The sequence below is a fragment of the Eschrichtius robustus genome, chromosome 12 (assembly GCF_028021215.1).
Source record: "Eschrichtius robustus isolate mEscRob2 chromosome 12, mEscRob2.pri, whole genome shotgun sequence".
Classification (NCBI taxonomy): Eukaryota; Metazoa; Chordata; class Mammalia; order Artiodactyla; family Eschrichtiidae; genus Eschrichtius; species Eschrichtius robustus.
Genome location: NC_090835.1, coordinates 87,072,179 through 87,214,572, shown reverse-complemented (window position 1 = coordinate 87,214,572; position 142,394 = coordinate 87,072,179). Strand labels below are relative to the sequence as shown.

At 41.8% G+C, this 142,394-nt stretch overlaps 7 protein-coding genes and 21 non-coding genes across 29 annotated transcripts in view; 13 read left to right on the top strand and 15 right to left on the bottom strand.

Annotated features, from left to right (window-relative positions):
* Positions 1-3,756: 3,756 nt before the first annotated feature.
* On the top strand, positions 3,757-3,829 carry TRNAK-UUU (transfer RNA lysine (anticodon UUU)). Its single transcript has one exon. It is a non-coding gene; the product is annotated as a tRNA-Lys (tRNA).
* A 4,959-nt stretch (positions 3,830-8,788) lies between these two features.
* Positions 8,789-11,881, bottom strand: LOC137774106 (protein bassoon-like). Its single transcript, XM_068559221.1, has 5 exons — positions 11,858-11,881; positions 11,707-11,797; positions 11,420-11,587; positions 11,111-11,231; positions 8,789-9,818 (listed from the first exon to the last, which is right to left on the bottom strand). Exons 1-4 carry the CDS (start codon positions 11,879-11,881, stop codon positions 11,152-11,154), a joined length of 363 nt encoding a protein of 120 aa, XP_068415322.1. The 3' UTR covers positions 8,789-9,818; positions 11,111-11,151.
* TRNAM-CAU (transfer RNA methionine (anticodon CAU)) lies at positions 9,936-10,007 on the top strand. Its single transcript has one exon. It is a non-coding gene; the product is annotated as a tRNA-Met (tRNA).
* Positions 11,880-14,929, top strand: LOC137773070 (POM121-like protein 2). The gene is given in 7 exon segments (XM_068557456.1): positions 11,880-12,702; positions 12,705-13,238; positions 13,241-13,528; positions 13,531-14,380; positions 14,382-14,667; positions 14,670-14,757; positions 14,760-14,929. Coding segments are annotated over 7 exon segments (3,039 nt in total).
* Positions 14,930-18,541: 3,612 nt separating this feature from the next.
* TRNAI-AAU (transfer RNA isoleucine (anticodon AAU)) lies at positions 18,542-18,615 on the top strand. Its single transcript has one exon. It is a non-coding gene; the product is annotated as a tRNA-Ile (tRNA).
* A 3,147-nt stretch (positions 18,616-21,762) lies between these two features.
* On the top strand, positions 21,763-21,836 carry TRNAT-AGU (transfer RNA threonine (anticodon AGU)). Its single transcript has one exon. It is a non-coding gene; the product is annotated as a tRNA-Thr (tRNA).
* A 2,274-nt stretch (positions 21,837-24,110) lies between these two features.
* TRNAV-UAC (transfer RNA valine (anticodon UAC)) lies at positions 24,111-24,183 on the top strand. The gene has a single exon. It is a non-coding gene; the product is annotated as a tRNA-Val (tRNA).
* A 3,191-nt stretch (positions 24,184-27,374) lies between these two features.
* On the top strand, positions 27,375-27,447 carry TRNAR-ACG (transfer RNA arginine (anticodon ACG)). Its single transcript has one exon. It is a non-coding gene; the product is annotated as a tRNA-Arg (tRNA).
* A 684-nt stretch (positions 27,448-28,131) lies between these two features.
* Positions 28,132-28,205, bottom strand: TRNAI-AAU (transfer RNA isoleucine (anticodon AAU)). The gene has a single exon. It is a non-coding gene; the product is annotated as a tRNA-Ile (tRNA).
* A 1,058-nt stretch (positions 28,206-29,263) lies between these two features.
* Positions 29,264-29,336, top strand: TRNAV-CAC (transfer RNA valine (anticodon CAC)). The gene has a single exon. It is a non-coding gene; the product is annotated as a tRNA-Val (tRNA).
* Positions 29,337-29,889: 553 nt separating this feature from the next.
* On the top strand, positions 29,890-29,963 carry TRNAI-AAU (transfer RNA isoleucine (anticodon AAU)). The gene has a single exon. It is a non-coding gene; the product is annotated as a tRNA-Ile (tRNA).
* A 2,469-nt stretch (positions 29,964-32,432) lies between these two features.
* TRNAM-CAU (transfer RNA methionine (anticodon CAU)) lies at positions 32,433-32,504 on the top strand. The gene has a single exon. It is a non-coding gene; the product is annotated as a tRNA-Met (tRNA).
* A 1,409-nt stretch (positions 32,505-33,913) lies between these two features.
* TRNAS-GCU (transfer RNA serine (anticodon GCU)) lies at positions 33,914-33,995 on the bottom strand. The gene has a single exon. It is a non-coding gene; the product is annotated as a tRNA-Ser (tRNA).
* A 3,284-nt stretch (positions 33,996-37,279) lies between these two features.
* TRNAM-CAU (transfer RNA methionine (anticodon CAU)) lies at positions 37,280-37,351 on the bottom strand. The gene has a single exon. It is a non-coding gene; the product is annotated as a tRNA-Met (tRNA).
* Positions 37,352-39,820: 2,469 nt separating this feature from the next.
* Positions 39,821-39,894, bottom strand: TRNAI-AAU (transfer RNA isoleucine (anticodon AAU)). Its single transcript has one exon. It is a non-coding gene; the product is annotated as a tRNA-Ile (tRNA).
* Positions 39,895-40,447: 553 nt separating this feature from the next.
* TRNAV-CAC (transfer RNA valine (anticodon CAC)) lies at positions 40,448-40,520 on the bottom strand. The gene has a single exon. It is a non-coding gene; the product is annotated as a tRNA-Val (tRNA).
* Positions 40,521-41,578: 1,058 nt separating this feature from the next.
* On the top strand, positions 41,579-41,652 carry TRNAI-AAU (transfer RNA isoleucine (anticodon AAU)). The gene has a single exon. It is a non-coding gene; the product is annotated as a tRNA-Ile (tRNA).
* Positions 41,653-42,336: 684 nt separating this feature from the next.
* On the bottom strand, positions 42,337-42,409 carry TRNAR-ACG (transfer RNA arginine (anticodon ACG)). Its single transcript has one exon. It is a non-coding gene; the product is annotated as a tRNA-Arg (tRNA).
* Positions 42,410-45,600: 3,191 nt separating this feature from the next.
* On the bottom strand, positions 45,601-45,673 carry TRNAV-UAC (transfer RNA valine (anticodon UAC)). The gene has a single exon. It is a non-coding gene; the product is annotated as a tRNA-Val (tRNA).
* A 2,274-nt stretch (positions 45,674-47,947) lies between these two features.
* TRNAT-AGU (transfer RNA threonine (anticodon AGU)) lies at positions 47,948-48,021 on the bottom strand. Its single transcript has one exon. It is a non-coding gene; the product is annotated as a tRNA-Thr (tRNA).
* A 3,147-nt stretch (positions 48,022-51,168) lies between these two features.
* TRNAI-AAU (transfer RNA isoleucine (anticodon AAU)) lies at positions 51,169-51,242 on the bottom strand. Its single transcript has one exon. It is a non-coding gene; the product is annotated as a tRNA-Ile (tRNA).
* A 3,612-nt stretch (positions 51,243-54,854) lies between these two features.
* LOC137774193 (POM121-like protein 2) lies at positions 54,855-57,904 on the bottom strand. Its single transcript, XM_068559344.1, is given in 7 exon segments — positions 54,855-55,024; positions 55,027-55,114; positions 55,117-55,402; positions 55,404-56,253; positions 56,256-56,543; positions 56,546-57,079; positions 57,082-57,904. Coding segments are annotated over 7 exon segments (3,039 nt in total).
* On the top strand, positions 57,903-60,997 carry LOC137774105 (protein bassoon-like). Its single transcript, XM_068559220.1, has 5 exons — positions 57,903-57,926; positions 57,987-58,077; positions 58,197-58,364; positions 58,553-58,673; positions 59,966-60,997. The coding sequence occupies exons 1-4, from the start codon at positions 57,903-57,905 to the stop codon at positions 58,630-58,632; spliced, it is 363 nt and encodes a 120-aa protein (XP_068415321.1). The 3' UTR covers positions 58,633-58,673; positions 59,966-60,997.
* Positions 59,777-59,848, bottom strand: TRNAM-CAU (transfer RNA methionine (anticodon CAU)). Its single transcript has one exon. It is a non-coding gene; the product is annotated as a tRNA-Met (tRNA).
* On the bottom strand, positions 59,892-110,017 carry LOC137774104 (zinc finger protein 841-like). Its single transcript, XM_068559219.1, is given in 10 exon segments — positions 59,892-60,262; positions 66,359-66,832; positions 75,094-75,732; positions 75,735-76,702; positions 91,638-92,127; positions 92,222-92,282; positions 95,257-95,329; positions 96,635-96,704; positions 105,778-105,938; positions 109,899-110,017. Coding segments are annotated over 10 exon segments (3,426 nt in total).
* TRNAK-UUU (transfer RNA lysine (anticodon UUU)) lies at positions 65,129-65,201 on the bottom strand. The gene has a single exon. It is a non-coding gene; the product is annotated as a tRNA-Lys (tRNA).
* A 7,187-nt stretch (positions 110,018-117,204) lies between the features above and the next one.
* ZNF391 (zinc finger protein 391) lies at positions 117,205-118,281 on the top strand. The gene has a single exon (XM_068557055.1). The coding sequence runs from the start codon at positions 117,205-117,207 to the stop codon at positions 118,279-118,281; it is 1,077 nt and encodes a 358-aa protein (XP_068413156.1).
* Positions 118,282-126,420: 8,139 nt separating this feature from the next.
* ZNF184 (zinc finger protein 184) overlaps positions 126,421-142,394 on the bottom strand; it is an 18,507-nt gene continuing 2,533 nt past the window's right edge. For both annotated transcript variants that reach the window (XM_068557023.1, XM_068557024.1), the window contains 4 exons: positions 136,913-136,980; positions 133,367-133,493; positions 132,912-133,007; positions 126,421-129,389 (listed from right to left, as the gene is read on the bottom strand). In XM_068557023.1, coding sequence (XP_068413124.1) covers positions 127,429-129,389; positions 132,912-133,007; positions 133,367-133,493; positions 136,913-136,980 — 2,252 coding nt within the window. In that variant the 3' untranslated portion in view covers positions 126,421-127,428. The remainder of the gene's footprint in view (positions 129,390-132,911; positions 133,008-133,366; positions 133,494-136,912; positions 136,981-142,394) is intronic.

Genomic DNA, 142,394 nt, shown 5'->3' with positions numbered 1-142,394 from the left:
ACAGGGAGCTATATAAATGGAATTCAGAACCTTTACCTATGAACAGACCATTCCTGTCCCCTTTCAAGGTTAAACTCTTGAAATTTGCTTGTATATCCACCTGTGGAAAAACTCATTTATTGTACCCTGGTAGACCATTCATTCAACATGTATTCAACAAATTGTTAATGAGTAGCTGCTATTTAACATGTACTCCTCGAGATACTGGGACTAAACATGCGAACAAAATGGGCAAAACTCTATCCTCATAGAGTTTGCATTGTAATGGGAAATGCAGACCAATGAATAAGTAAAATGTATAGTGCAGTAGATGGTGATAAGTATGAATTTAAAAATATAGCAAAAAGATAATAGGGATGGCTTTTTTTTTCTTTTTAATGTCTTGTAATTTTAAATATGTTGAACAGGTAAGCCTGCACTGAGAAAGTGATATCTGAGCAGACCTGAAGGATATGAGGAAATGAGTTAGGCACGTATTTGGGAAAGGGTGTTTCCAGGCAGAGGAAGCAGCCTGTGCAAAGGACTGAGGCAGGAGTATGTCTGACTTGTTGAGGAAGAGCAAGGAACTAGAGAGGAGGGTGGAGGGGAGAAGGGGAGGGCTCTTGCAGGCCACTAGAAACACTTCAGTTTCTTTACTGAACAGGAGGGAAACTCTTGGAGAGTTTCAAACCCTTGGGGAATTTTGCACTACTTCTGTGTGTAGAATAGACAGGAAAGGGGCAAGGTTTCTAGAAACCAGGGGACCAGTGACGGGTCTACTGCAAAAATTGAGGTGATGGACCCGAGAAACACCTGAGGATCTACATACTGGAAATGTTCCCAATGGCCAGCTATGGTCACAACCACTATTGGTCACAGGGCAGGCTAAGACTCTGTTCTTTCTTAAGTGAAATGAGGACCGTTTGGACTTCACCTCAAATTGTATCTTGTTGCCAGGTAGAACTGGCCTGGAGGAAAAGACAGAAGCAAAATTCCAGAATAAAGAACTCCCTCTTTATTCACGACAGGAGCAACTTCACATGAAACCTGAGGTGCTCAATCAGTAAAATGCCTTTAAAATGGTTTTGTAGAAAGGAAACAAAAATTAATGTAAAATTGTGTCAAAGGAAAGAAAAGGAGAGGGGAGGAGGTTGGGATTAACATATACACGCTACTATATATAAAATAAATATTCAACAAGGACCTACTGTATAGCACAGGGATCTCTACTCAATATGCTGTAATAACCTATGTGGGAAAATAATCTGAAAGAAGAATAGATATATGTATATGTATAACTGAACCACTTTGCTGTATACCTGAAACTAACACATTGTAAATCAACTATACTCTAATATAAAATAAAGATTTTTTTAAATTAGGCAACAGATTGATAGGCCTTCTTGTGTGATAGTAAAGGAAATAGTAAAAACTGGTTGAATTATGGATATATTTTGAAGGTGGAGCTGTTAGATGAGATGTAAGATCTGAGCAAAAGCAAAGATTCACAGATAACTGCACAGATGGAGTAGTTGTTTACTGAGATGGGGGAAGATTGGGGAGGAGAAAGTTTGGGGGGAAGATTAGTAATTCAGTCTTTGGCAATGTTAAGTATAAAATACTTGTCGAGAAGGCAGCTGCGTATGTGAATTTGGAGTTTGAAGGAGCAGTCCAAGATGGAAAGACATTTGCATATACGTGGTATTTAAGGACTGAGCCCTGAGCGTGCAAATGTAAGATTCATACAAGAGATAGTTATAATACAACATGTAAATAGGACTATTAATAAGATTGAAATAACTTCAGGAATCCTGGGTGTATTCTAGGAGTTTCTAAACCAGTCTTGAGGAGTCAGCAAAAGCTTCGGGGAAGAGGTAGTGGGTAATGTCTGAACTGAGATCCAAAGGACAAGTAGGAACTGGCAAATGGGAAAGGGAGAAGGAATTCCAGGGGAAATGCAACCTCGACGTCCACAAGCAAGAGAGGACACGAAACAGTCAGGAATTGCCCTGCCCCTTTCCACTCCAACTTCTCTGTCACATTCCCCCTCCTGCTGGAGGAAGGACTATAGACGTTTGGAGGGAAGTTAAATTACAGAGATTTAAGATTTGGATTTGGTGAGAAATATTTTAGTGGCTTCTAGTTACTTCTGTGTGGAGTGAAGTTCTTATTCGGCATCTAGCAGTGCAATTTCTGGAAGGTAGCACGCAGAGGCAGCCGCGAACAACAGGAGCCTTGGTGTGCAGAGACTTCCAAAAGCCCTATTCCGAGACCAACTCCGAAAACGAAAATCCTGTTTTCAGACACAGGAACTCCTGTCCTCTGTCAGAACGGATCCAAACGTTATCCAAGCGGAAATGGAATTCTGAAAATCTGGCTCCCTTGCAGGCAAAGAAAAACCTCTTGAGATTTTTGACAGGTTCTTCTCAAGCGAGGGTTTTCCTCAAGGCTTTGCCCCGCCGCCCCCTCCTCGGTTCCCCCTGCAGATCCTCCTGTGAGCCCAGACAAGCTTCTGAAGAAGCGGGTTCAGAGACTGACTATTTGGCGGATTGGAAACGAGCAGACCTGGGGGCGCTGCTGGAACCCTGTGGTTCTCAAGGGGACCGAAAAGAGGCCGAGTAAAGGGAGCAGTGAGCTGAGCTAGGGGGGAGGAAGAAAAAGACGGGGGAAAGAAGAAAAGAAAAGAAGCCATTCTTGTGTTTGAAAACCCAGTTGTGATAACGGAGTTGAATATCGACGAGGGAACATCCGTTTATAAGCAGAATGGACCAGCTGAAGCGTGTTGGACAGGAAACACAGAGATCGATGCATCGGAACCAACCTTGGCTGCAAGTTTTATAGCAACTCCATCGTTAAGCTGTATTCAAACAGTTGAACTAAATCTACTTCTAGATCTTACATATTTCACCTTTCCTAAGGTATTTACCTTTCAAAAGTCACCTCTCAGAGGATCAGCCTGCCATAGAAGTGTGGCACGTAAGTCCCACGTTCTCACCTTTCATGGAAAAATCTCGCCCTTCTGCTTGATAAATTAAGACATTTCTGATAAATTAAGACTCATTTGGCTGTGGCACAGTGCCCGGGGGTGTAAATATGCTCTCCTCTCGGATTCCCATCACGGGAACAATGGGAAGAACTGAATCCTTCAGTAGACGTAGTCTTGTACACGATTTCATGGAGGAGGGAGGAGGACAAATTCCACATTTATTTCCATTATGTCCTCCATTAAAGGGTCTTTAAATTATTATCTGTTTATTATGCTTTGATTAATTATGTGCAAGTAGATGCAGATATAGCACAATCCACAAGAAGTATTTTTAATACAGATTTGGGTTCAAAAGAAAAACATCAGACTTCAATGTTTATACCTGCATTTGGTACAGAGAAGCATGGTAGGAAAATCAAGAAGATACTAAATATATAAAGATGTTGTATTGGAATAAAATTTTATGAGAGACACGGGATGGCAATCACAAATTCAAGGAAATAAAAGATCAAAGGAAAATCTTTCACAGAAGTTTAACAAGGGCTTTCTCTTCTCTCTCTTTCTCAAGAGATGTTGGTAAGTATTAAATTACTATAGTTTTAAAATTCCTTTGATATAAGTTACTCTATCCTTCAGAAAAATTGAACCTTATGAAGAAAAATGTTATATGTCCACTGAAAAAAAAAATGTGAGGGGGAATATCGAATTTATCAAAATTCTGTTGGCGGTTAAGAATGCCCCCAAAGCAATTGAACTGTACAAAGGAGACCGAATAAAGAGGTCCTTCCAGAGCCTGGGTAGCTCAGTCGGTAGAGCATCAGACTTTTAATCTGAGGGTCCAGGGTTCAAGTCCCTGTCCAGGCGTTGTAGACTTGTGTTTCTATGGGCCAGTGGTACTTAAACTTTTCTCCCAAGAAAATTTGGGTTAAACTTTGATGACTTTTATCTACCTACAGTGAGCAAATGCCAAGAAGTCAGTTACCTTCAGCCTTAAGTAGTGGTTGAGATTTGATATTCTGTTCCAAACAAAAGATGATTTTAGCAGTTTTTAATAATAGAGACTTCCTGAGGAACACAGTACAAAACCCTTATAGCCCATGAAATATAAGAAAGCTATCCCTCTAGACTAGGGTGTTTTAGAAAAGGAACTGGAAACTACATTTGTTGGGTAAAGTATTCTCTGGGTCAGGACCTTTAGATTTTCAGTTATTCACTCTCACAACTGAGCTACTTGGCAGATGGGAAAGCCCTCCACTAAACCATGGAAATGTCACATTCTAATGATAAACCCAAATGGTAGGGAGTTATTTCACAAATACTGCAGTATGATCTTTAGGTGAAATGCTCACCCTACCCAGAAATATTGGCATACTTTACCATACGTTTCTGCAATTTTGTCCTGTTGTGTGTTGATGGTGCAATTTCTTGCTCAGTGGATTGTATTTCTCTTTAGAAATATACATTCCCCCCCTCCCTCTCTGTGGAAGGATTGTACTTCCCATGCCATTTGAAGATTATGTGATGGTCTACATAGAAAATCCTAAGTAACCTAAAAACAAACAAACAAAGAAAAATCCTCCTGGAACTAATAATTATGTTCAGCAAAGTCACAGAATAGGAGATCAAAATAGAAAAATCAATTGTATTTTTATATACTAACAATAAACATGTGGACCCCAGAATTAAAAGACAGTACTTTTTTTAAAAAAGGAAAGGAACACTTAGATGAAAATCTATCCAGACATGTGAACATGTACATGCTGGAAAGAACAAAACTATAAAATTCTGATGAAATAAATCAAAGACCTAAATAAGTGGAGAGAGATTCTGGGATTATAAAACTCAACATAGCTAAGATGTCAACTCTCCTGAAAATGATATAGAGGTTTAACATAATTTAACATAATTCCTATCAAGATCCAGGTAAGATTTTTTTGTAGCTATAGACATGACTATTCTAAAATTTATATAGGAAGACAAATGAGTTAGAATAACTAGAATGATTCTGAAAAAAAGGAATAAAGTGGAAGAAAACATTCTTATTATTTCAAGACTTATTATACAGCCACAGTAATAAAGAGTGTACATTTTTGGCAGAGGGATAGATATATGTCGATGAAAGAGTATAGAGAATCCAGAAAGCACCACATGCAAGTACATCTAAATTATTTTTTACAGAAGTGCAGAAGCAATTCAGTAGAGGAAGAAAAGTCTTTTCACAAGATTGGGGTGGAGCAATCCATAGGCAAAAGAAGCCAACTGCAGCCTAAACCTCACACTTTATTTAAAAAGTAACTGAAAATGGTTCATACATTTAAAATAAAATATAAAACTCTAAAACTTTTAGAAAAAATATGAGAAAATTTGGGGGACCTGGGGCTTGGTGGAGAGTTCCTAGACATAACACCAAATACACAATCCATAAAAGACAAATTTGACTAACTGGATTTCATCAAAATTAAAAACTTTTGCTCTGCAAAGGACTCTGTGAAGAAAATTAAAAAAGCAAGCTACAGACTGGGAGAAAATATTTGCAAATCACATATCTGGCTAAGATGTATCTAGAATATCCAAAGACCTCTCAAAACTCCACATTAAAACAACACTCAATCCAATTCGAAAATGGGCAAAAAACATGAAAAGACATTTCACCAAAGAGGATACACAAATGGGAAATAAGCACATGAAAAGATGCTCAATATCACTAGTCATTTAGGAAATATATATTAAGACCATGGTGAGATATCACAACACACCTATTGTAAGAGATAAAATAACAAATGGTAACAACTGCCAAAGGTTGGTAAGAATACAGAGAAACTGGATCTGTTATACATTGCTCATAGGAATGTAGAATGGTGTAGCCACTCTGAAAAGTAGTTTGTCAGTTTCTTAAAGAACTAAACACACACTTACCATACAACTCAGCAATTCCACTCCTAGGCATTTATCCCAGAACAAAGAAAACTTATATCCACACAAAACCCTGTGCATTATTATTTATAGGAGCTTTATTTGTAATAGTTCAAACCTGAAAACAACCAAAATGTTCCTTAATAGGTGAATAGGTTAAACAAGCTGTGGTCCATCTATACTATGGATTACTACTCAAAAGTAAAAAAAATGAACTATTGATACATGCCACCTTGATACATTATCTTTGCAACTTCATGTGAATTTATAACTATAAGTATAATTACTTCATGTGAATTTATAATTATTTATGATTATTTCATTGAAATAATATATTTATTATATAATATAAACACTTCCTCTTCCTCATGAACTTGGCCATGTGACTTGGTTTGACTAATGAAATGTCCGTGGAAATGTCCAGTCTGACATATCAGAGAAGTTAAGAACCATTATGTGGGGAATTAGGTAGAAGAGCCCTTGGTAATCAAATCACTTGGTTCATAGATAGGTGAGTTCTGTATGGTGCTGTGAGCTTTAAATGAACTGCTGTGACACAATCTCCCACTCAGAAGTAACCCTGCAAGATAGTGGTGAAAAGAAATCCTCCCAGTGGTTAGAGCTTTAGATGGTTCATTTGATGTTCCTCTTTACATGGAGAGAGAAGTGGCCTAAGATAAAGCTGTATATGGAATCCTAGGCAAAAGGGAATGGTTGGCTGGAAGATCAGGAATCTGAAAAGAGTAAGCTTTGAAGATTAGAGACCAGAGGTGTGGAGAAATGCATGTGGATTGACTTGTGGGAATTGTCACAATGTTGAGGATCTTTTATCATATATTAATACCTACCAGATAAAATCTACTTCAGAACAGCCACTGAACAATTAGCTGGACAGATCAACTCATCCAGTAGATGTCATCACCCTCAGACATCAATAACAGGAATTTCTTATTTTAAAATATTATTAAAAGATTGAAGGAAGGTTTTTTACCCTCTTTTTTTTTTTTTTTTTTCTTCTCGGTGTGGGGCTGAAGTGTGGTGAGTCATGTCTCCAAGTATCTCAAATGATCCAAATACTTTAAGGTTGAAATTTCCAGTATACAAACATCTAACTGATTGTAGAGAGCCATAAACCACAGCTAGGAAGAGTAAATGCTGAATGAATGGGGTAACACTGCAACCAGTGTACTGTGACAACACAGCAAAGGAAGGTGAGAATTATTCATCCTAGAAGAAATGTTAGGGGAACTTAATAGACAAATCGTTTGAAGTAGTCACAGAAAATGGAGGGCAGACTGCATTTGTCCAAAACCTTTGGATCCATTGATCCCAACATTTGAACAAAAGCTTGAAGGAGGCCAGGGAGTAAATCTTATATACATCTGAGGTAAGAATTCTCTACACAGAGGGAACAGCATCAGAACAATATGTTGGACATGGTAAAATAGAGGAATAAAAGCAAAATATTCTCTAAGAGGTGAGGGCAGATACCTACTTAGTCACCCAGGCAAGAATCCTTCAGCAGAAGAGGAGAAAAAGAATCCACATCACAACTGTGAAATAGAGGTGGAAAAAAAAAAAAAACAAAACCCCGAATCAGAGAGGACTGTTTAGAATAAGTGTGATTTCCCTTCACTAACTGCAGGAATAATCACAGATAGGGGCATGTGTAGTGTAGTCTCTGGGAGAGTTAACACTGTGTCCTGTTTGATACCAAAAAAATGCTGGTGGCATTAGAACCATTTCCTTAATTCTTTGACCACTGTGGAACGGTCAGTGTCTTTCACATCTTCCTTATCTGACTCTAAAAGGAAGAGACATTTCGAATACCATTATATAAGTGACAGTGTTTTTGAAATCACTCAGAAGTGAATGGGTAAAATCAATGTAAAAAAAGGTCATGAATGGTATTTTAATAAATGAAATAGAAGGTATAGGAATAGAAATAGGAAATATCAGAATAAACCCATGCAGTAAAATACTGTTTGGTAGAGTTTGGCCTCTCTGTCTCTCCAAATATCTATCATCTATCTATAGCTATATCGATATTGGTATAGATGATTAATAGACAGATAGATAGAGGTAGATTCAGATAGTTATCTTTCTCATTTATTAACCAAATATAAAAGGTGGGAGGATGGATAAATTAGGATTATGGGGCTAACATACATATACTAATGTATGTTAAATGTATATAAACATATAACATATAAACTATATGAATTATATAATCACCAATATATATATAAAATATATAATGACAAAACACCTACCAAATACCAAGGGAGGTCTATTCAACATTCTGTAATAACATACATGGTAACAGGATCCGAAGATAAACAGACATATGTATGAATCATTGAGCAGATTCTGCACAGCCAGACAATCACAACACTCTAATCAAATTTACTCCGATAAGAAATAGAAATTAAATTTAAAAAACAAACATAAGTAAGGAGACATAAACTTCTGGGGGCTTGTCCCAGCACACTGCACTCTAATTTACAACCTCGGAACACTACCGCCAGGAAGACTCTGTTGCCCTAGTAACAATAGTTGAGAACGTAATACTGCTGCCGTCTTGTGGCTGTTTCCCACAACAGCAGCTTTAAACTCAGTGCTAATGGTTGCTTAATAGTCACAAGGACTGCAGGGCTGTAAATGACACCTGCCCTCAAAAAATGCCCTGGGGTAGGGAATAGGCAAGAAAATTCAACACATGACAAATTTTTCAAGAAGACAATATGAAGAGGGAAGTTGTAGTCACAGTTTTACAAAAAAAAGGAAAAGAAAAAAAAGGACATATATATGTCCTATATATATATAAATCTCTCTCTCTCATATGTATAAATGTATATATATATATATATATATATATATATATACACATACATTTGTTTGCATATTATATTGAGTTGTGACTTAAAATGTATTTCGACACTGAGTTGCAGTCAGAAAAGTTTTGAAAAAAGACTTTCTTGAGAGGGTACAATTTGAAGATGGCAGCATCTCCCTGAGATGACAAAGATCTCGGGGTGGGGGGTCGGGGTAAGAGCCCCAAAGGAATAATGGAGTTTCGCTTTCCTTGGCTGGGGTAGCTGCATAGCTGGGCTCAGGTAGGGCAGTGCGCGTGGCTGCAGACCCGAGGAGGGTACTCTGCTGGTGCGAGCTGCTAAGCTCGCCACTCCACCATCGCTCCTTAAGTTTTATTGTGGACGGGGACATGGAGTACAAGGAGAAAAAACAAACAAACAAAAACACACTAGCATACAAGCCTCGGCCTAGCCATGTGACTGAAGGAACACTCTACGCTCACTCTCCAAAAGCTGCCAGTACTAAAGAGAAAAGATTTACAACCTTCCAGACCGGCCCCTTCTAGCGTCATCGCAGAGGCAGCTGCAAATGAGAGCTGTGTCCAGGAACTTCCCAAAGGCTCTGCTTTCTAATATAAGCCTCGAGAAAAGGAAGGTCCTATCTTTTAAAAAATTTGTTTAGTCCAAACGGCCCCAAACGAGATACAATCGAAATTGTGACCCCCGTGTAATAATTTGAGAAACAAATTGGGTTAACTCTATTACAGGCACACCGTCCTGAAAATCTTGCGCCCTTGCGAGCAAACAAAATGCCTCTCTTTTACTCAAAGTGTTGTCTAAGATTTTTCGACAGGTAACAGAGGAGATGGTTAACACGTTTCCTTTCCGGCGGCAGCAGAGTTGGCTCCACGACTTCCGCTCTTCTCCCCGAGAAGGGTCCACCCAGAGTTTTGCTCCGCGGGCTCTTCCTCTGCTCCGAGAGGCTAGCGGCTCCAGGGAGTTGGGAGGGGTGCTGGCGAGGGGGTTCAATGACGAGCTTGGGCACTCTTGGGCAGGTTGGAAAATTGCAGACCCGAAGGTGATGACCCGAGGTCATCTGGTTGCGGAAGAGCTGATCTCTTACGTGCCTCGAGAGAGAGGGGCGACGAAAACCATCAGAAAGAAAGGAAATCGAAAAAAATGTTCAGCGCAGAAACGGTGACATAATCATCGAAGGGAAGAACAGTGGTAGCTTTACAAGGTGAAGCAGAGTGGCGCAGCGGAAGCGTGCTGGGCCCATAACCCAGAGGTCGATGGATCGAAACCATCCTCTGCTACAGAGCTTTTCCGTCCCTTGCTCAACTTTACTCCAACTAGGCTACAAGCACGCACAAAAACCGAATCAATTTCTACCTCTTCCATGTTCAACCAGTTGACATCCACGAGTTTGAGAATCCGCTAGTTTGGCTTCTTGCTTCCCACCTTACTTTGAAATCCCACCATTCTCTCACTAGGCAGTTCCAAAACTCTTCTACCTGTCTGAAGGGACACACTGCCCCGAATTGTAAACTTCCTTCCATCCCTGGTGTCCAGTAGAGGAGCAATGGAAATATTCCTTCAGTGGAGGTGGTCTTATATCAATATACTGTATGCGACCTCTTGGAGAAAGAGGTGATACATTCCATATTTACCTCTGTTACAACTTCCAGTAAAGGGCCTTTCAAATTTATTATGTCCTTACGATGTTTTGATTGATTGCATTCTATTAGTAAATGCAAATATAAATGAAACCAAAATAATTAATTATAACAGATTTGTGGTTCCGTCACATATCAAAATTTCAGATTTCAGTGTCTGTACCTCTATTTGGTGCAGACTAGTATAGTAGGACGATCGAATAAAGACTTTAAGCGTAAACATACATTATATTGAGGAAAATTCTGTGCAAATACAAATTCAAGGAGAAAGAGATCGATGAAGTGGGATATGTCTGGACCCATTTTTGGACAGTGTGGGTTTTGAATGGAACTCGTTCTCCGAGTTCCTTAACTTAACAACCTTAAAATGACCTTTCTTGAAAGAATCGTATTCAATCCGTGCCATTTTTATCGTTATTGGAAGGAATGGTATTAGAAATCTTAAAACGTTATTCGTTTTTGAATTTCTCAGAATGTTAGTGCCCTAGTTCACTCTGGCTTGGCCTGAATATTCAGCCGCACATTAAATCTCCCACTTCTTTGCTCCCCTCCTGGAGCTCCGACCCCACTGGGCTAGGTGAGGATCGCGATTGGAGAGGGTGGCCGGGGCGGGGGGGCGGGGGGGTTGCTGAGCGAGGGACAAAGCCGGGTGCCTGCGGAGGCGCTCAGGTTCTCGGTCGGTAGACAAGAAATCCCTTTGGCCCCCTCCGGAGCCTCGAGACCCCGCCACGGTGCCATCGTACCTGCATACTCAAAGTGCGAACAATCGGAGGGCGACACACATTCAGCCTCGGGGAGGCGACCCTGGATGGTGGCTGCGTCCGGAGCTTGTCATCCCGGAGGCAAATGACTGACACCTACTGGCTGCAGAAAGGAAAGGGCAAAGGAAAGGAAGAAGGGCGGGAATCCCCAAGCAGCAAACCCGGCCTCCGTTATTCCCCGCTGCTGGCGCCACGAACGCCGTCTGGGCTGCCCAGGTCCACGCGCCCGGGTCTCCGGTCCCGCGCTCCCGCCAGCGCCCCGCCCCCCGCCCCCGATCTCCACCGACTCACGCTGAGGGGCTCGGACTGCCCTCCCTACTCCGACTCCGTGGGACGGACGGGCGGACGGATCGGTGCCGGGGCCGGGAGCCGGAGTCTGGAGACCCGGCGCCTGCTCGACTCTAGCTCTGGGACTCCGGCCGCGCGCTTCCTCTCCAATCCCTCTCCTCGTGCCGCGCGCTGCAACCCGGGGAGGAGAGAAAAGTGGCCAGAGCGGCCAGCTTAGGCCTCAAACTAGCAGAGCAGGCTACGGGGGCTGCCGAGGTCCCGCGTGTCCTCTGTTTCCACCGGCCGCTCACTTTCGGATGCAGGACCTGGAGGGCGAGGAGCGCCCCGAGACCCTTTCACTTTGCTCGCGCAGGGATCCCAACCGTCACCGGAACACTTCGACTGCGGCTGAGTCAGCAGGCGTCAGAAACCTCGGGAGCCCAAACCCGAAGTCAGAGTCACCGACTCCGCCTCACTGCTCCACATGGGCACTTACGTGGGCAAGCTGGGACTCTCGCCGTCATCCCCAGCAGAGGGGCGCACAGACTTGTCGGAGAGGCCCTTGAACGGCCGGCCAGCTCAGCCCCTTCATCAGGTCCCCCGGGTTCAGCACGTCCATCGTGCCCACCCTGCCCCTCGGCACAGACCTGCGAGGCGGCTGCCGAACGGGGATCCTACCAGTCCCAACGCGTGGGTGGTCAACGAGGCTTGGAGGCGCTTTCCCATGAACAGGTCCCGGAGCTCCATCATGGGGCCTCTTCCCTCAGACGGGTGGGAAAGTTACTTCAAGCGGAGTATCTGGTCTCTTCGGCACCCCAGGGCAATATGGAGCCCGGTGACCATCAAACTCGCTCCTCGTGAGCGGACAGCGCCCCCCTCCACTGCCCCAGCAGAGGAAACGAACTCTGCAGGGGTCTCACCTTCTGAGAAGCCCCCAGACCCATGTGCGAAGGAGACAGTGCTGAGGGCCCTCAGAGAGTGCAAGAAGGGGAAAGTGAGGTGGGAAGAACGACTGTTCCATGAGAGCTTGGACAGTAAGAGAAGGATTCCAGAGACCAGACCATCTGCGTTTAAGCCTCTGACGAAAAATGGAGTCCTCACTTCTTTCGTGCCCAGGCCTGGGCCTCTGCAGAGAAGCCTCGACTGCTGGGGCTCAGATCACAGCTTGAATAACAGGCCCAGCTGCTCCTCCATGGACTCCTTGGCCAGCACACACACAGGTGGCCCCCTTAGCTCCCAAAGAAATGCTATTACAAGCTCTTACAGCTCTTCTAGAGATATCTCTGAGCCTTGGAAGAGAAGTATTCCAGTACATCACTCCAGATACCAGAGTGGCCAATAACAAGGAAAGAACATGGTCATCCGTCTCACTCTCCAGTCCCACCGGTATCAGATGAGTCCCGAGAAACATCTGGCAGCTCTGGGCAGCAAAATCAGATTCCCCTGCTTCTATCAAGCCCTGGCAGCCTGCTGTCCCTGACTCCACCTCCTCAGCTTGGTTATGCAGTCCCTGAAGACCTGGCCTTAGGGAAGAAAGCTGGACTCCAACGGAGCAACAAAGCCAGAGAGGATACGACTGAGGTCACCACAGACTCTGTCCCTGACACTTGGTCTGCTCTTCAGCCTTCCCTGTCCCAGGGCACTGATCCTCCGCTGGAAAGCTTACATGAAATGCAGAAGTCTCCAAGTCCACTGGCCTTCCCACAACCTACCGGAGAGGCAATCAGTGTGGCCCACTCGCCTCTGAAGACAGCGAGCCTGCTGGCCCCACGTGGGTGCTCACAGTCAGAGCCCCTTTCAGGCACCTCTTCAGACTCAAAACCCACAACTACTTTCATCCTTCTGACCCTTGTTTTCCCACATCACCAGGCACTGACACCACGTGGCCACCTTCAACGTCTCAGGCTGCCATACCCTGAGATTCACCTGCCATTATCCCTGCAGCACCCACTATGCAAAGCACTTTGTTTGGATTGATGAGCAGCTCAGGTCCCCATCTTCCTGCATCTGCACCTCCTGTTGCAACTTCTGCTGAACGCTTGTCAAAACCCATTTTGGGGCTCCCAGCCAATAGTGAGATAGGAGGCTCCTCATATTCCAGAATTTCAAGCACAGCTGCAGCATCTTACAGCATCTTACACCTCCGGGTATCTCAACTCCCACCTTCAAGCCTATCTTTGGCAGCATAAGACCACTTAAAACTATGCCCGTGAGAGCTCCTTTCTCTTTCAAGCAGACCTCTCCTCCACCTACTCCTGCTTCTACCCGTCTCTTCCATGGCCTGGTCAAGGCTGCCTCTGTAGTCGTGTCCACCACCCCAGCCAGCACATCCAAGGGCTCTTTTAAGCCACCTTTGGATTTTGGTGTAGTGAATGTTACCAGTACCATGGGCAACACTTGCTCCATCCCTTCCACTTGTCCCCCTTTCCCTCTCGGGGCTGCCTGTGCCTTCAGGGCCAGCTTCTCCCCAGCTGCAGGCTTCACTTTCCCACTATGCCAGCGTCCTACTGTGCACACAGTCACCATCTTTAGCCAGGTTCTTCCCAGTGCTGTCCAGATATCCCCTACCAGGAGCACTGCCAATTGTAGCGCTGTGGGTAGCCCTCTGGCAACTTCAGCCCTAGTAACCACCAACCAGCCTGCATTGTCATCCAGGATCTCCAGTTCGACCGCAGCATTCACAATTCCCTTGGAGTCAAGCTCAAGGCCACCTTTCCCACTATCCCTGGGAGCCACTCCCCAACCTGCGTTTGGGGCTGCATATGTGCAGAAGCAAGAAGTCCCCCAACCAGCCCTTGGCCCAAGCTTCAGTAGCTCTTTCATTTTTGGAAACTCACCAGTGGCCTCCTCAATCCCAACACCGACTCCAGCCCAGCCATCCTTCAGCGGTACCACGCAGTCAGCCTTTGGGGGTTTGGCACCATCGGCCTCCACCTTTCACGTCCCCGCCAGCTTCCGGCCGGCCTTTGGCAGCACTCCAGTAGGTTCCCTTCGGTCAAGCTAATACGAACGGTTTGGGAGTTGTCACCCCAACCCACCGGAGTGGGGCTTGTGGCTCAGTGTTTGGCAGCACAGCCCCACGACCTTTTGACTTTGGGGGATTGGTGACCCCTATAGACTGTGAGGAGACTGGGATGGGCGTCACTGCCCCAGACATGAGCTCCAACCCTGGAGCATTCAGCACTGGAGCAGAGCCAAGTGGGACCACTAGCAGCATCACACCGTTGGGAAAAGGCTGCAGCCCAAACAACCAGAGCCGGACCAGCAAAAGGACACACATTTTGCCTTGGGGAAGGCCAGCATTTCTGCAAGAAAAACTATGTTTGGGGACCCCTCCATGGCCCTGTCTCAGAGCACCCCTGTCACTCAGGCAGCAGCCTTGGCTTTGGGATGCCCTCTTCACTGCCCCAGGGCTCTGTTGGGAGAAGATCTTTCAGATTGTCAGCCCCTTCATTTTCCATTGGCGCAAAATCAAAAACCCCAAAGAATAGGGAGCAAGGGCATTCCCGAAGGCCTCATGCCCACAAGAAATAACTTGTGTTCCTTGCCATTCGTACTCTGATTTGGACCTCAGCATAGTGAAGTGCCTCATTCACTTCTAATTCTCTACAGCAAAAACACCCCAGATCTAAGGTGAGAGCTTTATACATTCACCTTGTGGTCCTAACCTACATTCTAGAGGAAAATGAAGGACTAAAGTATCTAGTGGTGATAGCAGAATGAAACTGAGTGGACCCAAAGCTTTGGAATTGAACGGAGCCTTGCCTTCCCCTCCCTACCCACTCCTTTCTGTGTCAAGGGTGAGCTCAGTCAGGACACTGCCTCCTGCTTTTTTCTCTGGGAACAGACGTGCCAGGGAGGCAAAAAGTACAACCCATATTCTCTTGCCTCTTTGGGAGGAGGAATAGATTCTCTCTAAATCTTAGCCTGCTTTTATTTGGCTCAAAGAAGTGGTTCCTTTATCTGGTCCCCCCAGGGAGGCCGATTCCTCATTTCTTGCTATTTTGCTCCTCAGTTGGTTCTTGGGGCAGATTTTTTTTTAATTTAATTTATTTATTTTGGAGAAGCTTTTAATGCAGCTTGACCTTGAAGCCAACTTCTCCTTGAGGATCAGTGGTCTACCCATGAGAGCATCCGTGGGAGGGCCAGGGGAGGAAAAAAGAGAGTGGTGCAACCTTGCTTCTTTTCTTTACACCATAGGTCATAATTCCTCCATAATTACGAGTGAGAAATGCTCGATTAGGGAACCCAAGCTTCTGCTTTTCTTTTAATTTGTACCTTATAAAATCACCCTCTACCTCACATCTCTCCCAGATAGGGTGGGTAGGGCAGGAAAACTCTTGGGCCTGAGAACAAAGGGAGAAAGGGAGGAAGAGCAGATACCTAAGCTGACCTCTGTACTGTAACCAATGGGAGGTCTATGAGTAGCTACGACATATTCCTTAGCACGTATCATCCTGATGGAAAAAAAAGAAAAGGCAAGAATGACTCCCTGAATACATCTATCTCCTGTTTTATGGATACCTTGGAAGAGACCGAATGGGAAAAATAAGCAATCTTAAATTGGTTAATAAAATAAAAATAAATTGTTGAAATGAGTTTATGATACAGGAATTGCTATAAAACTCATATCTATTCAGAGGCAGAAAGATATTAAGAATCTTGCCCAAGCTCAACCAGTTAGTGAAGGTTAGATTTGGGATTTCAACCCTATTGGCTCCAAAGTCTGTGTTCACTTCTCCCTCACTACAGCAAATCACCAAAGTCAGAACTCTAACCCAGGTATATACGACTCTAAATATCCATGCTGTTTCTACTTTGAAAGGCATTCCACAACCCAAGATTGCCATCTTACAGAGGGGGGCAAGAGGAAAAGTATTAGACAATTTCTACAGCTCTTTACATGATAATTTAACATTTATACAGTGATGACTATATACCTTGTATTGTGCTTTGCACCAGATATTCAGAGGTGAAGGAAAACTTCTGCTTTGGAGATTACAGTTTAGTGGGGAGACTGGTAAGTAAGCCAGTGATTCCATAACAAGTGACAGGTACTAAGGGAATGGAAGCAGGGCAGAAGGTCATCTTATCTAAGTCTTGAAACTTGAATTCTGTTTTACGGTGTGTGTTCTCCAGTTCTAGCAACTGGAGAAGGGTATTTCAGGCCAAAGACAAAACACGTGCAAAGGAGGGTCTGGAAGACAGAACGCATCTATCTGGATAACTTTCAAGGAGTCAGACATGGTTTGGGAGAAGAAGGGGCAGATCATGGATATGCTTATAGACTATATCGTGCAGTGTGCACAGGGTTCCAAATACAATGGAGAGTCATGGAAAGATTTTAAGTAGGAAAGAGACAAGCTTGGGTTTAGATTGCTCTAGCTGTCATGTGAGGGAGGAGTCAAATGGGGACAGGCTGGAGGCTTGGAAATGTGTGGGAGACTGCGGAGACACCAACAAAGATGAAAGATACAATACATTCCAACTAGGTAATTAATTACCTGGTTAACAGGATTTGTTAACCAGGTAGTTAAGAGTGGGCGTGGGGAGGCAGTAGAGAGAGGAGGGATTAAGAAGCAGGACTTGGTGACAGATTGCACCGTGTGGGCAGAGGAGATGGGCAGAATAAGGGTAAGGGGGAGTTGGAGAAGACCGACCCTTAGCCATCTGACTTGGAGGATGGAAAATGTAATTTTGGCACAATACCTGGAATTTTGTATAGACTGAGTGTGAAATGACTATGGAATATGAAGGAAATATTTGTCATATTCAATCATTCATTCACTCAAAAAATACTGGGCATCTGATACTGGTTACTAGGCACTCTTCTAATATTTGGGATGTTCTCAGTGACAGATAAAATTCCTGTTCTTGTGGAGTTTATGTTCTAGTAGGGGGTGTGATTAAAAAATAAACAATAAACATAATAGGAAATAACTACCATGTGAAAGAGATTGTAACCGGCATGGCAAAAATATAGAGCAGGGTAGGTGGATTAAGATGGCGCTACAGTTTCATCTGAGCTCTAATGAGAGGTTGACATCTGAGCAAAGACTTGAATTCACTGACAGACTTAGCCATGCCAGAGTATGAGGGAAGAGGATTCCAGGCAAAGAGAAAACCTGGTGGAAGTCCCCAAGAGTGAGATGTGGATCAAGTAGAGGCTTTGGGACAAATAAATGACATGACTTGACTCACTTTTAGGATTGTTCTGGCTGCTGGCTGAGATGGGACGGTAGAGGAGTGAAAGCGGGGAGACTGGGAGGAGGGTTCTGCAGGAATCCAGGTGGGATACAATGGTGGCCCAGCCGAGGACGCTTACAATGCAAGTGGTGAGAAGTGGTCAGATTTATATATATATATTTAATCGATTTGCTCTTAAAGGGGTTGTGAGGTGTGAGATGAAGAGAGGAATCCGGGATAAAGCAAAGGTTTTTGGTTAGAGCAAATGAATGTATGGAGTGTCTGGTGAGGGCTAGGGAAAGATTGGAGCATTGTCAATGTATCTTAGAATATCGAAACCTTGGGAAAAGGTGAGATCCCTTACGGGGAGGGTATAGAATATGAAAAAGAGGGCTAAATTCGTCGTTTTAGAACGGCAGGAAGTTAATGAACTTTTCAAATGCAGTTGGTACAAGTAGCTAAACTCTTCAAAGAAAAGAAAATTGCTTCATCTCATACAATTAACAAAAATGAATTCCAGATGGATTAAGGACTCTGATAGTATGAAATAAAATTATTTTAAAAATAATTTATTTTTATAAATTATTTTAAATAGGTAGGAGGAAGGAAGCCTCACTCGGGGACTTTGAATCTGATCTTTAGGGGGGGCTCAGAGTCGTCAGTTGGAGAGAGGCCCCCAAGAAGCAGAGTTCAATCAGGCCAAATGTTTTTTTTCTCTTTTTCTTTTTCCTAACTCCGAGATGGGGGAGAGTGAAATAGGAAGAATGTGGAGATTTAAAAAATTAACGTTACTTTTCGGTTGTTTCGGTTCTTTGTGTTCCGTCTCCTACTCCTCCCTCCCCGCCTCCCCCCGCCCCACCCCTCCGGCCCCCCAGCCCCCCGGCCCCCCGAGAATTTGAAGAAACCATTTTGTTTCCTTTTCATTTAATTGCCTACAGAGGAACAAACTAGCCGTGCGCTGGCCGGTTAGCTCAGTTGGTTAGAGGGTGGTGCTAATAACGCCAAGGTCGTGGGTTCGATCCCCGTACATGCCAATTTGTGCCACAAGGCTTCCCTCTTAGATCTCAACACAGGTGAGAGTTCTTCCAGTCTCAGGTCCACTGGGATGTCACAAGTAATGTCAGGATGAGAGACAAACCTCGCGCGGAGAAGTTCAAAAAAGTCTAGACACACATCTTTGAGTTCCCTCAAGGTTGAAGTCCTGGTTTGAATCCCATCTACAGGGCGAAAGGATAGTACTGAGTGACCAGCAAGGGAAATAGAGCTGCTTGGGGCATATTATTTTTCCACTGGGTAACTGATTCTTGCAAAGAAACTGACCCTATTGGGTTATTTTCGTCCAAAAATAAACTGGGAAACCATCCACACTTTCTACACTTCCACACTTGGGTCTTAACTAGTTCAGCGAAAGATGAAACACGATTTTTTTTATATGACGTGTGAAAAAAAATGTATTAATATCAACACAGTAGGAAAGAAAGAGCTTTGCCAACTGTCTCTTTATAACAGGGAAAGCGCTCCCAATGACCAAAGCTGGAACAGTTTGAACAACAGATAGTGTGGTTTTGGATTATCATCCAAAGTATAAAATACATATTCACGAGTCCATACTGATATAAATCAATCAATGAATACAGGAGAAGGGAAACATTTTCCTTACAGAAGAATTCCAACTAATATAAGTAAATACTCCCCCCCCCCCCCACCCCAGGAGATGAAGCTTAATCCCCTCCCTTCCGGTATATGGGCCATACTTAGTGACTAACTTCTAAATAGTAGAGTAGGAAGTAGGAAAAAAAATAGGAACTTCACAAGGGAGAAAAATGGCAAACACTACCTTCAAAATGATCAGGGTTGGCATCACCAATGGTAAGCTATGCTCCTATCATGTAACATCTGCTATGGTGCGATGGGACCAGTACTTTATCTCTGTGGTCTCCCACAAAAACCTATAACCCCAAACCAATCATGTAAAAAATATCAGACAAACCCAGATTGGAAAACAGTCAAGTATACTACAGAAATACTTCATCAACACTGAGAAACTGTCACAGACTAGAGGAGGCTGAATACAATGTAGGATCCTGGAAACAAAAGGGACATCAGTGTGAAAACTGATGTGATATAGACAAAGTCAGGAGTTTAGTTATTAGTAAAGTACCCACGTTGGTTTCTTAGTTTTAACAAAGGTACCATGGTAATGGAAGGAGCTAATATTAAGGGAAACTAGGTAATGGGTATAAGGCAATTCTCTGTATTGTCTTTGCAACTTTTCTAAAATTATTCCAAAATAAAAATTTCATTTTAAAAATTACAATAAGGAACATATCTCTTTGCCACCACTGAAATCAGTGTTGAGGCAAATGCCTGGTTGACAGTAGGTCCATGATAAGTAGTTGTTCAAAACTGAAGGAATGTGATATTGTTGTCTTATTTTGGTGAGGGACATGGCAGAGATATTTATATGGTTATCTGTGCTAGATGATGTATACTTGTCCTGCCAAATACTCTCCTAGAGTCCCATTCGCACACTGAAATGCAAACCAGACCAACGAGATTTGTCTTTAGCCTGTAAAAGACATCTGAAATGGAGCCATCTGGTTTATGTTGAACTTGAAGTTTGGTGGGTTTCTCTCACAAAGTTTCAAATCACACCCAAAGTGTTTTCTTTCCTATCTTGGCCCTAAACTATTTTCATTTGGGCCAATAAACATCTGAACCACTTCTCTTTGTTACATCCTGCCCCACAAAACCGGGTTTATCTATCACACCATGGTCCCATTATAAAATCCAAGTTTTTCAGAAAGAACAGCGGCCAGTTCAATGTTCTTTGGTGGGTTCTTCACAGAGCTCAGACTTCTCCCAGGTAATATTCATCATGCCTTCTTTTTTGTTCTTAAAGACTTCATAGATTACTTTAATGCTGGGTGGATTTGTGTGTGAGTGTGTGTGTGTGTGTGTGTGTGTGTGTAAGTTTTAGGCATCTCTGATATGCGTAAATGCAGGTGGTTCCTAATTTAACTTAGTCTTCCCATTAATACACATAATACCTGACACTTAAAATACAATAGGAGAGGTGTATTGCATTGGGCAGAAAATTTTAAATCATACAGATTTGATTACAACAAAGGAGTTCTTCAAATAGAAATGAGTGGAAAATGTGACCTACCTTTACAGAAGGCAGCTATAGCTGTTGAAATAAACAACAAAAGGAAACAAATTGCCTGCTATTGCAAGAGATACAGGCAGTTTCCTTACACTATTCTCTATCAGCTCAGGAAGCAATGTTGTGTACCTGGCCTAGATATAACACGCTTGTAGAAGTCTTATAGATTGAGGCTAGTCATAACCTACACTATCTGCCAGCACTCCCCAAAGAATTTGAGTAAATGAAAACAAGAAATAGAGATTTTACATTATTTTCTCAAGGTCACAAATACAATGACAGGTTTGGAACAAAGAACCAATGGAGCCTGGCATCACAGTCTGTGCTCTCAAGCATCATTCCATACTGCCTCTCATTCTCAAAGGAGAGGACAACTCTCTGATATTTATGCATTGATTGTTTATTTCAGGAACCAGGACCAGTTAAGAACTTTATGACATTTTTAAGTAAGACATATCTACCTAAGTTTTATATTGTCTATATCTCTGTGTCAAACATCGTTCTTAACGTGTATACATTTGCTGAATTCTTACCTTCTTTTTTCCTTTTGCATGCCTTTACCTGCCACATAGCTCCGATATCAATATTGGAAAGCACAGATCTCTTTTGTAAGATATTGCTTTTTCACAGTAAGAGTAGCAAAAGGTGTGGTGAAGTCCTTCAAAGTGCTCCAGTTCATGTTATGTTTCAAGACCGATAAGCACCGTCATTTCCCAATTGCAGATTTGAAACTGAGAAGTATCTCCTATAACGAAGTTGAAGAAGCTCCTAGAAGTGAAGTGGTTTGGCTACCTATTTCAAGGGTCCAGAGGCTCAGAAAGTTTTTCGTGTCTTGGCACAGCATGTAAACTTCTGTGCATATTTCAGGCGAGAGAAAGTAAAAGAACTTGATAGAAATTCTGAGAAATAGTCCCGAGACTCTAGCATTAGTCAAAAATTCTTGAGAAATGCATTGGTGAAACAGGAAAGTGACATCTACTTCAAATACTATCAGAATCAGCACTGTGTCATAATTGGCTCTGTGGCTTAGGTGGTGAAAGCGCCTGTCTAGTAAACAGGAGATCCTGGGTTCGAATCCCAGCGGGGCCTTAGGAGGCAATGTTTTAAATATGACAAGTACAAATTGGAATTAACTGGAGTTGATATGCGTTGAAGTCCTAGGAGGAGAGAGGACAGCATTAGTCCCCTTGCTTACAAAATAAATATAATATCAACAACTCTCCCAAGAGCGTTGAAAGGTGCTAAAAACCCACAATACTTGCCCTGAAATCATGAGATGAAGATTAGAATTGCCTAGAGTGATTGCTTCTTGGTCTTTCCTTTACCTTTTAGATCAGGTGTCAGACATTGCCAGTTCGGTTTTGTGTGACCTCTTCAATTATTTTTGCCTCCTAGAACTTTTAACACAACGGAGACGTTCGTTTTTCTTGATTGATTCATTGAATGGTCAACCTCTCCCCTCAGATCCCCCCAGTTTTGCGCCCGATAACTTTTTGGCACATTGAATAGCGCCTTAGAGCCATGCTTCTCAAAATTTTGTGAGCACATGAATGACCTGGTATGGTCCATTACAGTGAGGATTTTAGATTACTACATCTGCAACAGGGCCTGAAAGTCACCATTTCTACAGTCTCCCAGATGAGTGACATCTACATTACTGTTACGTGGACCATACAGTGTGAGGCAAGGCTACTGAATTAGTGATCTAGTTTCAATGGGTGTGCTTTCAATTTCTGCACTTTCATATGTTTACAGCTATTTTCCACACCCATTACTTAATCTGGAGTTGTTTTCACTCATTTGCCTTTAGTCAAATCTAATCCAAAACAAATAAAAAACAAGAAAAAAATTCTAATATAAATTAGAGTAGTGTAAACCAAGTAGTGTTATAACCGTTTCCTCTTTTTTTGTTTTTAGTTTATTTTTACTGGAGTGTAGTTGCTTTACAATGTTGTGTCTGTTTCCGCTGTACAGCAAACTGAATCAGTTATACGTACACATATATCCCCTCTTTTTCAGATTTCCTTCCCACTTAGGTCACCACAAGCATTGAGTAGAGTTCCCTGTGCTATATGGTAGGTTCTCATTAGTTATCTCTTTTATACATAGTCGTGTATATATGTCAATCCCAATCTCCCAATTCATCTCACTCCCCCTTCCCACCTTGGTATCCATAACTTTGCTCCCTACATCTTTGTCTCTATTTCTGCCTTGCAAGTAAGTTCATCTGTACCGGAAAATGAACGACCATTTACCTCTGTGGTTTCATTTGGCAATTTTAAAAGTAATTAACTGATTTCATGCAAACTTATTATAATACTCAGTGCATGTGCCCTTTGCTACCTCAGGCTTGCATACTTTTTCAGGACATCTGGTAGGGTCAGGATTGGCCACGTTGGGGGCTACTCATTACTTGCTTAACAATAAACTTCTAATCAAATTATTGGAAAATAATAAATCATCATTTATGCTGCCAACTCGATATCAGGGGAAAAAAGGACTCCAATCTTGCTAGCTGGGAAATACTGTCTCTCTTCTCTGTTTCCTGCAGCCTTGTGACCAATCCAAGTGTGAGTTGCTGAGAGCAGGAGTTTTCAGCTTTGCTCTTTGTCAGACGTGCTGATGCAGAGCTGTCCTATCACGAATTTCTCACAGAGAATTCGAGGAAAGACCATGGTTTTGCTGCCGAGCACCTTCCTGATCCTTGAGGTAAAAGCTGGGAAGTGGACAAATACAGTGACGAAGGGCAGGTGAAGTGAGGAGAAAAATAAAGTATAGGCTAGTGCGTCAGCTGTTGCACAGATTGACATGGCTCGAAGCACAGGCGTTCCAGGGCAGTGTGAGTGACACTGGATAAGAAGTTGACTGACGACTCCCACCTCAACCTACTCGGCACAAAGTCCGGTCCCATGAATTCCCAAACACTACTCCTTTCGTCACTCCCTCCTGGGGCACAGCCCACCCCGCCCCGCTCAGCAGTCTCCTCCAGACAAGCATGCCCTCTCGGTAGTTTGGGGGTCTTCAGGGCTCTGTGTGTTATGTCCTGGGTCCTACGATGAGCAAGAGAGATGGAAATGAAAGTCACAGGGTACTATCGGGTAGTTCCTTGTAATCACATGCCCTAGGAGCCTGAGGTTACCCTGCCTGATGTTGGGGAAGGAATTTGGACTCTGCTTTTGAGTTACGTTTGGTTATGAGTCGTAGAGTTCCTATATTCTTGTTTTAGCACGTTTTTCAAAAGGAGGGAAAGCAAGGTGAGTGAGTGAAAATATACTAAAAGAGAAATACTCAAAATTATTAGACTTGGGGAGCACCAAAGAAATGCCGTTTTATTGGACTTGTAAAATGCGAAGTGCGTGCGACGTTTCCGTGGTGTAGTGGTCAGCACGTTCGCCTTACACGCGAAAGGTCCCCGGTTCGAAACCGGGCGGAAACAGCACTCTGCCTAGGCTTTTGACACTTTACCCACAAGTGCAACTACTTCCTTACTACCTTGCTGCCCTCTCTAAGGTGCCCGACCTCAAAACAAAGGGCTTCCAACCTATCCTCACGGCAGCAGTGCTCAGACCTACATCTTGTTAAAGTACTTAAACTGTATTTTCACGTATCTGTAGGTTCCTCAGACTCCAACACCTTTTACAATGTGTGAATTATGAGTATGTCCTTCCAGTCTGTGCCTAGTGTTTTTCTCTCCTAATGGACTTTTGAGGAAAAACGTGTTCAGTTTTGGGGGGGATACAGTGTAGCAATCTTTCTTGTATGCTTAGTCCTTATTATGTCCTGTCTAACATATAGTTGCTCATCTCAAAGGCGTGGAGTATTTTGCTAAATTTTCTTCAACAGACCTTACTGTTTTCACTTTCACTGTATAGGCAAATGATTTGAAATGCAAGCAAATGGCCACGAAGCAGCTGAGGTGTGCTTACCGCAATTAGAATTGAATAAGTGAATGAATGCCATCAGACAAACAAGGATGTAAAACAAACAAACGAAAAACAAAAGGTGATGCTTCCAGATGTCTTCCATCTCTGGCATTTTCTTTTTTCCTTGCCAGAAACATTTTCAGAAACCTTCAGTATAAAATTTGTGTGTGGAGAAGGTGGAAAGGAATGGAGGAGAGGGCGGAGGAAATGAATCAGAAACGTTTCCCGTCCCCAGAAACTACACGGGGATTTCGTGTCCGGCAGAGGCCGTTGCTTAACCTCACTGTCCTTTCCTTTTTCTCCTAGTTCCCGGGGTCCGCGTTCGTACCCCCGTCAATACCCTCAGGGACTCGGTCTGCAGCCCGCCTTGATCCGGGTCTCTCTGCTCAGGTGCTTCCACAACGCGGTCAAGGCCAAGCCGCCCCTTCTCCGGAAGCCCAGGCTGCGCGCCGGGATCCGTAGGCCGACTCGCCTGAGCCACCCAGGCTTGCCTGCGAGGGGTGGCCGCTCGCTGCCGCGAGTTGTCCTTTGGGCGCAGAGACCTGTCGCTTGCGTGGGTTCAAAAGGCAGTTGCCTTGTAGGCACAGAACAGTCCCGGCCGGGCTCGGAAAGGGGTGAGGGTGGGTTTACCGGCGTGTGTGTTTAGAGACAAGTCTGTGGGACAGACGTACGCGGAATGGGGCGCGGGGGCCCTCGCAGGCAGGGTACCGAGGCCGGCAGGGGCTCCTCTCGGACGCTTCAGGGGCTCGGCATCCCGCTCAACTCAAGGTGCGTGCCCGGCGGGCGGAGATGGCCCGCGTTGCCACCAGGAAGCCCGCCTCTTCCCGGAGTCAGGACCATGAACAGCGCACTCTGGATTTGCCGGGCTGTGTGAGGGATTTCTCAGAAGCGAGAAAGGACAGGGGGAAATGTCCTGATAGTATATTGAGCTGGTGGTGTGTGTGTTTTAGGCACCGATTTTCTTATTTACAAAAACACATGAAGTACCGCATACAGTATTTCTACTTGATGGTTATGGAAGAAATGTTCACATATTAAGATATGGGGAAGTCATTATGGCTTACATATGATTTAACTAAAACTTAACCCTGACTAGAACAGCCTGTTTTTCGACCTATTAAACATACCTTTTACATCTGCTTTAACCATTAAAAAAAACCCAAAAACCATACCATTACATCTGCTTTAACCATTTAACTTTTACCATTACCAGAAGTAAAAATGTCTGTTGTAAAGATGGAGATTAAACGCCTGCCTTCCTGGGACGCCAGTGCCAGTAGTACTTCCTCTCTACAGGGACCCTGGCTCTTGTCCCTCGTGGACTAAGGGGAGTCACATGATCTGAATGCCTGGGAGTTTTCTCAAATGTTTGGGGGGATTTTAGCTGGCTTTTGCTTAGATTAGGTCAGACTAGATCTCAGATTCTGTGAACTTTGAGAGGACAAAAGTATGACAGACAGAAAGCAGTGTTTCTAAAAGAGTTGCCTATGACCTAAACATCTGATGGCTATTTTATTATGTGGCCCTGAAGATTATGGCCTGAAATCCTCTCCATGGCCACTCCTATGTCTTCAGCTTCATTTCGTACCTCACTGCCCCCTCTCTCCCAACCACACTGTCCTACTTGCAAGCAGTTCCTCTTATTTCCCAGGGATGTGTGCACATATTATTCGTTCTACCTCAAATACTTCTCTATACCTAGTGAACATCTCCTCAACCTTGAAACTTGACCTCCACCATTACTCCTTCAGATAAAACTTTCTAAGTAAATCTTCACATTTCTGTTAGCACTGTACACCTCTCTTTCATGGCAAAAGCCAGTTTGGTGAAAGATGGCAAAGCTGGGATGAGAAAGCATTGCATTCTGGATTCCAAGTTTGTGCCGTCAAGAACATTACCATACCGTGTCTCTCTCTCAACATCCAAGATCCTTCTCTCGAGGCAGTTTTACATTTTGAGGCGTCTCTTTTGCCCAATTTGAAAACTAAAATAAACATACAACCAAATTGTCTAAAAAGAGCATGTCTGTCTGTTTGAAATGTATGTGGTATTAAATCAGTTCCTAACTTCCCACATTCTGTGTCAAATTTGATTTCTGGAATGTGTGTACCTTTACTGAATGACTGAATTCTTGCCTCTTTTTGCCTTTACCGTTGACTTTTGCATGCTTTTATCCGATGCATGGTTCATCACAGAATTTGCCCATGATTCTCCCTCTTAGTGAGGCTTACTCTTTTAACAGTAAGAGGAAAAGATGTGATTCTTACAGCCGAATGCATTTCCAAACCAAATAAATGTGCACTACTTTATAACACTTAATTAAAGAGAATACAGGGCAGTCATTAGTCATCCGCGCACACATCCTCAGGGTCCAATAGAAGTACATAAGAATATATGACGCGGGTGGAAGCATGGCAGATCAACAGATTGATTGCAAAAATTAGCAAAGAGCACTCGCAGGCGAAAACTTGCTTTCAGGGAATGACATGCTTGCTATCACGTATGGAATGTTCTAAGGGTTACAATTCTTATGATTTTAAATATAGAAATTGAAAACAACGTTGTATTCTGTACACTCACCGCAAATTACATGAATCTGTCGGAGTCAAAGGTTTTGCGGTTATTTCTACCCTCATTCCGGAACCAGCGACTTCGGAGGTCTCATTTAATTAAACAGGCATACTTAAGCGCTTGTTTCGCGGGGGGGCCAGTGGCGCAATGGATAACGCGTCTGACTACGGATCAGAAGAGTCTAGGTTCGACTCCTGGCTGGCTCGGAGCCCTTTTGACACCCAATCGCCTTGCAATCGACACGCCGACCAGTTCTTCAAACTTTCTCGGATCACAATGACGTGCTGGGAAAAGCTCCCTCACCTTGCTTCTTGTTGCCCCGCAGGGCAATCAATCCCGCCTCTTGCGCAACTCGGAAGGACCCTTCAAAGGCGATCACAGGAACGTTCACAATCTAACGTTTTCTGGTTTCAATCTCATACCGCAAATATGGAGAAAGGATCACACAGAGACACCTATACACAGATTCAAATCAAAGAGGTTTTAAGAAAACAGAAGAGGAGGAGGAAGAACAAGAAGAAAGCAAGAAACAATGTGGATCTACGAGCGTCTTCACCAATATTAGCCTCACTGGTTTACCCCTCAACCCCTTCCGAATAGAAAGACAAGAGGCTTTGACTGAGGCAATGGTAAATCCAGAAAGGCCGGGCTTGTGCGGACCGGATATCGGAGCTGGTCCTGACCACCACGCACTCAAGATTCCAGGCCGCAGCTTGCTTCCCAGCACCGCGATTTCCAGAAGAGCGCTGGTTCGACAGTTCCAAAACGAGGGGGTAAGGTGAGTGACGTGTTGAAATTTTTTCTTTTTCTTTTCTTTAAGTAACCTGAGCTTTCTACGTCTCAGCTAGAGACGGGTAACCACCTTGGGTGGTAAGGAGTAAAAGTGACCGTGGCCAGTACGGGGATCGAACCCGCGACCTTGGCGTTATTAGCACCACGCTCTAACCAACTGAGCTAACCGGCCGCGACACCACACAGCCTTTCGCTTAAAACTTTTAACCACCATTTCCCGCAGTACCTCTTCGGGCAAAGACAAACGTTTACTTTTCACGGTCCTCGGATACCTAGCTGCTCCATGTGTAACCCACCAAAGATCTGCTGTGCCCTCTACACAGAAAGCCAGACTCGGACAGCAGCCCTTTGTCCAAAAGGAAGCCTTGGGTTGCACGGCGCCAAGCAAGGGACTGCGAGACAAGTCTCACGTCCACTCCGCCTTCGTCTTTGAGATACGGGTGTTTTTAAAGGGGGGTGGGGGTGGGGAACAAAGAAGCTGGCATTGACCACCGACTTCTGACATTTCGGATTCATTGCTTCAGGAGTCAGGATGCTTCCGGTTTACCATTCTCTGGCCAGGTGGTCCACGGCTCGGGGATCTCTTAGCTCAACTTGCCCTGCAGAAACAAACTGACGTTGGACGTTAGTGATGATATCTATAACAGCAATTTTACTACATTAACGATGTTATCAACAACAGCAATTTTAGTCTGACTCTGGTTGATTAGTGCTCAATTGGCACAGAATTGAGGTCAGAGGGGACAAGAAAGGACGGCCTGGCAGACCAGTGGGCATTTCCCCCTCTCCGTCGTCCCTCGGTTTCTGTCGGTCAAACACTGCCCCGGCACAGAATGGGCAGCTGCCAGAGTTCAAGGGCACCGAATCCCGGTTACTTTTCTGCGATCATGTTCTGGCACCTAAGAGATGGTGATCACAGAACTTCCTAAGGTCACATAACCCACATAGGACAAAATCGAGCAATTTTCAGAAATCTACTGTACCCGGACGCTGCCTAAAATGTCTGTCCTGCCTTTGGAAAGGAATTCTTCGCTTAAGGGTAGTATTTGCCTGGTGTGACTCATTGACTTTAGTATTATTGGTTTTAATACAAAAGCGCAGTAACCCCGATCATTTCCTGGAAGAGAGAAGCAATTCAACGTGGCCGAACCTGGGCTAGCCAGAAAGTCTCTTCTCTCTTAGACACACCAGCGGGGGTGGGGGGAAATAAGCACAAGCAAAGGAAGCGCAGTTTCCGTAGTGTAGTGGTTATCACGTTCGCCTCACACGCGAAAGGTCCCCGGTTCGAAACCAGGCGGAAACATCTCACCTCTCCGGAGTTTGCTTTTTGAAGCATCCTCCTGAACCTCTCAGGAACCTTCCGAGAAACCAGGTAGGCGGCTGGTTACGAACGGCTCCCGAACGCCAACCAAGTCTCACCCGGAAACCTGGGGGACTCCGCGAGCATCGACAATCGGACCCGTCGGAATATCCTTCAGACACCATATTCCGTCTTGTATGACAGAGCCTGCACTCACTCCTAGTTCAGGGGCTGACTGCCAGCCATTTACACAACAGCACACACTTCCATGGATTCCCCCGGCCGTTGGCCGCAGCTTCCTCCAAAAACGTCGGCTTCCTCTTTCACGTCCAGGAATACGACTGAAAACCAGTGTGCCTTCTTTCCCTTTGGTTTTCTATCAAGAGAAAGCGTCTCATTCTGTTGATTAAGGGTGGAAAGCAACAACAATAACCAAATTCTCCTGAGAGAAGCTACACTTGGAACTTAACCTTTTAAAGGGGTTGGGGGTTGGGGGCGGGGAGGGAGAGAGGGCGCAAGAGGAACGAAAGAAGAGAAGAACGCCCGGGTCTTCGGTGGCCGGTTAGCTCAGTTGGTTAGAGCGTGGTGCTAATAACGCCGAGGTCGCGGGTTCGACCCCCGTACTGGCCACTTCTTTCGGTCACCGCTGCAGGGACTCTCACCTGCTAATTCTTCTCAGAGGAAACTTCTTGCTTCTTAACCTACACACGAATGCGAGGAGTGTAGAGTCCTCTCTATAATAACACGTTCCAAATCCACCTCCCCCGCATACCCTTTATCCACTCCTTAGCCAACTCGGCTCTCGTCCTACCACAACGTGAACATTCTTCCCGGCAGGCAGTGTTCTCTTTCCTCCGGGACCAGTGGCTGAGGACAGAGAGACGTGCAGGGCCAGAGGGCACAAGAGTGGCAGCTCGACCTAACACGAAAACTGGGCGGGAAAAGGTGGAAAAGATTACTCGCAACCTTTTGTTACAAGCTTATTCGCTTTTAAATTCTCTTTCCAAAGTAGTTGCGCAATCAACGTCCTGTCTCAAATCCTCAAGAGATACAAAGTAAAGAGGCGTTCTTCAAAGGTCGTTCTTTCCACGTCTCTGACGACTCGAGATTGCCCTGTGAGGAAGGACCTCGCCAGGTGGACTGGTTCAGGATACTTCCTGTTCCCTCCATGTCGGCAGCACTTTGAACATTTTGAGCGAGAAACACAAAACACAGACTTCTCTTTTCTTTTCTTTTCTTTTCTTTTAAGGACAGGAATCGAATCTGGATTCCTCAGACAGACGTGCATCTCATATCGTTGCTTCTGACTTGAAAGGACAGTTCAGTATCATGGTAACTTCTCTGATCTTTGTGGGAAGTCCTTCCCCAGACTTGTACAGTTTCCCTACCTGCGTGCGCTGACCAGTGCTAAGCTCCACGTGGAGTGCTTTCTGGAGGTTTCTCTTCTCACGGCTCTCTCCTTTCCGGTACTCTGTCCTGCCAGCTCTAGCTGCCTTGGTCTCCTGGACTATCCGCCCCGTCACTTCAACTCAGGGAATTCACCAGCCTCCGCCTGGGTTCCTGTTGCATGCGCTGGGGCCTGGAAACTCTCTCAAGGCAGTAAGGACTAGGGTGCCGTCCTAGATCTCACCTCATTCCCAGCAAAATCGCTCATTCCTTTTTTTCTGTCAGGGAGTACCATCCTTCTTTGCCTGATGTTTGGTGTCTTGAAAACTGTTTCGTCTCTTTTGTCAGGTTTTGCTTCTTTCAAGCAGGAGGGTGTATCTGATCCTTGAGATTTCGTCTTAGCTGGAAACAGGACTTTCTGCCCTTTGGAGGACGAAGGGGGAAAGCTGAGGCCTCTTCGGTGTGTGCTGCGGGTTGCAGGCTCCGGGGGAGCAGAGAGGGGCGGGCTGGTTAGTGCAGCGGCCTGTCTCAGGGCAGTTGGCATTGCCTTTCTGGGAAACGTGGGGCCTCATGTTGCGTGTGGCAAGCAGTGTGCACAGGTATTGCACTGGGCCTCCAGGCTCCAACTGGGCCAACCTGTCTGGAGGGCTCAGGCTACAAGGCCTCAGCGCCGGTCAGATGGTCTCCTCTGGTGTGTGAGTGTGATGTGTGTGTGTGTTGGGGGCCGGTGGCGGGGCGGGGGGGGGGTTTGGGTCAGGGCTGTTTGCGGGAGAGGAGGGCTCTTGTGTGAGAGCAGGGCTGAGTCCAGGAGTGCTGAGGGGCCGAGGCCGCCAAAACGGGCATTCGGATCTCTGTCCGGCTGGCGGGCTGAAGGTGGGAGTTTTCTGATGAGGGGGTGGGAGCCTTGGAGGGCGTGGGATCCGGGCGCTCTTTCCTTACCGCCGCCCCGCTGTCGCCCGCGGGGCATCGGAACACCTACGTGCTCCGTCAGCGCCTCCCCGTGGGTGAATTCCGGTCGTCCTCTCGGTGGCCTGGTGATGACTGCCACTTAGCACAGCCTCAGAGGCTGAGATTGGATGAATCAGTGGGACCCGCCCAGCACCTGAGTCCACCGGGATGACCCCGCTCCGTCCTTCCTTCCCTTGCTGCCTCTAGTCCCCTTTCTTTCTCTCTCTCTCCCCACACACACGCCCGTCTCTCCTTTCCATTAGGTTACTACTTCTCTGTGGTACCCTTTTCCCAATACTTTATTGAAGTATATTTTTAAATGAAAAGAGTTTATGTGTAGTTTGAGCTGATAAACTTTACCGATGTATCCTACTCCCATGTGACCACCACCCAGCTGGAGACTGAGAACATTCCCATTAGTCCAGAAAATCGCCTTATGCCCCCTTACCAGTCAACATTGCATCCTGCAAGCTAATCGCTGTCTGATTTCTAGCACCAGACAGTTTGCCTGCTCTTGAACTTCATAGAAGTGGAATCATACAGCATATCCTATTGTGAGGCATTTTGGGGGTCCAGCATGATATTTTTGAGAGTGATCTGAGTCCTTACACGTGCAATGTCACAGAACTTTGTTCCTCTTATTGCTGGGAAGTTTATTCTTTCGATTCTATAGACAAACCAAAATGTATCTGCATATACGCGGACACATGACACAGCTCATGATGTTCATAGTGGGAAAAAAGGAGCTCAGGGGGACGGCCTGTCAGCAGAGTGGCGCAGCGGGAGCGTGCTGGGCCCATAACCCAGAGGTCGATGGATCGAAACCATCCTCTGCTAAGCGTCCTTCTTCTAACGCCCGGTTCTTTTCTCCTGGATCGCAGGCACAACATAGCATGAAGAAATCTCGTCAACTTACAGATGCACCTTCTTCTTCGACCACCTCTAGAATCCATTGCCAGCCCCTACCTAATCGTTGTAAACCAGTTAGCGTTTTCCTTTCCCCTCCTTTTCCTTTCCTTTCCTTTTCTTTTCTTTTTTTCTTTTTTCTTTTGCCGGTTGGGAGGGGGGGACGGAGGTGGGGAACAATCCATCCTCCTCACTCATTTCAAAAGAGAGGCGAATCTCTAGCCCTTCTCACTCGAGAATAGTTAAAAAATTTACCGTTCGTTTCCAATGGATCAGTATTATTTCTTCCAGGAAATAAAATACACACTTCACTCCAGTTAGGGTTTTATATTTTCTTTACACTCGAAAGAAAAACATTTTTTCCTGATTTCTGCCCGATGACTATGTTGCATTTTTACTTGGGCGCGAGTCTCCTACCCTTTGTCGCCTCTTTTTTCGCTCCTATGCATGATTTATCAAATTTAGATCAAGTTAATGTGAATGTTTTGTGAATCCTTTTTGAAAGCAATACATGTTGCAATTACCATGAAGACACCATTCGCGTGCACTCTATGGGGAAAACAGAAGCAAAGGAGTTAAATGTGAAATGGCAGGAGAAAATGAAATGAATGTGTTAAAATAAAAAGATCTGTGCATCACTATCTAACTGTCAAGCTCAGGGGGGAAAAACACACACATGGACGTCTTAGGAAAAAATTTTTTTTCCGTTTTTTGAGGAAAACTTTTTAGTGAAAGTACTCTTTAATGAGTCCTTACATTATGACAAGGAAGTATAAATTCCTCCAAACAGGAAGCACCCTAAATAATGAGAATTTTAAAAAATCAAACGGAAAAATAGAAATAAGGTGAAGATGGGGGTAGAGGGACCTGTTCTCTTCCTTTACCTGTTGCTTTGAAGGTGTTCTTATTTGGGCGTCCACTAAACCAACACTCTTCAACTTATTTTGCCTGCTTACCCTCTAAATTGTTCAGAGGAGGGAATAGCCAGGTTCTGACCAAAACTCTGGGTCCTTTGGCTCTGCAACTTGTGCCACCATGTGATGGAAGGGAGGGTTTACGCCTTCAAGACACCTTTCCTATGGGTCCCCAAGAGGTCGAGGCCACATCACTTCCATGTGTGAGATGTGATGAGATAAGCAGTAAATCACGCTCTAAGAGTAGAGAGCAATTGCTCTCAGCCAGCCAAGCAAGAACACTCGAGTATCTGGGAAGGACATGAAATACCTGACCAAAGCGAGTGGGAGGTGGGAGGAAATGAAGCAGGAAACTTGTGCGATGCACAATTCTTTTGTCAAGATACATAAAGGAACACCTGTCACAATCTCCACCCATGGAAAGGTCGACGAGGGTGGGATTCGAACCCACGCGTGCAGAGCACAATGGATTAGCAGTCCATCGCCTTAACCACTCGGCCACCTCGTCCCACAGTCAAAAAATACTTTTGAATTCTTTTTTAAAGTCTTGCTTTTGGCAAAACCTTACATTTTAATCTTTCTGTACAGTATCATTCTTCAAAGTGCAGTCATTTTAAGAGAATTTTCACACAGAACCAGTTCTTTCCCCCTTCCTCCTGGGAGCCTTTCACACTTTGATAATCTTTTAACCTGCTCGTGTCTCCAGCCTTAATTGTCATCCTTCCTCAGTACTCGCATTGCCTTCCAGTCAAGGTAAACTTTTTTCTATTCTCCCCAAGCTCCATAATCTTCTTATTCTTCACCGGTGACACTCTAGTCCCCACCTCTGCCCTCACTTCACCTGTCTTCATTCTCTACACGTTCCTCAGATCTCAGTTTGGGCCTTACAGCTCTCCTCCCCGTCTCCCTCCTCTCCCCCTTCCCTTCCGCTTCCCCCCCTACCCTCATCCTCCGTCGAAAAGCCCTTCGTACTGAGGTTTTATAGTTGAAAAAATTTCGAGAATATGTTCTCTCTCACAAACATATTCTCATTCCATTTCTGCCACAGCATTTTATCCTAATACTATGTATTTCTATGCTCAATTACCCAATCATGTCACTATGCAATAGAAAGTATTTATTTACATTAACTGAAATCTAAATTTCAGTTATTTCCAGTGACTATAAATCTGTGTTTAAGTGGGTTTTTTTTTCTGACTTGAATTACCTTCACATTTAGTAAGAACATTCAGTAAAAGATACTAATAGCTAATTTTGACAAGGAAGTTGTTATATATGTAAAGTAGAACTGCATTGGTAAGACATCTTTTAGTGAAAAGGCAGGGAATATTTTCTCCCATCAGTTCATGCATTTGTGGATGAAAACTTCTTATGGCTGGAGTAAGAAGAATTCGGTGAAAATTAGCAAAAAGACCATTAGTTTTGAATACGTGTGTGGCTTACAAAAGGTGCTTTTATGATTATTTAAGGTGCATTATTCAAAGTAGAATCTTCAATACATTTCCACTGTTCATCTAAATTTAACAAAGGGTGGCAATAAGTAGGAGTGATAGTGAGCAGGGGTCTAGTAACTACATAAAAATTATTTTTCCAAAATATGGATTTCTATTTGAGAGAGTCAAGGGAATAATTTTTTTATGAGTCTGAATAAGTGTAAAAATATTAAAGCACTAACTTTCTGTGATATATATGTATGTTCCCTTTCGTTAAAACTGTAGTGTTCGTAGTTGGAAGTAGATGAAGAATTTGTCACTTTCTCCTCTGTGAAATTGTGTAAAATACACAAAGGAGACGCAGCCCTGTGTCTTGTTTACAGGTGAGACTTTGGAGACACCAATATTCCTATTTGTTTTTTCTTGTCAACAGGAAATATTTTTACCCCTGAAGTAACGTGCCACAGTAAAATGTTGTATAAAAAGTAATACAATGGCATGATTTGCAAGGGAATGTGAAAGTAGAATCCGTTCACATCCATCGAGAGCCAGCGCGCGATCAGGAAGGTACAGTTTATGAAAATGTTTCACTGTCTCCTACTGGATCTGGCTATCTCCAGAGTAGCAACGCTGTAGCTGAGTTGCTCTGGGGCACAGTGCTCTCGCTTTTTCCATCTTCCTTAAACACTAGAGCTGAGTTTTCCTGTTCACATTTCTTTTCTCCTCGCCTCTTCCATCCCGGGCTCTCTCCAAAACTAAACGACCCCAGCAATTCCTAGGACGACCACTTTTTCCGAATAGGCAGAAGAGGATCCGAGCTCTCGGCCAGACCAGGAACCGCAGAGAAAGCCGAGGAGCAGCGCGCCCAGCAAAGTCCTCAGGGAACCCTCGCTAGGAAATGTCGGGGTCCCGTGGAGTAAACTCCGCCGTCACCAGGGACGAAGTCTATAATTCAGTTCATTTGCCCGCTTTTCCAGAACAAGAAAATTTCCTGGTGCAAACGCCAAAAGCAGCGCGTGCAGCATTCCTGCTTCATTTCCTCCCACCTCCCACTCGCTTTGGTCAGGTATTTCATGTCCTTCCCAGATACTCGAGTGTTCTTGCTTGGCTGGCTGAGAGCAATTGCTCTCTACTCTTAGAGCGTGATTTACTGCTTATCTCATCACATCTCACACATGGAAGTGATGTGGCCTCGACCTCTTGGGGACCCATAGGAAAGGTGTCTTGAAGGCGTAAACCCTCCCTTCCATCACATGGTGGCACAAGTTGCAGAGCCAAAGGACCCAGAGTTTTGGTCAGAACCTGGCTATTCCCTCCTCTGAACAATTTAGAGGGTAAGCAGGCAAAATAAGTTGAAGAGTGTTGGTTTAGTGGACGCCCAAATAAGAACACCTTCAAAGCAACAGGTAAAGGAAGAGAACAGGTCCCTCTACCCCCATCTTCACCTTATTTCTATTTTTCCGTTTGATTTTTTAAAATTCTCATTATTTAGGGTGCTTCCTGTTTGGAGGAATTTATACTTCCTTGTCATAATGTAAGGACTCATTAAAGAGTACTTTCACTAAAAAGTTTTCCTCAAAAAACGGAAAAAAAATTTTTTCCTAAGACGTCCATGTGTGTGTTTTTCCCCCCTGAGCTTGACAGTTAGATAGTGATGCACAGATCTTTTTATTTTAACACATTCATTTCATTTTCTCCTGCCATTTCACATTTAACTCCTTTGCTTCTGTTTTCCCCATAGAGTGCACGCGAATGGTGTCTTCATGGTAATTGCAACATGTATTGCTTTCAAAAAGGATTCACAAAACATTCACATTAACTTGATCTAAATTTGATAAATCATGCATAGGAGCGAAAAAAGAGGCGACAAAGGGTAGGAGACTCGCGCCCAAGTAAAAATGCAACATAGTCATCGGGCAGAAATCAGGAAAAAATGTTTTTCTTTCGAGTGTAAAGAAAATATAAAACCCTAACTGGAGTGAAGTGTGTATTTTATTTCCTGGAAGAAATAATACTGATCCATTGGAAACGAACGGTAAATTTTTTAACTATTCTCGAGTGAGAAGGGCTAGAGATTCGCCTCTCTTTTGAAATGAGTGAGGAGGATGGATTGTTCCCCACCTCCGTCCCCCCCTCCCAACCGGCAAAAGAAAAAAGAAAAAAAGAAAAGAAAAGGAAAGGAAAGGAAAAGGAGGGGAAAGGAAAACGCTAACTGGTTTACAACGATTAGGTAGGGGCTGGCAATGGATTCTAGAGGTGGTCGAAGAAGAAGGTGCATCTGTAAGTTGACGAGATTTCTTCATGCTATGTTGTGCCTGCGATCCAGGAGAAAAGAACCGGGCGTTAGAAGAAGGACGCTTAGCAGAGGATGGTTTCGATCCATCGACCTCTGGGTTATGGGCCCAGCACGCTCCCGCTGCGCCACTCTGCTGACAGGCCGTCCCCCTGAGCTCCTTTTTTCCCACTATGAACATCATGAGCTGTGTCATGTGTCCGCGTATATGCAGATACATTTTGGTTTGTCTATAGAATCGAAAGAATAAACTTCCCAGCAATAAGAGGAACAAAGTTCTGTGACATTGCACGTGTAAGGACTCAGATCACTCTCAAAAATATCATGCTGGACCCCCAAAATGCCTCACAATAGGATATGCTGTATGATTCCACTTCTATGAAGTTCAAGAGCAGGCAAACTGTCTGGTGCTAGAAATCAGACAGCGATTAGCTTGCAGGATGCAATGTTGACTGGTAAGGGGGCATAAGGCGATTTTCTGGACTAATGGGAATGTTCTCAGTCTCCAGCTGGGTGGTGGTCACATGGGAGTAGGATACATCGGTAAAGTTTATCAGCTCAAACTACACATAAACTCTTTTCATTTAAAAATATACTTCAATAAAGTATTGGGAAAAGGGTACCACAGAGAAGTAGTAACCTAATGGAAAGGAGAGACGGGCGTGTGTGTGGGGAGAGAGAGAGAAAGAAAGGGGACTAGAGGCAGCAAGGGAAGGAAGGACGGAGCGGGGTCATCCCGGTGGACTCAGGTGCTGGGCGGGTCCCACTGATTCATCCAATCTCAGCCTCTGAGGCTGTGCTAAGTGGCAGTCATCACCAGGCCACCGAGAGGACGACCGGAATTCACCCACGGGGAGGCGCTGACGGAGCACGTAGGTGTTCCGATGCCCCGCGGGCGACAGCGGGGCGGCGGTAAGGAAAGAGCGCCCGGATCCCACGCCCTCCAAGGCTCCCACCCCCTCATCAGAAAACTCCCACCTTCAGCCCGCCAGCCGGACAGAGATCCGAATGCCCGTTTTGGCGGCCTCGGCCCCTCAGCACTCCTGGACTCAGCCCTGCTCTCACACAAGAGCCCTCCTCTCCCGCAAACAGCCCTGACCCAAACCCCCCCCCCGCCCCGCCACCGGCCCCCAACACACACACACATCACACTCACACACCAGAGGAGACCATCTGACCGGCGCTGAGGCCTTGTAGCCTGAGCCCTCCAGACAGGTTGGCCCAGTTGGAGCCTGGAGGCCCAGTGCAATACCTGTGCACACTGCTTGCCACACGCAACATGAGGCCCCACGTTTCCCAGAAAGGCAATGCCAACTGCCCTGAGACAGGCCGCTGCACTAACCAGCCCGCCCCTCTCTGCTCCCCCGGAGCCTGCAACCCGCAGCACACACCGAAGAGGCCTCAGCTTTCCCCCTTCGTCCTCCAAAGGGCAGAAAGTCCTGTTTCCAGCTAAGACGAAATCTCAAGGATCAGATACACCCTCCTGCTTGAAAGAAGCAAAACCTGACAAAAGAGACGAAACAGTTTTCAAGACACCAAACATCAGGCAAAGAAGGATGGTACTCCCTGACAGAAAAAAAGGAATGAGCGATTTTGCTGGGAATGAGGTGAGATCTAGGACGGCACCCTAGTCCTTACTGCCTTGAGAGAGTTTCCAGGCCCCAGCGCATGCAACAGGAACCCAGGCGGAGGCTGGTGAATTCCCTGAGTTGAAGTGACGGGGCGGATAGTCCAGGAGACCAAGGCAGCTAGAGCTGGCAGGACAGAGTACCGGAAAGGAGAGAGCCGTGAGAAGAGAAACCTCCAGAAAGCACTCCACGTGGAGCTTAGCACTGGTCAGCGCACGCAGGTAGGGAAACTGTACAAGTCTGGGGAAGGACTTCCCACAAAGATCAGAGAAGTTACCATGATACTGAACTGTCCTTTCAAGTCAGAAGCAACGATATGAGATGCACGTCTGTCTGAGGAATCCAGATTCGATTCCTGTCCTTAAAAGAAAAGAAAAGAAAAGAAAAGAGAAGTCTGTGTTTTGTGTTTCTCGCTCAAAATGTTCAAAGTGCTGCCGACATGGAGGGAACAGGAAGTATCCTGAACCAGTCCACCTGGCGAGGTCCTTCCTCACAGGGCAATCTCGAGTCGTCAGAGACGTGGAAAGAACGACCTTTGAAGAACGCCTCTTTACTTTGTATCTCTTGAGGATTTGAGACAGGACGTTGATTGCGCAACTACTTTGGAAAGAGAATTTAAAAGCGAATAAGCTTGTAACAAAAGGTTGCGAGTAATCTTTTCCACCTTTTCCCGCCCAGTTTTCGTGTTAGGTCGAGCTGCCACTCTTGTGCCCTCTGGCCCTGCACGTCTCTCTGTCCTCAGCCACTGGTCCCGGAGGAAAGAGAACACTGCCTGCCGGGAAGAATGTTCACGTTGTGGTAGGACGAGAGCCGAGTTGGCTAAGGAGTGGATAAAGGGTATGCGGGGGAGGTGGATTTGGAACGTGTTATTATAGAGAGGACTCTACACTCCTCGCATTCGTGTGTAGGTTAAGAAGCAAGAAGTTTCCTCTGAGAAGAATTAGCAGGTGAGAGTCCCTGCAGCGGTGACCGAAAGAAGTGGCCAGTACGGGGGTCGAACCCGCGACCTCGGCGTTATTAGCACCACGCTCTAACCAACTGAGCTAACCGGCCACCGAAGACCCGGGCGTTCTTCTCTTCTTTCGTTCCTCTTGCGCCCTCTCTCCCTCCCCGCCCCCAACCCCCAACCCCTTTAAAAGGTTAAGTTCCAAGTGTAGCTTCTCTCAGGAGAATTTGGTTATTGTTGTTGCTTTCCACCCTTAATCAACAGAATGAGACGCTTTCTCTTGATAGAAAACCAAAGGGAAAGAAGGCACACTGGTTTTCAGTCGTATTCCTGGACGTGAAAGAGGAAGCCGACGTTTTTGGAGGAAGCTGCGGCCAACGGCCGGGGGAATCCATGGAAGTGTGTGCTGTTGTGTAAATGGCTGGCAGTCAGCCCCTGAACTAGGAGTGAGTGCAGGCTCTGTCATACAAGACGGAATATGGTGTCTGAAGGATATTCCGACGGGTCCGATTGTCGATGCTCGCGGAGTCCCCCAGGTTTCCGGGTGAGACTTGGTTGGCGTTCGGGAGCCGTTCGTAACCAGCCGCCTACCTGGTTTCTCGGAAGGTTCCTGAGAGGTTCAGGAGGATGCTTCAAAAAGCAAACTCCGGAGAGGTGAGATGTTTCCGCCTGGTTTCGAACCGGGGACCTTTCGCGTGTGAGGCGAACGTGATAACCACTACACTACGGAAACTGCGCTTCCTTTGCTTGTGCTTATTTCCCCCCACCCCCGCTGGTGTGTCTAAGAGAGAAGAGACTTTCTGGCTAGCCCAGGTTCGGCCACGTTGAATTGCTTCTCTCTTCCAGGAAATGATCGGGGTTACTGCGCTTTTGTATTAAAACCAATAATACTAAAGTCAATGAGTCACACCAGGCAAATACTACCCTTAAGCGAAGAATTCCTTTCCAAAGGCAGGACAGACATTTTAGGCAGCGTCCGGGTACAGTAGATTTCTGAAAATTGCTCGATTTTGTCCTATGTGGGTTATGTGACCTTAGGAAGTTCTGTGATCACCATCTCTTAGGTGCCAGAACATGATCGCAGAAAAGTAACCGGGATTCGGTGCCCTTGAACTCTGGCAGCTGCCCATTCTGTGCCGGGGCAGTGTTTGACCGACAGAAACCGAGGGACGACGGAGAGGGGGAAATGCCCACTGGTCTGCCAGGCCGTCCTTTCTTGTCCCCTCTGACCTCAATTCTGTGCCAATTGAGCACTAATCAACCAGAGTCAGACTAAAATTGCTGTTGTTGATAACATCGTTAATGTAGTAAAATTGCTGTTATAGATATCATCACTAACGTCCAACGTCAGTTTGTTTCTGCAGGGCAAGTTGAGCTAAGAGATCCCCGAGCCGTGGACCACCTGGCCAGAGAATGGTAAACCGGAAGCATCCTGACTCCTGAAGCAATGAATCCGAAATGTCAGAAGTCGGTGGTCAATGCCAGCTTCTTTGTTCCCCACCCCCACCCCCCTTTAAAAACACCCGTATCTCAAAGACGAAGGCGGAGTGGACGTGAGACTTGTCTCGCAGTCCCTTGCTTGGCGCCGTGCAACCCAAGGCTTCCTTTTGGACAAAGGGCTGCTGTCCGAGTCTGGCTTTCTGTGTAGAGGGCACAGCAGATCTTTGGTGGGTTACACATGGAGCAGCTAGGTATCCGAGGACCGTGAAAAGTAAACGTTTGTCTTTGCCCGAAGAGGTACTGCGGGAAATGGTGGTTAAAAGTTTTAAGCGAAAGGCTGTGTGGTGTCGCGGCCGGTTAGCTCAGTTGGTTAGAGCGTGGTGCTAATAACGCCAAGGTCGCGGGTTCGATCCCCGTACTGGCCACGGTCACTTTTACTCCTTACCACCCAAGGTGGTTACCCGTCTCTAGCTGAGACGTAGAAAGCTCAGGTTACTTAAAGAAAAGAAAAAGAAAAAATTTCAACACGTCACTCACCTTACCCCCTCGTTTTGGAACTGTCGAACCAGCGCTCTTCTGGAAATCGCGGTGCTGGGAAGCAAGCTGCGGCCTGGAATCTTGAGTGCGTGGTGGTCAGGACCAGCTCCGATATCCGGTCCGCACAAGCCCGGCCTTTCTGGATTTACCATTGCCTCAGTCAAAGCCTCTTGTCTTTCTATTCGGAAGGGGTTGAGGGGTAAACCAGTGAGGCTAATATTGGTGAAGACGCTCGTAGATCCACATTGTTTCTTGCTTTCTTCTTGTTCTTCCTCCTCCTCTTCTGTTTTCTTAAAACCTCTTTGATTTGAATCTGTGTATAGGTGTCTCTGTGTGATCCTTTCTCCATATTTGCGGTATGAGATTGAAACCAGAAAACGTTAGATTGTGAACGTTCCTGTGATCGCCTTTGAAGGGTCCTTCCGAGTTGCGCAAGAGGCGGGATTGATTGCCCTGCGGGGCAACAAGAAGCAAGGTGAGGGAGCTTTTCCCAGCACGTCATTGTGATCCGAGAAAGTTTGAAGAACTGGTCGGCGTGTCGATTGCAAGGCGATTGGGTGTCAAAAGGGCTCCGAGCCAGCCAGGAGTCGAACCTAGACTCTTCTGATCCGTAGTCAGACGCGTTATCCATTGCGCCACTGGCCCCCCCGCGAAACAAGCGCTTAAGTATGCCTGTTTAATTAAATGAGACCTCCGAAGTCGCTGGTTCCGGAATGAGGGTAGAAATAACCGCAAAACCTTTGACTCCGACAGATTCATGTAATTTGCGGTGAGTGTACAGAATACAACGTTGTTTTCAATTTCTATATTTAAAATCATAAGAATTGTAACCCTTAGAACATTCCATACGTGATAGCAAGCATGTCATTCCCTGAAAGCAAGTTTTCGCCTGCGAGTGCTCTTTGCTAATTTTTGCAATCAATCTGTTGATCTGCCATGCTTCCACCCGCGTCATATATTCTTATGTACTTCTATTGGACCCTGAGGATGTGTGCGCGGATGACTAATGACTGCCCTGTATTCTCTTTAATTAAGTGTTATAAAGTAGTGCACATTTATTTGGTTTGGAAATGCATTCGGCTGTAAGAATCACATCTTTTCCTCTTACTGTTAAAAGAGTAAGCCTCACTAAGAGGGAGAATCATGGGCAAATTCTGTGATGAACCATGCATCGGATAAAAGCATGCAAAAGTCAACGGTAAAGGCAAAAAGAGGCAAGAATTCAGTCATTCAGTAAAGGTACACACATTCCAGAAATCAAATTTGACACAGAATGTGGGAAGTTAGGAACTGATTTAATACCACATACATTTCAAACAGACAGACATGCTCTTTTTAGACAATTTGGTTGTATGTTTATTTTAGTTTTCAAATTGGGCAAAAGAGACGCCTCAAAATGTAAAACTGCCTCGAGAGAAGGATCTTGGATGTTGAGAGAGAGACACGGTATGGTAATGTTCTTGACGGCACAAACTTGGAATCCAGAATGCAATGCTTTCTCATCCCAGCTTTGCCATCTTTCACCAAACTGGCTTTTGCCATGAAAGAGAGGTGTACAGTGCTAACAGAAATGTGAAGATTTACTTAGAAAGTTTTATCTGAAGGAGTAATGGTGGAGGTCAAGTTTCAAGGTTGAGGAGATGTTCACTAGGTATAGAGAAGTATTTGAGGTAGAACGAATAATATGTGCACACATCCCTGGGAAATAAGAGGAACTGCTTGCAAGTAGGACAGTGTGGTTGGGAGAGAGGGGGCAGTGAGGTACGAAATGAAGCTGAAGACATAGGAGTGGCCATGGAGAGGATTTCAGGCCATAATCTTCAGGGCCACATAATAAAATAGCCATCAGATGTTTAGGTCATAGGCAACTCTTTTAGAAACACTGCTTTCTGTCTGTCATACTTTTGTCCTCTCAAAGTTCACAGAATCTGAGATCTAGTCTGACCTAATCTAAGCAAAAGCCAGCTAAAATCCCCCCAAACATTTGAGAAAACTCCCAGGCATTCAGATCATGTGACTCCCCTTAGTCCACGAGGGACAAGAGCCAGGGTCCCTGTAGAGAGGAAGTACTACTGGCACTGGCGTCCCAGGAAGGCAGGCGTTTAATCTCCATCTTTACAACAGACATTTTTACTTCTGGTAATGGTAAAAGTTAAATGGTTAAAGCAGATGTAATGGTATGGTTTTTGGGTTTTTTTTAATGGTTAAAGCAGATGTAAAAGGTATGTTTAATAGGTCGAAAAACAGGCTGTTCTAGTCAGGGTTAAGTTTTAGTTAAATCATATGTAAGCCATAATGACTTCCCCATATCTTAATATGTGAACATTTCTTCCATAACCATCAAGTAGAAATACTGTATGCGGTACTTCATGTGTTTTTGTAAATAAGAAAATCGGTGCCTAAAACACACACACCACCAGCTCAATATACTATCAGGACATTTCCCCCTGTCCTTTCTCGCTTCTGAGAAATCCCTCACACAGCCCGGCAAATCCAGAGTGCGCTGTTCATGGTCCTGACTCCGGGAAGAGGCGGGCTTCCTGGTGGCAACGCGGGCCATCTCCGCCCGCCGGGCACGCACCTTGAGTTGAGCGGGATGCCGAGCCCCTGAAGCGTCCGAGAGGAGCCCCTGCCGGCCTCGGTACCCTGCCTGCGAGGGCCCCCGCGCCCCATTCCGCGTACGTCTGTCCCACAGACTTGTCTCTAAACACACACGCCGGTAAACCCACCCTCACCCCTTTCCGAGCCCGGCCGGGACTGTTCTGTGCCTACAAGGCAACTGCCTTTTGAACCCACGCAAGCGACAGGTCTCTGCGCCCAAAGGACAACTCGCGGCAGCGAGCGGCCACCCCTCGCAGGCAAGCCTGGGTGGCTCAGGCGAGTCGGCCTACGGATCCCGGCGCGCAGCCTGGGCTTCCGGAGAAGGGGCGGCTTGGCCTTGACCGCGTTGTGGAAGCACCTGAGCAGAGAGACCCGGATCAAGGCGGGCTGCAGACCGAGTCCCTGAGGGTATTGACGGGGGTACGAACGCGGACCCCGGGAACTAGGAGAAAAAGGAAAGGACAGTGAGGTTAAGCAACGGCCTCTGCCGGACACGAAATCCCCGTGTAGTTTCTGGGGACGGGAAACGTTTCTGATTCATTTCCTCCGCCCTCTCCTCCATTCCTTTCCACCTTCTCCACACACAAATTTTATACTGAAGGTTTCTGAAAATGTTTCTGGCAAGGAAAAAAGAAAATGCCAGAGATGGAAGACATCTGGAAGCATCACCTTTTGTTTTTCGTTTGTTTGTTTTACATCCTTGTTTGTCTGATGGCATTCATTCACTTATTCAATTCTAATTGCGGTAAGCACACCTCAGCTGCTTCGTGGCCATTTGCTTGCATTTCAAATCATTTGCCTATACAGTGAAAGTGAAAACAGTAAGGTCTGTTGAAGAAAATTTAGCAAAATACTCCACGCCTTTGAGATGAGCAACTATATGTTAGACAGGACATAATAAGGACTAAGCATACAAGAAAGATTGCTACACTGTATCCCCCCCAAAACTGAACACGTTTTTCCTCAAAAGTCCATTAGGAGAGAAAAACACTAGGCACAGACTGGAAGGACATACTCATAATTCACACATTGTAAAAGGTGTTGGAGTCTGAGGAACCTACAGATACGTGAAAATACAGTTTAAGTACTTTAACAAGATGTAGGTCTGAGCACTGCTGCCGTGAGGATAGGTTGGAAGCCCTTTGTTTTGAGGTCGGGCACCTTAGAGAGGGCAGCAAGGTAGTAAGGAAGTAGTTGCACTTGTGGGTAAAGTGTCAAAAGCCTAGGCAGAGTGCTGTTTCCGCCCGGTTTCGAACCGGGGACCTTTCGCGTGTAAGGCGAACGTGCTGACCACTACACCACGGAAACGTCGCACGCACTTCGCATTTTACAAGTCCAATAAAACGGCATTTCTTTGGTGCTCCCCAAGTCTAATAATTTTGAGTATTTCTCTTTTAGTATATTTTCACTCACTCACCTTGCTTTCCCTCCTTTTGAAAAACGTGCTAAAACAAGAATATAGGAACTCTACGACTCATAACCAAACGTAACTCAAAAGCAGAGTCCAAATTCCTTCCCCAACATCAGGCAGGGTAACCTCAGGCTCCTAGGGCATGTGATTACAAGGAACTACCCGATAGTACCCTGTGACTTTCATTTCCATCTCTCTTGCTCATCGTAGGACCCAGGACATAACACACAGAGCCCTGAAGACCCCCAAACTACCGAGAGGGCATGCTTGTCTGGAGGAGACTGCTGAGCGGGGCGGGGTGGGCTGTGCCCCAGGAGGGAGTGACGAAAGGAGTAGTGTTTGGGAATTCATGGGACCGGACTTTGTGCCGAGTAGGTTGAGGTGGGAGTCGTCAGTCAACTTCTTATCCAGTGTCACTCACACTGCCCTGGAACGCCTGTGCTTCGAGCCATGTCAATCTGTGCAACAGCTGACGCACTAGCCTATACTTTATTTTTCTCCTCACTTCACCTGCCCTTCGTCACTGTATTTGTCCACTTCCCAGCTTTTACCTCAAGGATCAGGAAGGTGCTCGGCAGCAAAACCATGGTCTTTCCTCGAATTCTCTGTGAGAAATTCGTGATAGGACAGCTCTGCATCAGCACGTCTGACAAAGAGCAAAGCTGAAAACTCCTGCTCTCAGCAACTCACACTTGGATTGGTCACAAGGCTGCAGGAAACAGAGAAGAGAGACAGTATTTCCCAGCTAGCAAGATTGGAGTCCTTTTTTCCCCTGATATCGAGTTGGCAGCATAAATGATGATTTATTATTTTCCAATAATTTGATTAGAAGTTTATTGTTAAGCAAGTAATGAGTAGCCCCCAACGTGGCCAATCCTGACCCTACCAGATGTCCTGAAAAAGTATGCAAGCCTGAGGTAGCAAAGGGCACATGCACTGAGTATTATAATAAGTTTGCATGAAATCAGTTAATTACTTTTAAAATTGCCAAATGAAACCACAGAGGTAAATGGTCGTTCATTTTCCGGTACAGATGAACTTACTTGCAAGGCAGAAATAGAGACAAAGATGTAGGGAGCAAAGTTATGGATACCAAGGTGGGAAGGGGGAGTGAGATGAATTGGGAGATTGGGATTGACATATATACACGACTATGTATAAAAGAGATAACTAATGAGAACCTACCATATAGCACAGGGAACTCTACTCAATGCTTGTGGTGACCTAAGTGGGAAGGAAATCTGAAAAAGAGGGGATATATGTGTACGTATAACTGATTCAGTTTGCTGTACAGCGGAAACAGACACAACATTGTAAAGCAACTACACTCCAGTAAAAATAAACTAAAAACAAAAAAAGAGGAAACGGTTATAACACTACTTGGTTTACACTACTCTAATTTATATTAGAATTTTTTTCTTGTTTTTTATTTGTTTTGGATTAGATTTGACTAAAGGCAAATGAGTGAAAACAACTCCAGATTAAGTAATGGGTGTGGAAAATAGCTGTAAACATATGAAAGTGCAGAAATTGAAAGCACACCCATTGAAACTAGATCACTAATTCAGTAGCCTTGCCTCACACTGTATGGTCCACGTAACAGTAATGTAGATGTCACTCATCTGGGAGACTGTAGAAATGGTGACTTTCAGGCCCTGTTGCAGATGTAGTAATCTAAAATCCTCACTGTAATGGACCATACCAGGTCATTCATGTGCTCACAAAATTTTGAGAAGCATGGCTCTAAGGCGCTATTCAATGTGCCAAAAAGTTATCGGGCGCAAAACTGGGGGGATCTGAGGGGAGAGGTTGACCATTCAATGAATCAATCAAGAAAAACGAACGTCTCCGTTGTGTTAAAAGTTCTAGGAGGCAAAAATAATTGAAGAGGTCACACAAAACCGAACTGGCAATGTCTGACACCTGATCTAAAAGGTAAAGGAAAGACCAAGAAGCAATCACTCTAGGCAATTCTAATCTTCATCTCATGATTTCAGGGCAAGTATTGTGGGTTTTTAGCACCTTTCAACGCTCTTGGGAGAGTTGTTGATATTATATTTATTTTGTAAGCAAGGGGACTAATGCTGTCCTCTCTCCTCCTAGGACTTCAACGCATATCAACTCCAGTTAATTCCAATTTGTACTTGTCATATTTAAAACATTGCCTCCTAAGGCCCCGCTGGGATTCGAACCCAGGATCTCCTGTTTACTAGACAGGCGCTTTCACCACCTAAGCCACAGAGCCAATTATGACACAGTGCTGATTCTGATAGTATTTGAAGTAGATGTCACTTTCCTGTTTCACCAATGCATTTCTCAAGAATTTTTGACTAATGCTAGAGTCTCGGGACTATTTCTCAGAATTTCTATCAAGTTCTTTTACTTTCTCTCGCCTGAAATATGCACAGAAGTTTACATGCTGTGCCAAGACACGAAAAACTTTCTGAGCCTCTGGACCCTTGAAATAGGTAGCCAAACCACTTCACTTCTAGGAGCTTCTTCAACTTCGTTATAGGAGATACTTCTCAGTTTCAAATCTGCAATTGGGAAATGACGGTGCTTATCGGTCTTGAAACATAACATGAACTGGAGCACTTTGAAGGACTTCACCACACCTTTTGCTACTCTTACTGTGAAAAAGCAATATCTTACAAAAGAGATCTGTGCTTTCCAATATTGATATCGGAGCTATGTGGCAGGTAAAGGCATGCAAAAGGAAAAAAGAAGGTAAGAATTCAGCAAATGTATACACGTTAAGAACGATGTTTGACACAGAGATATAGACAATATAAAACTTAGGTAGATATGTCTTACTTAAAAATGTCATAAAGTTCTTAACTGGTCCTGGTTCCTGAAATAAACAATCAATGCATAAATATCAGAGAGTTGTCCTCTCCTTTGAGAATGAGAGGCAGTATGGAATGATGCTTGAGAGCACAGACTGTGATGCCAGGCTCCATTGGTTCTTTGTTCCAAACCTGTCATTGTATTTGTGACCTTGAGAAAATAATGTAAAATCTCTATTTCTTGTTTTCATTTACTCAAATTCTTTGGGGAGTGCTGGCAGATAGTGTAGGTTATGACTAGCCTCAATCTATAAGACTTCTACAAGCGTGTTATATCTAGGCCAGGTACACAACATTGCTTCCTGAGCTGATAGAGAATAGTGTAAGGAAACTGCCTGTATCTCTTGCAATAGCAGGCAATTTGTTTCCTTTTGTTGTTTATTTCAACAGCTATAGCTGCCTTCTGTAAAGGTAGGTCACATTTTCCACTCATTTCTATTTGAAGAACTCCTTTGTTGTAATCAAATCTGTATGATTTAAAATTTTCTGCCCAATGCAATACACCTCTCCTATTGTATTTTAAGTGTCAGGTATTATGTGTATTAATGGGAAGACTAAGTTAAATTAGGAACCACCTGCATTTACGCATATCAGAGATGCCTAAAACTTACACACACACACACACACACACACACACTCACACACAAATCCACCCAGCATTAAAGTAATCTATGAAGTCTTTAAGAACAAAAAAGAAGGCATGATGAATATTACCTGGGAGAAGTCTGAGCTCTGTGAAGAACCCACCAAAGAACATTGAACTGGCCGCTGTTCTTTCTGAAAAACTTGGATTTTATAATGGGACCATGGTGTGATAGATAAACCCGGTTTTGTGGGGCAGGATGTAACAAAGAGAAGTGGTTCAGATGTTTATTGGCCCAAATGAAAATAGTTTAGGGCCAAGATAGGAAAGAAAACACTTTGGGTGTGATTTGAAACTTTGTGAGAGAAACCCACCAAACTTCAAGTTCAACATAAACCAGATGGCTCCATTTCAGATGTCTTTTACAGGCTAAAGACAAATCTCGTTGGTCTGGTTTGCATTTCAGTGTGCGAATGGGACTCTAGGAGAGTATTTGGCAGGACAAGTATACATCATCTAGCACAGATAACCATATAAATATCTCTGCCATGTCCCTCACCAAAATAAGACAACAATATCACATTCCTTCAGTTTTGAACAACTACTTATCATGGACCTACTGTCAACCAGGCATTTGCCTCAACACTGATTTCAGTGGTGGCAAAGAGATATGTTCCTTATTGTAATTTTTAAAATGAAATTTTTATTTTGGAATAATTTTAGAAAAGTTGCAAAGACAATACAGAGAATTGCCTTATACCCATTACCTAGTTTCCCTTAATATTAGCTCCTTCCATTACCATGGTACCTTTGTTAAAACTAAGAAACCAACGTGGGTACTTTACTAATAACTAAACTCCTGACTTTGTCTATATCACATCAGTTTTCACACTGATGTCCCTTTTGTTTCCAGGATCCTACATTGTATTCAGCCTCCTCTAGTCTGTGACAGTTTCTCAGTGTTGATGAAGTATTTCTGTAGTATACTTGACTGTTTTCCAATCTGGGTTTGTCTGATATTTTTTACATGATTGGTTTGGGGTTATAGGTTTTTGTGGGAGACCACAGAGATAAAGTACTGGTCCCATCGCACCATAGCAGATGTTACATGATAGGAGCATAGCTTACCATTGGTGATGCCAACCCTGATCATTTTGAAGGTAGTGTTTGCCATTTTTCTCCCTTGTGAAGTTCCTATTTTTTTTCCTACTTCCTACTCTACTATTTAGAAGTTAGTCACTAAGTATGGCCCATATACCGGAAGGGAGGGGATTAAGCTTCATCTCCTGGGGTGGGGGGGGGGGGGAGTATTTACTTATATTAGTTGGAATTCTTCTGTAAGGAAAATGTTTCCCTTCTCCTGTATTCATTGATTGATTTATATCAGTATGGACTCGTGAATATGTATTTTATACTTTGGATGATAATCCAAAACCACACTATCTGTTGTTCAAACTGTTCCAGCTTTGGTCATTGGGAGCGCTTTCCCTGTTATAAAGAGACAGTTGGCAAAGCTCTTTCTTTCCTACTGTGTTGATATTAATACATTTTTTTTCACACGTCATATAAAAAAAATCGTGTTTCATCTTTCGCTGAACTAGTTAAGACCCAAGTGTGGAAGTGTAGAAAGTGTGGATGGTTTCCCAGTTTATTTTTGGACGAAAATAACCCAATAGGGTCAGTTTCTTTGCAAGAATCAGTTACCCAGTGGAAAAATAATATGCCCCAAGCAGCTCTATTTCCCTTGCTGGTCACTCAGTACTATCCTTTCGCCCTGTAGATGGGATTCAAACCAGGACTTCAACCTTGAGGGAACTCAAAGATGTGTGTCTAGACTTTTTTGAACTTCTCCGCGCGAGGTTTGTCTCTCATCCTGACATTACTTGTGACATCCCAGTGGACCTGAGACTGGAAGAACTCTCACCTGTGTTGAGATCTAAGAGGGAAGCCTTGTGGCACAAATTGGCATGTACGGGGATCGAACCCACGACCTTGGCGTTATTAGCACCACCCTCTAACCAACTGAGCTAACCGGCCAGCGCACGGCTAGTTTGTTCCTCTGTAGGCAATTAAATGAAAAGGAAACAAAATGGTTTCTTCAAATTCTCGGGGGGCCGGGGGGCTGGGGGGCCGGAGGGGTGGGGCGGGGGGAGGCGGGGAGGGAGGAGTAGGAGACGGAACACAAAGAACCGAAACAACCGAAAAGTAACGTTAATTTTTTAAATCTCCACATTCTTCCTATTTCACTCTCCCCCATCTCGGAGTTAGGAAAAAGAAAAAGAGAAAAAAAACATTTGGCCTGATTGAACTCTGCTTCTTGGGGGCCTCTCTCCAACTGACGACTCTGAGCCCCCCCTAAAGATCAGATTCAAAGTCCCCGAGTGAGGCTTCCTTCCTCCTACCTATTTAAAATAATTTATAAAAATAAATTATTTTTAAAATAATTTTATTTCATACTATCAGAGTCCTTAATCCATCTGGAATTCATTTTTGTTAATTGTATGAGATGAAGCAATTTTCTTTTCTTTGAAGAGTTTAGCTACTTGTACCAACTGCATTTGAAAAGTTCATTAACTTCCTGCCGTTCTAAAACGACGAATTTAGCCCTCTTTTTCATATTCTATACCCTCCCCGTAAGGGATCTCACCTTTTCCCAAGGTTTCGATATTCTAAGATACATTGACAATGCTCCAATCTTTCCCTAGCCCTCACCAGACACTCCATACATTCATTTGCTCTAACCAAAAACCTTTGCTTTATCCCGGATTCCTCTCTTCATCTCACACCTCACAACCCCTTTAAGAGCAAATCGATTAAATATATATATATAAATCTGACCACTTCTCACCACTTGCATTGTAAGCGTCCTCGGCTGGGCCACCATTGTATCCCACCTGGATTCCTGCAGAACCCTCCTCCCAGTCTCCCCGCTTTCACTCCTCTACCGTCCCATCTCAGCCAGCAGCCAGAACAATCCTAAAAGTGAGTCAAGTCATGTCATTTATTTGTCCCAAAGCCTCTACTTGATCCACATCTCACTCTTGGGGACTTCCACCAGGTTTTCTCTTTGCCTGGAATCCTCTTCCCTCATACTCTGGCATGGCTAAGTCTGTCAGTGAATTCAAGTCTTTGCTCAGATGTCAACCTCTCATTAGAGCTCAGATGAAACTGTAGCGCCATCTTAATCCACCTACCCTGCTCTATATTTTTGCCATGCCGGTTACAATCTCTTTCACATGGTAGTTATTTCCTATTATGTTTATTGTTTATTTTTTAATCACACCCCCTACTAGAACATAAACTCCACAAGAACAGGAATTTTATCTGTCACTGAGAACATCCCAAATATTAGAAGAGTGCCTAGTAACCAGTATCAGATGCCCAGTATTTTTTGAGTGAATGAATGATTGAATATGACAAATATTTCCTTCATATTCCATAGTCATTTCACACTCAGTCTATACAAAATTCCAGGTATTGTGCCAAAATTACATTTTCCATCCTCCAAGTCAGATGGCTAAGGGTCGGTCTTCTCCAACTCCCCCTTACCCTTATTCTGCCCATCTCCTCTGCCCACACGGTGCAATCTGTCACCAAGTCCTGCTTCTTAATCCCTCCTCTCTCTACTGCCTCCCCACGCCCACTCTTAACTACCTGGTTAACAAATCCTGTTAACCAGGTAATTAATTACCTAGTTGGAATGTATTGTATCTTTCATCTTTGTTGGTGTCTCCGCAGTCTCCCACACATTTCCAAGCCTCCAGCCTGTCCCCATTTGACTCCTCCCTCACATGACAGCTAGAGCAATCTAAACCCAAGCTTGTCTCTTTCCTACTTAAAATCTTTCCATGACTCTCCATTGTATTTGGAACCCTGTGCACACTGCACGATATAGTCTATAAGCATATCCATGATCTGCCCCTTCTTCTCCCAAACCATGTCTGACTCCTTGAAAGTTATCCAGATAGATGCGTTCTGTCTTCCAGACCCTCCTTTGCACGTGTTTTGTCTTTGGCCTGAAATACCCTTCTCCAGTTGCTAGAACTGGAGAACACACACCGTAAAACAGAATTCAAGTTTCAAGACTTAGATAAGATGACCTTCTGCCCTGCTTCCATTCCCTTAGTACCTGTCACTTGTTATGGAATCACTGGCTTACTTACCAGTCTCCCCACTAAACTGTAATCTCCAAAGCAGAAGTTTTCCTTCACCTCTGAATATCTGGTGCAAAGCACAATACAAGGTATATAGTCATCACTGTATAAATGTTAAATTATCATGTAAAGAGCTGTAGAAATTGTCTAATACTTTTCCTCTTGCCCCCCTCTGTAAGATGGCAATCTTGGGTTGTGGAATGCCTTTCAAAGTAGAAACAGCATGGATATTTAGAGTCGTATATACCTGGGTTAGAGTTCTGACTTTGGTGATTTGCTGTAGTGAGGGAGAAGTGAACACAGACTTTGGAGCCAATAGGGTTGAAATCCCAAATCTAACCTTCACTAACTGGTTGAGCTTGGGCAAGATTCTTAATATCTTTCTGCCTCTGAATAGATATGAGTTTTATAGCAATTCCTGTATCATAAACTCATTTCAACAATTTATTTTTATTTTATTAACCAATTTAAGATTGCTTATTTTTCCCATTCGGTCTCTTCCAAGGTATCCATAAAACAGGAGATAGATGTATTCAGGGAGTCATTCTTGCCTTTTCTTTTTTTTCCATCAGGATGATACGTGCTAAGGAATATGTCGTAGCTACTCATAGACCTCCCATTGGTTACAGTACAGAGGTCAGCTTAGGTATCTGCTCTTCCTCCCTTTCTCCCTTTGTTCTCAGGCCCAAGAGTTTTCCTGCCCTACCCACCCTATCTGGGAGAGATGTGAGGTAGAGGGTGATTTTATAAGGTACAAATTAAAAGAAAAGCAGAAGCTTGGGTTCCCTAATCGAGCATTTCTCACTCGTAATTATGGAGGAATTATGACCTATGGTGTAAAGAAAAGAAGCAAGGTTGCACCACTCTCTTTTTTCCTCCCCTGGCCCTCCCACGGATGCTCTCATGGGTAGACCACTGATCCTCAAGGAGAAGTTGGCTTCAAGGTCAAGCTGCATTAAAAGCTTCTCCAAAATAAATAAATTAAATTAAAAAAAAATCTGCCCCAAGAACCAACTGAGGAGCAAAATAGCAAGAAATGAGGAATCGGCCTCCCTGGGGGGACCAGATAAAGGAACCACTTCTTTGAGCCAAATAAAAGCAGGCTAAGATTTAGAGAGAATCTATTCCTCCTCCCAAAGAGGCAAGAGAATATGGGTTGTACTTTTTGCCTCCCTGGCACGTCTGTTCCCAGAGAAAAAAGCAGGAGGCAGTGTCCTGACTGAGCTCACCCTTGACACAGAAAGGAGTGGGTAGGGAGGGGAAGGCAAGGCTCCGTTCAATTCCAAAGCTTTGGGTCCACTCAGTTTCATTCTGCTATCACCACTAGATACTTTAGTCCTTCATTTTCCTCTAGAATGTAGGTTAGGACCACAAGGTGAATGTATAAAGCTCTCACCTTAGATCTGGGGTGTTTTTGCTGTAGAGAATTAGAAGTGAATGAGGCACTTCACTATGCTGAGGTCCAAATCAGAGTACGAATGGCAAGGAACACAAGTTATTTCTTGTGGGCATGAGGCCTTCGGGAATGCCCTTGCTCCCTATTCTTTGGGGTTTTTGATTTTGCGCCAATGGAAAATGAAGGGGCTGACAATCTGAAAGATCTTCTCCCAACAGAGCCCTGGGGCAGTGAAGAGGGCATCCCAAAGCCAAGGCTGCTGCCTGAGTGACAGGGGTGCTCTGAGACAGGGCCATGGAGGGGTCCCCAAACATAGTTTTTCTTGCAGAAATGCTGGCCTTCCCCAAGGCAAAATGTGTGTCCTTTTGCTGGTCCGGCTCTGGTTGTTTGGGCTGCAGCCTTTTCCCAACGGTGTGATGCTGCTAGTGGTCCCACTTGGCTCTGCTCCAGTGCTGAATGCTCCAGGGTTGGAGCTCATGTCTGGGGCAGTGACGCCCATCCCAGTCTCCTCACAGTCTATAGGGGTCACCAATCCCCCAAAGTCAAAAGGTCGTGGGGCTGTGCTGCCAAACACTGAGCCACAAGCCCCACTCCGGTGGGTTGGGGTGACAACTCCCAAACCGTTCGTATTAGCTTGACCGAAGGGAACCTACTGGAGTGCTGCCAAAGGCCGGCCGGAAGCTGGCGGGGACGTGAAAGGTGGAGGCCGATGGTGCCAAACCCCCAAAGGCTGACTGCGTGGTACCGCTGAAGGATGGCTGGGCTGGAGTCGGTGTTGGGATTGAGGAGGCCACTGGTGAGTTTCCAAAAATGAAAGAGCTACTGAAGCTTGGGCCAAGGGCTGGTTGGGGGACTTCTTGCTTCTGCACATATGCAGCCCCAAACGCAGGTTGGGGAGTGGCTCCCAGGGATAGTGGGAAAGGTGGCCTTGAGCTTGACTCCAAGGGAATTGTGAATGCTGCGGTCGAACTGGAGATCCTGGATGACAATGCAGGCTGGTTGGTGGTTACTAGGGCTGAAGTTGCCAGAGGGCTACCCACAGCGCTACAATTGGCAGTGCTCCTGGTAGGGGATATCTGGACAGCACTGGGAAGAACCTGGCTAAAGATGGTGACTGTGTGCACAGTAGGACGCTGGCATAGTGGGAAAGTGAAGCCTGCAGCTGGGGAGAAGCTGGCCCTGAAGGCACAGGCAGCCCCGAGAGGGAAAGGGGGACAAGTGGAAGGGATGGAGCAAGTGTTGCCCATGGTACTGGTAACATTCACTACACCAAAATCCAAAGGTGGCTTAAAAGAGCCCTTGGATGTGCTGGCTGGGGTGGTGGACACGACTACAGAGGCAGCCTTGACCAGGCCATGGAAGAGACGGGTAGAAGCAGGAGTAGGTGGAGGAGAGGTCTGCTTGAAAGAGAAAGGAGCTCTCACGGGCATAGTTTTAAGTGGTCTTATGCTGCCAAAGATAGGCTTGAAGGTGGGAGTTGAGATACCCGGAGGTGTAAGATGCTGTAAGATGCTGCAGCTGTGCTTGAAATTCTGGAATATGAGGAGCCTCCTATCTCACTATTGGCTGGGAGCCCCAAAATGGGTTTTGACAAGCGTTCAGCAGAAGTTGCAACAGGAGGTGCAGATGCAGGAAGATGTGGACCTGAGCTGCTCATCAATCCAAACAAAGTGCTTTGCATAGTGGGTGCTGCAGGGATAATGGCAGGTGAATCTCAGGGTATGGCAGCCTGAGACGTTGAAGGTGGCCACGTGGTGTCAGTGCCTGGTGATGTGGGAAAACAAGGGTCAGAAGGATGAAAGTAGTTGTGGGTTTTGAGTCTGAAGAGGTGCCTGAAAGGGGCTCTGACTGTGAGCACCCACGTGGGGCCAGCAGGCTCGCTGTCTTCAGAGGCGAGTGGGCCACACTGATTGCCTCTCCGGTAGGTTGTGGGAAGGCCAGTGGACTTGGAGACTTCTGCATTTCATGTAAGCTTTCCAGCGGAGGATCAGTGCCCTGGGACAGGGAAGGCTGAAGAGCAGACCAAGTGTCAGGGACAGAGTCTGTGGTGACCTCAGTCGTATCCTCTCTGGCTTTGTTGCTCCGTTGGAGTCCAGCTTTCTTCCCTAAGGCCAGGTCTTCAGGGACTGCATAACCAAGCTGAGGAGGTGGAGTCAGGGACAGCAGGCTGCCAGGGCTTGATAGAAGCAGGGGAATCTGATTTTGCTGCCCAGAGCTGCCAGATGTTTCTCGGGACTCATCTGATACCGGTGGGACTGGAGAGTGAGACGGATGACCATGTTCTTTCCTTGTTATTGGCCACTCTGGTATCTGGAGTGATGTACTGGAATACTTCTCTTCCAAGGCTCAGAGATATCTCTAGAAGAGCTGTAAGAGCTTGTAATAGCATTTCTTTGGGAGCTAAGGGGGCCACCTGTGTGTGTGCTGGCCAAGGAGTCCATGGAGGAGCAGCTGGGCCTGTTATTCAAGCTGTGATCTGAGCCCCAGCAGTCGAGGCTTCTCTGCAGAGGCCCAGGCCTGGGCACGAAAGAAGTGAGGACTCCATTTTTCGTCAGAGGCTTAAACGCAGATGGTCTGGTCTCTGGAATCCTTCTCTTACTGTCCAAGCTCTCATGGAACAGTCGTTCTTCCCACCTCACTTTCCCCTTCTTGCACTCTCTGAGGGCCCTCAGCACTGTCTCCTTCGCACATGGGTCTGGGGGCTTCTCAGAAGGTGAGACCCCTGCAGAGTTCGTTTCCTCTGCTGGGGCAGTGGAGGGGGGCGCTGTCCGCTCACGAGGAGCGAGTTTGATGGTCACCGGGCTCCATATTGCCCTGGGGTGCCGAAGAGACCAGATACTCCGCTTGAAGTAACTTTCCCACCCGTCTGAGGGAAGAGGCCCCATGATGGAGCTCCGGGACCTGTTCATGGGAAAGCGCCTCCAAGCCTCGTTGACCACCCACGCGTTGGGACTGGTAGGATCCCCGTTCGGCAGCCGCCTCGCAGGTCTGTGCCGAGGGGCAGGGTGGGCACGATGGACGTGCTGAACCCGGGGGACCTGATGAAGGGGCTGAGCTGGCCGGCCGTTCAAGGGCCTCTCCGACAAGTCTGTGCGCCCCTCTGCTGGGGATGACGGCGAGAGTCCCAGCTTGCCCACGTAAGTGCCCATGTGGAGCAGTGAGGCGGAGTCGGTGACTCTGACTTCGGGTTTGGGCTCCCGAGGTTTCTGACGCCTGCTGACTCAGCCGCAGTCGAAGTGTTCCGGTGACGGTTGGGATCCCTGCGCGAGCAAAGTGAAAGGGTCTCGGGGCGCTCCTCGCCCTCCAGGTCCTGCATCCGAAAGTGAGCGGCCGGTGGAAACAGAGGACACGCGGGACCTCGGCAGCCCCCGTAGCCTGCTCTGCTAGTTTGAGGCCTAAGCTGGCCGCTCTGGCCACTTTTCTCTCCTCCCCGGGTTGCAGCGCGCGGCACGAGGAGAGGGATTGGAGAGGAAGCGCGCGGCCGGAGTCCCAGAGCTAGAGTCGAGCAGGCGCCGGGTCTCCAGACTCCGGCTCCCGGCCCCGGCACCGATCCGTCCGCCCGTCCGTCCCACGGAGTCGGAGTAGGGAGGGCAGTCCGAGCCCCTCAGCGTGAGTCGGTGGAGATCGGGGGCGGGGGGCGGGGCGCTGGCGGGAGCGCGGGACCGGAGACCCGGGCGCGTGGACCTGGGCAGCCCAGACGGCGTTCGTGGCGCCAGCAGCGGGGAATAACGGAGGCCGGGTTTGCTGCTTGGGGATTCCCGCCCTTCTTCCTTTCCTTTGCCCTTTCCTTTCTGCAGCCAGTAGGTGTCAGTCATTTGCCTCCGGGATGACAAGCTCCGGACGCAGCCACCATCCAGGGTCGCCTCCCCGAGGCTGAATGTGTGTCGCCCTCCGATTGTTCGCACTTTGAGTATGCAGGTACGATGGCACCGTGGCGGGGTCTCGAGGCTCCGGAGGGGGCCAAAGGGATTTCTTGTCTACCGACCGAGAACCTGAGCGCCTCCGCAGGCACCCGGCTTTGTCCCTCGCTCAGCAACCCCCCCGCCCCCCCGCCCCGGCCACCCTCTCCAATCGCGATCCTCACCTAGCCCAGTGGGGTCGGAGCTCCAGGAGGGGAGCAAAGAAGTGGGAGATTTAATGTGCGGCTGAATATTCAGGCCAAGCCAGAGTGAACTAGGGCACTAACATTCTGAGAAATTCAAAAACGAATAACGTTTTAAGATTTCTAATACCATTCCTTCCAATAACGATAAAAATGGCACGGATTGAATACGATTCTTTCAAGAAAGGTCATTTTAAGGTTGTTAAGTTAAGGAACTCGGAGAACGAGTTCCATTCAAAACCCACACTGTCCAAAAATGGGTCCAGACATATCCCACTTCATCGATCTCTTTCTCCTTGAATTTGTATTTGCACAGAATTTTCCTCAATATAATGTATGTTTACGCTTAAAGTCTTTATTCGATCGTCCTACTATACTAGTCTGCACCAAATAGAGGTACAGACACTGAAATCTGAAATTTTGATATGTGACGGAACCACAAATCTGTTATAATTAATTATTTTGGTTTCATTTATATTTGCATTTACTAATAGAATGCAATCAATCAAAACATCGTAAGGACATAATAAATTTGAAAGGCCCTTTACTGGAAGTTGTAACAGAGGTAAATATGGAATGTATCACCTCTTTCTCCAAGAGGTCGCATACAGTATATTGATATAAGACCACCTCCACTGAAGGAATATTTCCATTGCTCCTCTACTGGACACCAGGGATGGAAGGAAGTTTACAATTCGGGGCAGTGTGTCCCTTCAGACAGGTAGAAGAGTTTTGGAACTGCCTAGTGAGAGAATGGTGGGATTTCAAAGTAAGGTGGGAAGCAAGAAGCCAAACTAGCGGATTCTCAAACTCGTGGATGTCAACTGGTTGAACATGGAAGAGGTAGAAATTGATTCGGTTTTTGTGCGTGCTTGTAGCCTAGTTGGAGTAAAGTTGAGCAAGGGACGGAAAAGCTCTGTAGCAGAGGATGGTTTCGATCCATCGACCTCTGGGTTATGGGCCCAGCACGCTTCCGCTGCGCCACTCTGCTTCACCTTGTAAAGCTACCACTGTTCTTCCCTTCGATGATTATGTCACCGTTTCTGCGCTGAACATTTTTTTCGATTTCCTTTCTTTCTGATGGTTTTCGTCGCCCCTCTCTCTCGAGGCACGTAAGAGATCAGCTCTTCCGCAACCAGATGACCTCGGGTCATCACCTTCGGGTCTGCAATTTTCCAACCTGCCCAAGAGTGCCCAAGCTCGTCATTGAACCCCCTCGCCAGCACCCCTCCCAACTCCCTGGAGCCGCTAGCCTCTCGGAGCAGAGGAAGAGCCCGCGGAGCAAAACTCTGGGTGGACCCTTCTCGGGGAGAAGAGCGGAAGTCGTGGAGCCAACTCTGCTGCCGCCGGAAAGGAAACGTGTTAACCATCTCCTCTGTTACCTGTCGAAAAATCTTAGACAACACTTTGAGTAAAAGAGAGGCATTTTGTTTGCTCGCAAGGGCGCAAGATTTTCAGGACGGTGTGCCTGTAATAGAGTTAACCCAATTTGTTTCTCAAATTATTACACGGGGGTCACAATTTCGATTGTATCTCGTTTGGGGCCGTTTGGACTAAACAAATTTTTTAAAAGATAGGACCTTCCTTTTCTCGAGGCTTATATTAGAAAGCAGAGCCTTTGGGAAGTTCCTGGACACAGCTCTCATTTGCAGCTGCCTCTGCGATGACGCTAGAAGGGGCCGGTCTGGAAGGTTGTAAATCTTTTCTCTTTAGTACTGGCAGCTTTTGGAGAGTGAGCGTAGAGTGTTCCTTCAGTCACATGGCTAGGCCGAGGCTTGTATGCTAGTGTGTTTTTGTTTGTTTGTTTTTTCTCCTTGTACTCCATGTCCCCGTCCACAATAAAACTTAAGGAGCGATGGTGGAGTGGCGAGCTTAGCAGCTCGCACCAGCAGAGTACCCTCCTCGGGTCTGCAGCCACGCGCACTGCCCTACCTGAGCCCAGCTATGCAGCTACCCCAGCCAAGGAAAGCGAAACTCCATTATTCCTTTGGGGCTCTTACCCCGACCCCCCACCCCGAGATCTTTGTCATCTCAGGGAGATGCTGCCATCTTCAAATTGTACCCTCTCAAGAAAGTCTTTTTTCAAAACTTTTCTGACTGCAACTCAGTGTCGAAATACATTTTAAGTCACAACTCAATATAATATGCAAACAAATGTATGTGTATATATATATATATATATATATATATATACATTTATACATATGAGAGAGAGAGATTTATATATATATAGGACATATATATGTCCTTTTTTTTCTTTTCCTTTTTTTTGTAAAACTGTGACTACAACTTCCCTCTTCATATTGTCTTCTTGAAAAATTTGTCATGTGTTGAATTTTCTTGCCTATTCCCTACCCCAGGGCATTTTTTGAGGGCAGGTGTCATTTACAGCCCTGCAGTCCTTGTGACTATTAAGCAACCATTAGCACTGAGTTTAAAGCTGCTGTTGTGGGAAACAGCCACAAGACGGCAGCAGTATTACGTTCTCAACTATTGTTACTAGGGCAACAGAGTCTTCCTGGCGGTAGTGTTCCGAGGTTGTAAATTAGAGTGCAGTGTGCTGGGACAAGCCCCCAGAAGTTTATGTCTCCTTACTTATGTTTGTTTTTTAAATTTAATTTCTATTTCTTATCGGAGTAAATTTGATTAGAGTGTTGTGATTGTCTGGCTGTGCAGAATCTGCTCAATGATTCATACATATGTCTGTTTATCTTCGGATCCTGTTACCATGTATGTTATTACAGAATGTTGAATAGACCTCCCTTGGTATTTGGTAGGTGTTTTGTCATTATATATTTTATATATATATTGGTGATTATATAATTCATATAGTTTATATGTTATATGTTTATATACATTTAACATACATTAGTATATGTATGTTAGCCCCATAATCCTAATTTATCCATCCTCCCACCTTTTATATTTGGTTAATAAATGAGAAAGATAACTATCTGAATCTACCTCTATCTATCTGTCTATTAATCATCTATACCAATATCGATATAGCTATAGATAGATGATAGATATTTGGAGAGACAGAGAGGCCAAACTCTACCAAACAGTATTTTACTGCATGGGTTTATTCTGATATTTCCTATTTCTATTCCTATACCTTCTATTTCATTTATTAAAATACCATTCATGACCTTTTTTTACATTGATTTTACCCATTCACTTCTGAGTGATTTCAAAAACACTGTCACTTATATAATGGTATTCGAAATGTCTCTTCCTTTTAGAGTCAGATAAGGAAGATGTGAAAGACACTGACCGTTCCACAGTGGTCAAAGAATTAAGGAAATGGTTCTAATGCCACCAGCATTTTTTTGGTATCAAACAGGACACAGTGTTAACTCTCCCAGAGACTACACTACACATGCCCCTATCTGTGATTATTCCTGCAGTTAGTGAAGGGAAATCACACTTATTCTAAACAGTCCTCTCTGATTCGGGGTTTTGTTTTTTTTTTTTTCCACCTCTATTTCACAGTTGTGATGTGGATTCTTTTTCTCCTCTTCTGCTGAAGGATTCTTGCCTGGGTGACTAAGTAGGTATCTGCCCTCACCTCTTAGAGAATATTTTGCTTTTATTCCTCTATTTTACCATGTCCAACATATTGTTCTGATGCTGTTCCCTCTGTGTAGAGAATTCTTACCTCAGATGTATATAAGATTTACTCCCTGGCCTCCTTCAAGCTTTTGTTCAAATGTTGGGATCAATGGATCCAAAGGTTTTGGACAAATGCAGTCTGCCCTCCATTTTCTGTGACTACTTCAAACGATTTGTCTATTAAGTTCCCCTAACATTTCTTCTAGGATGAATAATTCTCACCTTCCTTTGCTGTGTTGTCACAGTACACTGGTTGCAGTGTTACCCCATTCATTCAGCATTTACTCTTCCTAGCTGTGGTTTATGGCTCTCTACAATCAGTTAGATGTTTGTATACTGGAAATTTCAACCTTAAAGTATTTGGATCATTTGAGATACTTGGAGACATGACTCACCACACTTCAGCCCCACACCGAGAAGAAAAAAAAAAAAAAAAAGAGGGTAAAAAACCTTCCTTCAATCTTTTAATAATATTTTAAAATAAGAAATTCCTGTTATTGATGTCTGAGGGTGATGACATCTACTGGATGAGTTGATCTGTCCAGCTAATTGTTCAGTGGCTGTTCTGAAGTAGATTTTATCTGGTAGGTATTAATATATGATAAAAGATCCTCAACATTGTGACAATTCCCACAAGTCAATCCACATGCATTTCTCCACACCTCTGGTCTCTAATCTTCAAAGCTTACTCTTTTCAGATTCCTGATCTTCCAGCCAACCATTCCCTTTTGCCTAGGATTCCATATACAGCTTTATCTTAGGCCACTTCTCTCTCCATGTAAAGAGGAACATCAAATGAACCATCTAAAGCTCTAACCACTGGGAGGATTTCTTTTCACCACTATCTTGCAGGGTTACTTCTGAGTGGGAGATTGTGTCACAGCAGTTCATTTAAAGCTCACAGCACCATACAGAACTCACCTATCTATGAACCAAGTGATTTGATTACCAAGGGCTCTTCTACCTAATTCCCCACATAATGGTTCTTAACTTCTCTGATATGTCAGACTGGACATTTCCACGGACATTTCATTAGTCAAACCAAGTCACATGGCCAAGTTCATGAGGAAGAGGAAGTGTTTATATTATATAATAAATATATTATTTCAATGAAATAATCATAAATAATTATAAATTCACATGAAGTAATTATACTTATAGTTATAAATTCACATGAAGTTGCAAAGATAATGTATCAAGGTGGCATGTATCAATAGTTCATTTTTTTTACTTTTGAGTAGTAATCCATAGTATAGATGGACCACAGCTTGTTTAACCTATTCACCTATTAAGGAACATTTTGGTTGTTTTCAGGTTTGAACTATTACAAATAAAGCTCCTATAAATAATAATGCACAGGGTTTTGTGTGGATATAAGTTTTCTTTGTTCTGGGATAAATGCCTAGGAGTGGAATTGCTGAGTTGTATGGTAAGTGTGTGTTTAGTTCTTTAAGAAACTGACAAACTACTTTTCAGAGTGGCTACACCATTCTACATTCCTATGAGCAATGTATAACAGATCCAGTTTCTCTGTATTCTTACCAACCTTTGGCAGTTGTTACCATTTGTTATTTTATCTCTTACAATAGGTGTGTTGTGATATCTCACCATGGTCTTAATATATATTTCCTAAATGACTAGTGATATTGAGCATCTTTTCATGTGCTTATTTCCCATTTGTGTATCCTCTTTGGTGAAATGTCTTTTCATGTTTTTTGCCCATTTTCGAATTGGATTGAGTGTTGTTTTAATGTGGAGTTTTGAGAGGTCTTTGGATATTCTAGATACATCTTAGCCAGATATGTGATTTGCAAATATTTTCTCCCAGTCTGTAGCTTGCTTTTTTAATTTTCTTCACAGAGTCCTTTGCAGAGCAAAAGTTTTTAATTTTGATGAAATCCAGTTAGTCAAATTTGTCTTTTATGGATTGTGTATTTGGTGTTATGTCTAGGAACTCTCCACCAAGCCCCAGGTCCCCCAAATTTTCTCATATTTTTTCTAAAAGTTTTAGAGTTTTATATTTTATTTTAAATCTATGAACCATTATCAGTTACTTTTTAAATAAAGTGTGAGGTTTAGGTTGAGGCTGGCTTTTTTTGCCTATGGATTGCTCCACCCCAATCTTGTGAAAAGACTTTTCTTCCTCTACTGAATTGCTTCTGCACTTCTGTAAAAAATAATTTAGATGTACTTGCATGTGGTGCTTTCTGGATTCTCTATACTCTTTCATCGACATATATCTATCCCTCTGCCAAAAATGTACACTCTTTATTACTGTGGCTGTATAATAAGTCTTGAAATAATAAGAATGTTTTCTTCCACTTTATTCCTTTTTTTCAGAATCATTCTAGTTATTCTAACTCATTTGTCTTCCTATATAAATAAAACACCCTAGTCTAGAGGGATAGCTTTCTTATATTTCATGGGCTGTAAGGGCTTTGTACTGTGTTCCTCAGGAAGTCTCTATTATTAAAAACTGCTAAAATAATCTTTTGTTTGGAACAGAATATCAAATCTCAACCACTAGCTAAGGCTGAAGGTAACTGACTTCTTGGCGTTTTCTCACTGTAGGTAGGTAAAAGTCATCAAAGTTTAACCCACATTTTTTTGGGAGAAAAAATCATAGGTACCATTGGCCCATGGAAACACAGGTCCATAGCGCCTGGACAGGGACTTGAACCCTGGACCCTCAGATTAAAAGTCTGATGCTCTACCGACTGAGCTACCCAGGCTCTGAATGCATGTGTTTATTCGGCCTCCTTTGTACAGTTCAATTGCTTTGGGGGCATTCTTAACCCCCAACAGAATTTTGATAAATTCGATATTCCCCCTCACATTTTTTTTCAGTGGACATGTAACATTTTTCTTCATAAGGTTCAATTTTTCTGAAGGATAGAGTAACTTATATCAAAGGAATCTTAAAACTATAGTAATTTAATACATACCAACATCTCTTGAGAAAGAGAGAGAAGAGAAAGCCCTTGTTAAACTTCTGTGAAAGATTTTCCTTTGATCTTTTATTTCCTTGAATTCGTTATTGCCATCCCGTGTCTCTCATAGAATTTTATTCCAATACAACATCTTTATATATTTAGTATCTTCTTGATTTTCCTACCATGCTTCTCTGTACCAAATACAGGTATAAACATTGAAGTCTGTTGTTTTTCTTTTGAACCCAAATCTGTATTAAAAATACTTCTTGTGGATTGTGCTATATCTGCATCTACTTGCACATAATTAATCAAAGCATAATAAACAGATAATAATTTAAAGACCCTTTAATGGAAGACATAATGGAAATAAATGTGGAATTTGTCCTCCTCCCTCCTCCATGAAATCGTGTACAAGACTATGTCTACTGAAGGATTCAGTTCTTCCCATTGTTCCCGTGATGGGAATCCGAGAGGAGAGCATATTTACACCCCGGGGCACTGTGCCACAGCCAAATGAGTCTCAATTTATCAGAAATGTCTTAATTTATCAAGCAGAAGAGCGAGATATTTCCATGAAAGGTGAGAACGTGGGACTTACGTGCCACACTTCTATGGCAGGCTGATCCTCTGAGAGGTGACTTTTGAAAGGTAAATACCCTAGGAAAGGTGAAATATGTAAGATCTAGAAGTAGATTTAGTTCAATTGTTTGAATACAGCTTAACGATGGAGTTGCTAAAAAACTTGCAGCCAAGGTTGGTTCCGATGCATCGATCTCTGTGTTTCCTGTCCAACACGCTTCAGCTGGTCCACTCTGCTTATAAACGGATGTTCCCTCGTCGATATTCAACTCCGTTATCACAACTGGGTTTTCAAACACAAGAATGGCTTCTTTTCTTTTCTTCTTTCCCCCGTCTTTTTCTTCCTCCCCCCTAACTCAGCTCACTGCTCCCTTTACTCGGCCTCTTTTCGGTCCCCTTGAGAACCACAGGGTTCCAGCAGCGCCCCCAGGCCTGCTCGTTTCCAATCCGCCAAATATTCAGTCTCTGAACCCACTTCTTCAGAAGCTTGTCTGGGCTCACCGGAGGAGCTGCAGGGGGAACCGAGGAGGGGGCGGCGGGGCAAAGCCTTGAGGAAACCCTCGCTTGAGAAGAACCTGTCAAAAATCTCAAGAGGTTTTTCTTTGCCTGCAAGGGAGCCAGATTTTCAGAATTCCATCTCCGATTGGATAACGTTTGGATCCATTTTGACAGGGGACAAGAGTTCCTGTGTCTGAAAACAGGATTTTTGTTTTCGGAGTTGGTCTCGGAATAGAGCTTTTGGAAGCCTCTGCACACCAAGGCTCCTGTTGTTCGCGGCTGCCTCTGAGTGCTACCTTCCAGAAATTGCACTGCTAGATGCCGAATAAGAACTTCACTCCACACAGAAGTAACTAGAAGCCACAAAAATATTGCTCACCAAATCCAAATGTTAAATCTCTCCAATTTAACTTCCCTCCAAACGTCTATAGTCCCTCCTCCGGCAGGAGGGTGAATGTGACAGAGAAGTTGGAGTGGAAAGGGGCAGGGGAATTCCCGACTGTTTCGTGTTCTCTCTTGCTTTTGGACGTCGAGGTTGCATTTCCCCTGGAATTCCTTCTCCTTTTCCCATTTGCCAGTTCCTACTTGTCCGTTGGATCTCAATTGAGACATTACCCACTACCTCTTCCCCGAAGCTTTTGCTGACTCCTCAAGACTGGTTTAGAAACTCCTAGAATACACCCAAGTTTCCTGAAGTTATTTCAATCTTATTAATAGTCCTATTTACATGTTATATTATAACTATCTCTTGTATGAATCTTACATTTGCACGCTCAGGGCTCAGTCCTTAAATACCACGTATATGCAAATGTCTTTCCATCTTGGACTGCTCCTTCAAACTCCAAATTCACATATGCAGCTGCCTTCTCGACAAGTATTTTATACTTAACATTGCCAAAGAGTGAATTACTAATCTTCCCCCCAAACTTTCTCCTCCCCAATCTTCCCCCATCTCAGTAAACAACTACTCCGTCTGTGCAGTTATCTGTGAGTCTTTGCTTTTGCTCAGATCTTACATCTCATCTATCAGCTCCACCTTCAAAATATATCCATAATTCAACCAGTTTTTACTATTTCCTTTGCTGTCATACTAGAAGGCCTTTCAATCTCTCACCTAATTTAAAAAATTTTTTATTTTATATTAGAGTATAGTTGATTTTTAATGTGTTAGTTTCAGGTATACAGCAAAGTGGTTCAGTTACACATATACATATATCTATTCTTCTTTCAGATTCTTTTCCCACATAGGTTATTACAGAGTATTGAGTAGAGATCCCTGTGCTATACAGCAGGTCCTTGTTGATTATTTATTTTATATATAGTAGCGTGTATATGTTAATCCCAACCTCCTCCCCTCTCCTTTTTTTTCCTTTGACACAATTCTACATTAATTTTTGTTTCCTTTCTACAAAACCATTTTAAAGGCATTTTACTGATTGAGCACCTCAGGTTTTATGTGAAGTTGCTCCTGTTGTAAATAAAGAGGGAGTTCGTTACTCTGGAAATTTGCTGCTGTCTTTTCCTCCAGGCCAGTTCTACCTGGCAACAAGATACAGTTTGAGGTGAAGTCCAAACATTCCTCATTTCACTTAAAAAAGAAAATAATCTTAGCCTGCCCTGTGGCCAGTAGTGGTTGTGACCACAGCTGGCCATTGAGAACATTTCCAGTATGTAGATCCTCAGGCGTTTCTCGGGTCCATCACCTCAACTTTTACAATAGGCCCGTCACTGGTCCCCCAGTTTCTAGTAACCTTGCCCCTTTCCCATCTATTCTAAACACAGAAGTAGTGCAAAATTCCCCAAGGGTTTGAAACTCTCCAAGAGTTTCCCTCCTGTTCAGTAAAGAAACCAAAGTGCTTCTAGTGGCCTGCAAGAGCCCTCCCCTTCTCCCCTCCACCCTCCTCTCTAGTTCCTTGCTCTTCCTCAGACAAGTCAGACATACTCCTGCCTCAATCCTTTGCACAGTCTGCTTCCTCTGCCTGGAAACACCCTTTCCCAAACACATGCCTACCTCATTTCCTCATATCCTTCAGGTCTGCTCAGATATCACTTTCTCAGTGCAGGCTTACCTGTTCAACATATTTAAAATAACAAGACAATAAAAAGAAAAAAGAAGCCATCCCTATTATCTTTTTGCTATATTTTTAAATTCATACTTATCACCATCTACTGCACTATACATTTTACTTATTCATTGGTCTGCATTTCCCATTACAATGCAAACTCCATGAGGATAGAGTTTTGCCCATTTTGTTCACAGATTTAGTCCCAGTATCTCGAGGAGTACATGTTAAATAGCAGCTACTCATTAACAATTTGTTGCATACATGTTGAATGAATGGTCTACCAGGGTACAATAAATGAGTTTTTCCACAGGTGGATGTACAAGCAAATTTCAAGTGTTTAACCCTGAAAGCGGACAGGAATGGTCTGTTCATAGATAAAGGTTCTGAATTCCATTTATATAGCTCCCTGTTGTGGGTGTGTGTATAAACCTGACTGAGTTGCTAACCGTGGGTCTTCTGTTTAATTATGTGACCCACCGTTGCTAGTCAGTGCTTGTGCAAGGACTTAAAGCTTGACCCTGCTGTTAGGACTAAGCACCTAAGACTTCTAATCCCATCTGGAGAGGTGCAGATGTTCATCTGTGTAATCACTAGTTGTTCCACTTTCCAGACCTTCAACTGTCCAGAAATAAACCCTGACTCCTGAGCTACTGGAGCTAAGGCTGGATGAAGATAATACATGAGGCTTCGAGGGAGTGGGAATCTGTTCTAAAGAGGACACATTTTCCTATAAGACTTCTGAATAGTGCTTTTAAGAAATTGTATTTATTTGGTTGTTTTGTATTTTGAAAAGGTAATATACTCATAGAGTTCAAAAATGTATAAATAGTTATACAGTTAAAAATTTCCTCCCCATCCCTGTTACTCACCTACCTGGTTCCTTCTCTTTTCTCCACCATCCACAGGTTTCTACTATTATTAATTTGTTACTTAACCTTCTGGAGTTTCTTTATGCACTTGCATGTAAATATATAGATTCATATGTTCTGGGTCTTGCTTTTGATACCTCACAATATATTTTGGAAAACTTTACGCATTGGTAACATAGAAAGCTTCCTTGTTTGTCTTTGCTTAGTTTTATACTTTGTTGCAAAACAAACATACAGAGAAGTAAATAAAACCTTATTTCTACAACTTAACAATTAATTACAAATTGAACACCCATTTAACCATTACTCAGGAGCAAAAAAAAAAAAAAAGAGCATTGCTGCACTCCAGAAGCCCTCAGTATGTCCCTTCCACTCACCCTGCCTTCCACACTCTTCTTATCCCCCCAGAAAACCACAATCCTGACTTTTATGGTAATCATTTTTTACATTCTTAATACATTTAACCATCTACACATACATCCCTAAACAATATATCATAATTTTGTGGTTTTTAAATTTATATAAGTATAATCATACTAAATGTTTCCTTTGTGTCTTCTTTTCACAAAATTATGCTTGTAAGATTCATCCATAGTTTTGTGTGTAGCTCTGATCTGTTCATTGTCAATTGTTGAATAGTATTCAACATTATTTATCCAATTTACTGTAAAGGTTCATTCAGGTTGTTTCCAGTTCTTGGCTATACACACAATACTACTATGAACATTCTTATACAGATCTCCTTGTGCACATATTTCCTTTGGGTATATTTCTAGGATAATAGGGTATGTGTATCTTCAACTTACTAGATAGAATCCAACTGTTTTCTAAAGTAGTTGTATCAGTTTAGACAATAGTGGTGATGAAAGTTCTTATTATGTCACATCCTTGACAAATAGTACTTCTTGTCATATTAATTTTAGTAATTCTTGTGGAAGATCAGTAGTATTTAATTATAGGATAACTTGCATTTTCCTAATTTCTAATAAAATTGGTTGCTGTAGTTTTAAAAAAATATAGTTCCACAAATTCTTTGGCACTCCTCTTATCAAAAGGTGGAGTCTGATTGCCTTCTCCTTGACTATGGGCTGGGCTTAGTGACTCGCTTCTAAGAAACAGAATGAAGCCGAAGTGACGCTGTGTTTGACATCTCAAGCTAAATAAAAGACAAACATCTTCTGCCTGGCTCACTCTCTCAAGAAGTCATAGACTTCATAGAGTCATGGACTCATAAAAGTTCTTTATACCATATTTTCATGCTACTCCTGTTTGTTATTTATATTGGAAATATCTTCTCCCATTCTGTGTTTCATTATTTTATAGTTTTTTTTTTTTTGGATGAACAGAGTTCTTCATTTCACTTAAATTTATCAAATTTCCCCTTATGTTTAGTGCTGTTGTGTCTTATTCCTTTAGAAACCCTATCCTATCCCAAAGTCCTCAGGGATTTTGAAATATTCTCTTCTAAATGCTTTATACTTTTGCCTTTTACATTTCAGCAAATTAATTAATGCAGCTGAAATAATTTTTCTGTATGGTGTATACTTTCCATATAGAGATCTAATTATGCTAGCACAATTTATTGAAAAGTCCTTCCTTTCCTTACTCTTCTACAGGGTCCTATTTATTACATACCAGATGTGCCCTTTTTTTTATGTTCCACTGGTCCATTTGTCTATCCTTGCACCAATACCACTCTGCGCTGATAAGGCTTTAAAGGAAGTTTTCGGGTATGGATGAGAACGTGTCCCCTTCCTCCTCTTTTCTTCTTCTTCTTTTTCTTGACTCTTTTAGCTGTTCTTGGCTCTTTTCATTCCCAAATATTTAGAAAGATCTTATTAAATTCAACAAAATGTTGAGATTTTAATTGGAATTACATTAATCTATTAATCAATTTTAGAAGAGCAAATATTTTTACAATATTGTATCATTTTACAATCCATAAACATAATATGTAACTTCAGTTATCTAGGTCTTATTTAATGCCACTCAATAGAGTTTTATTTTTCCTATGAAGAATTTTACATTGTTTCTTAAATTTATTCCTGTGTATTTGATATTAATGCCATTTTAAGTTCAATGTTAGAATTCATAGAAAAACAATTTATTTTGTATCCAGCAATCTTGCTAAATCTCTTACTGATTTTAATTATTTATGAGGATTTAAAATTTTCTGCATACTGTAGTAATAACTCTAAATAATAAGAATTTTATTTCTTCATTACAATTCTCTCTTTTGTTTGTCTTGCTTTGCAGCACTGGCTAGGACCTACAGTACAGCATTGAGTGGTAGTGGTCTTACTACTCTGAGATAGCTGAGATAGCTTTCACAATTTCACCATAAGTGTGATGCTGCCCTTGGCTTTTTATACATGTTCTTTTTCAAACAAAAGAAGTTCTTCTCTATTTTTAGTTTGCTTAGAAGTATTATTATTGGTGAATGTATGTTGAAATTTACCAAAACCTTTTCTGAATCCATTGAGATGATCATATGTGTTTCTCCTTTGATTTTTTAAAATAATGTTAATATTCCTTTTTTTTTTTTTTTTTTTTTAAGCTGTGCAGCTTGTAGGATCCTAGTTCCCGTACTAGGGATCGAACCTGAGCTGCCTGCAATGGAAGTGTGGAGTCCTAACCACTGGACCACCAGGGAATTCCCTTCTTTGATCTTTCAGTGGGATGAATTAATGTCGATTGATTCTATAATCTTCAGCCAACTTTCATACTTTGGATAAATCCAACTCGGTAGTGCTGTATTATCTTTCACACTTATATGGATAGACAGTGGGTCAATATTTTGTTCAAGAGTTTTGCATCTATGATCATGAATGAGACTGGCTTGGAATTTTCCTTTCTAAATATTGTCCTTGTCAGACTTTTGTATCAAGGCTATGCTAGACACAGAATGAGTTGGGAAGAGCAGACTCTCTTGCTCTCTGGAAGCATGGAACAGTTCTTTATTTACTGTTTGGCAGAATCCACTGGTAAATCTATCAGTGTCTAGAGCCTTTTTTTGGGAAGATTTTAAATTATTGATTCAAGTATACCCCAATAAACCTGACTTTAAAAAATGTCCTTCGGCAAGTTACATTTCCAGTCAATTTTGGTTTCAGGGCCATTAGGTACTATTATTATTGTTCAATAGAAAGGATATCTCCTACTCCTTCTGAGCCTACCATTTTTTGACTGACTAAATAATTTATAATTTATGCCATCATTGAGGTCACAGCATAATAAAATAGTTCACATAAGTTATTATATAATATGTACAATATACTATAATAGCTTACTGTAATAACTATTATGGTATATTGTAGTATATTATATACTCTATATTACAGTATGTTATTATATTATATAATTAATAACATATAATATTATATATGTTATATAATTACAATAGTAAACTTCCCACAAAGTGTCTGGCACATTTATATATCGTCTCATTTAATCCCTAAGGTAACTCTTGACAGGTAACCTTGTCATTATTTTACAGATGAAGGAACTAACTCTGAGAGGTTATATTCTCTGACCAAAAGTTACACAACTGATAGGTTACACAACTGATAGGTTGAGAAATTGGTGCCCTTAACCATTTTCCATACCAATTCCCTCAAATGAGCTATTTCTCAAGAGAATGTGCAGACTGCTCAAATTCTTTTTGGTTTTGCCTATTTCTTACTAAATTTATTCCTAAATATTTTTTGTTTCTATAGCTATTGTGAATAAAATCTCTTTTCCATTACACTTTCAAATTGTTGTTAGTATAGTGTATATGTATTTGTAGTACTATTAACTTTGTTTTGTAACTGCTTACAAAATTGTGTGAACATGTCATGCATTTTTCTGGTGAGAAAGTCTGCGACTTTCATAGGTTCTTAAAAGGATACATAAATTCAGAAAAGCTTAAACACTGCTGCCTTAAGTCCAGGTTTTCCCAAAGCTTGTGTAGCAAGTCCATTACAGTTTATGCTTATGTGTGAACAGTTTTCTTGGACACCAAAACAAACACCAGACTTTGAAAGTCTGGACTACTCTCCAAAACCATGTATTGGATAAGTTCCATAAGTGGATTTTTTTCTGTCCCTAGGTAGTGAATTTAAAATCACAGGATTCTGAGGTAAATCTTCATATTTTCAGGCCATTGTCTCTATAACCACAGGAAGAAGTCAGACAACAGACCAACGGACTTTTCTAGATGTTCTGAAACTCAAAATTTATTCTCATTCAGATGACCCTTACATATTTAGGTGTGTAAATAACAAATAAAGTTCCCAATTTCATCTTTTCTTGGTAATCTGCCCAAGACATGTTTCTAGTTCCTTTTCATCTGGGAGATGATGGCAACAATACTCAATTTAGGAGAGAAAGTTGAGAAAGTTACATTGCAAGATTAACTTTGAATAAATTCTAGGAAAACTAGCTTCATTTTATTATTTTTTAAATGAATGTATTTATTTATTTTTGGCTATGTTGGGTCTTCGCTGCTACACACAGGCTTTCTCTAGTTGTGGCGAGTGGGGGTTACTCTTCATTGTGGTGCGTGGGCTTCTCTTTGCGGTGGCTTCTCTTGTTTCAGAGCACGGGCTCTAGGCGTGCAGGCTTCAGCAGTCGTGGCTCTCAGGGTCTAGAGCACAGGCTCAGTAGTTGTGGCACACAGGCTTAGTTGCTCTGCGGCATGTGGGAACTTCCCAGACCAGGGACTGAACCTGTGTCCCCTGCATTGGCAGGCATGTTCTTAACCACTGCACTACCAGGGAAGTCCTGAAAGCTAGCTTTATATACCAACAGTTCGACTCATTCTTTGCCGGGGTTTTATCCAACATCATATCCTTAAGAAAAGATCCCAATGTTCCTACTGCAATAAATCATGGAATTTATACTATTTTATCTCAATATTCTTCAATATTCATAATATGTTGCATTTTGGAGAAAAAATACAAGGGTAATATATAGCATATATGGCATGTGGTCTATATCTTCATTGAATCACACTTGATGTAGAGTAAATAAGTCAATTTAAGAACCACATCTACAGAAGCCTGCATTAGTAATAAAAACAATAAATGTGGACCTTAAATATAAATTAATCAGGCCTTCCAAATTTTCGGGTGAGTAAACCAAAGTTTAAAGAGGTAAAGCAACTTAACCTCAAAATAACAAATAGACCTAGTTAGTAATAGAGCTGAGATTAGAATCCAGGACTTCCAAAACCCAGACATGTGCTCTTTCCACTAAACTATGTGGTCACGCTAGGAAGTTGATAGGTTTTTTTGTTTGCTTGCTTGTTTGTTTTGTTTTTGGCTGTGTTGGGTCTTCGTTGCTGTGCTTGGGCTTTCTCTAGTTGCGGTGAGTGGGGGTTACTATTTGTTGTGGTGCATGGGCTTCTCATTGCAGTGGCTTATCTTGCTGTGGAGCACAGGCTCTAGGTGTGCGGGCTTCAGTAGTTGTGGCACATGGGCTCAGTAGTTGTGGCTCACAAGCTCTAGAGCACAGGCTCAGTAGTTGTGGCGCACAGGCTTAGCTGCTCTGTGGCATATGGGATCTTCCTGGACCAGGGATCGAACCTGTGTCCCCTGCATTGGTGGGCGGATTCTTAACCACTGCACCACCAGGGAAGTCCTGAAGTTGACAGTTTTCAGGATCCTCTTTCTGTTTCCCTGGGGAAGGTCTCCATACTAGCCAAGTTCCCAAGGCATTCAGAGGATTTCTCTCCAGTGTGAAGCTTTTCATGTTGAACAAAAGAAGAGTTTTGTCTAAAGGTTTTCCTACACTCAGTATGTATATTTGCCTTCTCTCTACTATGAATTTTCTGGTGTTTTGTAAGATATGTGCTCTGGCTAAAGGCTTTCCCACATTCATTACATTTGTAGAGTTTTTCCTTAGTATGAGTGTTCTGATGTTTTTTAAGGTTTGTCTTCTGGCTGAAGGCTTTGCCACATTTATTGCATTCATAAGGTTTCACTCCAGTATGAATGATCTGATGTTGAATAAGGCCTGAACAGTAACTAACGGCTTTTCCACATTCATTGCATTTATAAGATTTTTCAATGGTATGAGTTTTCTGGTGATTTGTGAGGTTTGTACTCTGACTGAAGGCTTTTCCACAGTCATTGCATTTAAAGGGCTTCTCTCCAGTATGAATTCTCTTGTGCTGAATAAGGGCTGAACAGAAACTGAAAGCTTTCCCACAATCGTTACACTCATAGCGCTTCTCTCCAGTGTGGGTTCTCTGATGCTGAATATGCCCTGAGCGGTCACTAAAAGCTTTCCCACATTCAGCACATTTGTAAGGTTTTTCTCCAGTATGAACCCTCAGTGTTGTGTAAGGAATGAACTCTGGGTAAAAGTTTTCCCACATTCATTACATTTATATGGTTTCTCTCCTCTATGACTTCTCTGATGTTGAGTAAGGTATGTACTTCTGCTGAAGGCTTTCCCACATTCCTTACATTCATATGGTTTCTCTCCAGTGTGAGTTCTTTGATGTCGAATAAGAGCTGAGTAGTTACCAAAGGTTTTCCCACATTCATTACACTCATAAGGTTTCTCTCCAGTGTGAGTCCTTTGATGCTGAATAAGGGCTGAACAATCACTAAAGGCATTCCCACATTCATTGCATTTGTATGGTTTCTCTCCACTATGCATTCTCTGATGTTGAATGAGGTCTGAACAGTAACTGAAAGCTTTCCCACAGTCATTACATTCAAAAAGTTTCTCTCCAGTATGGACAATATGATGTTGAGTAAGAGCTGAGTGATCACTGAAGGCTTTCCCACATTTGTTACATTCATAGGGCTTTTCTCCTATATGAATTCTTTGATGTTGAGTAAGATGTGCACTCTGACTAAAGGTTTTACCACATTCGTTGCACTCATAAGGTTTCTCTCCAGTATGAATTCTTTGTTGTAGAGTAAGATGTGTGCTCCGGCTAAAAGCCTTTCCACATTCAAGACATTTATATGGTTTCTCACTAGTATGAATTCTTTGATGCTGAGTAAGTTATGTACTATGACTGAATGTCTTGCCACATTCAGTACACTCGTAAGGTCTTTCCCCACTATGAATTCTCTGATGTTGAATAAGGACTGAGTAATAACTGAAGGTCTTCCCACATTCATTGCATTTGTAGGGCTTTTCTCCAGTATGAGTCTTCTCATGGTTTGTTAAATGGGAACTCTGGTTAAATCTCTTTTCACATTCATTACATTTATAAGGTCGTTCTCCAGTATGACCTGTTTGATGTTGAATGAGAGTAGTGTGGTCTCTGAAGGTTTTCCCACATTCACTATATAAGGTTTCTTTACAACACATTTACTTTGTATAATTAAATCTGAGTTTTGTTTGAACATTTTTCCATGTGTACCACATTCATGGCAATGCTCTTCTATAGTATCACTCTGCTCTGAAACAAGTATTGATTTTTCACTGAAACTTTCCCCAAATTCATTAGATTCTATATCACTTTCTTTGGAAGAAATTTTCATGAAGGTGACTAAATCTTTTCCCAGATATTTCTGATTCCAGATTTCCAGGTTTCTCCCAATATAAAATTTCTCTTTGTAATTTCTTCCATCTTTATTCCTTGGGATGAACCTTCTTTGAGAATGTCCTGCTGCCCTATTGTTGATTTCTTGGCTCTAGGTTTAGACTTCCCATCTATAAGACATAAAAATACAAATTTACTATGAGTCTGATGCTAGGAGAAAAAAAGCTGCTATATTGGAAACAACATAATGAAACTGAAAATACTGAGAACATTCCATATTGGGAATATAAATATGGTGTGCTAAACTAAGGAAGGATGAGATGGAAAAGCTAGTGGCGTGAAAGGGTCTAATTCAAGAATAATGTAATCAAACAGAATAAAGCAAATGGCCTGTCAGGTGAGAAGCATGATTAGGGAAAAGGCTAAATTACAGAACTTAGAAAAATATGAAGATGAGCATGGATTAAGAAAGGAAAACTGTTATCAAAGAGAGATGGTCTTTTAGGGAGTCTCCTGTGAGAAAACTATTTAAGCAACATTTAAACTATTATCTTAAAGGCTATTAAGAGGTATTTAAATGTATTTCAAATAAACTTTCCTATTAGATTTGGATTTTTGACTTGCATAAAGCACTGCTTTTACCTAATCTCTCTTTTTCGAAAAACTGCTAATGTTATTGCTTTACCTTTGAGGTAAGAAGAGCAGAAACTAGGTCTAAAGGGAAAAAGAAAGACTAAAACGGGGGAAATTTATTCTTTTGAGGTGGAAAGTAATTCTTAGGGCTTTCCAATGACAAACCTACATTGTTTTTATTCTCAGTCAAGGATAGAAAGGCAAGAAACATTAAGCCCAGAGGACAAAAGAGGGATTATATGTCAGCATATCTAGTAGTCCTTCACTATGGGTTCATACTTGAGAGTGAGTACTAATATGTTGATTGAAAGTTAAGTGTTTGTGTGTAAGGACATGATGAATAATTGGTTTCACTGCAGGATTACTGGGCAGGGACCTGGCTGTTTTGTTAGAGTATCCCCAAATGTTGGCACCTATAGTGTTTTATTTTGGGCTGATCAGTTTCCCCATAATGAAATACTTCAACCTTCTACTTGGAAAGTGTGTTACCAACCAAACTTGGGTCCACCTGCCCGTGCGCAGTAAAGTCAATTTACTGACATCGGGTTGTGGTGAAGGGAAAGTGCAGCATTTATTGCAGGGCGCCAAGCAAGGAGTCCAGGTAGCTAGAGCTCAAAAGGCCTGAACTCCCAGATGTCTTGGCTTTCAGGGAAGGTTTTTAAAGACAAGGTGAGGGAGAGGGGTTTGTGGGGTGTGTGATCAGCTTGTGGACATTCTTCTGATTGGTTGGTGGTGAGGCAATCGGGAGTCAACATCATCAACCTTCTGGTTCCAAATGGACTGGGTCTACGTGCTTGTGGGCAGCATACAATTAACTTCTTCCACCTGGGACGGTGTAGGGTTCAGTATCTTCAAACCAGCTCAAAGGACATGGCTCAGAATATTATCTATAGCCCTTAAGGATGAACTAAATGTCCTTGACTTTTTTAATGGCTAAACTATTATTATTTTGTCCTGCTTGACTGTTTTCCTTCCTTTCTGCATTTCTCACTTCTTTGATTAAATTTACTTTCTGGAACTTGGAGGAGGCCTAGGAAGCTGAAGTTTTTCTACAAACAAGAGGTAGGCAAAGGACATGGGGTGGGGGCAGGTCTGTTTGGGGAAGTCCCCATAGGGTCCTGCTCCGTTACAAGGGGGTGGGATGTAGAAGCTTGATGGCCCATGTTCTGAGTCAAGTGAGTCAAGTGAAAGGAAGAATTTGTGGAGGGAGGGCTTCCCTTTTCAGTATGTAGATTTTCACTTAAACATCTGTTTTCAGTGTGACCCCCTAGATCCGGGCATATAAAAAGCAAGCATTAAACATGAGGAATTAATGATTTTATTAACTGTATTCCTAACTTCAACATTATTTCTTCCTTGTAACTAGTTTATTATTGCTTCTCCTGTCCAAAAAGTCCTTCTTTTTTTGTTTTGCCCATCTAATTCTTGACCATACTTTAGAGCCCCATTTATTACAGTAGTTTCATGACATTCCTAACTCTCCAGTTTTCCTGATCTCCCACAGTATTTACTGTACTATTTTAACTTCTAATTTATTTTTTAACATCTTTATTGGAGTATAATTGCTTTACAATGGTGTGTTAGTTGCTGCTGTATAACAAAGTGAATCAGCTATACATATACATATATCCCCATATCTCCTCCCTCTTGCATCTCCCTCCCATCCTCCCTTAACTTCTAACTTTAGTGCTTAAATGCAGCGCCTTATATTGTTTATCTATTATCTCACGTGTGCATATGTTCTCTCTTGAGTTACTGTTTCACGTTTTGGAAGAAAGGAAACTGATTACTTTTTTGGTTGTACAGCTAATATTTATTAAGTTTATGCCAAGCTGACTCACAATATTAACATAGTTAATTCTCCTAAAAAAAACTATGAAGTGAATAATAGAATCTCTATTTTAATGGAGGTTCAGAGTACTGAGTCACTTGCTCCAAGTTACACATAAGCCACAACTCCAGAATCCAAGCTCTTTATCTCTACTGCCCTAGGAAGCAGCCTTGTGTAATAGAAATGATATAGACTAAAGACTCAAAATCCTTAGTTTTAATCCCAGCTTTCTACAGACTACTTGTGTGATATCAGGTGAAGCCTTCTCATCTGGACCCTTTCTAATCCTTAATACCACTGATACTGTGACCTTTCAAACACAAAAAATTCTGACCAAACACTTAAATTTCTTTCATACCTCTGAGATAAAGGACCTTAATGATTTGACCCACTTACCAATCCAGCATCATCATTTGTCACTCCCACATGCCTTATATTCTAACCATACTGTTTTTACTTCCTAGTGTTCATCACATTTATGTCTCCCTGCACATACTGATCTTTTAATCTAGAACTTTCCTCCCACCACCTACTCTTTGCTAAGCTAATTGCTAATCCTGTTCATTCTTCAGGATTCAATTCTAACATTACCTTATCTATATTCTAGGCTCCTTATCTATATTCTCATAGCCTCTATAATAATAAACAATTATTCTTAAAAATAATAATAGCTAACATTTAATGAGTGCTTATCATGCTTAAAACCATCACTGTTCTAAATACATGTATTTAATCACTTATTCCTCATTAGAACTCCATGAGATAGAAGCTATTTTTATCCCCAATTTATGAATGATTAAATGGGGCATAAAACTTATTACAATTAATTTTACCTGTTTCTCCTTACTTTTTAAAACATACTACTAGAGGGACTTCCCTGGTTGTCCAGTGGTTAAGACTCTCTGCTTCCAATGCAGGGGGTGCAGGTTCAATCCCTGGTCAGAAAACTAAGATCTCATATGCCGCGTGGCGCATCAAAAACAAAAACAAAAACAAAAAACCTACTAGAAAAATTTAAATTATATATGTGGCTTGTATTATATTTCTATTGATCAGTGCTGGTTTAGAGAGATTAGACATTTGCTCAAGGCTACAGAGCTAGTTAGTGGCACAGCCAGGACCCAACCCAGTCAGCTGGGTGAGAGAGTCCACCTTCTTCACGACTGGTCCCCATGTTGTGTCAGCATATTCTCCATCACAGAACTCATCAGTCTTTTTTACTAGACTTTGAGCTTCTGGAGATCATAAACTAAAGTCTTTAACCTTTGAATCGCCAATTCCTAACACAGTATCTGACATATAGAATATGCATGAGGAACGTTTGGTGGTTTTTTTAATGAGAATGCCACAATGATAGCAGTTTTTAAAAATTAGTCTGTCCACTTTTTTTTTTTTTTAAACTAAGCCCTAGAAACTACTTAAAGCAAAAGTTGAGATAAAGCCACCATCCTAATACTTGGAAGAATAATATTTGATAGTGAGTATCTCCTTTTAAAATAATTACAGGCATAAATGCTAAGAGGGATATTCAACCTGTAAACTGAAACAAATTTCAGTTTATAGTTCAGTTCCTTCAGTTTCCTTCAGAAACCATGAAGGAACCCATGGAGTAGATGGAAATTTAGGTGAGTCAGAGCTTTACACTGTCACGCACAGCATGAAAAGATGGTTTCATAAAGGACAGTGAACTCAATCAATTTTATCTGAGAAGATAAAGGAGGGCTAGGAAAAGATAATCAGATTCTTTCTGAAAGAAAAGGAGAAATGTCCTTCATAAGCATATTTGCAACACAGTGGTGAAAGATAAACACAAATTATAGTCAAGAAGTGATTGTGTGATCATTAAAAGAGCAACATTAACAACCACTTTTAATATTAATTGACTTGCTTCAAAAATTACTTGCATTTTAAAGGAAATTTTATATCAAGATTATGAATATTACAAATAATTCAACTAAATATATAACTATTAGCATAAACAATGTTCTTTTGTGTATTATCCTGTGGAACTCTGTAAGTACCTGCCATGAGGATTGGTATAAAAGAAAGGATGCACAGTAGATGGAAGTACATAAATAAAGAGGCTAAGACTAAAATGAGGATGAGATTCAGATAACTGAACTTGAAAATCTGCAACTTTTTTAGGGTTTCCTTGGTTGCCTAATATACATGATTAACTTCATAATTTTTACTGGACTTTATAGTAGAAAATGTATTTTCCATTTGTAGAGGTACAAAATCAACTTTAATGAATTATCCAGACATTCCTCATCTTTATTTTTTGCTTGTTTGATTTTGTCCAGTAGTATGAAAGGCATATGATCATTGCATGCTTGTCAATATATCTTACATTTTTAATAATTTTATATATTATAGATATATAGATATATATGTATTTTCCCCTGCACTGGGCAGCTTGCGGGATCTCAGTTCCCTGACCAGGGATTGAACTTGGGGAATGGCAATGAAAGCCTAGAATCCTAACCACTAGGCCACCAGGGAACCCCTCCTCTCCCCACCTAAAGTCTATTTTGAAATTAACTTGCAGCTTAACTTCCTTTTTATTTATATCTGTCCAATCTTTTATTTGAAACTTCTTTATTACTTTCATCCAAAAATCAAAACACAACTAAATAAAAAGCCCATATTTTAGGGACAATAACAAGTCCTACAACTCAGGCTTATCACAAGGATTAGATAAATTAATATGTAACAAATATGTAAATACATTAATATGTAAAGCACTTAGAATGCTTAGAAAGTAGGTATGTGAGGCTAGTTTCAATTAATGTCATCCATTACATCAACAGACTAAATAAGAGAAATTATATGATCACATCAATAGATGCAGAAAAAGCACTTGAAAAAAATCCAACAACATTCATGATAAAAACTCTCAGTAAACTAGGAATGGAGGGGAACCTTCTCAACTTGATAAGACTATTTTTTAAAAATCTTCAGCTAACATCATACTTACTAGTGAGAGGCTTGAAGCTTTTCCACTATGATGAGTTACAAGGACAGGATGTCCACTCTCACCTCTCTTTTTCAAAAATGTACTAGAAGTCTTTGTTAATGCGATAAGACAAGAAAAGGAAATAACGATATACAGACTGGAAAAGAAGAAATAAAACTGTCTTCATTCACAGATAACATGATCATCTTTGTAAAAAATCCAAAAGAATCAACAAAAACTCTTAGAACTCAAGAGATTATAGCAGGATTGCAGGATACAAAGTTCATACACAAAAGCCAATTGCTTTCCTATATACAAACAATGAGCAAGTGGAGTTTGAAATTAAAAACACAATACCATTTATATTAGCACTGAAAAGAATAAAATACTTAGGTATAAATCTAACAAAATATATATAAGACCTGTATGAGGAAAACTACAAGATTTTGGTGAATGAAATCAAAGAAATAAATAAATGGAGAGATATACCATAATCATGGATAAGAAGACTCAGTATTGTCAAGATGTCAGTTCTTTTCAACTTGATTTATAGATTCAGTGCAATCCTAATCAAAATCCCAACTTATATTATGAATATAAACAAACTGATTCTAAAGCTTATATGGAAAGGGACAAGACCCAGAATAGCCAACACAATATTGAAAGTGAAGAACTAAGTTGGAGGATTGACAATACCCAACTTCAAGACTTACTATAGAACTACAGTAATCAAGACAGCATGGTAAAATAATTGGTAAAAGAATAGACAAATAGATCGATGGAACAGAATAAAGAGCCCAGAAATAGACCCACATAAATATAGTCAACTGATCTTTGACAAAGGAGCAAATGCAACACAGTGGAGCAGAGATAAATTCTCAACAAATAGCACTGGAACAACTGGATAGCCACATGAAAAAAAAAAAATTAACCTAGACACAGACTTTACATCCTTCACAAAAACTCAGAATGGATCATAAACACAAATGTAAAATACAAAACTATAAAACTCTTATGAGGTAACATCGGAGAAAACCTAGATAACATTGGGTATGATGATGCCTTTTTACATACAAAATGATCCATGAAAGAAATAATTATTAAGCTGGACTTCATTAAAATTAAAAATGTCTGCTCTGCAAAAGACAATATCAAGAGAATTAGAAGACAAGCCACAGACTAGAAGAAAATATTTGCAAAAGACACATCTAATAAAAGATTGTTATCCAAAATATACAAAGAACTCAGAACTCAGCAATAAGAAAACAACTCTGTTAAAAAAATGGACCCAAGATTTTAACAGACACCTCTCCAAAGATACACGAATGGCAAATAAGCATATGAAAAAAGTTCCACCATGATATGTCATCAGGGAAATGCAAATTAAAACAAATAGATAACACTACACATCTACCAGAATGGCCAAAATCTGGAACACTTACAAAAACAAATTCTGGGGAAGATGTGGAGTAATAGAAACTCCATTCACTGCTGATGGGAATGCAAAACGTACAGCCACTTTGGAAGACAGTTTGACAGTTTCTTACAAAACTAAACATACTCTTACCGTATGATCCAGCAATTGTGCTCCTTGATATTTACTCAAATGAATTGAAAACTTATATTCACACACAGAAAAAGGGGCAGCATAGACAGATAGATACATACATACATATATAGATAAAGATACATATACAAGCTCAGGTAGTGAAAAATGCTATCAAAAGAGTAAGGTAAGGGGATAAGGAATAAAGAGGATCTTTATTGTAGATAGGATGGCCAAGGAAAATTTTTATGGGAGGAAACATTTGATCAGACCTGAGTAAAAAGAGGGAGTGAGCCATGAAGATATCTGAGGACAGACCCAGAGAACAGCAAGTACAAGATCTCTACATCAGAGTCCTGAGGTGGGAATAACTTCAGGATGCTATGGGAAGAATGGGAGGCCAGTGTACCTGGAGAGAGTAGTAAGCTAGGAGAGTGTAAGAAATGAGGAATGGATCATTATGTGGTGTAAAATACAGCCAGCCCCCGGGATCTGAGGTTGGTTTAATCCATGTGTGCAGAACCCACAGTTACTGATGGCCAACTGTACTGAACAATTTTACAGAAGAGACTTGAGCATACCAAGATTTTGGTATACACGGGGGTCCTGGAACCAATCCCTTGTGGATACCGAGGGACGACTGGAATGCCATCTCCCTTATTCTTCAAGGATATGGGAGAACTTGCTTGTTAAATTCTTACAGTATAGGACTTACTGGCTTTATTATCATAGGCAGTGTTATTTAATGGAAAAAAACACTCAGCTGGGGATAAAGGACCCTGGATTCTAATATCTGAGTAAAATGCTGTAAAAGTATTAAGCAAGTCAATTTGAGTCTTAGTTTCTTCAGTAACAAAATAATAGGGTTAACAGTATCTGCTCCCCTTGTTTTACAGAATTTTGTAGGGATTAAGCAAGATTAAAAAATTTTAAAGGCCCACTAAATTTGAACATTTGAAGGGAGAGGTTTGGAACACTGCTTCTCAAAATGTGGTCCCTAGACCAGCAGTCTGGAAATCACTTTGGAACTTGCCAGAAATGCAAATTCTTAAGTCCCACCCCAGACCTACTGAATAAAAACTGGCAACGGTCTTAGTAATCTGTGTTTTAACAAATCCTCTAGGTGATTCTGATGCACACTCAAGTTTGAGAAGCACTGGTTTAGAAGAAGGTGAAACTGTTGAGCCAGTCCCCAAATTACCAAGCAATGAGAATTTCCTCTTGGTGGTTCAGAATGTTGCTGCTTGCAGCTGCCATGAGCTAGTAAATATACTGAATATTTCACATAATTCAGGATCTCAATGAGCAGGAACTGGTCCTTATAATGACTGGAGGAAAGGGCCCCTACTAGCATTTAATGGTAAGAGCCAGGATGTTAGATGCCCTTCAGCATAGAATAGTCCCATACAACCTTCAAATGTCCTGCAGGACATTCACATGGGTGTAAATCTGTTGACAATTAGCAGAGCCTAGAACCTAACTCTTTTTTACACATGACTACAGAGTTTTGTGTTTGTTTTTCCAGTGCTAATATACAATGATTTTTGTATAAAGGTAACTACAGTCTAAATCAAGGTACTTTTTCTGAATTTTACTAACATTTGGATATTTTATCAGCCTGAGATGCAGTGTGTTCCTTTTTTATTTCTCCTCTATTTTAGAGTTGGAGCATTATATAGCTTTTAAAAGTATGTAGGTTAATTTTACTATTAATAAACTTTATTTCAGGATAGAAATGAAAGCATTACAAAATATTTTTTATAAAAAGGGACTGTTCAGTCTGAAAGAGTTGAGAGCCACTGACATATATTGCATCATTTAACCTCACAACACCCTGATGAAGGTACTCATCAAAGTTAAGTAACTTGTGCAAAGTCACCACACAGTCAATAAGTCTCAAAGCTAGGATTCAAATTCAGACTTGTTTGCCTTCAAACACCAGGCTTAATGAAAACTATTTTCACACAAAAACCTGTACATGAACACTTAGGGCAGCATCATTCATAATTACCAAAAACTGGAAAAATTCAAATGTCCATCAACAGGTGAATGGATTATAAAAAAAACAAAAAACTGTGGTATATCTATTCAGTGGAATATTACTGAGCAACAATAAGGAACTGACATACACAAGATGGACGAACCTCAAAGGCATTGTGCTGAATGACGGAAGCCAGTCTCAAAATGTTACGTAATGTATTATTCCATTCAAGACATTCTGGAAAAGATAAAACTACAGAGATGGTGAATAATCGGTGACTTGCAGGGGTTAATGGTGGAGGAAGAGTGTGAAAATAAGCGAGAGCACAAGGAAGGGTTTGGAGTGAAACTGCTCCTGATTGTGGTGGTGGTTACAGGAACCTATATTTATGTTAGAACCGTGCGCCCCTCTCAGAACGATTTTACTGTATGATAATTACAAAACTAACTAAACCAGGCCGTTTTCTCTGTGCCATGATGGATAAAAGACTGGCGTGGAAAAATGGGGTCACTTGAGGCAACACAAGGAGTGATTTTATTTTGGTCGAGGCTTCAAGCATCCCCTCTCATACAGACCCCACCACAAAGGCCCGGAAGTTCTCTTCCCGCCTTCTCACACAAAGCTCCTGCCCCTGTGTTCTCCTCTCACCCATCAAGGTGAGGAAAAGGAAAGCTATCTTTCCTCAAATCCAGTCTCCAGATCACTCTCACACTCGATCTCATCGATTTCTTACCTCTCTTTTAATGCAAAGTCGTCGCCTCCACCTTGCAGTGCTCTGGCTGCTGTGACATCACGAAGGCTCTGTTCTCTGTATTATCGTTGGTTCTGTTTCCTTAGTGACCCTGGGCCTCCACCAGACGAGTCCCTGGTCCGGGCTAGGGGGCTTTCTCTTATCCAGTTTGAGGCTCTTAGAGAATTCGCCTCTGCCCCTCCCTCTAGCGCACCTACCTATTTCTGACATCTGGAGGCCAGGCAGGGCCTAGTATTTTATCACCAGCGACCGCCAGCTGCTGTCACTCTCTGGATGGTCCCCTTAGCGCCAGGCTCCAATGCCCAGAATCCGTCGCAACCCCGGGGCTCCTGAAACCCCGATCTTGCACGGCCCACGAGCTGGCTCGAGTTTCCGCGGAGACACACCACAAGTCCGATGGCCTAGAGGGAGCGTCCTGGTTTCCTCCGGGGCCCTTCAAGGGTTAGCGACAGCCACAGGTAAAAAGGTGAACCTCTGCCCCTTCTTTTGAAAGAGCAAGGCCTACCCCCAGCGAAGCTTCAGACTCTGCGAGGCTTGACCCACTTGTCCCGAGCTAGGGGAACCCCAGACAGCTCGCAGCGGGGAGCACTGACAGTGTTCCCCGGTCCCAGAACTACGCTTGCGCGCCTCTAGCCGTCCCTTGAACCCGTTCTCCCTCCAAGGAATACATTTCCCAGCAAGTCTGCGGCTGCTCTGTTTCAGGGGCAGGGGCGTGGCTAGATTCGACCCCTGTGATCCTAAATGGGCAGAACTAGGCGTGGCCACTGGAGAGCATCGCTGGCCTGGAGTTTTCCCAGTATGGTCCTGATTTATGTGACACCTCCACGATGACTGGGATTTATGTGAATAATATGCATGAAACAAAGTTCTTCCAAATCACAGCATTCACTGTTCTCTAGTAAGCAAAGGACAAAGGCAGATTCCTATTATCTTTTTACGACTTACATTAAACCACTAATTAAAAATTATAGTGTCATAGGAAAAGCAGCCTCCTTTATTTTATAATAACAATAGCCAGTGATTATTAAGCACATACTGTGTGCCAGGCACTCTTACACTTTATATGTATTATCTCATCTGAAAAAGCAAAAATCAGCCCTGCCATTAACCAGACTCAGATGACATTGATAAAGCCTGCTGCAAAGTTAATAGCAAACAATCTTTCCCCCAAATCATACTGCAGCTGTAGTGTCATAATGATCCTCTTTAAATACTGCTTTCTTACCAACGACATCCCCATCTTTGTCTTGCTACTCCCACTTAAAAAAAAAATACTGAGAAATGTTGTTTGCTAAAATCACAGACTGTTAAACTATTTGACATCCTATCAGGAAAAATGAACGTCTCACTCTTGCCTGGAAGATCAGAGCCCTCTTTGAAAGAAAAACAATCTCTATTTCCAAACCAGGTACAGAGCTTCAGGTACAGCATTTTCAGACACAACATATCACATTTACCATAACTTTGAGATTTCTAAAGAGAGAAGACCCGGAGTCCATTTTTTTAATCCAAACCTGCCTTGCAATGAGCCTATTAAAATGCTACAATAACCCTGGTTCATCCTTTGTGAGATGCTCCATGGTTCTGCTGGTGACCTTGTGGTAGCAAGTGAATAAATATAATTTTGTTGGACTATAAGTTTATCTCTGGTAGTCCTTATCAGATGTGTTTTAACACATTTTACTTCAAAACATAAGCTCAGAGACTGGCACACTGTAATCAAATAATTAATGATTTATGTAATCTGTTTCCTAATTTTACAGATTACAGATGAGGAAACAGATTCAGAGAGGCTAAGTAACTCACCCAAGGTCACCCATATGGTTTGGCTACAAGAACTCATATTCTTAATTGCTGTGTTTTGTGCCCAACTACTTTCCAAATGCAAAGAAACAGCCCCAAGATGTTACTTGCTTAACGTTTCACAAATAGCAAATGGCAAAACTACGATTAGAGTCCTTATCTAATCCCAGTCCAGTTCTTTTCCTACTCTACGCCACTGTACTTTCTGGATATGTATGTTTGTGCGTACAATCTAGCTCATCTGCCTGATTTTGTATAGACTTCTGTATACTATTTATCCATGACAATATCTCTGAGATCCAATACCTTCATATTTAAAATGGAAAATAAATTAGGTGCCATCTCTTGGTAAGGTATGGCCTTGATGTTTTTTGTTGTTCATTCTAGCAGTGATGAATGTTAAGGGGCCTCGCACTGAGAAGCATATCGGTTATTGTGAGAAATCAGTAATGCACAGAAAAGCACAGTGCCTGGTGCTGAATAAGTGTTGTGTCTGCATCACTTAAAATGTCTTCAGTTCCTTCCTAAATGGACAAGCCTGAGAAAACCACCATCAGTGGATTTAGGGGATTGGCTCTCTACGTTTCTAGATTCTTATATCTAAACAAGTCTCTCATATCTTTTGATTAAGAATGGACAGAATTTGAGATCCTCACAAGCTATAGCGTTCTCCCGCAGTACATTTTGAAGATTGGTTTTTAGTGGTTCCTAAGGTGGTTGTGAAGATTAAACGAGTTAGTAATGTAATGTTGCTGAGAACACAGCCTGGCAAATGACACAAGGAGCATCTCAAGGAAATTGGGAACAGTTAAGAGAGAGTCAAATGGAACTCATAATTAAGTATCTAGGACCCCAATAAAAACTGCCATGGACATTCAAATAAAGCAAAATAAGAAAAATACAAGCAATCCTATCAGGGAAAATTAAAAACTAGAAAATCATTGTCAAAATAAAATAGGCATGATTAAATTTTATGATATTCAATGATGCAGCAAGAGATGGAAATATGTATATACATATATGTGTGCATGTGGCGTGTGTGTAGAGAGAAAAAGAAATGGATGCTGCTGAACTTGAATCTGGATCCTGTAGATTTGCAAATTTCAATAAAGACCCAGTTTTACAAACTTTTTAAGAATGTTACAGATCTTAAAGAAAAAATATATTATCCGAAAGAGAAACAACAGGAATTATTGAATGGGCTATTAAAATTTTTTCAAGTATTTGTTGATGTATAATTTTTAAGTATACAGGTAAATGACTTGACAAATGTATACACTTGAGTAATCACCACCCCCATCTCTCTCTACAGAAAGTTTCCTAGTGCCCCTTTGCAGTCAGTATCCCTGCATATAACATTTTAACAATTTCCCATTAAATATATGAAATCAGAATTTTTTTAATTAAAAATACAGTTGAGGGCTTCCCTTGTGGCGCAGTGGTCGAGAATCTGCCTGCTAATGCAGGGGACACGGGTTCGTGCCCTGGTCTGGGAAGATCCCACATGCCGCGGAGCAACTAGGCCCGTGAGCCACAACTACTGAGCCTGCGCGTCTGGAGCCTGTGCTCCGCAACAAGAGAGGCCGCGACGGTGAGAGGCCCGCGCACCGCGATGAAGAGTGGCCCCCGCTTGCCGCAACTAGAGAAAGCCCTAGCACAGAAACGAAGACCCAACATAGCAATCAATCAATCAATAAATCTTTAAAAAAAAAAATACAGTTGAATCATAGATTCTATAATGCAAATTTTATATAGTACTTTATTTGAAGTTATGTCTCTTGGATTTGTTAACTAACAGATTTTGCAAATGAAAACCAGCATTATTGACTTTTACATACTCAAACCGCCCAAAATACCAGTTGTTAGAACCGTATCAAAATAACCACAATGTCATTAACCCATCAATGGATAGCTTAAATTGAAGTTAATTGAAGTTTAAGTTGTATTTTCCATTTATTATCACTGAATATTGACCTAAAGATTTAGAGAAATAATTTTTGTACAATATATTGAAGCTATTTCTGTTGTCAGTGTTTGGCTGTATTGTAATTGTTGCAGTGCCATACAATCTAGAGTATATTTTAAGTTGTATTTGAACTTACACTGATTAACAGTCAACTAAAACTAAATAGAAATAAAGTTTAAGGAGGAAGCAGAGCAGTTCTGTGAAGGAACAGAAGGAGTAAACCAAGTCTCCCAGTTCCATCATGTTTAGGTGGTTTCTGGTTTTATTCTTCTATGTTGTGGGTATTTCAGGGGAAATCTGATTTATTATCATCTTACCTTTCTACCTAAGGCCGAATCTCTTAAAATGACATTGTAAACCAAGTGCAAAGTAATAAGAAATAGGCTTGGAGATTTAGTATCTTTATCTTTCCCAATCTTCTACTTGCTCACTGGTATGTTCAAAGGGGAGAAGATAGACTTCAAAGAGTACATGCTTACATCCTGTAGAATCTATTTTTGTGAAATAAATCTTGAAAATCACTCTCTGTCCATGTGTCTTTCCTTAGATAAAACCTCGTGGTGTTGGGGATGAGAAGGTAAAGAGAAGCATAGTGATGGAATTGCTCTGTTAAAGGGATCAGTTATTTAAAAGGTATCCTCTTGCTCCTGCAGGTCCTCTGGTATTGTCTCTGTTATGGTGGAGAAGACCCATGTGATAGATACCTGGATTCCTGGTTTCTCTGAATAGAAACTGTAGATACAGAATTTGAGATGCTCTTCCTAATTAAAAGCAGTTTCTCAATTTTATTTGGGTGATTCTATTTCCAGTTGGGGCATTCCTATTTTTAAAAGCCTAAAAAAGTTTCTGAGTATGGGAGTACAACAAATCTGACCAAAAATCTATTAACGATACAAGCATTTACTACAGAGTCACTGTACAAAGCCCTAAGAAAAAGCTGCTAGGGAATATCAGAACCACACAATACCTGTCCTCAAGTACAGTATCTCACAAAATTTATTTAGTGCTCTCTTGCTCAGAATATTAACTTGCTGACCTTTCATGAAATGTCAAATCTTACATAAACTTTCCTTACGTTAAAATCTTTGATATCTGGTGGTGACTGATATTTACCAGAAGTCATTAGTACTCATCACATTCACGAAATTTCTAGGTAGTGTGAGTTGGCAGATGCTTAAAAGAGCTAAACTCTGGCTGAAGGCTTTTCACACTCACTACATGCACAGGGTCTTTCTCCAGTGAGCATTCTTTTGGTGTTTGGTGAGACTTGCATTCTGGCTAAAGACTACCACATTTGCCACATTCATAGGGTTTCTCTCCAGTATGTATTATCTGACGTGTGGTAAGGTGTGAACTCTGGCTGAAGGCTTTCCCACACTGGCTACATTTACAGAGTCTCTCTCCAGTGTGAGTTTTCTGATGTTTGGCAAGTTTTGCACTCTGGCTAAAGGCCTTTCCACGTTCATTACATTCATAAGGCTTCTCTCTGGTGTGGATTACTTGATGTATGGTAAGGTGTGAACTCTGGCTGAAGGCTCTCTCACATGCATTACACCTGTACGGGTTCTCTCCAGTGTGAGTTCTGTAGTGACTTCTGAGAGCAGAGTGGTCTCTGCAAGCCTTCCCACAGTCAACACATTTAAAGACGTTTTCTCCATTATGAGTCCTCTGATAATGAGTCAGGGATGATCTTTGGCCAAAGCCTTTCCCACACTCATTACATTCATATGGTTTCTCTCCAGTGTGTATTTGTGATGCTGAATAAGAGCTGACCAATTTCAGAAGGCTTTCTTTCATTGTAACTTTGTACTCAGAGGGTTTCTCTCCAGTGTGTATTCTTAAATGATGAGCTCTGGCTGAAGGACTTCCCACACTCATTATGTTCATAGGGTTTCTCACTAGTGTGAGTTCTCTGATGTGTGTGTGGGTTTTTTTTTAAGATTTATTTATTTATTATTTATTTTATTTATTTTTGGCTGTGTTGGGTCTTAGTTGTGGCATGAGGGATCTTTCGTTGCAGTGCGTGGACTTCTCCTTAGTTGTGGTGTACGGGTTTTCTCTTCTCTAGTTGTGGCATGCAGGCTCCAGGGCACAAGGGCTCTGTAGTTGTGGCACGCGGGTTCCAGAGCACATGGGCTCAGTAGTTTGCGGCATGTGGGACCTAGTTGAGGCGCGCGAGCTCAGTAGTTGTGGCACACAGGCTTAGTTGCCCCGGGGCATGTGGGATCTTAGTTCCCTGACCAGGGATGGAACCTGCATCCCCTGCATTGTAAGGCAGATTCTTCACCACTGGCCCACCAGAGGAGTCACTCTGTGATGTTTAATAAGAGAACTCCTGCTGAAAGTTTTCACACAGTCATTGCATTTGAAGGGTTTCTCTCCACTGTGGATTTTCTCATGCTGAGTAAAGGTTACATTCTCACTGAAGATTTTCCAACTATTACATTCAGAAGATTTCTCTCCAAAATGAAAAGATAAGGGTGACTCTTTGGATGATTACTAAGAAAAGAATAGTAACTGAAAGTTTTCCCACATTCCTTACATTTGTATTGTTTCCCTACACTGCACATTTTATGTTTCATTAGTTCCGTATTCTGTTTGAAAATATCTTCAGTCATATCACACTTATATGGTCTCTTTCCTATAGGAATTTTTGTTGTATAATAAGATATATTCTTGCAAATTTTCTTTTTGCCTGGCCCCTCTCTTTGTTGAGTATTTTCTTGCTGGCAACTGACATTTGATCCCATACTCTGCTGGTCTCCCTCTTGGATCTCCAACCTATTCTTTACATTCTCCATCTTCTCTCAAGTTTAGGTTTCAGGGACCATCTTTGGTAGGTCTTTTCATTATTGCTCCCAAGGTGGTCTTATTCAGAAACATCCTGGTTTCAATAGACTTTTTGGTCTCCAGATTATTTTCTCAGCCTGAAAGAAAATTTTTTAAATGCACGTGTCTTGTGCTGAGTGACAGGAAACTGGTGAAGATGAAGTGATATCATGAAAATATGTCCACAGATATATATGGCTCTTACACTCTGAAATATGTCTTTGCATTTAACATCACAGAGGGATGAGGAAGGAAAAAACATATACATAGGACAAGAATGGTATGAAAGGGGGCCACATCAATCTATATACATAATTCAAAATGTGAGAGAAGGAAGGGAGGTGATCCGGTGGGAAGCATCATCAGAAGTTAGACAGATGGACCAGAAAAAAGGAAAATGGTCATGCCATTTGCAGGGAAATGACTGGGGTTGGGGGTAGGGGGGTGGGGGAGAGAATACTGGAAAGCTGGAGGCAAAGCAATTACTCAGAGATGTTTGGGCACTTATTTCACTTTTTACAGTCGAGTGAGAATATCACCTCCTGCTGGTGTTTTCAATACCAGAATCAGGAAAGCCCAATCTGAGTAAACTTTCTTTAAATGAAAGTAGCAAGCTTCCTGAAGAGTGACAAATGCCCCTAGTATAAAATTATGTGGTATACCATGTGCAAAACAATGTCACCTTCAGGTACCTGGCTTTTGTTGGGGGATTCTGGGGAATGTGGTGAGGCACAGTGAGATATGCTGCATCTGTTCCTGCTCTGTAGGACCACCTAAGTTTCAAGCTTGAAGACAGTTGGCTAATTAGTTTAGAAATTTTCAGGGTTTCTTTTTATTTGGTAAGGAGGCTCTCTTTCCCCCAATCCCTAGCCCATTTGAAACATGCATATGTATAATAACTGTGGGAAGGCATCTGAGCTTAAAATCTAGGTCTTCGTGCCTAAATTATGTGAGTCTCCTGACTAATTTCATGGCTGGCAGTCTCTCCTCATCACAGCCATCTACATTCTCCCAATCTGTTCTCTACAATCTCAAGGTGACACTGTTTTGCACACAGTGGGGTTTTATAACCATGGACCACACAAGAGTCTAGGCAGGTGGTGAGGGCAATCATGGCATTCCAAAGTGTCAGGGACCCAGGCTCTTCTATCTTGTTTGTCCGTCATGTATAAACTTGACCTCATACTCCAAGATTATAAGGAGAACAGAAGGGATAAAGAAGGGCAAAGATGAGCCATTTCTTCAGAAAGTTTCCCAGAAGCTGCCACCTGACACTTCTGCATATATTCCATTGAGTAGAATTCTAAGATAGCTCCAAGATTCCCACTCCTGTGGTATTAACTCTGTATAATCTCCTCCCTTTGAGTGTGCGTAGCTCCTGTGACTATGGTGGGGTAGTCATTCCCTTGATTAGGTTACATTATATGACTCTATGGTAGCAGACTGGACAGATTCTCCTTCTGGCTGTGAAGAAGCAAGCTGCCTCACTGTGATAGGGCCATGTGGCTAGGACCAAAGGACAGCCTCTAGTTGCTGAGAACAATGCCCAGCCAACAGCCAACAAGAAAATGGGTCCTACACATAAGGAACTGAATTCTGCTAACAAACTAAATGAGCTTAGAAGAGGATCTCAAGCCTCAGATGAGACTGTGGTTCCAGCTGGCATCTTGATTTCAGCCTGTATTAAACCCTGAACAGAGAACCCAATTGAGCCTTGCTCTGACTTCTGACCTACAAAAATGTGAGATAATAAATGGGTGTTGTTTTCAGCTGCCAAATGTGTGGTAATTTGTTATGCAGCAACAGGAACCTAACACAAAATGTTTAATGGATGGATAAATAAACCAATGACTTAAAGAGGTGATTACTAGAGAATGGTACTGTTGAGAGGGAGCTTTTTCTACAGAACCTACCATTTACCACAGTAAGTCAAATAACTTTAGATCTGATTTCAGAAGTACATATATGGGAACATAAATTTTAAGGTGAGAGGATAAAATGTGTTAATGCTCTGAACACTGGAATGGCATTTCTGATGGGAATAAACTCATATTTACCTGGTGTCCTGCAGTTAGATGCATGGTAGCCAGCCTCTCTCCTTTGGGCTCCATTTTGAGGGAAGGAAGAATCCTGGGAAGACAGAGATGTCAAAAGAACATGGAGTCCTGAAGACAAACTATTGACCAGCAAGTCCCTCAGAACAACAGATGTGGCCCCTACCTTCTCTCCAAAGAAAGCTATCAAAGGAAGCAAAAGGACAGATATAACTCCTAATTCCTAAGTTTCAGAGAAAGGAATTCCTATCTCTGTTATTAGAAGGGGTTGCAGGTAACAGTTATCTGGATGCTATCAGGGGCAGGAACAGAGAGGGAAGCATGAGGACATAGGATGCCTGGGCAGGGAACACTAGGAGGTGACAATCAGATACAAAAAGAAAGATGAAAATATTAAGGAGAAACTTTACCTCAGTCAGGTGTTCATGTAGTATAAAGTGTTATATCCTTTTTGGAAAGTAATTTGGCCCCACATACCACAGAATCATGCAGCATTTTGTTGCAGTAATAGTACTCTTAACAACTAGTTATAAGAGAATCATTTTTTACAAAACAGAATCTTTTAAAAACAAAAACAAATCGCAGGTTAAAAGATGATCCCTGCAGAAAGCACTAAAATATCAAAAATTCCAAACAATCTAAATATGCCATAAAAAGAAATAAAATTTACAAAGTATTAAAATGGCTTCTTGAGGGAACAGCCCACCTCTATCAAAATAATTATGAAAACTACACAGCCAACATATAAAATGCTTGTGATAGAATGAAAATGTCTGAAACAATTATTGTGACTATTCTACAATTATAATTGAGTAAAAAGTATGCATTTATCTAGGCAGGGAGTGGAAAGAAACATGGAAAATACACTTGATATGTTATAAGATTCTGGCTGATTTTTGCCCTTTTCACTCTTGTTGGAAAGTTTGCGCAGTAATAGAAAATAAAATTACTTAGGATTGACTCTGTGCCTAAAGAAGGGTAAGGAAAACTTATGTTTCCTACTTTTACCTTGTAGACTGCCTTCTTCTAAGCTTGTTCCATTAGTACATTTTTTCTATAAGCCATACTTATTTCTTCCTCATTTGGGTTAAATCCTCCAGAGACACAATCTTCATTATTTTCAGAGTTCTGAGACAAATTTTAAACTCCTTGTTCAGGAGGATCTGAAACTGCTTTAGCACAAGTAATTTCACCATTTCTTTGATCTTGCCAGTGCCAATGCTCTAAAGACCTCTTGGTCAAGTTTGTCTGTTGATTGATCCTGCACAACTAGCTTTTCCTCCACACAGGGGTTCAGAAGATGTCTGAAAGCAGCTGGAAGCTAAAGCTTCTCTTCAGACTGCAAATTCTCTTCAAAGATGTAATTTCTTTGGAGGCTCACCTCCATCTCAGGCATTTGAGCTGTACTTTCAACCTCTGAAGTTTCAAGCTGAGGCCTCTATCCAGAAAACCTGTGGGCAGAAACACAACTGCAAACATTTACTGAACAGTACTCTGTAGAGGACACCAGGATTCCAAACTTTTAAAAGATGTTAAACTATTAGGGGGAAGGTTGACGGGAACATTTATTATATATAAATCAGATTGACGAGCAAAACAGTGAGACATCAAGCCATCATATGCCTCCTGGTGTGATGCAAAATGAAGGACAAAGCCACAGGTATCAGTATTCTTGTCAGAAAATTGAATCTAAATCTAAATATAGTCTTTAGATATAACCACCAGCTTGCAGAGATTACAGAAGATAGAACTGTTTAAAAAAGAATTGTTAATTGATACCACTAATATGTAATTATCCAAATCCAAAACGTAGGAAATTCTACATGATGAATGACCCTGTTTCTTCAACAACAACAACAACAACAAACAAACAGAATGGCATGGGGAAAAAAAGAAAGGAGATTGTGAGAAAATGGCAGAGTAAAGAAATCCAAAAGTCTGTCCCTCTACAAAAGCAACAATCGCAATTCTGGAAAAAACTGTCAGAATCAACTGTTTTAAAATTCTAGAAATTAACCAAAACTTGCAGCAGCCATCGGAATGCTTAATAATCAAGGAAAATCATCTGAATCTTAGTAAGAACAGTGAGCTTTATGGCATTTTAACTGGTCCCATTCTACACTCCCTAGTTTGGCAGTGGCCTTGAAGATAATAGCCCCCATTTTCAGCACGGGTACTAGTACCAGAGGGAATAGAATAGACCTCATCCACAAAGAATTGTGATATTTTTGTTTTTGCCTGCCAGGTGGCTTCATGGAGAAATGACTCAAAGAAAATATAAGAAGACTGAACACTTACTAATTCATTGTATGAGGCCAATATTACCCTAATACTAAAGACAGAAAAAGACATCCCAAAAAATTCAAAACTACCTAACAATATCCCTTATGAATCCAGATGTCAAAATCTTCAACAAAATACTAGTAACTTGAATTCAGTAGCATATTTAAAATATTATATACCACAGCCAAGTGAAATTTATCCCAGGAATGCAGGATGATTCAACATAAAAAATCAGTGTAATATACCTTATTAACAGAATGAAGGGGGAAAACCACTAGTTCATCTTAATAGATGTAGAAAAAGCATTTGACAAAAATCCAACACCCTTTCATGAATAAATATATATATATATAACACACACAACAAACTAGGAAAAGAAGGGAACTTCCTCAGCCTAATTAAGGGCATCTATGAAAAAAACCACAACTAACAACATGCTTAACAGTGAAAGACTGAAAGCTCTCCCCCTAAGATCAGGAACAAGACAAGAATGTCCATTCTTGCCACTTCTATTCAACACTGTACTGGAAGCTCTAGCCAAGGCAATTCAGAAAGAAAGGGGGAAAAAAAATGCATCCAGATTGGAAAGGAGCAAGTAAAATTATCTCTATTCACAGATGACACAATCTTATATCTAAAACCCTAAAGAATCCACACACACAACACACACACACACACACACACACACAAACTATTCCAACAAATGAGTTCAACAAAATTGCAGGATAAGATAAAACTGAAAGATCAATTTGCAAAAGTCAGTTGTATTTCTATATACTAACAATGAATAATCCAAAAATAATATTGAGAAAACAATTCTATTTATAATAGTATGAAAAAGAAAAAATACTTAGGAATAAATTTAACCAGAGAAGTGCACAAATTTTACAATGAAAGCTATAAAACACTGTTGAAAGAAATTAAAGAAGATCAAAGTAGGGCTTCCCTGGTGGTGCAGTGGTTAAGAATCCGCCTGCCAATGCAGGAGACACGGGTTCGAGCCCTAGTCAGGGAAGATCCCACATGCCATGGAGCAACTAAGCCCGTGTGCCGCAACTACTCAGCCTGCACTGTAAAGCCCACGAGCCACAACTACTGAGCCCGTGTGCCACAACTACTGAAGCCTGTGTGCACTGAAGCCTGTGTGCCTAGAGCCTGTGGTCTGCAACAAGAGAAGCCACTGCAAGGAGAAGACCGTGCACCGCAACGAAGAGTAGCCCCTGCTTGCCGCAACTAGAGAAAAGCCCCTGCACAGCAACAAAGACCCAATGCGGCCAAAAATAAATAAAGAAAAGAAAAGAAAAAAAAAAGATCAAAGTAAATGGGAAAATATCTGGTGCTTATGCATTGGAACACTTAATATTGTTTTAAAGGCAATATTCCCTGAGTGATTTACAGACTCAGTGATACAAAATCTTAGCTGCCTTCTTTGCAGATATGGACAAGCTGATCCTAAAATTCATATGGAATTGCAAGGGACACCAAATAGGGAAAGCAATCTTGAAAAGAACAAAATAAGACTCACATTTCCCTATTTCAAAACTTACTACACAGCTACATTAATCAAAATAGTGTGGTATGAGCACAAGTCAGTGGAACAGAAGTGAGAGTCAATAAACCTGTGTGACTATGGTCAATTGATTTTCGACAAGGGCGTCAAGACCATTCAATGGGGAGTCACTTTGGGGAATCACTTTTTCAACAAATCCACATCCAAAAGAATGAATTTGGACCCCTATGCCCACATATTCAAAAATTAACTCAAAATTGATCAAAGATCTAAATGTAAGAACTAAAGCTCTTAAAAGGAAATGTAACTATAAATCTTTGGGACACTGGATCAGGCAATTATCTTAAATATGGCACCAAAAGCACAAGTAACAGAAGAAAAAAAATAGATAAGTTGGACTTCATCAAAATTAAAAACTTTTGTGGATCAAAGGACACTATGAAAAGTGTGAAAACAACCCACATAATGGGTGAAAATATCTGCAAATAATATATCTGACAAGGGTCTAGTATATAGAATATACAAAGAACTCTTATAACCCAGCAACAAAAACACAACCCAATTTTTAAAACAGGCAATGGATCTGAATAGTCATATTGCCAAGGAAGACATGCAGATAGCCAATAAGCATATAAAATAACGCTCAATACCATTAGTCACTAGGCAAATGTGAATAAAAACCACAAGATACCATTTCACACCCACTAGGACAACTATACTCAAAACAATTTGATTTTCAACAAATATTGATAAGGATGTTGAGAAATGGAACTCTTATACATTGCTGGTGGAAATGTAAAATGGTGCAGCTGCTGTGGAAAAGTTTGACACTTCCTTGAAAATTTAAATATAGAGGTGCCATATGATCCAGCAGTTCTACTCCTAGGCATAAACCCAAGAAAACTGAAAAACAAAAAAGCAAACAAACAAACAAACAAAAACACATTCACACAAAGTCTTATACATGAATTTCCATAGCAGCATTATTCATAATAGGAAAAAGTGGGAAAAATTCAAATGCCCATCAACAGATTAATGGATAAACAAAATGTGGTATATACACACAATGGAATATTATTCAGCCTTAAAAAGAAGTGAAGTGCTAATAAATGTTACATGTGTGAACCTTGAAAGTGAAAGAAGGCAAACACAAACAGCCACATGTTGTATGACTCTATTTATGTGAAATGTTCAGAATAGGCAAATTCATAGACAAAAGAGAACAGTGTTTGTCAGGGGCTAGGGAAAGGGTGGAATGAGGAGTGACTGCTCAGTGTGTACAAAGCTTCTTTTGGGGTGATGAAAATGTTCTGGAATTAGATAGCTGTGATGGTTGCACAACATTGTGAATATACTAAAAACTACTGAATTATACACTTAAATGGTTAAATTTTATGTTATGTGAATTTTACCCCAATAAAACAAGAGAGGCATAACCCACACAAAAACTTGCATGCAAATGTTTATAAATGCTTTATGCATAATCTTCAAAAATTCAAAGCAATCAAGATGTCCTTCAACAGGTAAATGAATAAACAAATGGTGTACATCCAACTACTGTGGATCCAATACTATCCAACAATAAAAAGGAATGAGTGATTAATTCACACAATATGGATGAATCTTAAATCCTTTTTGCTAAGTGAAAAAAGCAAACCGAAAAGGCTACATACTACATGATTCCATTCATGACGTTCTATTAGAAAGGCAAAACTAGAGGGATGGAAAACAGATCAGTGGTTGCCAGTAGTTTGGGGAGAGGAAGGTATTTGACTAGGGGAAGCACAGAAGATTTTTTAGGGAGATGGAACTAACCTGTATCATATTGTAGTTTGGATATACAAAACTATGCAGTTTTTAAAACCAACAACTTTACAACATAAGGAATGAACTTTAGGGCTTCCCTGGTGGCGCAGTGGTTGAGAATCTGCCTGCTAATGCAGGGGACACGGTTCGAGCCCTGGTCTGGGAAGATCCCACATGCCACGGAGCAGCTGGGCCCGTGAGCCACAACTACTGAGCCCGCGCGTCTGGAGCCTGTGCCCCGCAACGGGAGGGGCCACGATAGTGAAAGGCCCGCGCACCGCGATGAAGAGCAGTCCCCGCACCGCGATGAAGAGTGGCCCCCACTTGCCGTAACTAGAGAAAGCCCTCGCACGAACCGAAGACCCAACACAGCCAAATAAATAAATAAATAAAAATAAATAAATAAATAAATAAAGTAGATATAAAAAAAAAAAAAAAAGAATGAACTTTAATAAATTAGAATTTTAAAAAACCCAACCAGGAGATTGGCGGATCTTAGGATAGATTGTAAGATGTGAGAAAATGATTCTAATTGTGTTACAAATGTATGACATGACCTCACTAAGGAGGATGGAGAATAAAGGGAATGATTTAAGTATATTTGGAAATGATCGGAAACTGTAAGACTCAGACAAAAGGAGCTAACTTCACACAGCACTCTAGTTGGTATATCTGTTTCTCTTGGGAATATGAGACACAAATTCTGAAACAGCTGTACATGTACACTGGAGTTGAACAGATAAGTAAATGGATGGTAGACTGTGAGTGCCAGGTTTCTCATATTGGGCAGGGAAGTTACAAATAAGCTAGAGGGAAGGTTAAAATGATACACGTGGTATTGGATTAGAGTCAGAGACATCAGCATGTATTCACCTTTAGCTTAATATAGATATGGATGGATACAGAAATAATTATAGATATGTATGGATATATTGGTTAGTATACATATATAGTATAGTTTAACACTGGCAGCTGAGAGAGCCCAGAAGCAGTGACACCTCAGTGACAATGAGCACACCCTATATTGTTGACTCCAGGACTGGGACAGAGAAAATACAATATGAACCTGGAGCATCTTGCATTGACAGAAAGTAAGAAAATGCTTTAAAAAAAAAAAAATGGGGAAATGGGTAGGGGGAATGTCAAAGGGACATAGGACCCAACCTAACAGCACCCAATGGCCAAAGCTGAAATAATTTGAGCAATAAAATAGTGTGTTATTGTATTACAACACAAAATATAAAATAAATATCAATGGATCCATATTGATATAAATAATTGAATAAATAAATAGGGGATAAAAAACTAATCTCCCTTACAGAGAATTCCAAATAATTTCTATAGCTACTCTCCCCTGCAGGATGGGGAGGTAAATTTCCCCTCCTCCCACTCCTTCTATGGGCTATGCTTAGTGACTTGCTTCAAAGAATAGAATATGGAAGGAGAGGTAACTTTACAGTGGGGAAACCTGGTAAGTAATACCTCAGTCAGGTGATCAAGAATAATATCATCAGTGATAAGTCATGTTAATAGCATGTATCCTTGATATGAGATGTATCCTTGAGGTGATGAGATTGGGACTTCTCTTCTGTGGTCTTTCGTACCCAAACCTATAACCCCAGTCTAATCATGAGAAAAAAAAAAAAAAAATTAGAAAAATCCCAATTGAGGGGCATTCCACAAAATACCTGACCAGGTCAAGGTCATCAAAAACAAGGAAAGCCTGAGGAAAATGCATAGATCAAAGGAGACTAAGGAAACATGACATGTAAATGTAACATGGTATCCTGGAAAGAATCTTGGAACAGAAAAAGAACATGAGGGGAAAACAGTGAAATCCTAATAAAGTGTAGTGTTTAGTTAATAGTAATGTACCAGTGTTGGTTTCTTAATTGCGATAAACATACCATAGTAGTATAAGATGTTAACAATAGGGGAAACTAGGTCAGGGGTATTCAGGAACTCTCTATACTATCTTTACAACTTTTCTGTAGATTTAAATTTAAATAGATCTAAAAATATTTAAAATTAAAAGTTTATCTTTTAGGGCTTCCCTGGTGGCGCAATGGTTGAGAATCTGCCTGCCAATGCAGGGGACACGGGTTCAAGCCCTAGTCTGGGAAGATCCCACATGTCGCGGAGCAACTAGGCCCGTGAGCCACAACTACTGAGCCTGCGCGGCTGAAGCCTGTGCTCCGCAACAAGAGAGGCCGCGATAGTGAGAGGCCCGCGCACCGCGATGAAGAGTGGCCCCCGCTTGCCGCAACTAGAGAAAGCCCTCGCACAGAAACGAACACATATAACACAACCAAAAAAAAAAAAACAAGTTTATCTTTTAAAAAGAGAAAGACTTAAGCACAATGTGTGCACCTCATTTGGGACTAATTCAAACAAACAAACTGAAAAAAAGTGGAGGGGCCTCCCTGAAGAAGTAGTTGATCCAAGTCTCAGGTGGGGAATACATAGTGAGCAGAAAGGCAGTTATGCCAGGAAACAAGGAAGGTCTCTGAAAATACAGCAAAAAGACACAGAAGCTGACTTAAAGGTCTTCCCATTAGCAAAATTTTGGATAATTCGAGAATCAAAAGAATGATGACAGTAATGCATATAACATGTTGAATTTTTAAAAGAATGCTTGAGGACATAAAAATATTGATAAAAGGGGAGAAATGTACCTTAACATTATGTAGATACCGCCTTAACCTAAGTGATCAAACTTAACCAATAGTGGGACAAAGTGGCATAATGTACCTTCTGATGTGATGCAATGGGAGATACATATGTGGTACTCATGCCAACAATGCTTAATCATAATCTAATCATAAGAAAATAACTAGCCAAATCTTAATTGTGAACATTCTACAAAGCAACTGACCTTCACTCTTTAAAAATGTCGATGTTAAAAAACACAAAACGGTGGATGTAGTATTCAATACCACAGTTTATTTATCCATTGTACCTTTGTTTTGGATATTTGAGTTATTTTCAGTTTTTGGCTACTATAAATTATTCAGCTATGAACATTCATGTACATGATTTAGGACACTTGTGTATGCATCACTGTTGAGAATTTACCTGGGAAGGGAATTATGGGCTCATAACATATATATCTTCAGTTTAGTTAACACCAAACTTATTTCCAAAGTCATCATACCAACTTAAATTAAGGGGTTAATTGCACAAAGTTCTATACTTTTGTGTGTTGGATCTTTCCATAATTTTTTAAAAATATAAGGTTAATAAGGAGGATAATTTCCTTCTCCTAAGACATACTACCAAAGGGGGCAAAAAGAGAAAGAAGGGAGGGGGGAGGAAGAAGGAAAATAATCCTAAAAATTATATATGATCATCTCTAACATTCTTCTAAGTTTTTTTTCCCTTTCCTGGTTTAGTGGCGAGTGACTGACACAGAAGAGTTGAAAAAGAAATAAAGTATGATACATTCTTACCGGCACAAGCCAACAGTATCTATCTTCAATCCCTAAGGATAGAGTTACTTTTCTTTCCTTGAATCTCAGTTTCAGAGTCCCTCACTTCTACCACAATCCTTGAAATGGCTGTGTTTTACTCATTCTGAGAATACCAGCATCTTTCCCTTTATTCTCATCTATAACCCTCAAGCATTTCAGTTTAATCATCTACTAGTGAAGTACTTTCTTTCCATTCAGAAATACATTTTACTTTGCAACTACTACAAACTTGCCTCTATGTGTGTATGGTGTGTGTCTGAGCCAAAATTTCACAAAACAATAATTATTCCTACTATACATGTTTGCTGTTACTCTTATTGTGTGTATAAGCTACTCTGGTATACACATTTGCTATTCTATTTCTTTCTTTCTTTTTTAAAACGCTGTTTGCAAGCCACTGAATCGATTTCATAACTCACAATGGTCCCAAAGTTTGAAAAACACTAGTCACTACAGCTTCTCTGATCCTCAGATACTGTGCCACCATCTAAATGCTAATCTTTCCCGGCAGGCATTCAGAGCATTCTTTAGCACCAGAGGACTTTGTCCATCTGAAAAATCTCGAGTCAAAGGTTATCTCCTGACAAAGGGAGTTCTCTGTGTCTCACGTGTCTCCTCTGTCCTCCTATATGGCATATAGTTCGTTGTAAGTCAGTGTCTACTTTTGACCACACAGTAATACGTTTTATAACCCGTTACACACACTTGAATACACAAAAGCTTCACGAAACAAATACTTGCCCTTTCTATATGTGTTGCTCTCTGATAATTTCTATTCCATTTGGGGGGAAAAAATGATTTCACTCTGGAGAAGCACTTTATTTCCATGGCTCTGGGACCTGGAGATTAAAAGAAACAATGAGAAGTGTCCAACACAAAAAATGAATCTCTGTGGAGAGGACCTTCACTCTGCAGCTCGAGAAAGGATACTGCAGCCTTCATCCCCAAGTCCTACTTACTCCGGGAGGTAACAAGAATGGCCAAATGATTTTTATAAAGCCCATTTTAAGGATGTAAGGTAGATGCATGACGTTGTTATTAAAGAAAAAGCATGAGTCCCCAAAACCACTCTGGCAGAAACAGTCATCCTGAGTGTGTCCCAACCGATCTCTTGAACAGGGAGCAACACAGATCCCACAATGGGGAAACCTACGAGGAAAAAGAGAACGGAAAAGGTAGACAAGTGCTAAAGAAAGGCCTTGATGTGCACACTTGCCTGGAACAAACCCAGCATTGGCGATAGGACTCGAGACTTCACCTGGAGGCCAGGCGGTTGCCAGGATACGTAGCTATCCATCCAGACACTCCCACGACTCTGTCCCGAGCGTTGTGGTGCCGCACGCAGCCTCACAACTGACAGTGGGGCATCTCCATAGAAAGCTTTTCCGAAAGGGCAAAGCGTACTGTCAGCCAATACTCCGGAACACACTATTCAGACTCCCACTAGACACTCACCCTCCCAAATAACGCGGGCTTGGGCGACGGAGCCAAGGGCTGGCGGTGGGAAATGACGCAACAGAGGCGCCGGGAATCCTGTGCAACCAGCCACTCCCGCCGTCTCCATGACAACAGTCAGATTGGTCCCAGCGCTCAAGGCAGCGGTTTTTGATCTGAACCTAGGAACCAAGGGTCAAGCTTGGCACTCTAAGTCCTCCTGTCTTCCTGCTAGCAATCCAGTTTTGTTTATCCTCCCATGTCTTCGTCTTCTTGGCAGAGAATAACGCCTGCGTAAAACCAGAGTCTCAGGTTCCATTTATGTTGTTTAGGAATATAATCTGGGTACACTTACCAAGGCATATTTAACATCCAGAGCAGATAATTTTTTTTAACACTTCTCTCCTCTGTACAAGAAAAATTATTTTCAGTAATAATCCTGAAATGGAATGAATAATAATAATGGTCAGTGAAATAGTCTTTATTTCACTTCACATATAATTATGCAAGTTTTTAAAAAGTTTTTAATATAGGCCAAAAAGTTTTAAAATAATGGATTGGTATTTTTAATTACATGTATGTATTTCTGGGAAAAGATGAAAAAAACTCACCTACATATAGTGTGTTGCAGTAATGAATAATAACTTCATAGTTTCTGTTTTTGAGTCTTCTGCAAATTTCTCAGTGACTGACAAAATTTAACCTGTTTGTATAGTCACCTTCAATAGACAGTATAGCCAGATTTGTCAATTTATCATCCCTTGTAGCTGATTGAAGAACGCTTTATTTATTTATTTTAACATCTTTATTGGAGTATAATTGCTTTACAATGGTATGTTAGTTTCTGCTTTGTAAGAAAGTGAAGCAGCTATACATATACATATATCCCCATATCTCCTCCCTCTTGCATCTCCCTCCCACCTTCCCTATCCCACCCCTCTAGGTGATCACAAAGCACTGAGCTGATCTCCCTGTGCTATGCGGCTGCTTCCCACTAGCTATCTATTTTACATTTGGTAGTATATATAAGTCCATGCCACTCTCTCACTTCGTCCCAGCTTACCCTTCCCCCTCCCCGTGTCCTCAAGTCCATTATCTACGTCTGTGTCTTTATTCCTGTCCTGCCCCTAGGTTCTTCATAACCTTTTTTTTTTTTTTTAGATTCCATATATATGTGTTAGCATACGGTATTTGTTTTTCTCTTTCTGACTTACTTCACTGTGTATGACAGACTCTAGGTCCATCCACCTCACTACAAATAACTCAATTTTGTTTCTTTTTATGGCTGAGTAATATTCCATTGTATATATGTGCCACATCTTCTTTATCCATTCATCTGTCGATGGACACTTAGGTTGCTTCCATGTCCTGGCTATTGTAAATAGTGCTGCAATGAGCATTGTGGTACATGACTCTTTTTGAATTATGGCTTTCTCAGGGTATATGCCCAGTAGTGGGATTGCTGGGTCGTATGGTAGGAAGAACGCTTTATTTTATTAAATTCATTTTAAGAAGTTTCTTTCACATGAAGCAACAGATATACAAATTGGGAAAATCTTAAAGGTAAGGTTGGTAGAAGTTCATAAAAGTCCCATTTCAAAATTCACAGCAATTGTTTACAAATGGATTTTAAGTTTCTCTGCAGTACAAAAATTGTAAATACACGAAGTCCAAGAAGTCACATAGAAAGGTGGATGTTAAGTATGCTCAGCATTTCTTCTGTTTTTAAGATTAAAATTCTTTTCTTGTCCCTCTTCTTCCAACCAATTTCTCTCCTTATATCTCTTAAACTCCTTATATTCAGGAGACCCTTTCCCCCTTAAAGAACACAAGATTTAATTCTAGCCTTGTATCTGTCTGTGTCATTTCACTCTTCATTCCATGATTTGTAAAAGGAAATGACAGTTATGTCACGGAAGAGGGATGAGTAGGAATGTCCAGGAATCATTCCCTCCATAGAAACAACTATTGAGCTCGCAGGACTGTGTGAAGCAACTCTTTTGGAAATCTGGGGTCTAGTCAAACATTTGCAGAGTCCAGAGGAGAGATTGAAGAAGAGATTGATAAATTTTGGTGAATCTCACTGTTTCATGCAGTGGCTACCATCCCCCATCTCCTAGCACTATGGCAGGCAGCCAGTGGGAACTATTGGCCTTGCTCCTGGTGTAGCTTGCTGGTGCTGTGGTGGGCAATAAAGACCTTGCACTCTAAAAATTGGGGTTTAATGTTTTGATTGCTGATCACTGCTTTTGATTGCTGAGGAGCCAGTAAAGAGGCCAGCCATAGTTTTAACTCCAAAGAGCTGAAATGGCTTCCCAACCCCTAGGGGATTTGAAAAAACAGTGCTTCACCCCATAAGCTTTGGTGTGTTGTGCTTTTGTTTTCATTCTTCTCAAGTTATTTTCTAATTTCCTTTGTGATTTCTTTTATGATCCATTGGTTGTTTAAGACTATGTTATTTAATTTCCACATAGTTATGAATTTTCTAATTTTCCTTTGTTATTTTTTTATTATTATTAATTTATTTATTTATTTATTTTTGGCTGTGTTGGGTCTTCATTTCTGTGCGAGGGCTTTCTCTAGTTGAGGTGAGTGGGGGCCACTCTTCATCGCGGTGCGCGGGCCTCTCACTGTCGCGGCCTCTCTTGTTGTGGAGTACAGGCTCCAGACGTGCAGGCTCAGTCGTTGTGGCTCACGGGCCTAGTTGCTCCGTGGCATGTGGGATCTTCCCAGACCAGGGCTCGAACCCGTGTCCCCTGCATTGGCAGGCAGATTCTCAACCACTGCGCCACCAGGGAAGCCCCTCCTTTTGTTATTGATTTCTAGTTTCATTCCATTTTGATCAGAAAATATTCTTTGTATGATATTAATCTTTTAAAAATTATTAATGCTTTTATTGTGGTCTAACATATGCTCTATCCTGGAGAATGTTCCATGTTCACTTGAGAAGAATGTGTGTTCTGCTGTTGTTGGGTGAAATGTTCTATATATGTATTTTGTTAGGTCTAACTGGTTTATATTGTTGCTCAAATCCTCTATTTTTTTTTAACTAATCTGTCTGGTTGCTCTATTCATTAAAGAATTCCATCTGCAATAGCATCAAAAATAATAAAATACCTAAGAAGAAATTTAGCCAAGGAGGCAAAAGATTTGTACTTCAAAAAGTACAAAACATTGCTGAAAGAAATTAAAGAAGACCTAAGTAAATGGAAAGACATACCATGTTCATGAATTGGAAGACACTATTAAGATGGCAATACTACTCAAAGCAGATTTGATGTATTCCCTGTCAAAATCCCAACAATGTTTTTTACAGAAATAGAAAAACCCATCCTAAAATTCATATGGAATCTCAAGGGACCCTCAAAACCAAAACAAATTTTGAAAAGGAACAAGTTGGAAGATTGATACTTCCTAATTTCAAAACTTACCACAAAGCTACACAGTGGTAATCTCAACAGTGTGGTGCCGGAATAGGGATATACGTCTAGACCAATGGAATAGAAAAGAAAGTCCAGAAAAAACAAATTCCACATATATATCAACTGATTTTCAACCAGTGCTAAGACCACATAATTGGGAAGTAACAGTCTTTTCCAACAAATGGTACTGGGAAAACTGGATATACACATACAAAATAATGAAGTTGTATGCTTACTTTACACCAAATACAAAAAATAATTCAAAATGTATCAAAGATCTAAATTTAAGAGTAAAACTATAAAACTCTTAGTATAAAACATAGGTAAAAATCTTCATGACCAGAATAGGATCCTGATTTTATTTACCTTTACTTCTCTTGATGGAATTTGGGAAGTGTCCTGCATTTAATTGCATCTAAGCATCTAGACTGTGCAAAAAAGCCTGTTTCTCCAGAGATGGTCTGAGGACCACCTGCATTAGAATTATCTGGGATGCCCCCTGAAAATGCAGTGTTTCTGGGACTTTCCTCTGACCAACGAGTGCGAAGCCTGGGAATCTGTATTTTAACCAGCTCTCCAGGTATGCTGTTTAAAACTAAATCACTGGTTTGGACTATACTGCATAGAATGTATTAAGATCTTCAGGACTTTTCTAGGGTCTCCAGCATCAACTTTCTCAGGCCTCTAGCATCAACTTCTCAATCTCGGCGTCACACACACCAGGGAAAGCGCTTTGCAAAAATCTCCAGGAAAATGAGTCTGAACACAACCTGGCGGTCCCGGAGTCTGCAGCGCAGGCGCAGAGCCACGGCCTCTGGTATGCTGCCCATTCTCCCCATCGTCTCTGTTCTCTAACAGATCATCCGCTCCAGGAGAATTAGGTCGGGGCCGTTGATCAGGCAATGACTGGCCCCACATACTGACAAGGACACGACCAGGGGTCTGAGTGGAAGAGTGTCTGTGACCTCGGGAACCTTGGTGAGCGCGGGAGCAGTGGGTCGACGCAAGGGTTTCCCATTAATCCTTCCGGCTTCCTCAAGCCCCGCGCACTAAGGTTCTGTCTACGCGTGGGTCCGGCCCAGGGTGTGTCCCGGCGCTCGCCCCGAGGCGGCCGGTGAGTGGGGCACGCCGGGCTCCGGGGCCCGGGTCCTGGACGGGTGGGCCTGGAGGCTCTAGGAAGTGGTCGTGCGGAAACACTCAACTCTCTCGGGGGTAGACCGGCGAGCGGTCCAAGGGTGGTCTGGCCGCAGGTCCGGCCGAGAGGTGCCTCCGCGGCTGGGACGCGGCACGGTGTCTCTGAGCGGCGCCCAGCGCTCACCTTGCGGGTGGGCACAACCTAGTCCCTCAGCTGTGCTGACAGCAGGTGGTGTTCTCCGGTGAACCCCTGGGAGATGGAAAAGCTCAGAGTTTCATTCCGCTCCGCTCTAGCTGGGCGAGGAAGGGCTTCTGTACTCGGGGTGTTTCCCAGATGCTTACCGTGTGCCAGGCACTGTTCTAAGAGTTTTTACCAGCGTTAACTCATTTAATCCTCGCGTTAACCCCATGAGATGTACGATTATTATCCTCATGTTACAGATTTTAAAATTGAGGCACACAGAGATGAAGTACCTTACTTAAAGTTACAGAGCTTGAGAGTAGTAGTATTTATTTTATGGTTCTGATGATGACGGTTGTACTTCAGTATAGTAGGTGTTGTTAGGGGTATTGACAAATGCTGTATATCAAATTCTGTGAATTTGTTGTGACTTTGAACCAATCTTCAAGGACACTATTGTCTGAAGACCATCTTTTGGTAGGCCTGGAGACTTGACTGTCTCTGTTTTAGAGTTGAACAGAGGCTGCCTAGGCCCTCCTGCTGACTCCTGTGCATTCGCAAAGGCTCCAGGAAGTAGTCAGCCCGATACCAGAAAGCAAAGCACCAGAAGAAGAGCTATTCCAGAACCCTCAGAACCTGCTTCCTTCGGAATGAGATAATTTCTTAATATTCAAGGGAGTATATACAAGGGAAAATTATTCCAAGATCAGCAATTGATTATAAGAGAAAGTGGCATGGTCAAAAGAATTTCAGATGGTTAAGGTAACAGGAGGGGGTCAGGGCTGTGAGGGCTGGAAACTTAGTCATATAAAGAGGAGAATGGGGTTTGCTGGTGCTGCAGCACTTTGTGACCACTGTACTTTCGAGAATAATGATTTGGTAAGGATATGATATCTATAGACCAGTAAGGTGATCCAGGTAAAACTAAAGTATGAGGAAGAAAGGAGAAAAAGAGAAAAGGAGAGGCAACATTCCACATCATGGTGGAGGAACCCCTTGTATGAAACCTAGATAAGGGTATGGTCCTAACCTTGTGGAGACAGAGACCTCCTAGCCTCTCTGAAATATATCTGGGGGCTCCGCCTGAGACCTTTGTCACATCCACCGGCTCTGCCTTCCCCATTTCATGTGCATCCTCCAAAGCCAGGAAAAAGAATGCATCTGTCCACTCTCTAGAACAGCAGCACAAATCCTCTGAGAGCATCTTTCCCTAAATGTATACTATCACAATTTAAAAACTAATTCATTTGAGGTAAGCACAGCAGTAATATCTCCTTATGTCATAGATGATATTCTTTATAGTAAGCTTTGCCATTTATAATGTGTAGCATTCACAGAAGCTTTGTGAGAAAAGACAAGGGAGTACTAGTAATTCCATTTTATAGTGTGGGACCAGCTTTTCAAAAAGGTGAGTGGCTTGCCCAGAGATGCACAGCCCTGTGGTGGAGCAATATCATCTGCCTTCTGTTTTGACTCTCAGGAAGAAGCGACTACTGCCTACTCCCTTTGAACTCATATCCCATGTGAGGAAATCGATAAGCAGACTGGATTATATGCCTCGGAACACCTAGAGAGTTTAGAGAGAGTTTGGACTCAGCCCAGACCAATTCCCTTTACCTTTTCTCATTAAAGAACTAGGGACTTAAGCCCAGACATAAATGTCTACTGTCATTTTCTTTGTGTCTGGGAGGAGGTGGGGTTACTTTAGGACATTTGTTTTACCTCTTAATACCTAGGGTTGCATTCACCTGGCCCAATGTGGACATTACTAGACCAGTGACTCTGGATACCTTAGGGTAAGACCTGTTATCCCCAGATTTGCCCTTTACCAGAAAGAAAATGAAGAGGAGGTGGAAGAGGGAAAGGCAACTTTCTATCTCACTATAGGATCGTATACCATGTATGTTAAGGATTCTTCCTTCTTTTCTGGAAGTTTGTGCCATCTCGCCAAGTGGAGACACATGTATTTCTCTTTTGAGAGAATGTCCCTTCTTAGGTGAGTGTGGCAAATTTTGCCCAGTATGGGATTAGTCCCTGGTTGCCTGCTGACTGCTTTTGATGTCTTCCTCAGCACTCCCTTGCTCTATTTCAGCATTAGGCGATTGACCTCTTTCTCAAACAGTTTCCTCTGAAACATGGACCTTAGGCTCTCACATGTCTCTGGGGATTTGAAAAAGAGTCTGTTCATTCTAGTCTTATCCCCTTAGTCTAGGCAGATGGGTCTGTGCCTCAGAGTTTGGAATCTAAAATTAAATTCCAGGAATCAGACAGCTCTGGACTAATCAAGTCCAACATCTTCCTTTTACAGATGAGGATACATAAAACCAGACTAGTTATTTTTCCTTGGTTTTTATTTAGCTACCAACAGAGCTATGATCAAAATCCAGATTACTTGGTAAATGTAATACCAAGTAATTATTTATACCACGGGGCCTCTATCTGGTGTTTCACTGATTTATGCCAAGGATGTCACTTGCTTTGTGGTGGCACTTTAGTGGAAGCCAGGAAATTTAATCCTTAGTTTACACAGATAGGGCTTTTAGTGTGGTTGGGACTTATTGCAGCCTCTCAGGATAGTCATCTCTCAGAGGTAGTCACTCTTGTGTCCAGGTCATGCTGGTGTCCTTGGATCAGTGGAGTTTAGTTCCTTGGCCCTTTAGAGGCCATATGAATGGAAAGCATGACTCAAGTGTTCTTTCCCTGCCTGTTGAGAAGCAGTAAGTATGATGTAGTGTAGTGTGTTTGAGTCCAGGATTTATCACTTGGCCTTGGGCCAAATTACTTATCCTTTCTGTACCTCAAATTCTTCATTTGTATTTTGGAAATAATAATAGTAACCCTCTCATTGTTGTGAGACAAAAATGAGTCTGTATTCATAAAATGCTTAGAATAGGCAGACCCAAGAGAAAAGACCAAAAAAGGGCCTTTCCAGAGGCTGCACCTCCAAGTCAGGTTCCTTTCACAGTTGGGTTCTTTTTTTTTTTTTTTTAATGTAGAAACTTTCCCCAATGTGGTTTCTGTGTGTCTGTCATAGGTGTCACATATACAAACACATAATGCATAATACAGTTATACATGTCATGAGCTTATTTGAAATGCAAAAACAACTACATCTTGGGACTCTTGTACTGCACTCTATATACACATTAAATTATAATTATCTTATATCAAATTGGCATATTTTACCAATCATCAAGGTATTAATAAGCATGAGAGTAAACCCTCAACTTCAAATTGGCTCTCTCCTTTGAACTCTGTCCTAGTTCTCTCTCTGTTCAGGAGATCCTGCCTACTTTTAGATGTCCTGTTTTAATGGATCTAGTGAGTCAGTTTATAAAGATCTTCACATTTCAGATCTTCCTGGTTTCCCTTTGTCTCCAAAAACCTGAACAAAATCTCTTCTCAACAATATCTCTTCTCCAAAATGAATGTGATATGTAATAATGTAATAATATTCCACTATGTACAAAATTCCCACTGTTCCTACGTCACCTTTATGGCAGTGTGGGTGTTCTCAGATCTTCAAGGACTTCTGCTGGGGACAAGGACTTTTGCTTTAAGGCTTTAGAGGCTTTGCAATTTACCGCCTGAGAGAGTCACTATTTATCTATTGTGTAACTGTTAATACTTTAGTTCTACTGCACTAGAGAAGTAATTCTCTACCTTTCAAACCTACCATCCCCTTTACTATCTTGAAATAAAATTTATAGATAATATTAACTACCTATAGATATAATTTCCAGAATATCACTATGTTACCTTAACTGTAATATAAAGGAGAAAGAAAAGGAAAGTAATTTATAATAGAATAATAGTTTTTCAGCATGTAAATGATTGGATGAAATAGACACTTGTACCTATTCATAGAATCATGTGAATACAACAGCTACAAATGCAGACTGGTACGTGAATGTTGTATTTGTGAATCTAATGTCATGAGTGGCTTGATTTTCCTAAAATGGCGAACAATTCCAAATATCATTCAAAGAAAAAGAAGTATATTTCCTTGATTTTCCAATACATAGCAAAGTTGTGCAAAATACTTTGTATTTATTTGTAAAGTAGTTCCAGTCTCAGGTAACCATTAACAACTCTTTTGAAAGTCTGGTAGGATAAGGGACATTCTTTGTTTTACAGGAATCCCTGACCCCCACTAAATTCTAATAGCCCCATTCAATCAATATGACAACCAAAACAAAAACAAAAACAAAAAAAAACACACACACAAACCCTCACAAATTCCCAAAACTCTCCCTAGGAGGTGATATTGCTGCCTTGAGGATTACTGTAATAGAGGAGAGAAGTAACTGTGAACTGCCAATAGAATAATGATGGAGTAGCTTAAGGATCTGGGCTGCAAGAATGTAGGCCAGCCAACCTAAGCAGTAAGACAAGTGCCTACTAAGGAATGTTAGCGCCAAAAAGTGTGCAACTGGATTTTATTGCAAGGTTCTAAATAAATTAGAAAATCTGACTTCTCAGCCAACCCAGTGGTAGAGTTTTGTGTTCCCTGCTTTCAGTTGAAAGGCATGTTCTTCGCAAAGCTGGACACAGACAGCATCGTCATGTTGCTCTTGAGGTTCTCCATGGATGGCTTCTTCGTGAACATCCTCCAAGATTCATTTCCACATATGGGAGGTTCCCAGTCTCTGAGAAAGGCAAGACTTTTGAAACCAGATCAACTCTTAACCTAGTGGATCTTAAATTGTGCTGTGAGCAGAAACATTAGGGGAACTATTATACAATTTGTTGCCTACTGTCATGCCCAAGGGCTCTGAATGAATTTACAAGAGAATGGGTTAAAGAAAAAACTTCAGTGGGGAAACAGAGTCCAGAGAAGGGCCGGAAGAGTAGGCACAGATTCCCATATCCTCCCCATTTTACCAACAGAGCCAGGATGCTCTGCTAGACACTCAGTGTAGGTCAGTATTCTAGGAGAGGGCCTTGCTGCTCTTCCTTATTGTAAAGCAAGTGTTAGAACAACCTTGTGAGTGGGTAGATAAACAGACTGCTTGGTACAGTCTGAATGTGGGGTGCCAGCTTTTTACAGGAATCATCTGGGAAAGCTAGCTGCCTAATACCTGGAAACCTTGAGATCCTTGGGAAGTGTTGGCCCTTCTAGCAGAAGGAAGAAGTCACCTGTCCTAAGAGAAGCTGAGTTTATGTTTTAGACCCTCTGGCTGTGAGAAGAATGTTTGGTAGAAAGGCTGGTCCCAGTGAACACATTTTTCAGGCAACCTAGAGAGTGTTTCCAAGGTTCATTTTGGACAATTCAACTTGTCGAGTCATATAAACTTAATAAATACAAATGCCTGGGCCTCATTGTACTTAACTAGGTCTGAGGTAACGCCCAGTATCTAGAGTAACAAGTTCCATAAGTGATTCTGGTGGGTATGTGTATAACCTTTCTTTTGGAACCAGTTTTAGCCCAGAACTTTCAGATACCCATTTTCTCCAGCCCCTCCTGCCACAGCCTCTAAAAATGCACACTATGGTTTTTGTTTGTTTGTTTGTGGGGTTTTTTTTGGCTGCACTGTGAGGCTTGTGGCATCTTAGTTCCCCAACCAGGGATTGAACCTAGGCCCTCGGCAGTGAAAGCACGGAGTCCTAACCACTGGACCGCCAGGGAATTCCCACACACTATCTTTTCTATAGATCAAAGCAGTAATGTTGAGCTCTCAATAGCCCTGTGTCTCCAGCACCAATAGCCTTGTGTTAAATCATTTCCAATCAGCAGGAATCCCAGCATGTGAATTGGACATGATCACCCAGTTGGAGAAAGAACAACTGTAGACACTGGATCTTCAGGGAGCTGAAGAGGGGAGTGACCAAAAATATCTGTCTAGGTGAGTAGTATCATGAAAAGGCCACCAATCTGAAATTTCGGAGACATGAGTTCTAGTCTAAGCTCTTGCAATTTGCTGGGTGACTTAAGTTACTCACTCTGTTTTCTATCTGTCAAATAAGCAAGTTGGCCTTGATGAACTCTAAGTTAAGATCTGTCATGATGAGCTCTGTTAATCCTCTGAATTCTGTGGTTGTAGACTTGTTTAGAAGAATACCTAAACTAGCTGGAAGAAGGGTTGGGGGATCAAAGGGAGATCAAATGGGGATAGCAGGGTAATAGTTATCATTTCTGAAATTCTGTTTTCTCTCTTTGCCAAGAGAATGGTTACATCCAAGCTTGATACAGTCTTCCTCACTTTTTGTATTTTGGCAGGGGGGTGGTGGTTATGTTTTCTACATTTGAGAGTCTTTACTTTTCTCATCCCTTTCCTTTCTCTCATTTACCATAACTAATTGGCTACAATAGTTAATAGCTCATTTTACTTTCTAATCCCCTATTCTCTGCTCATCAATTGGTATATCTGCTCATGTCCATTTTGGGTGCTCAGCATATTACCCACGCCCCTACCTGTATTTCTTGATGTCTCTGTGCACCCACTGTGAAAACTCTGTTATCACTTCTGGCCTTGTTCACTTCTCTTTCATTGTCGCTTTTAAGTTTCTGCCCATATAAAGTTGCCAGTGTGCATGAATTGCAAATTAGTTGTCTTTTTTTTTTCTGCTGGTTTATTTTCCTTGCTCTCCACACTAAACACAGGTGACATTTGCACTTTAAATGTCTTTCAGATAGGGAGATTTGAACTGAACCAAAGCATCAACACCAATCAGGCTATTTCTGAAGAACTAGAGTTTTCAGGGTCAGCAATGGAAAGTCTCCGAAGGAATACTGCCCAACATCCTATGAATGAAGAAGTCTGTAAAAGTGAGGGCCAGTTGTCAAGGCAGACAAAATGTCCTACACATAAGAAATCTTCTTTTGAGAAAACAGCAATCAGAAAAGTGTCAATGACCCTCAAGGAAATTTTCACTAGGGAGAGAGGCCCTGAATCCAGTGAATTTAGTCTAAGCTCAAAACTTAATACACGGCAGAAAATTCCAAAGGGAGCTATGTCCCCCATATCTAGGAAAAACTCCAAAGATAATTCAGGCTTAATTAAACACCAAAAACTCTTTCTGCAAAGGAAACCTTGTAAATGCAATGAATGTGATAAAGCCTTTAGTTACCAATCAGACCTTATTGTCCACAGTAGAATTCATGGTGGAGAAAAGCCTTTTGCATGCAATGAATGTGGGAAAACTTTTAGCCGAAGTACACACCTTATTGAACATCAAAGAACTCACACCGGAGAGAAACCTTATGAATGCAGTGAATGTGGAAAAGCTTTTAGCCGGAGTACACACCTTAGTCTACATCAGAGGATCCATACTGGAGAAAAACCATATGAATGTAGTGAATGTGGAAAAGCCTTTAGCCGAAGCACTAACCTTAGTCAGCATCAGCGAACTCATACTCAAGAAAAACCTTACAAATGTAATGAATGTGGGAAAGCCTTCAGTGACCGTTCAACCATAATTCAGCATCAACGAATACACACTGGAGAGAATCCCTATGAATGCAGTGAATGTGGAAAAGCTTTCAGTTGGATCTCATCTCTTACTGAACATCAGAGAACACACACTGGGGAGAACCCCTATGAGTGCAGTAACTGTGGGAAAGTATTCAGTCGGAGCTCATCCCTTGTTGAACATCAGAGAATACACACTGGAGAAAAGCCCCACGAGTGTAGAGAGTGTGGAAAGGGCTTCAGTCGGAGCTCCTCCCTTATTATTCACCAGAGAACTCATACGGGAGAGAAGCCTTACAAGTGTAAGAACTGTGGGAAAACCTTCAGTCAGAGTTCATCTCTCATCAGACATCAGCAACTTCACACTAAAGAGTAATATCTGTGCTTTCCTTAATGTTAGCACAAGAGCACACAGCATAACCTCCCACAGCTGAAAAGAAACATATATACTTGTTTGAATATTCCTTCCTACTAGCTAGCTCTAAGCCAGTTTCAAGCTAGCCTTCCTTCCTTTTTGTAAACTAAATGCTCAAATGAGTGATCAATGCAACAAGGGGATGACTTTTAAAACCTAACGTATTCACCCTAATATTCTGGAGGGCTCCAACTTAGAATATACAGCCACCTAACACCTTGCAGTTCCTCACCTTATCTATTCCATGGAGCTTGGGTCCCTGAACAACCAGTGAACCCTCTCTTTCCCAACCACATCAGCTCCTTCACTTAAAAGAGGAAATCCCATGTGTGTGTATTTTCATGCTTGCTGGCTCCAGTAGCAGAAGAGAAGGAGCTGGCTTCAGATTAGGACAAAACATTCCCACCAGTTTGGGGATAAAAAATTCAGTCTCAAATTAATATGGACAAATTTTTCTCTTCATTCCTCCCTTACCTTTTTTGCTATAGCATAGTTTCCTCAAAGTATAGCCCATAGTTTTAATGTGCCTAACTAATCCCAGTGTTATCTTATCTTATCTTTACCAAGAAGGTCCTAAAAATCTTAGCTCCTCCATTATCTTTTTAAAAATTGCTGCCCTATTTTAAAAACTTTTCTTTTGTTTACAGACTTCATGAAACATATACCATCTGGTTCTGACTCTCACCAGCCTTGTTAAGCTGATCTGTCAAAGACAAACTCCATGCCTCTTTCTCAGTCCTTTTCCTACTTGACATTTGCAGAATTGGCACTTTTGGCCACTCCTATGCCTTAAAACGTGAGCTTCTGGGATCCATTGTTCTGTGCTGATCCACACTTTTCCTACCTTACAGCACTTCTTTGATTAACAATGATCAGCTCTGTGACTTTGGGCAAGAGTTGGACCAGAATAATTTCATTTTATTGGCTTATAGTACTTCATGTTATTCAATTAGATTGTAAGCTTCTTGAAAACAGAAATCTTGCTTTAGATCCCTATAAAACATCACACAGTGCTGAGTAGTCACTAAATGCCCCATACTTATTGCTTACTGATTCCTCTTTATCTATCCTGGGTAATCAGTCTGCTAGGATTTATTTGAAATGTCTTGATAGTTGATTTCTTTCTCTCTATTCCTACTGCTGCTGCCAAGTCCTCAGTAGTTTGGGTCTAGATTACCAGAGTAAACACATTGTTGCTGCTCTTGTCTCCCTGTCTTTATATAGCTGCCTGACTAAACTATCACTTGGTTCAGAAAGAATCCACAGTTTCCCGTTGTCCCAAGGAAAAAGTTCAAAGTGCTTTAACTTGAAGACCTTGCACAGTTGGATCTATTTACTTATTTTCCATTACTCCCCAGTACAACTGGGCAGCCCTGTCCTTTGTCTCTACGACACCCTTTCTCTTCACACTTGGCTCCTCTTCAAACTATTCCGTGGCACCCTTTTACATACCCTGCTTTCCTCCCTGTATCTCCAGAAATCTATCCATACTTTATAAAAGGCCCTGGTCAGGTCCTGCCTCCTCTGTGATAATTTCAGTCCCCCCCCACCCCCGCTTCTTAGAAGTCCTTTACAGTGATGGTTTGCCTTATTCTCCTGTATTACATACTTTCTTTTTCTGTTCTCTGGTTCTGTCAGGTGCTTTTTTCCATGAAATTTGTTGAAGTTAGAAATTGTCTTAAATCTCTTAGAAGCCCCATCTAATGCTTAGTACAATACAGGCCTGGATTGTAGTTTTAATCTAAATCAGGAGGGTTTAATTTAATAATGCAGTCACTTTACTCTTTTGAATGGAGAGATTACCTCATAAATATTTTGGTCCTTTTTGTCCTACCTTGAATTATATACATTAAGCCTTGGGACTGACTCTCCTTCAGAGCTCCTGGGATGCTGGCCTCTTGGCTTTCCACTTCATGAGACTGTTTTAAGGAGTAGGTGGGTTTATTCATATAAAGTGATGAAAACAGTGCCTAACATATAGTAAGTGTTCAATAAATGCTAATTGTTATGATTCTATTCCTTCATATCTGCCTGTAGTCTTTTATTTCATCCCTAAAGGGTCTGTAACTCCACAGAATGGAAAACTAGGATCACAATCAAATAAGTAAGAAGATATTTCTTCTAACTGCCATCACAGACAATTGTCATCTATTTTATTATAACTCTATTGTGTGTCAAAAATGACTCAAGGCAGCTTACACGATATGATAAAATACAAAACTGAAAAAAATACAAATCAGTATTAAAGAAGAAAATGCCTAGAAGATCAAGATTATGACAAATTATGGTATGCCAGATAGTTATTCAGGTATGAAAGTGAGATGGTCATTTGCTTACATTGTATTTGGAAGGGGAGAAAATGTCCATTCTTCAAGGAAAGCCTAGTAGAGTTAAGATGAATTTCTCCACTGGCCTTCATGTAATTATACAATGTGCTTGATAACAAAAAATTAATATTAAATTATGTGTTCTCTACAACACCTAGCATATAGTATGTTTTCCAGTGAATAAATATTTAGTTCACAGGAGAAGTCTCAGAAAGGCAAATATAAAGATTCTTCTTGGGGTGGAGTGGGGTTAGAAGGAGCAGAGGGTAGAGATAATCAAGTAATTACTGGGTGCCAGAAGAAAAGCTCTTTTTACACATTTGAGTCTCTTAATTTACCACATTATGGAATGAAGAAACTGAAATTTACAGATGTTAAATAGCTTACCCAAGGATCAGGATTTGACCCCACTACTGGATCTCTTAAACTGGGCCCTGGCAAGATCTGGGAAAGAAAGAACTGTGTAAGTAAAGGCATAGAGGTGGGAAAATGCTCTGTTTGTTCCAATAGATGAACTGGACTGTCTATGGCAGGGAGTTCAGTGAAATAAAAATGAAAAAGTTTATTTGGAATTGGATAACTAGACAGTGGCTGCCCTGAGTACTAGCTTGTGTGTGGATTTAATCATTTAGGCAATGAGGGAATTACAGGAGGTTTTTGATCATGGTAATAAAAATTTGGTTTCGGGGAGAAGATTAATTTGGTAGAGGAGACAAGGTGGTTTGGAAATGAGAGAGACAGCACGCAGAAACTAGGTGAGGAGCTGAAGTATTAGAATAGTGGTATTGTGGAACAGAGCAGTGGTCAGATGAAGAGACGGTATAAAGGAAGGATCCTATGAAACTGGTGACTAGATACGGGCAAGGTAGAAGAGAGACCAGCACTTCCTTAGTTGCTGTTGTTAACTTTCCTGTAAGCTACCTAGTGTATGGAGGGAGGAATTTCTGATACACACTCAGCAGTTAGCCATGAATACAAAACATTAAAAAGCTGAACGCCTGATATGATTAACTTGCATCTTTAAAGTCGATTTGGAACCAAAAACTTTTGGGATTTCTGGTGGGGAAATCGGGTCAGAAGATAAGACTGATCTGGTGTGGGGAGCTTTATTCTAAGGAGAAACAGAGGGTTTTCCAATGCAGCCAAAAGCACTGTGACTAGGCTCACACTGAACAATGTCTTCAAAATAATCTCCGTCTTTGCACGGAGCCCACATCCAGGCGCTCGGCGTGGGCCCTCTTCTGCGAGCCCTGCGGGGGCTCCCGCGGAGGCCAGCTGCCTTCCCAGTCCTCGCTCGTCCGGACGCCTAGGCCATTCCTCGGGAACCCGGGTAGGGAAGGAGGCGCGTGAGTGCGAAGACCACCGCGGGGGTAAGAGCCTCAGAGCTCTGCGCTTTGGCTGTGCTCCCGGACTTTCATGGTGACCGTTGTGTGCTCCAGTTCCCCCCATCAAGGCTGCGATGGCCACTCCTAGAACCACCGGATGGGGGCCAGCGACCACCCCAGACGCCATCTTCTCGCTTCCCCAGGGGCGCTCTGAAGCAAGATCGGCCAAAGAGCTGATACTACATCTGAGAACTACAATTCCCAGAAACCTCGGAGACTCGCAGTCGTCACAGCGCCCAGACTCCATTTCCCAGAAGTCTTAGGACCAACTCCCATCCTTACTGAAAACCTTATGTGACGTCATCGACTTTCTGCTGAAGATTCTAAAGGCTGTCGGGGTGGGCGGTGCCACGCCACGTTTCTGGATGGTATCCTAGCTTGAATCTCTGTCACTTCTTTTTCTAAAAAATTGATAAATCAGAGTGAAGCTTCCACTCTTTTCCGTTAGATTTTATTCATTTAACATGTGTTTTCCGTGCCTACTCTGTATTAATCCGCTTTTCTGATTTGTGGACTGTGAGATTGAAGATGAGTCACTTTCTTCGCTAAATATTAATTCAGCTCCTTTAAAGAGGCCACGATCCTTCCTCAACATTCTCCCTGCCACCCAACCCCTCACCCTGACACACACACACACGCACACACCCTGAAAAGCATAAAGGGATGAAAAGCAAAAAATAAACACTGGTCCCATCACTCATATAATCCCTGGACATATTAGTAAATGTTCTTTCAGACTTTTTTTTTTCTTCTTATATCTGTGTATCTGCATATGCTAGATATGGAGATGGATTGTGTGTACACGTTTATACATAACAAAAAAGTTATAGTTTATACGTAACAAAGGATTTACTATATACATACATCTTGAACTTTCCCCATGTTAATATTTTCCAAAATAATTTTTAATGGTACCATCAAAGAACTAATCCTGTCCCTTTATTAGCATTTCTTTTCAGGCTTCCTAAACACCAGTGTTTTTATTTAGAACCCCTAGCAAATGCTTCAGTCTGCTGTTGTCAAAACAATTTTAAAAATTACTGTTAATTTTATTAGTTGTGATAATGATATTATGGTTATGTTTAAAAGGAAGAATAAGTCCTTATTGGTTAAAAGATAAATACTGACCTGACAAATGATGTCTGGGTCTAACTTTAAAATATTACAGGAATAAATAAAAGTGGGGAGTCAGGGAGGGATTGCTAAACAAGACTGGCAAATGTTGATTATTGTTTAATCTGGGTGAAGAATACACTGAAGTTCACTTTTCTAATTTGTGTCTATTTGAAATTTTCTGTAATAAAATTTTTTTTTTTTTAATGTATACTAGCATTCCTCTTGGAGCAGTGTGGCCAGCTAATTCCTTCCAACCTCATGTTCAAGTCATCCTTTGACCACTGCCCAAATGAAGAATTTTCACTTCCATTGTCATTTCTGTAATGCTGACTGATTCCTTTTCCTGGGACCCATCTTCTGATTAGTTTTTTCACAGTACCTCTGAAACTAAAGTAAGTCTCAACTCTTTACAGAACACTCCTTTTACCTTCATGCTCTCCTGCATCTCAGTCTCCTCCTGATCTCTCCTATGTACATGACTTTGGCATCTGGCTTATAGTTTTCTGCTGTATTTCACGTCTCATTTCATTCTGAGTGACATCAATGTGCCTGACAGAGTAACTGCTCAGTAAACATTTGTTGAATCAATTAATGTCCACGTGGATGAATCATCCAGCAAACATTCTGCCTTTTATCTGGAACTCTGGGGTCTTGGCAGGCAGGAATCCCCGCGCTTGTGGGTAATACAGCATCTGCTGCCCGTGCTTTTCCTCTCCCACCGGTGAATCTTATCCTTCCCTTTTTAATTCTTGTTCCAGAAGTCCTCCTCCGCCTCTGCCTTTAAAAGGTGCCTGCCATCTGCTCTCCACGCACAACCTTCTGTCCTTCACACTTTCCACGCCCACCACTTAGCTTCTATCCATCCCAACATTGTCAGAGACACCATTTCTTTCTGCCTCCTTTAGGACTTTGCTCTCACACTCTTTCCACTTTTCAATCTCTCCTTTTCTAGTGACTCATTTCATTATCACTTTAAACAAGTCTAGTAGGTCTCTCCTATTTAAAAACATCCTCATTAAATTCACATGCTGCTTTAGCCACCAAGCTAATTCTCCCCTAGAGCTTCCAGAAGGAGTGTGACCCAGCCAACACCTTGAGTTTGGCCTAGTGAAACTGATTTCAGACTTCTGGATTCCAGAACTGTGAAAATAAATCTGTTTTTTTTTTCTTCTTTTAAGTTATACAATTTTTATTTATTTATTTATTTATTTATTTATGGTTGTGTTGGGTCTTCGTTTCTGTGCGAGGGCTTTCTCTAGTTGCGGCAAGTGGGGGCCACTCTTCATCGCGGTGCGCGGGCCTCTCATTATCGCGGCCTCTCTTGTTGTGGAGCACAGGCTCCAGACGCGCAGGCTCAGTAATTGTGGCTCACGGGCCTAGTTGCTCCGCGGCAGGTGGGATCTTCCCAGACCAGGGCTCGAACCCGTGTCCCCTGCATTGGCAGGCAGATTCTCAACCACTGCGCCACCAGGGAAGCCCCAAATCTGTTGTTTTAAGGCACCAAGTTTGTGGTAATTCATTATAGCAGCCATAGGAAATGAATACATTCTTCTTTTGCCCTTGCTCTTTCAGGTTCAGGGGTGGTAATGTTTGCCTGCAATTGTTAGACGCTAGTGTTCCACTGTCCTTTGCTGGTTCCCTCTCTTGGCTAAATTGTCTTCAATTAAACTGCTTGAGTATGGCCCTTAGTTTCTGCCTGGGACTCTGCCTAGAGGTGGAGTGAAGAAAAATATGGACCAAATAAAAAGTGGCCCCTGATAATACTGTCCTTCACCAATAGACCCACTCCTTGTTTCCTGGTCTTCTTGGGCAATGCTGGGCCATAAGCCTCCCAGAACTGTGGTTCCAGATTTCTCCTGGCCCCGAAGTAATCTGCTCAGAACTACATTGCTCAGAGGCCTCAGTAATGATATTTTTTGGACCTGGACCTTGAGCCTTCATGCTTTCTCACTAGTCCAAGATCAAGATGAATGCCCCTGTGCAAGGGTGAGTTCATCCATGGCCCAGGCACCCACCTGAGCCCATCTGAGGCAGAGGTGTGTCCAAGACAGGGTCTAGAATACAGGTTCCATCACACTGTGAGGTCATTCATATCAGTCCCCCTTTCCCTCCCCTCTCCACACCATCTTCTTGAGATGTAAACAAATCCAGAGAGAGGTAAACTTCTTTGACTTTTCTCTTGTCATATTGTTAGGGGAACCACTGACCGAAACTGCCCACGCTGGCCAGGCCCTATAGTAACCACTTGCATGAGTGATCTTAAAACAGGAGGTCCTGGTAAGGAACTCGGAACTAACAAGCAACCTCCAGATAGTGATCACACATTCTCGGTGCCCTGCATTTGATCTGATGGTACCTATGAATAGATCAAATTAATGGAACAAAGTAGGATCTTCCATGGTTAATGACAAATTCCCAAATAAATTCTGTTCCCTCATATAGGAATCAGAGTGGCAAAAGGACAAGAGTCTTTTTGTCCATTCCAGGCAGACTCTGGTGTTCACTATTTTGGGATCTCCTTTGAAACAGGAGGACCCTTCACCTGGATATAGAAACTTCATTTCCTTATACTGTGGGAGTGGCTCAGATTCCAACCAAAGCATATCCTATAACCTGAGATCCATTCCTCTCTGCTAATATCCACCTCTCTGCTATGGGATAAATAAATTCCTACATAATGGAAGCCTTGAGAAATTAGGAAATACCAAGATGACATTTCTTCATAGATGTTTCAAAACTATGACAGAAAAAAGTCCTGAGATTTAAATGGCTACTTTATCTCCTGAACTCTGTTCTTCACTGTCTGGCATCTTCTTTAAGGAGGTGACAAAATTCTGATGCAGGTCACTGGCATTTATATAAGCAAAAATGACTGCATTTTCAAGTGAAACAAAATTTTCACTTGAAGAAAGCCGCAACACCCACTCCCCCAAACCTCCTTTGTGGGAAGAGTCTTGAACTCCTTTTATATAAATAATGGTCAACTTCTGTGCTACCTCCTGTTCTCAGAGCTCCTATTCTCAAGGCCAGGCTAGGAAATTGTCAGTTACTCTTAAAAGAGCGGACCTGATAATTAGACTGTATCTAGAAAAAATATAAGGGCCCATCTCTTTATGGCTAGACCCACATTTATTTCTGGCTCAAATGTTATCTTGACCAGGGTTGCCACAAATGGCCATGCAGGCTGTGGGCTGCCCATCTTCAGAAGTGTCACTCACACTGTCATCTGCTTGTGATATCAGGTGGCCAAGGAAAAGCAAGTAAAATGACCATTATTTTATACAGCCGTTTAATTTCTGTACTTTGGTAAGGAAACAAATTTGACCTTACCTCTCAAAGTTCATGAGAAACCAATTTACAAAACAAGGTAACAGTCAAAATTACATTATGTGTACATCCCCTTCAGTACATTATGTGTACTGAACAGCTAATCTGTGAGCTTCTAGGAGGAGTCACAAGAAGCTACTAAGGAAGTGAGTACTGAAATCTAATCCAGTTGTTCTTTCCAGGGTACACATTAGGAGTTTAAAAAAAGACACTGAAGCCAGGATCCCACTCCCTAGGCCAATCAGTCACTGGGGGTGGGGTCTTGGCAACAGAATTTTATAAAGTTCCTGAAGTGATTCCACTATGTAACTGGGGTTAAATAACACAGGTTTAAGCTGTAGTAGAGGATCTATGTAGTTGTGATAAACCTCTAGAATGTTAAAACATACTAGGAGAGAAAATAATAGGAAGGTTTAATACTTGTACTGAATTAAGCCATTATATATTACTGAATTATTAATTTGAGGGTACTTTACAATTCTTTTTATTAGGAACTGGTTACTTAAAGAACTTAAATGTGTTAGAACAGGAGCATGATAGATCTCCAGTCTAGTTACTGAAACATAAATGCTTTCTATTGGCAAAACATGCATAAATGCATACATTCTAGATGCAATATAGCAAAATGCTGATGTACAATAATCCTATTCAAGAATATATTGTGAATATACAAAACCGAATATAAAACTCCAAACGACCTTTGAAATGACCTACTCCAAATCCCTCATTTCACAGAGGAAACTGAAGCTTAAAATGGCTGAATTTGCCAATGTCACTAAGTTGCTTAACAACGTAATTGGCTTACTTCAGCCCAATGTACTTTCCATTCCACAGCATGACAGTGACAAGTAAAAATATTTTTGGCAGTTTCTCAATCCACCCTGATTCTTCTGTACTTAAAAGGACAAACTAGAGTAAATGCATCCCCTATGTTTACGATGTTCCTAGAAGAGTCATATGCCAGGGTGCAGTCTCTGATGTTTGTTGAGAGCAGAACGATATCTGAAAGCCTTTCCACAATCATTACATCCAAAGGGCTTCTCTCCTGAATGAATTCTCTGATGCTGAATGAGGTAAGTGCTCTGGCTGAAAGTCTTCCTGCATTCATTACAGTTGTAAGGTTTCTCTCCAGTATGAGTATTCTGATGTTCAGTCAGATGAGTGCTCCGGCTAAAGGATTTGTCACATTCATTGCATTTATAGGGTTTCTCTCCAGTGTGAATTCGTTGATGCTGAGCCAGATGGGAGCTCTGGCTAAAGGCCTTTTCACACTTATTACACTGGTAGGGTTTTTCTTCTGTGTGAGTTTTCTGATGTTGAGCCAGAGATGAACAATGTCGAAAGGCTTTGCCACACTTGGCACACTCATAAGGCTTTGCTCCTGTGTGAATTCTCTTATGTTGCGTAAGGTGTATGTTCTGGTTGAAGGCTCGCCCACATTCATTACACTTGTAAGGTCTTTCTCCAGTATGTATTTTCCTATGCTGAATAAGGGATGAGCCATAACTGAAGGTTTTCCCACATTCGTGACACTGATAGGGTTTCTCACCAGTATGAATTCTTTCATGTTTAGCAAGAGATGAACTCCGAATAAAGGCTTTCCCACATTCCTTACATTCATAAGCTTTCTCTTGGGTATGAGTCTTCTGATGTTGATTAAGGTTTGAGAGATAACTGAAAGCCTTTCCACACTCATTGCATTCAAAGGGCTTTTCTCTGGTGTGAATTCTCCGATGCTGAGTAAGGGATGAGCAATAACTGAAGGCCTTTCCACATTCATTGCATTTGTAAGGTTTTTCTCCAGTATGAATTTTTAGATGTTGAGCAAGGGATGACCAGTAACTAAAGGATTTCCCACATTCAGCACAATCATAAGGTTTCTCCCCAGTATGTGTTTTCTGATGTTGAGTGAGGTTTGAGTGCTGACTGAAGGCTTTTCCACATTCATTGCATTCATATGGTTTTTCACCAGTATGTATCATATGATGACGTATAAATGTTGAGGGTCCATTGAAAGCCTTCCCACATTCATTACATTTATAGGTTTTCTCTCCAGTATGAATTTTTTGATGTTGAGTAAGGTGTGTGCTCCTGGTAAAGGTTTTATCACATTCGTCACATTTAAAAGGTTTTTCTCCTGTATGAATTTTCTGATGTTCCATAAAGTGGCCTCTCTGGCTAAAGGCTTTTCCACACTCATTACAAGTATATGGTTTCTCACCAGTGTGAATTCTCTGATGCTGAACAAGATGGGTCCTCTGACTAAAGGCTTTCCCACATTCATCACACTTATAGGGTTTTTCTCCAGTGTGAATTCTTTGATGTTGAGTAAGAGAAGGACCCTCAATGAAGCCTTTTCCACACTGATCACATTTATATGGTTTATCTCCAGTATGAATTCTTTGATGGTTTATAAGGTTTTCACTCCGGCTGAAGGCTTTTTCACATTCATTACATTTGTAGGGTTTCTCTCCAGTATGTGTTCTCTGATGGCGAATAAGAGCTGAACAATAACTAAAAGCTTTCCCACATTCATTGCACTTACAAGATTTCTCTTTTTTAACCGGCTTTAAATTCTGTTTGACATTTGTTTTAGTAGAGGTCTCTTCTGGAGACACTTCTTTTTGTGTTAAAAGGTCTGAACTCACATTGATGCTTTTTTCAAAGTCATTATTTACATGGTCTTTCTTCAAAGTAGGTATTGTCTTGTCAGTTATTTTTGTTTCCCTCGGCAGGGCCTGTTCATTTGTCTGTTGCCTCTCTGAACTGCCTTCAGATTCCCAAGTTTCTAAGACGTTGGAACTCCAAGGATCATCCCTTTTGTGCTTTTCTACTATTGCCTCTGGAGATGGCTCTTCTTCAGAAATGTCCAGCTCTGAGACTGATACGCTATTTTCTGGTCTTGTCTCCCAGTCTGAAAGAAAAAGAAAATGTCAGTATTCTCTGAATTGAGGGAAAAAAAACAAACACACAACAAAAGTGTTATTGTGGGAATGACCTAATGAAACCAAAAATAAAGCCCTCAGCAAATTCTGAGGATTTTCAAACACAGCCCTATTATTTGGGGAGAAATTTGGAAAGAGCTAAGGAGAATGAGAAATAAAATATGAGAGTAGCAAGAGAATGTCTAATTCAATTTCATAGATAATCTCTAAGAACCAGTAAGGGAACTCCATTTAAGTTGATAGTAAATTTAGAAAGTGACCACAGAGATAGATAAGAGGAGACAGAGATGGACTGAATCTAAAGGAGGCAGTCTGAACTGGGATTCCTTGCCAGTGAACAGCAACAAGAAGTCTAAGAACCATGATTTCAAGACAGGATAAACACAAGACATGACTATGGCTCCATGGTTTTTAGCCTAGAAAACTGACAAAATAGTCATATCACTGCTAAAATTAGAAAGTTGTAAATAGTGGAGGAAATAATTTAGGTGGAGGAAGATAACGAGTTCAACACTAGGCATTTTGAGAATTAGGAAGAGAAATGGAGGACTAGACTATAATGGTGTTTGTGGGGGTGGAAGATGCCAAAAGTAGCAGGATAACTAAAATGTTCAAATATAGGATAGAAAATATCAGCTCAAAAGAAGAAGGAAAAGAATAGCTAAAGCCATAAGAATGTACGTGAAAAAAAAGCAGCGATGGGGGAAGATCCTTGAGGGTGTTTAGGGTAATGGGATGAATAAAATATGCTAATGAAAGAAAGCAGTTTTTCAGCAAGCAAACAAAAGAATATAAGAAACACAGAACCAAAGATGTTAAAAAAAAAAAAAAAAGAAAGAAACAAAGAACCAGAAAAGTACATAATCAGGACATAGAGTTACACTACTCTACTGTCTACTATGGTATAGTTTGTCTTGTGCCAAGACAAGAAAGATGACAGGGTAGTCAATGCTGGCAGATTCAGTAAAGAAAAAAAGGCTCTGTTTAAAACAGCATTTCTTGGACTTCCCTGGTGGCGCAGTGGTTAAGAATCCGCCTGCCAATGCAGGGGACACGGGTTCTAGCCCTGGTCTGGGAAGATCCCACAGGCCGTGAAGCAACTAAGCCCATGCGCCACAACTGCTGAGCCCACGTGCCACAACTACTGAGCCTGTGCTCTAGAACCCACGAGCCACAACTACTGAGCCCGTGTGCCACAACTACTGAGGCCCACGTGCCTAGAGCCTGTGCTCCACAACAAGAGAAGCCACCACAATGAGAAGCCTGTGCACCACAACGAAGAGTAGCCCCCGCTCACCGCAACTAGAGAAAGCCCGTGTGCAGCAGTGGAGACCCAACGCAGCCAACTTAATAAATAAATTAGTTAATTAAAAATAAAATAAAATAAAACAGCATTTCTTTGGTTCCACTGGTAACGGGAAGGTACAGCAGACCCCCAGAGAACCCTGAATCTCCTGTGCTGCCAGCCCAGTCACTGTCACCACCATTATCACTGCAAACATGAGAAGCAAGGCAGGGACCTAGAGCTGCCTACCATCCCCTCCATAGCTGGTACCATAGGAAATGGTACAGCATGCATCAGCATGCAGAAGTGCAGGCAGCTTCACAACAGCAGTGCTTCTCCAGCAGGGACAAGATGATTAATGTAACACAAGTTTTGGGGAACAGCCAATCAGTATAAGAAATGGATATGTTTTCATCAACAAAAATGACACTAAGGATATACTTGTACAGCAGACAGCCATAAAAAATAGCTCCTGGGAAGTACTTCACAGGGAAAAGGATATGGAGACCATGGAGTCAGATGCTGTTAAAGGCAAAAAGAGTGTGGGAGTGACTGATCTCTAGCTCAAGTTGGAGTTCCAGTTGAAAGCAATAAACATGCAACAGACTGTGACCAATATCATCCACATCGTCATATTGTCTACGCACTAACCAAAAGAGTTACCAGAATATCAGAGGTGGGGTAATGAATGAAGGATTGGAGAAAATTCCAGAAGGCCAGACTGAACAGCACCATTCCTACTGCAGGAAGCAATTCTCACTTTACTATATGCAAAGTCGAAGGGCACTGACCACAATATTTCGACACCCCTGTGCATGGAGAGATAATAGAAGGTGCTGACATCCAGGTTGCAAAAGAACAATGTAGACCGGTAAGACAGAATATATATCAGAATACAATCACGATTCTGCAGGGGCCAAGTCACCAAGACAGCCTAGAGAAGAGGATAGGAAAATGATGCAGACAAGGCCCAGGGCCAGTGGCCACCTCAGTGTAACTTTCCAAAAGTTGACAAACTGTAAGCACAAGTTAACAAAGTTCTTATTTTTAAAAAATTAGTTTTCTAAATTGTGTTCCATGAAACCATCTATTTTTTTTTTTTGGCCGCACCGCACAGCATGTGGGATCTTAGTTCCCCGACCAGGGATCGAATCCACGCCCCTTGCATTGGAAGGGAGGAGTTTTAACCACTGGACTCAAGGGAAGTCCCATGAAACCATCTTTTAAAAGAAAGATTTTAAAGGTGCAGTATAAAAAAAACCGGAATCACAGTTAGGAGGACAGGGGAGAGAAATGTTACATTCTATGCACCCTGTTGGAAATTTATAATTCCCAACTACAAATTAAAAAAAAAAAAAATTCTGAGTGGTCCTCCAGTAAGAAACCTGCTAAATTTTAGCTAATCCAGTACTTGCCAAATTTGAACATGGCATGCATTGTCTCTCCCCATAAAAAGGACCCCCTACTCCTACCTCATTAAATCTGGAGATATATTCCTTACCTAGAGTGACTAAGTTTGTACATTTTTTCAGGGTCAGATCTTTGAAGAAGTCTCTCTGTGCAGTTTGGGAATTGATGGTTTACAAGAAAGTTATTCAAAATTTCAAGGGCAGTCCAATAAAGTGATACGATCAGAAGCTACACAATGAGATTAAGACAGGAACAGGTGATGAAGAAATGACGGCTACAGGTATGGAACTCACTTTTGCACAGTTTGGTTGGGAAAGCAAGAAGGCAGACTGGATGGTGGCCAGAAAGATTAACAGTGTTGAGTAAAAGTATTTGGAATTTAGATTACCTATTTCTGTTTGAAGGTACTGGGGGTGGAGGCTGTAGATCCAAAAAGAAAAGGGTGAAAAGGGTAATAATTTCACCCTTCACTGTAAGGGTGAAAAGTGGGGTAATAATTATGAGACCAGGGCCCCAAAGGAGGCTGGGAAAGGAGGAATCCAGATTCCATGTCAAGAAGTTGCCTTTAGAAAAAAGCAAGAAGGGTAATAACTCCTTTGAAAGGAGTACAAAAATAGAATACATGTTGAGACATTTAGTGTTTTGACAAAGCATAAGAGAGTCCAGATGCCTTCCCATTCTCCACAGGAGACACTTTAAAGAGAAGCAAGTACATCTACATTTCAGACGTAAAATCCTCTCATCAGGCTGGTGGTTAGTGTCAATAACACTCATCTGCCGGGTATCCATTACTTACCTCCAAGGGCACCTACTGGAATGCTGGGCTCCACAGTCCATGGCTCTGTCCCTTGCTCTAACTGGGAAATCACATCAGGTTTGGAAACTTGGAGTCCTGCTCATAGGGGTAAAAAAAAGTTACCTGTCTGCACTGAGAGAAAAGTGCTGTATCAGAGTTCAGTCTCATCACTTTGTCTTTAGAGGAAAGGATACGTGGACAAATCAGATGGAGTAAAGCATATAAAGCACATATAGCTTCCATGTTATACATTCCCAGATGTGGTATAACTTGGGAACTGATCTGGGTTCAGAAAAATTATTAGTTTGTCCTTCTACTTGCTAGAGAGGAGAAACCTTTTCAGAGCCTTTCAAAGTTTAGGAATCTTTGGTTCCTTAATGGCAGAACTCACCTAAGCACAAGAGCACCCTCCTCCTCCACACCCCCAGATATTAATGCAGAGAAGTCATCTTTACCTATAGAGACCAGATGTGTATAATTTTCCAATGTCACATCCCTGAATAAATCTCTCTGTACAGGATCCAGCTGTTTCCATTCTTCCTGGGTAAAGTCCACTATCACATCCTTGAAGGTCACTGATTCCTGAAATACCAAACATATTTCTGCTTAGCCATAAAGGATTTACCTCGGAAAAGGGTAAAGTTAGCAATACTGACAGAAGTAAGGCAAGCTCTGGGCTATCTGAAAAAATGATTTTGATATTTCCTCCTTTGTAAAATGATATAAAAACAAAACGTGACTCATAGGATTATTGCAAGAATTAAATAAGCAATGTTCAATATTAAATGCTTAATTTAAGGTCTAGCATATAACAAGTGCTCAGTCAATGTTGGCCACTGTTATCTTCATAATCATCATCATCATGATCTCTGTGTTCCAAGATATATCAAGTATTAAGAGTATACCTACTAACATTAATAATATGCTTTACTACCTGTAAGTGCAAGAACAGCCAAAAATGTTTTTGAAAGAATTTGAGGAGGAGACTTACCCTACCACATTTCAAAATATACTAAGTAACATACCAAAATATACCGAAAGATAAAGATAAATTAAAACAGAGTGGTCTAGTATGGAATAAAACTCAATGAAAAACAGAGAACCCCAAAATATAGCCATGTTTATAAGAACTAAATGGGATTAAGCAACTTTCAAATTAGTTTTAAAAAGCTGGATTATTCACTAAATGGTGCCATAACAAATGACTGTCTATTTGAGAAAATAAATTAAGGTGAGTTCCCTACTTCACAGCATACACAAAAATATCTGCTGGATTAGAGACTGAATTGTAAAGAAAAAGCAAAAATAAAATAGAATAAAAGACAGAAAAATGGTTTTATAAGCTTGATATGTGGAAGGCAAAAATTATAAGACAGAGACTGACAGATAAAACCACATAAAAATGTAAAACTTCTGTAGAAACCATAAATAAAATGCAATATTCTGAGTTGCTACAAATAATTAGCAGAAAAGATGAAAGATGAACAACCTACAACAGTAACCAAAAAAGGCCGACAACCCAAACAGGCAATTCACCCAAACCATTGTTAACAAACCATGAAAAGATGTTCCACTCCAAGAAAAACATAATAAAACAATGAGATACCAGATTAGCGAACACTGCTTAAAGTGCTCATGTGTATTACGGTGGGAACAGGGCCCTAATGCAATCTATCAGGGGGCACTCTGCCAGGATCTATCAAAACTTTAAAAGCATATGTCATTCAATCCAGATTTATAGCTTGTAGGAATTTATTCTTTAGAAACACTTCAGGGTGCAAAGACATATGTAAAAATTTCCTTGCAACATTGTGAGGGGAAAAAAAGCAAACTTAAATGTCTATTAATAGGATAGTGGTTAAAGAATTCATGGTACATCCATACTAAAGCAGCTTATGCAGACATTTTAAAAATAAAGTGTCTCTATATGTACTGATTAGGAAATATATATCATATTAAAAATAGCATACATGGTATTATCCCATTTTTATTTTTATGAATAGGAAAGTTTTTATGTAAATGCACAGAGAAAAAGCTAAAAGAATACACTACCGAATATTATCAGTACGACTGTTTAGTCGGACTCTGAGGCAATGCAGGGGAACTTCCTACTTTTTCTTTATTTATTATGCATTTGAAACTGGGCAAGTGAGTTAATTTTGTTTCAAAATAGATAAATAAATTATTGGGACTTCTACTTCTAACCACGACAGAGCTACTGGACTAGCTCTCCCAGTGTAAACAACTGTAAAACTCAACAATATAACTGAAACAAGTGCTTTCGTATTTTGAACAGCAGTCAGAACAGAACTGTGATCCCTGAGAGAAGGGAGACAATCACATGAGCCCCACAGACCCTTCAGTTTCCTGCCTGGAGGCAGAAACTGAGCAAGACACAGTGGTCTCACTGAACTAAGGAAACAAAGGTGGCAGCTCAGGACTACAGAGGCAGGGAATTTGCAGGATAGATGCTAGAGAGAAGGGAGATACACAGAGGAGGAGCTCCAAAACTCTGGTGTAAATACTGTCTCCACAGGCCGTATCAAGTTACCAATGTGACATAACTGAACCCAGAGTTGAGAAGACATACGCACAATCAGTTCCCACAAACAGTTCCAGCGCACTTTAGGAGCAGCACAAGTTTAGCCTGTGAAGAAAGAGTTAAAGCAGCAAGTCCGGCTTGCCCAATCCTTGCTAATCTCCAGGGACACTTGGATCCATGTTTCTGAACCTTAAACAAGCTCTGAAAACTAATGTTTATATAGTCACTGATTGACGATGTTATTGTGTGCCTGGAGCACTGGGACAGGATGTACCAGACTGTCAGCATTGTTTAAAGTATACATGAAGATTTACGATGCACATGTGGTGCCTAGTTTGAGGTCTGCACCATGGCTGGTCAACAGCAAGTACACGCTGATGTGATCAGCTCCCTTTAAGAACTCTGGACTGTGAGACTCAAGAAGACTTCCCTGGGTAGAGACATTTCTCTGTCTCTGTGGACAACAGCTCTAGAGAAAGTACATCTGTGTGATCATCACAGAAGGAGGACTTGGAAGCCTGCACCTGATTTCTTTGGATTCTTATAAATATCTTTTTCCTTCTGATGTGTTTTGTATCCTTTGTTGTAATGATCTCTATCTCTGAGTTATGTTGCTGGGTTGGGTGGGTCATCCTAGCAAATCACTGAACTAAAGTATAGTCACAGACCCCATGAAACACAGTCCTAGAATAAGGCTACACTAGGTCAGCCCTAACAAAGCTTACAGTTCAAAACCAAACCTCAAAAGGATCAAGCTGTGGCCAAGATGGGATTAACAAGGACTGGATTTACCCTCCTGCATTAAAATAACCAACAAATTCCAGACAAAACATATGAAACAACAGTTTCCAAGGCACTGAATCTCAGATAACAAAGAACAGTGATCCCCAAGAATCAGGAAACAAATGAAGTGAGCCCTACAACTGCTCCAGCTTACTGCCTTGAGAGTGTCCAGGCAGGGGTGCAGGGAAGGGGAACCCAGGAGCTACCCAGCAGACTCCTTGAACTGAAGAGGTAATGCTGAGAGTTTGGGGAAGTCAAGGTGACTAGAGTTCACACAGAGTACTGTAGGGAAGGGAGCTACAGAGGAAAGAAGCAAGAACTGCAGAAACTCTCCTAACCCCTCCAGACCACATACATTTTTGTTAAGTCTCTGTTTTCCATGGTACTCATTTCACCTTTTTAATATTTAGCAGTCATTTGGTCTATTCAGGTAAAGTATCAAGTTTTGTACTTCTTCTGCTCTCTCATCACTGGCACATGGCAAGACGTAAGCAAGAAGTTAAGTGGTGAATATATTAGTTAAGCTGGAGAGGCAGAGCTAAGAAAAAAGTGGTTGGCAGATGGGAGCCCAGAATGAATTGCCAACATTGGTTTTCAGCTAAATATAACCCACAGCAAAAGAATACACAATCCCACTCTAACGACTGAAATGACATTTCAGGAAATCCCAACTTACCTGAAAACTAGCTGATGGGAGTGAAGTACATCCCCCTTGGAGAAGGGCAGACTCTGGAGAAGACAGATCTAGGGGAGAAAAAAGAAACCACAATGAATCCTGTCCAAGTTAGCTGTTCCCAGCAATCCACAAAATCCACTTATTTTTCTATATGAAAACAGCAGGAACTATTTCTGCCATTTGAGAAGCCATTTCCTTCTCAAAATCCAATAAAAGAAGCAACGTAACTGCTGACTAGGACCTTCGTACTCTCATGGGTAGGCTTAGGAATTAAAGTATTACTTTAAGATTCACAATTTTGCCCCTAGATACTTACAGCCACATGGATCATACAACTCAATCTACATTCCTCATTAAGTGAGGCAAAATATTTCTGCTGCCTTCTCTGCTACATATAAAATATGAATTAATAATCAGGTTACTTTCCAAAAGTCTTCCCATGCCCTTTGAAACGTTGCTATTAATATAAATTACATATCACAACGACATATACTTATCTATATTACCTACCTACCAGAGTGTCTAAACTTAAATACACATGGTCAATACTAACTACTGGCAAGAATACAGAGAGATTAGAACTTTTGTACATTGCTGTGGAGGTAAACATTTACCAATCATTTAGAAAAACTGTTTGGCAGTATATACCAAAGCTATATGTACACCTGCCCTATGACTCAGCAATCCCACTCCTGTGCATATATCCAGAGAAATGAGGGGTTATGTCTACCAAAAGACTTGTACAAGACTGTTCACAGCAGGTTTATTTATAATATGCCCAGATTAGAAACAATCCAAACGTCTTTCAGCAGAATGGATAAACTGTGATATATTCATACAATAGAATATTATTCCACAGTGTTAAAAGAATGAGCTCTTGCTTTACCTAACAACACGGATGTATCTCATAAACAATATTGAGCAAAATAAGCCAAACACAAAAGAATGCATACTGGGACTTCCCTGGTGGCGCAGTGGTTAAGAATCCACCTGCCAATGCAGGGGAGACGGGTTCGAGCCCTGGTCCTGGAAGATCCCACATGCCGCGGAGCAACTAAGCCCGTGCACCACAACTACTGAGCCTGTGCTCTAGAGCCCGCGAGCCACAACTATTGAGCCCATGTGCCACAGCTACTGAAGCCCACGCACCTAGAGCCCATGCTCCACAACAAGAGAAGCCACCGCAATGAGAAGCCCGTGCACTGGAACGAAGAGTAGCCTCTGCTTGTTGTAACTAAAGAAAGCCCATGCGCAGCGATGAAGACCCAACGAGCCAAAAATAAATAAATTAATTAATTTTTTTAAAAAAGAATGCATACTGTATGAGTACATTTATAGGCATGCCTCGTTTTATTCTGCTTCACTTTATTTGCACTTCACAGATACTGTGTTTTTTTTACAAATTGAAGGCTTGTGGCAACCCTATGTCGAGCAAGGCTATCAGCACCATTTTTCCAACAGCATTTGCTCACTTCATGTCTCTGTGTCACATTTCGGTAATTCTCGCAATATTTCAAACTTTTTATTATTACTATATTTGTTATGGTGATCTATAATCAGTAATTTTTGATGCTACTACTATAAATTGCTGAAGGCTCAGATGATGTTTAGCGTTTTTTAGCAATAACATATAGTTTTAGATTAAGGTATATACATTTTTTTTTTACACGTAGTGCTATTGCACAATTAATAGACTACAGTATAGTGTAAACATACCTTTTATATGCGCTGGGAAACCAAGAAATTCATGAGATTCAGTTTATTTCAATATTTGATTTACTGCAGTGGTTGGAACTGAACCCACAATATCTCTGAGGTGTGCCTGTATATTAAGTACAAAAACTTAGAATAGTGGTTACCTCTGGAGGGTTACTGACTGGGCAGGCACACAAGAGAGACCTCTGGGGCATTAGAAACATTCCATATCTTAGTGTGGGTAGTGGTTACACTGGTATATAATATATAAAAATTAATCAACTGGTACGCTTAAGATCTGTGCACTTAATGTAGTAACTTATACATCAATAAACAAAACAGAAACCAACTTTGCTCTTGGAGGAATCTATTCAGAGTAATGCTTGACGGGAAAGTCCGATTCTCAGAAAGTAGAGGAAGCAATAAAAGGAACTATTATTCCAGACTTAATTTGACCAGTAATGGAAAACTGTCTTGTAAAAGAAATCTTGAGAAGAAAATGAAGATGTTAGTTGGAGGAAAGTTGAGGAAATGTTGTACATAGGCAGATATGTACCCAAGACTTTAGGAAAACAGAATAAAGAGAAATGTCTTAGGTAAGATGATTTTGATTCCAAGTAACAGAAACCAACAAAACCAACAACAGTAACAGCTATAGAAGCCAACTAAGTGCCTGGCAATAGTAAATGTTCAGTAAGTGTTACAAATATTACCATGACTATAAGGGACAGAGGCTCATGAAAGTTAATCCTAACTATACAATTGTGAAAAATTCCAAAAAGAAAAAAAAGGCAAAGCCTTAAAATGAAACCATTTGGGCTGATTTAATTTTGAGGAAGTTAGAATTAAAAAGAATATTTATGAAAGATATAAGGGGCAAAGAGCTGAGAAGGGGAGAAGTGATGTCATCAACACGGTGGAATAAGAATTTTCTACCATCTTCCCCACAAAGAACACTGATTTAGACAATCATCCATGGATGAGAGTGTCTTTGTGGAAGTCCAGGAGTCTAGCACAGAAGTTCCAGCACACCACTGGAACAACAACAAAAAATCCAAGATGGATGCATTGAAGAGGGTAAGAGGAACAGTTTCATTTTACCAGTGTCACCCCCAAGGAGGTACAGCTCAGTGCCAAGAAGGCCTTCTTGGCCTGTGATTTCTCTCACGGGAAAAAGTGAAAGCATGTGAGTGCCCAGGTTCCCCAGCAGTATAGGACACCACCAAAGATACCCACTTCTTTCTCACCTCATCCAGAATACTGAGGTGTCCTAAGAGAATGAGGGGAAGAGAGCAGCTGGGAGAACAGCAGTCGGGGCACTTGGAGGGCATATCAAAGGAACATGGATCCTACTAACCACTTCACAGACTCCATCAGGAAGCCTGCCAAAGAGCCACTGTGGATGCTTCACTTGTGGATTCTCCCAACTGCAATGCTCCATGCACCTCTCCTATACACCCTCCCCACAACCTATGGCCAGCTCTCTGTGCACACCCTAATGGTGGCAAGAGGAGCTTTTATAGATAGCTATGAACACACACAGAAAGCCAGCCTGACTCTGCATGATTTGGAGAAAGCCAGCCTGACTCTGCATGATTTGGAGAAAGCAACCAAAGCAACCTGAGCATTCAGCACCACCAAGGAAAAGCAAAGGTGAAGCTGTTAGCACCCAGCCTGGCTTTGCAGGACTGAGAAGGCATACAAGCTTAAGAATCCCCCTCAAGAGGGAACAAAAAGCATGGAGCAGATGTATGCATAGAAGATCTGAGAAAGCCTCAGAATCCCTAACAGAACTGCTGATGGAGGGTATTTCTCTCCCAAAGCCAATCAGTAAAGACAAGAGGAAGTGATTTCATCAGTGGTGTTTCTATACACTAAAAAGGAAATATCTGCAAAAGAAATAAAGAAAATAATCCCATTTAGAACAGCATCAAAAACAATAAAAAACTTAGAAATAAATTTCACCAAGGAGATGAAAGATCTGTGGAATGAAAACTATAAGTCATTGATGAAAGAATTTGAAGAAGGCACAAATAAATGGAAAGACATCCTGTGTTCATGGATGAGAAGAATTTCTATTGTTAAACTGCCCATACTACTCAAAGTCATCTATAGATTAAATGTAATCCCTATCAAAATTCCAATGGCATTTTTCACAGAAATAGAAAAAAAATTCTAAAATTTGTATGGAATCGAAAAAGACCCCCAAAAGCCAAAGCAATCCTGACAAAGAAAAACAAAGCTGGAGGCATCACACTTCCTGGTTTCAAACTATATTATAAAGCTACAGCAATCAAAACAATATGGTACTGTCATAAAATAGACACAGATACCAATGGAACAGAATTGAGAGCCCAGAAACAAAGTCTCCTATATATGATCAGCTAATATTTGACAAGGGACCAAAAATACTTAATGGGGAAAGGACAGTCTCTTCAACAAATGGTGGTGGGAAAACTGGATAATCACATACAAAAGAAGGAAACAGAATCCCTATCTTACACCAATCATGAAAATTAACTTGAAATGGATTAAAGATTTAAACAAGACCTAAAACTGTAAAACTCCTAGAAAACAGGAGGAAAAAGCTACTTGACATCGGTCTTGGCAATGATCTTTTCAATATGACACCAAAAAACACAAGCAACAAAAGGAAAAAGCAACAAGTGGGACTACATCAAACGAAAAACCTTCTGCACAGCTAAAGAAAGCATCAACAGAATGAAAAGATAAGCTATGGAATGGGAGAAAATATTTGCAAATCATATATCTGATAAGAGGTTAATATCCAAAGTATATAAGGGACTCATACAACTCAACGGCATAAAAACAAATAATCCAGTTTAAAAATGGGCAGAGAACCTGAATAGATATTTTTCCAAGGAAGACATACAAATGGCCAGTGTATATGAAAAGGTCCTTGATATCACTAATCATCAGGGAAATGCAAATCAAAACCACAATGAGATATCACCTCAGACCTGTTAGAATGAATATTATCAAAAAGACAAGAGATAAGTGTTGGTGAGCATGTGGAGAAAAAGGAACCTTTGTCCACTGTTGGTGGGAACGTAAATTGGTATAGCCAATATGGAAATATAAACATATACCACATTTTCTTTATCCATTCATCCACTGATGGACACTTAGGTTACTTTCATGTCTTGGCTCTTGTAAATAATGCTGCAATGAACATGGGGGTGCAGATATCTGAGATAGTGATTTCATTTCCTTTGGATACATACCCAGAAGTGGGATTGCTGAATCATATGGTAGTTCTAGTTTCAATTTCTTAAGGAATCTCCATATTGTTTTTTATAGTGGGTAAACCAATTTACATTCCCACAAACAGTGGGAATGTACACACACATACACATATATAATGCAATATTATTCAGCCATAAAACAGAAGGAAATCCTGTCATTTGGGATAACATGGATGGACTCTGAAGGCATTGTGCTAAGTGAAATAAGAAAGAGGAAGACAAATACTGCATGATCTCATATGTGGAATCTAAAAAGTCTGAACACAGAAACAAAGAGTAGACTGAGGGTTTTCAGGGGCTGGAGGGCGGGGGAAATGGGGAGATTTTGGATAAAGGTTACAAACTTTAAGTTACAAATAAGTTCTGGAGATCTAATGTACAGCATGGTAATTATTGTTAACAATACGGTATTATACACTTGGAAGTTGCTATGAGAATAAATCTTAAACATTCTCATCACATGCACACTGCACCAAATATGGGTGGTGACCAATGTGGTTAACTAACCTTACTGTGGTAAT

Excerpts from the sequence above, each read along its gene's own strand:
- LOC137774105 (XM_068559220.1), top strand. The coding sequence starts at position 57,903 with ATGTGGAGCAGTGAGGCGGAGTCG. Across the intron at positions 57,927-57,986 it reads GGAGCAGTGAGGCGGAGTCG|TCGAAGTGTTCCGGTGACGG; the intron begins GTGACTCTGACT and ends ACTCAGCCGCAG. Across the intron at positions 58,078-58,196 it reads TCCAGGTCCTGCATCCGAAA|CGCGCGGCACGAGGAGAGGG; the intron begins GTGAGCGGCCGG and ends CCCGGGTTGCAG.
- LOC137774106 (XM_068559221.1), bottom strand. The coding sequence starts at position 11,881 with ATGTGGAGCAGTGAGGCGGAGTCG. Across the intron at positions 11,798-11,857 it reads GGAGCAGTGAGGCGGAGTCG|TCGAAGTGTTCCGGTGACGG; the intron begins GTGACTCTGACT and ends ACTCAGCCGCAG. Across the intron at positions 11,588-11,706 it reads TCCAGGTCCTGCATCCGAAA|CGCGCGGCACGAGGAGAGGG; the intron begins GTGAGCGGCCGG and ends CCCGGGTTGCAG.
- ZNF391 (XM_068557055.1), top strand. The coding sequence starts at position 117,205 with ATGGAAAGTCTCCGAAGGAATACTGCCCAACATCCTATGAATGAAGAA.